At 43.1% G+C, this 121896-nt stretch overlaps 4 protein-coding genes across 5 annotated transcripts; 3 read left to right on the forward strand and 1 right to left on the reverse strand.

Moving 5' to 3' along the window:
* Positions 1 to 17930: 17930 nt before the first annotated feature.
* On the forward strand, positions 17931 to 19142 carry FOXD3 (forkhead box D3). The gene has a single exon (XM_086617668.1). The coding sequence runs from the start codon at positions 17931 to 17933 to the stop codon at positions 19140 to 19142; it is 1212 nt and encodes a 403-aa protein (XP_086473794.1).
* A 9346-nt stretch (positions 19143 to 28488) lies between these two features.
* ALG6 (ALG6 alpha-1,3-glucosyltransferase) lies at positions 28489 to 52022 on the forward strand. Its single transcript, XM_086617576.1, has 15 exons — positions 28489 to 28503; positions 30843 to 30947; positions 34491 to 34575; positions 37976 to 38065; positions 38995 to 39083; positions 41380 to 41462; positions 42158 to 42222; positions 44509 to 44694; positions 45207 to 45342; positions 47250 to 47335; positions 47904 to 47988; positions 49076 to 49146; positions 50880 to 50948; positions 51085 to 51283; positions 51556 to 52022. The coding sequence occupies exons 2-15, from the start codon at positions 30866 to 30868 to the stop codon at positions 51751 to 51753; spliced, it is 1524 nt and encodes a 507-aa protein (XP_086473702.1). The 5' UTR covers positions 28489 to 28503; positions 30843 to 30865; the 3' UTR covers positions 51754 to 52022.
* A 5202-nt stretch (positions 52023 to 57224) lies between these two features.
* On the reverse strand, positions 57225 to 89604 carry ITGB3BP (integrin subunit beta 3 binding protein). The gene is made up of 8 exons (XM_086617079.1): positions 89584 to 89604; positions 85654 to 85696; positions 80413 to 80551; positions 73517 to 73589; positions 69914 to 69992; positions 68714 to 68807; positions 66697 to 66756; positions 57225 to 57277 (listed from the first exon to the last, which is right to left on the reverse strand). The coding sequence occupies exons 1-8, from the start codon at positions 89586 to 89588 to the stop codon at positions 57225 to 57227; spliced, it is 546 nt and encodes a 181-aa protein (XP_086473205.1). The 5' UTR covers positions 89589 to 89604.
* A 399-nt stretch (positions 89605 to 90003) lies between these two features.
* On the forward strand, positions 90004 to 120300 carry EFCAB7 (EF-hand calcium binding domain 7). 2 transcript variants are annotated; one of them, XM_086617190.1, is made up of 14 exons: positions 90004 to 90148; positions 92493 to 92680; positions 96769 to 96980; positions 99754 to 99840; positions 100577 to 100772; positions 101871 to 101995; positions 108027 to 108168; positions 110139 to 110248; positions 111252 to 111409; positions 111614 to 111747; positions 113817 to 113965; positions 115759 to 115968; positions 118597 to 118704; positions 119770 to 120300. In XM_086617190.1, exons 1-14 carry the CDS (start codon positions 90111 to 90113, stop codon positions 119842 to 119844), a joined length of 1932 nt encoding a protein of 643 aa, XP_086473316.1. In that variant the 5' UTR covers positions 90004 to 90110; the 3' UTR covers positions 119845 to 120300. The 2 variants fall into 2 exon arrangements, with proteins under 2 accessions (XP_086473316.1, XP_086473317.1); XM_086617191.1 differs by lacking the exon at positions 90004 to 90148 and adding an exon at positions 91851 to 91894.
* Positions 120301 to 121896: the final 1596 nt, after the last annotated feature.

Here is a 121896-nt window from a genome sequence, read left to right on the forward strand (position 1 = left end):
GAGAGCGTGCGAGGGAACGGACCTGTTACAGATTATCCTGGGCACTGCAGAAGCACCACGAGGGCTCACCAGAGTGAAAGCGCCAAAGTTTTCAAAGAACAGAGCTGTGAGCCGAGGGTCAGTGTGTGGAAATGGGTCTGGACACAGCTGGAACCTCCTCTCATTGCCAGAGTCCCAGAGCGCTGTGGGGACCCACCTTGCGGGGCTGGTTCCCCAGGAGCAGGGTGCTGGGCAGCTCCAGCGAATACCCAGGAGGGATGGACTGTGGAGTCACCATGGCTCTTTCCCAATTTTTTAGCTTTTCAGCCAATGCCTGGGAAGAGCAGACTGTTAGCAGTTTCTTATAGTCTGGGAAGCTAAGCTTCAGCCCTCTGCAAACCAACTTGGTGGAGACTGGGAAGGAAATTGCACTGGTGCTGGGGTTTGTGGAGTTGTTGTCGTTTGTAACGCCCATCACCAGGGAAGCCCATGGCAGAGCAGAGCGCACCTGGGAAGGTGCAAGACTTGCTCACGTGCATGAAAACCACACATGCAACAGCAGACCTCAGCTAGGAGCAAGCACACACAAAAGGAGTTTCCAATATTTCCCGCCTCCACCTGCAGAAAAGGATAGTAAATTTGCCCCAGTTCAATCCTGAATGAGTCGTTTTCCCATTGGGATGGTGTGCGTGACCCCAGACCAGGCCAGTGGACACAAAGTGGCCTGTTTTACCGCATCAATAGCTTGGATTACAGTGTGTGTCTTGTTTAGATGCCAAAAATGAATTTTAGCTGCAGCCTGCACTGCAGGGAGCGGGGCTGAGTTACGAGGATCTGTAATGGGATGCTTTTGTACCCCTAGGTATCATTTTGTGTACAAATATTAGACACCAAAGTCACTAAGAAAGACAGACACGTTCCCTGTCTGACACTGTCTACCTTCTTCAGGGAAGCTTGGGCAATAGCAAAAGCGTTCATCTAGGACTAGTTTTAGCACTGATTTTACTTCAAGAAGTGTTGGCTCGATTATAACCCCCCTTTCCTGCTCTGCAGTATTTCCTATACAGCACTTTTCTGAAACAGATTTAAATAATTTCACAGAAAATGCAGGATCTTTGCCCGTTTTATAGATGTGGAAACTGAGGCACGAGGGAAAACCAGTTACTTACTCCTGGTGAGCTGCAGCCTGTGAAAACTCCAGCTTCCAAGCTCCCAGTCTTCTGCTAACTGGTCTGGAAATTGCACAAAATCATTAACTCATCCTTGAAATTTTTTCATGATAGATTGTAACTATTCAGTCTGTCAGCTCCAGAGCCTGCCTCTCGCAGGAATTATAACTATGTACCTGAGGGCTGCCACGACAGAAGAGCAGAGGGATACATCACATCTGCTGCCAGGCGAACCTTAATGTGGCTGTGTTTGACTGCTGCCGGGTGTTATTGGTACAAGTACTTCTGCTGTTCTTACTTTAATGCTACGGTGTTAATTTGGCACCAAAACTGCATTTAAGACTTCCCAGTGGGACTGGAAAGCAACGAGCTCAGGGAGAAAATTCCAGCCTCGCTTGGAGGTAATTAGAAATCTTTTCTCTCCTGTTCAGACACTATATTAAGGCTGCTGCATTGGCCTGGAATTTTATCTTTAATTTCCACTCTTCTCCTTTGCATGGGCTTCATCCAGTCTTTGAGAGGAGGGGGGGCACAGCTGAGCACTGACAAAGGGCCCTATTCACAAACCAGCAGCAGCCCCATTTGCGACTTCCCCCAGCACCCCGGAAGCGACTGTGTCGTGACAAGAGAAACTTGCACATCAGACAAACTCCAGATTTCCCCTGCAGCGACCATTTCCTGATAAGGCCACATCTGCACTTCCAGGCACTGTGCTGCCTCCGACACGGACTTGCACGCTCCTCGTGTCAACCTCGGAGACCTTAGGCAGAAGCTGTTGCAAGCTGTCTGCCCAGCACTGCGCCAGCTAAGGGGTTAATATTTATTAAAAATCTTCACTTCTTTCTAAAAAAGGATCTCTGATTAAGTTAAAGGACTCTGAGCCAACCTCACCAGTATTTCTTGGTCTATATCATTAACGTAACCGGGAGGTTGAGCTCAGCTTGGGAGCCAAACACAGGAATGGATTGCCTGTATGCACGCAGGAATATTACACCCCAGTGGGTGGGGAGGGCTTGGAAGCAAGCAACAGCTAGTGGGTGCCCTTGCACCTATAGCCTTGCCCCTATAGTCTTGCCCCTACAGTCTTGCCCCTACAGTCTCCTATACAGCCCCAGTCAGTGCCCACTCTATTGGGGCAGCCCAAGCTCACCCTTCCTGCGAGTCCCGTCTTCCGTTGTGGCACATGCCAGGAAGGACTGTCGTGGCCAAGCGACTCAGTGTGTGTTTGCAAAGCAGATGACAATTCGGTATGTCCAGTGGGGCCAAAGGAGCTTCAGTCCAGCCAGCACCAGGGCGATTTTCAGCAGGCAGCAGAGTCCCCGGGGCAAGCCAATGCCCTCCCTCACAAAGAGGAGACACCAGTGATGGTGAAACACGTATTAGAATCCTAATTTCAGTGCACAGCACTCCCTTCTATTCCTCTGGATCTTCCTCCCAGTGCCTGGAGTTGTCAGGGGTTTGTTAGGTGGACACCAGCCTGGAGGTGGTGAAGCAGCACCCAATGCAGAGATCAGGAGCAGATTGAGAACTGGTCTCCTGGTCAAAGTGAGCCCACTCAAAATCCAGCCTGCAGCAAACATCACCACCTTCCCAGTGAGTGCCCCAGGCTGGGATATGTACAGTTTAGACCTTTCAGCAACAGCCAAAGCTCCCTAAATCCCTACCGTGAGAGGAGACCTCATCCGCATGGTGATTCAAGACACCGAAGTCAGGCTCTCGCTTTTAATTTCTCTGGTGATGGGTTTTTTTCTCTCCACTGAGCAGATAGAAACCCGACAGCAACTGGAAAGAGGAGCCAGGCAATGGTGAGGAACAAGAACAACGTAGGCAAGGCACATGCCCACCCATGGCAGCGTCCCCACCAAAACACAGGGACAAGGTGGCCATACGTGCCACGAGCCATCTTTCAGGCCACATGGCACAGGCAGCATTGCTTGAGCAGGGACGGGCAGGCTGGCAGCGAATCTCTCTGCGCTCAGCATGCGACAAACCAGCACCCAAACAAATGTTTCGTGCGGAGATAATAAACCTGTTGAAGGAATAAATTAGCTGTACAGCAAGGTTATGCTTTGGGAATGTCTCCACTATGGCAAGAGTATCCGCTGTACCTGGTGATTAGCTTTATGTTACGATGTGGCTTTTAGGGCTCACTGTGCTGAATAAAAATTTAGGCAATTAGTGATCTTATTTCTTAGGAAGAACTGCTTGCTATCGTATATTAATACAAATTTTGCTCAATTAAAATTGTTCACAGTCAGCAAAAACAATTTCTGCACTGTAATGAAATAATGAAATAATTATATGCAAGGGAGGACTTCTGATCTTTTTAATTATTCTATTCTTCATTTTTAAAAGGGCTATTTGAAAACGCACTCTTATAATTGATTGCTATAAATCAGTCAGAAGCATTCTAAGGATCATAAATATTCTAACTTTTAAAAGACAAAGAAATGCTAAATATTCAATGAAATCCTTCAATATTCAGAAAATTTAATCTAGGGTAAAAGGATAGACTGCTCTTTTGAAAATAAAAAGTAAATTTGTTGTCCTGTGAAAAATGAAATATCTTGAATGTCAGTAACAGAAATGGAATTAACAAGAGATCTTTTTATTGTTTTTTAAGGTCATTAGGCTGTGAATTCTATAATTATGGAAATTGTCAGTCCAGTTCTGTGGAGTGTTTGCTCCCATCCATAAGGTATTGGAATGTTCAATCAGTCTCTCTCGTGGGAAAGTTAGGTCATAACTGTAAGTGTACCAGCAAAATTGAATTAAGCAAAGAGATTTCATTAGTATTTATAGCCAGAAGGCATCCGTAAAAGTACAGGGCAAAGAAGTTATGTGGAAGTCAAAGGAGAAAAAAAAATGGGTTTCTGGTGACAAAGGCGAATCTGAAAGAGATATAAGTGTATAATGAATAAGAGCTATTGAGCGCTGCTCCAAAGAGGGAGTTGCAAAGATGTCAAATATTGATTTTCTTGTGTATGCCTTTGGACTACATATGTAATTGTTTGGGTTTGCTGTCTTCATGATACAACAATATTTGTTGTTGAAGGTTAAAAAGCAGAGTGCGAAACAACCCAAAAAGTCTGAAACGTGTTGGAGAATTATAATAATTCTACAAGGAGGATTGCGTGAGCCGGGTCTGTGCTTTCTAGCAAATAAACATTTTTATGGCAATCGAAAGCATTCGTCTATCGAAAGTACTGCTCCTGGTGCTGCAGAAGCACACACTGCGTGCAGCGCCGTTCCAGCATATTGCATTTATTGATTGAAAATATACAATTTGCTTCTGATGAGTTTCTCCAACTTTCCGCGGCGTGAAAATGTTCTGTGAGCGAGTGTGTATGTGCAAAGTACCGTATATGCTTTTGTATGTGCTCGTTGTACGTGTGCACTGATAAATATAATCCTCATATGTGAGTTGTTGGTGCAGGAGTGACAGTGCCTCTCTGGGTCTTAATGCAGAACACAGAATGTATTTCCTGATGCTGATTAATGTCTTAATCAAATAAACCTCTGGAAATATTTTCATTCTGTAGAAACAAGTACACAAATCACCTTAAAAACTGCTCACATCTTGAACAGTTAGGTAGTGCTGACGCGGCAGTTCTTTATATCTCTGCACAAAAGGGGTCTGCGACTACTTGGAGTGACATATCATGTGTGACATTTTACACATGTGATCCTGACTCTGGCATGCACAGCAATCAAATCTTTACTGACACTGGTGGGAACTTTGTTCCCTGGCTCCAGCGGGATGTGAACTTCAATTAGAGAGTCTCTTGGAGGTAATGGAGAGCCAAAAGCAAAGGGTGTCCCTGGAAAGCTGAAGACGACCCAGCTGTCAGAGCCCAACGAGGTTATTCAATCTCTTTTTTAGATGGTCAGGTTGGGAGGTGGAGTCTTCATTTTCAGAAGCTCTGGACTCGGACAGAGTGTGACAATCAGGTTTTAAACAAAGAAGACCCAGGGAGGAGCAGTTTGGAAAAACAGCCCAAACCCCAGCTGTGAACAGGAGCAAGAATGGGATCAAATTGCTGTGAGCCCTGGTCCTGCTAAAGTTGGTGTCAGAGCTCCCATTGCTCGCTGTGGGGCTGCAAGTTCCCCCACAAGTAGCATAATCCTTGGGGAGCCCAGGGAAAGGTCTTTCATCCAAGTCACAGTTGGTTATGACGACAGCAACGCTGCATGCTGAAAGCGTGGTGGAACCAGTGATTCAACTTCCAAACCCTCCTGTGTGATAAGTACTATTATTCCCACCCAACAGAGGAAAATGGAAATGTTTTGCCCCAACTCTTCTCTCATCTGGAGCAGTTTTACTCTGCCTTCCACGGGTGTAACTCTATTTTCTCTGTTACACATGACCTTCACTGAGATGGGATTACAGCACAAAGAGATGAAGTGATTTACCTGGGGCCATATGATAGGAAAACCAAGCGTTAGAAGCCAATGACTCTGATATCCAAATCTATACAAACTTCTCTAGGCTATGCTGTAGTATTTTTTCCCTAAATTCAATGAATCGTCCTTAAGGACTCATCTTTAGAGCATCCATTACCTCCCCAGGATAAAACCAATCACAAATTAAATGTACATTTGCTAACCTTAAGTAAAAATACTTTGTAATAAGGCGTGTTTAATACCAACTTCCACAAAAATAACATTTCCAAACCCGCTAAACTGGGAAAGTGCTTGATTTTGCAAACATCCCCGAGAGTGCAGGGCAGGACGGTGCTGGCCCTTCCCCGGCCCCCAAATCTTGCTGCCTGCTCTGCCAAGTAGTGAAGGGGCTGGAAGTTTTTGGAGCCCTGCTGTCAAGAGTACAATGTTGCCTAAGCAAGCATTAAGAGATTATGGTAATAATAGGTGTGCTTACTCCAAATAAAAGGTTTCATTAATCAAGCCATATTGAGATAAACCTGTCAGTGGACAGAGGAAACTAGAAATCAAACGCTGTGAAAGTTCTGACAGATTGTTAAATAGAAACCCTTTAAAACTGAATTTAATTTACTGTGATATTACAGATATTTATGCATCAATAGGCAAGTGCAGATTGAGTTCGGAGGTCAGCTCTGGTGCTTGAAAAATAAACGCGCAGAATGAAACAAAAGGTGACAGTTACCTTTGTCAGAAATTACGGTTTATTAAACGAAATATGAAGCTCTCATCTGATTCATGTTAAACAGAAAGGCACGAGGCTGGGGCATAATTTGCTGCAGTAGATTGGTTAATGAGTAATTACAGAAAGTAGTCCCCTTTTTTTTAAAGTTGCGTCTATAAACTTTACCAGAAGAAACCAGAAGCAGACAGTAAGGTGGCAAGGGGCAGGGAGCACAGAGACCTTCCAGCAAGATTGCTCACTAATCGTGCCGTTAAAGCGCTGCCAGTGTGTATCTGACTCCTATACCTGGCACTTCTTTGTTTAATTTCTCCTTTTGAATTTTTTTCAGCCTCTCCATTTTCAGAATTTAACCCGATTCGCAGCGTCTTCAGAATCAAGATGTTCCTCTTCATGCCTCCTCCTCCTTAGCCTCATCAATCCAGGCAAGTAGTGTGGGAGAAAAGTAAATTTAAGGAGAAATTTCTTTCTGTCCAGGTAATTCAGCCAGCAAGTTGCACAAAGTTGTTCACAAGGGGAAGTGCCATTCACCTGGGCAAGAGCTGCAGCTCGGCTCGTTTCACATCGTGCTTCGAAGGAATAAGACCCCAGAGACCAGTTGCTGAAGTGTCATGGGCAGATAGAAAATAAAACATTGTTCCTGTTTCAAGGGATTATCTAGTCTCATACAGACAGGCATAAATCTTTTTGTCATTGACAGGATGGATTCCATATCTGACAGTTATGTTTGACTTAAACATAATGGTTACGTTGCATAGCATGTTTTTCTTTCAAATAGATTGCTGCAATTTGAAAAATTCCCAAATTTGGGAAAATTTGGACCTAAGTATGTTCCAGCTAAGCCAACAAGAAAGGTCTTACTGATTTTACCAAGCACAGAAAGAAGCCAAATACAAGCAGTCCTAAGTGAAAATAGATATGTTGGTGCTATATGATATGAACATATTTATCTGCCAAACTTACATGAGATCATGTCTAAATACATTGCTCCAAAACATAAAAGTATATTAAATTTCAAACACACAAGTAAAACATGCAGGATGTGTTAGCTAAAGCTATGCTAGGCATACGTCCTTCCCACAACAACAGCCTGCAAAAATGCTTACCAACTCAAGGGTCATCATCTCATGCAAACCATCTCTGCAACAGAAGCAACCACATGAGTAAAGCTGTTCAGGATCTGGCCCAGCTTTCTGAGAAAATGTCCTTTTTTGCCCCGATAAGGGATGCAGGACTGGGCCATTAGTGGGCAACAGAAGCCAAACCAGCACGACACTGCGAAAAAGTCTCCGCCATGTGCCTCCTCCGGTCACCGTCTCTCCTTGAGCAGTGTGGATTTACCCGAACTAGCCCTGCACAACCCTTCCAACCACCACTGAAGTTGCTCAGGAGCTGCGTTTGCTGCGGCGTCAGTACAGGAATGACCATTGCTCCAGGTCGAGCTTCACTAAGAAATGAAAATGAAATGGTAAAATCTATCAGGAGAAAGCAAGGAAGGAAGAACTATCATATTTCATATATACGATGATGAAAATTTACCTTACAAATTTTAACAAGACTTACCTGGAAAATGAAACTCGAATTCGGCTTGAGGCACATATTTAAGTCCGATTAATTTACATGGTTTAAATGCTATGCCAAGTAATTCTGGAAACACAGGCTATGGATCTGGAAGAATATCCAGGAAGTTTATCCCTTCTTCTTGGAGGAAGACCATGACAGACCTAACAAAGCTGGACCTGTAACTGCTGGCCATAGGGGCAGATAGAAGACATACTCTAGAAACAAACCAAACACAGAAGAGAGGAGCCACCTCACCTGTCAACCCCATGCAAGCTTTACCCCATCCTGCCAGCACCAGGATCTGACTGGTGCCCTGTGAGTCCTAACCCCATCCCAAGAAAAGTGCAATTAGTTTAAATTGGCATTCCCAGGCTACAGATGCATGCACACAGAGGCAGGTCCCAATGGCCGTAGGGACCTAATGACTATACTCACCTTCGGAAAACTGCAGCCGTTTCCTCCATTTCCTATTTCTGGGCAGTTCAGCGAAAGGCTGCCGAGTGCAGAGCCTGTGCTTGGACATCAGTCAGCAACCTCCAAAGCCAGAGTCATGAAGGACTAAGAGCTTGCTGGAAACAAATCCAGAAAGTCCTCTTCCATTGCCTCGGTGTGGTTACCTGCGCTCTGGGAGCCCAGTCCTCTTGGGGTGAAATGTGGCATGTCCTCGTGCCCTGAGAAATGATCTCGTTCAGATTTGGAGGAGGAAAACCATCTCCCCACTTACTTGGAGCAGGGCAGAGAGTAAAAGCAGGGGATAAGGAGGACTTGGCACAGCCGGCAGAAGGGTGACGGTGCAATCCCATGAGGACAGACCTGAATGTTGGGCACTAACTGAGGTTGCTCCCTGTGAACCCCAGTATCGCCCCTTGCAGCACTGGGGAGCAATAACTCTTTTCCATAGCTAAATGAGTTGCACAAGTTAAATTCATTCATTTCCGTTTGGTGTTTTGAGATCACTGGCTTAAAAGCTTTATGTCAGCACAAATGTCTTCTTATTATGAATGAACGTTAACTCTGCATCGGTGCTAAGAGGTGTAACAAGCACTAATGAGGTAAAATTAATAAATGGCCTGTGTAGATCAACTACAAGGAGAAGTGTCTCATAGGCAGCGGAATATTTTCCCAAGGGAAGTCGGGAAAAACTCCACAAATTGGAAAGCTTTAAATAAACCCAAGGAAACCAAAGGAGCTCTCTTACACCTGTGGCATGCAAGTCCTCAAAGCGAATGATCTACAGGTACTGCACGGAGCCGTTTTCACCAGTAAAACTTACAACCAGCAGCAAAAAACCTGAGTAAAGAGGAGCCACAACAGCAGTGAGAGTTTCCAGTGGGGCCAAAAGCCACCCAAGTGGCTCCTGTCCGCGGCCACGGGCAGGTGCAGGGGATCACCCCCCATGTCAACCACCCAGCCGGTGGGATGGCCACCTTTGCACGCCCCCATGGTCCCCTCCGAGCCCAGAGCTGTGAAACCTTCTACCCTCCTGCCCCAGCAGCGGGCTGCCACGGCTGCGATAAACCCCACAGCAGCCCCAAGACAGGAGCAAGCCCAGCACCGGGCAGGATTAGGTCTTCTATCCCCTGCCACACAACCCGCGCTTGTTTGTAGCAGAAAGCCACGACAGCCCTCCACGTTTTATTTATTTAGATGAGTTTACAAAGCAATTAAGACATTTTGGCAAATGCCGAGGTGCAGATTTCCTCCCTTATGATAGATCATTCCTGGCTTTTTTTTTCCCCTCTCCTTCTGGACAGATAAATGTTTCATGGTCCCACAGACATATTTTCCCTCTGCCCAGTTGCTTAGAATCCATTTAAACGTGCCTGTTGAACTCCTCTATCATGTAATATTTTAACAAGAGCCCCTAAATAAGCTTTATTTACAGACTGTAAATACTGCCTGACAAGCTCAATACACTGTTTCAGCACCTCCTTAGCTGGAATTCCTCTTGGAAACCTTTTTCACCTGGGCAAAAGCAGGAAATCCAATTAAAAAAAAAAAAATGTTGACGTGGTTTAAGGAATAAATGCTGATTCTTCACATCCTCACCTTTCAGTTGGAAATACCATCTTTTAATGATTTTTTTGTCAAAATCAAAACCCTCCTCAGTTTATCCGTCCTGTCCTAGGCATGAGCTAAGTTGCCAAGATGTGCTTTCATCACACAAGTGCTGGAAATGCTCATCTGCGCTCTGTGCTGCCTGTGATCCCTCAGAGAAGCTTCTGAAATCAGTAGAGTTTTACAACATGCCTTGGAAGGCATTAAAATGCTTTAATAAAATGTTTAATAAAGATTCCTCTAATAAGGTGAAGGATCTAAATTGAATTCACAGAAATACCCTGATGGTCAAACTGACAAAGAAGCTTTGTGGGGAACGGCAGGAAGCAGCTCTGCTGGAAATGGTTCATGTTGCCCCAAAAAATAAGAAAAAAAAATATTTTGGCTCAAAAAACGGTTTTTGGAGAAAAAAAAAAAACAACAGACTTTTTTCTTTCTGAAGCTGCCAGCTCCGTTTTGAAGAAGTTTGTGGAAGGCACCCTCTTGTCACAGAAAAATTGCGATAACTCAATTCTGTATTTTGAAGGTGGAGGAGGAAAATGTTGGACTGGCACAGACGCGCGGCAAGTCAGGACGGCCCTTCCGTGACTCCCCTTCATGGCTGCTAAGCCAGGCCTTGGAATGCATTGCAATCCATGTTCTCTTTGCAGAAAACAAAAGCAAAGAGTCCTCTAAAACCCGTTACAGCATTCTCCAGATAAGGAGCTACCTGGTTTAGCAGGTGAAGAGGTGCTTGGGGAGTTTTTGATAGAGAGATTACGGACCTGATTACATTAATACCTAGCGTGGGTTTTAACCTGCATTTTGGGTAAAATTCACCGTTCTGCAGAAGGCCCATAAAAGGCCTGTGCACCACTTACGCCCCACCAAGGCACCATTTGGATGGTGCACGTGGAGCCGCGGTGATGCATAGGCCCTGCGCCGGCCGCCGGCGTCGGGAGGGGTTTCATCCGTTAGGTATCAATAATATTCAGTGTGTTGGGGAAAAATATTAGCAGAGTAATTTTATTAACAACAGCGATAATTCACCGCTTGGCTTTCCGTGCTTAATAAAAGGAATCGAGGGTGTTATAGACAAGCCAGAGGAACGGCTTACAAAACCATCTTGGAAAAAACAAACAAACGAAGCCCTGGGAAGCATGAGAGCACGTGGAGGGGGAGCTGGCTCCCGCCGACGTCCTGGCTGTGCTGATGAGTAAAAATAAATCCTGAATCAGCTCGTGGTGTTCCTCGGGTGCTCTCATGATGTGTGAAATCTCACGGGAGTGTCGTACGTGTTAGCTTCGCGCCGGGAAGAGGCCTGGACCAGCCCAAGGAGGGCTCCCAGCAACACTGATTTGGGCAAAGGCGTTTCCTCACATCCCTGGACATCCTCTTAACATCTTCCCAGCCACTTGCATCTCACGGGCGAGGGGAACAACTGAGAAAAAAACTGCTGTGTCTTCCTCACACCTTCTGCCTGCCTGGAAAGTCAGTGTAAAAACACACACATGGGCAGCGGTTTGAAATGAGCTTCCACCGCTGCCTCTCTGCAGAGCCTCGGTTTTGAGTCGTGGCCCTTCTTTTTGGGTTGCGTCCCCTCTTTTTGAGGCATGTCCCCATGTTTGCTACCAAATCAACACTGCTTGCACCATCCCATTGGGCCATGCGTAGCTGAAGGGAAAAATTTTATGGCATGTTGATTTACTCCCCTTCCTCAGACAAATAAAGGTGTTCCTTCCAACCCTAACCACTCTATGATTCTATGATCTTCATTATAAAATGCATCTTCCCTCCAGAGCCCCTCAAGCCTCCCCTCTCCCTCCATGCATAGAGAAATCTCCGGGTTTTGAGGGAACAACAATGGCCCAAGCACATCCCTTCCCTGACTAGCGTGAGCCGGAGGATGCGATGTCACACTCCGGCATCGCTGCTGCACACGGAGCCGGGCCAGGGGCTGCCACGTGCCTCCCCCCGCACCACCCCAGGAGCTGGGCCAGGGTCACCCCTTCCCACCCATCCCTTCCCTCGATGAAGTCAATAAACCAAATTTAAAGGATTTTTTGAGACTCGCCTCTGCTTTTTGTTCCTGTGTGTTTATTATGACTCACAGTATAGGATCCTCCTCCAGGGACAGGGATGTGACAGAGTATTTAGAGGATGAGTTTTAGCCGTTTTGTTGGAGGTGGACGGGGATGTGAGCAGGACCCTTCCATGAATCCACACTGCTGGACGCCCGGGGCTGAGCAGGACTGCGGAGCGGGCGCAAAGTGCTTGCAGGCTGCAAACTGAGGGCACCCATCCATTTGTTTAGAGGGAGGATTTGCAAAACGAAAATCTGAAGAATAAACAAATTTCGATTGAACAACTGCCAACTGGTTTTGGGGTTTGGGTTTGTTGGTTTTTTGTAAATCAGATCTCAGCTAACTTTGCAAATGTCTTGCACAAAAGGCAGCAGAGTTCCTCTGCTCACACAGCCCAATTTGGCCGATAATAATTCTGTATTCTAACTTGTTCGATTAATTTTGTTCTCTCCCTGCTTTGTAAAGCGCCTGAATCTCTAAGCCGTACTGAGCATCACTTTTCTGACCATTTTGGCTTTATTTTGTGAGTCCCAAGAGGATTCGTTTTGGGGACACCTGAGAGCTGCTGCCTGCTTTTGCCGGGTCCCCGGGATGTTCCTGCCTACCTCCAGCACAGGGGTGTCCCCCAGCAGCCCTGGGTCCCCCTCCACCAGCACCCATCCGCTGCACAGTTCAGCTCCCGAGGAACGGGAAGGCGGAGGGGGAGAGCAACTGGCCGGCGCAAATATGCACCCGAAGGAAAATGAACGCGGAATTCCAGGCGATGCGTGTTTTCCCACCGCGTTTGGCTGGTGTTTAGATCCCGCCAGCGAGGAGGGAGCGGAGAGGAGCCCGGTGTGAGCCCCGTGTCCGCCCGTGGGAGATGGATGCGGTGCGGGGCTGCGCCGCTCCCCCGGCCTCGACGGCGGGGGCTGCGCGGGGGGAGCATGTGCACGCGCGGTTAAGAGGGGCGGGAGGAGGTTTGGGATTGTCTCCCCAAGGGAAAAAAAGGCCGCAGAATATGGAAAAATCCGCCCCTCGGTGAAACCCGACCTGCGCGGCTCGTCGCGGCCGCCGGACAGCCGCACCGGGCTCGGCGGGGAACGCAGCGCCTAAAGCGCGCAAACAGCGCGGGGTGCCCCGCCGCGGAGGGCGCAGGATCCGCGGGGCGCGGCCGGTCTCTCGCCCCTGCAGCAGCCCCCAGGCTGAGGGGTCCCGAAGTTGCCTTCCCCTGCGCGGCCGCGCACCTCGCACGGGGGCAAGTCCTGCGGCCGCGGAGCGCCGGCCGCCCCCAGCTTGGGTTTCCCTAAAGGCGGACTGGGGCTAAATAATGAATCGATCTAAAATTAACCAGAGGAATGGAAATGCTCTAAAAATAAGCTAGCAGCTGCCGTGGTCGCAGCCCCCCGCTCCCGTGGGGAAGAGGGAGCGGGGCCGGCCGGAGGAGGGGGGTCGCCACGGCGCGGACAGAGCCGGGACAGAGCTCCGCGGGGCTGCGCGGAGCGGCCGAGCCGCGCCGTGAGGGTACCCGCGATTTACGAGGGTGCGCGGAGGCTGGCGGGGCATTTGCCGCGGCTCTCCGCGGGCGCGGTGGCGGAGAGCGGGGCTGCCCGAGAGGCCGGGGCCGCTCCGCACCTCGGCGCGGACGGAGTCCCCCAAAACTTCGCCGCCTGCCCCGCTGCCGGGTGTTCCCAAACCGGCTATTTTTTTTTTTTTTTTTTTTTTTTTTTTGCACGGAAGCGCGGAAAGCGTTGCGGGAGCCGGTGGGTCGCCTCTCCGGTATCACCAGCCCAACGGGGGGCGGCCCCGGGGGGCTGCGGAACGGGCGCGGGAGCCACCGCCGCGCTCCTGCGGGGCAGCGCCGGGCAGGGAGCCGGCCCCGGCCCGCGGCGAGCCCCCACCGCGCACACCCGCGCTCACACTCACACACACACTCACACACACACACCTCCTTCTCTTTTCTCCTGTTTTGATCCATGCAGCGATCCTATATTCTCCCGGCTTGTCTCTTTTATTCTTTTGTACTCAGGCGTGTTGTCCTGGCCAGCAGTGAGAACGGGGGCTTTGTAAAACGGGACAGATAAAAATGAGCAACATCATATTGTTTGACAGAATGATCCAAAATGATAAAGTGCCTTCTCCGGAGGGGGTGAAAATGGTGAATTCCTAAAAAACAAGAGCGTCGCTTCTCTCCTCTGCCTCCCTGCGCTGCTCGCGGTAGCCTAAAGGGATGTGCCGCCTGCACCAGCCCGGATCACGTCCAGCCGCTCTTTTCGATGGGAAGTCCTCTTTTTAAAAGCCTTCATCTATTTATTTTTAAATAAATAGAGAAGGAAGGGAGGGGAGCGGCTTCGGCTCGGGACCCCCCGTTCTCCTCGCGGCGAATGAAAAGCACAATTTTCGAGAGAAAGGCTCGTTTTGATTAAATCTGACATGCTGCTGATAACTCCATGCTAATGTGAAATAATTAACATAATAGCCATAATTAAAAGCACGCTAACAATGCCATAAATTTATCACACAATTTTACTAGCTTTCTGCCCCTAACTGCTCTCTCATCGTTAATTAAACGTGTTGCCTTTTACAGAATGGATGTTTATACATTTCCAATACAAATAAATCCGAAACCGTTTGGAAACATGACCAATTTCGTTTTACACTGAGGTCTGCCGGTTTTACAAGCGATTTATTACATTAAAAAAAAAAAAAAGAAAGAAAGAAAAAAAAAGAAAAAAAAAAACCAAACACGTGCAAATAGAGGCCTTTAAAAAAAAAAAAAAAGGCAAGCAGATATATTTGAAAATTTGCATCTTTAGCGACAAGCCCGGCCTAGGGGGGGGTCCAGGTCCCGGGGCCGACGGTGTGCCCGGCCCGGCTCGGCCCCGGCCGCCCCGCAGCTCCGGCCCCACCGCTCGCCCCGCTCCGTCACGGCCGGGGGATGTTTGTGTGTGTGTGTCCCTAAGATGCGTTTATTTTGCAGAGATTTCTCACCCGCAGCCCCTCTCCTGGCAGCCCCTTTACCCCCGCACGTTTGTAACGAACCACAATGCTGGTTTAATCCAGGTCAGGTCAACGATTTATATAACTCATTAGTGAAAGTAATAGGCTTAAGGAGATGAAAGGGGACACCTTGGGTTTCTCCTTCCTTTAAAACGATTACAGAAGCAGAATTTGCCCCAGCCCTGCCTTTCCTCCTCCATCCCACCCCACCCCCGAGGCTCAGCCTCCGCATTTATTTTTAACTCGCTTCGCAGCTAAGATCTTGCTTTGCCATATTAGAATCAAATTGAGTTGTAATTAATTTCTCCCTCTCTATCATAACTGATTCCATCCTCCCTTTCCCCGGCGCTTGCCGTGTCTCTATTTGACTCCGTATCGATCCGGACGATACAGTTTGTTTTTCCCCTGTTGCTAAATCTATCTGTCTATATGGGCGCCCACTTTCTATTTCTGGCGGTGTCATTATTGCGGGTTTCCACCTCCGCAGAGGCTGCTTTAATTATTTTATCGCTTTGCAGAGCGCAGCTCCCGCTCCTGCTCACGTTCAGCCCTTGAACTTCGGGGGCTCCCGGGATATTTCGGGGAAAGTTTCCTGATTTTTAGAAAAGCGTCTCTCCCTCGCCACTCCACCCGGATGGGCTCCTAAATACTTTCCTAAACTTCGCCATGTGAAGCCCTGGGACCCGCAGCAGCGGCCCCGGCCCGCGGAAGGGCGCGGAGGGGCGCGGAGCGGGGCCGCTCAGCCGGCAGCCGTGATTGAACACGGGATTAGCACAATAGAGCCCTAATCGAGGGGAAACGTTCCTTTTCACGCTAAGCACCGTAATTAATGGCATGAATCAATTAATTTGACTTTTATTGTGTCGAAGAAAAGCGCAACAAATGAAACAGGGGGCCGCAGAGTTGGTCTTTTTTCCTCCTTTTTCCCTGGGAGAGCAACGGGGGGGGGGGGGGGGGGCGGGAGGGGGAGCGGCAGCGTGAGTGTGCGTGTGTGAGTGTGCATGTAGGCATGTGAGTGTGAGTATAGGTGTGAGCGGGCGGGAGGTGCGCGGGTGCGGAAGTCGCCAGGGTCACGGTCCGTCGAGGTTCGCCGGGAGACGCGTAAAAACGAAGGGGCGGGGGGGGGGGAGGGAAGAGGAGGGGGAAACCCCGCGGGGTGCCGGGTCCGCGGCCGCGCAGCGCAGGGAGGGAGCCGGCCGTGCTGCCCCGTGCGACGATCGCCCCGTCCCCCCCGCAGCCGTCGGCCCCGGCCCGCCCGAAGGCTGCGGGGTCGGAGCGGCCCGTCGGGGCCGGGCAGAGGCTCCCGAGGAGGCCGGGGCACCGACGTTTCCGAGGCTCCGATGGACTTTGGGGAAGAGGGGGGCTATTTGCCTTTCCTAAACCAGAACCGCTCGTGGAAACCGTTCGCTCCTGGGGCATTTTCCTAATTTAATTGTATTTACCGAAATCCGACAACCCGTGCGAGAACGACACCAGCAAGGGTATCAGCCCTACGAATTAGAAAGCAAAGCCCCGTAAGCCACCCGCGGCCGAGGTCCCGGGGGGGATTTCTTCTCCTGGGCGCAACGGGGCAGGGGTGGGCGGCCGAGCCCCCTCCCGCCCCGCCGGGCGCCTCTCCCCGGGCCGGGGCTTACCTGGGGCCGCGTCAATACGGTCCTCACATTCACACACACTCCCTCATTTCCTACTTTTTCATATGCTAACGCCCGCAATGATTAAGTCGTTAACACCTCTGGATAAAGAAAAAAAAAAAAAAAAAAGAAAGAAAGAAAAAAAAAAGGAACCGGCTAAAAGCTTCTTTATTTATAGTTTCCCTTTGTTATTTTACGTCTTTTTTATTTCTCCCTGCAACTAATCTAATAGACTAATCAATAGCCATTCTCTGATCTTCCGTTCCCAGCTGGTGCTGCTGTCGGGAAAAAAAAAAAAAAAAAAGAAAAAAAAGAAAGAAAAAAAGTAGAAAACCACGGAGAAGTTATTTCAGAGCCCAAACTCGGTGGTTTTAAGCGCTATGACGGCGACGCATCCGCTGAGCCCGCGCTCGGCCGGGGCGGCCGCTGCCGAGCGCACCGCCGCGGCCTCCGGGCCCGCCGCACCGAGAACGGCGGCGGCGGCGGCGGCGAGCCCCGTCCCCGCGACTTCCCCGCGCTGGGCCTCGAGGGGCGGCTGCCGGGGCCCGTGGGTCCCGGTGCCCGCGAGTCACAGCGGGCTACGGGGGGCCCGGCGTGGCGGGCGGCCCGACGGGGCGGGCGGGCCGAGCGGAGCCGCCGCCGCTCTTTGTTGACAGTCCATGAAACAACTCGAGTTTTGCATGACTTCACAGCGGGGCGCCTGACGTCACGCGGTCACGTGGCGCCGCCTCCGAGTATATCTTTAACGGGAAAGTAATCTATCAGGCAGTCCGAACCGCCGCGCTTCCAAAGTGGCGAGCGAGGCCCCGCGACGCCCCGGCCTCCTGCCCCCGCCCCGCCCGGCCGCCAGGAGCTCCGTCCCCTCCCTCCGCCGAGGGGGGGAAAAAAAGCCCAACCAAACAGGAAAGAGGAGGAAAAAGGAGGAAAACAAACAAAACAAACAAACAAAAAAAAAAAAGCCGAGGGCGGCGGAGCGGTGCGCGGCGGGGCCGCGGCCGCGGAGCGGAGCGGTGGAGCGGCGGGTGCCCGCGGAGCCGGCCCCATGCCCGGCGCCCGCCGGCGCCCATCTCGGCGTGCGGGAGCCAGCGTCGCCGCCTGATCCCCGATGCCCGGCGGCGGGAGCGGGGCGCGCAGCCGGAGGTGACCGGGCAGCCCCGCGCCGCGGGACGCCGCGGACGGGAGAGGAGCGGGCGCGGCCGCCCCATGCCCCGCGGGGACGGCGCGGCGGGGGGCAGCCGGGCCGCTCGGGTCTAGCCCCAGGGACCGGTCGGAGCAGCGGCGGGAGGAGGGGGGCGCGGGGGGAGCCCGCCGCGCCGCCGGGTGCGGGCGGGAGGCCCCGCCGCCGCGCCCCGTCCGCCGAGCGGGGATGACTCTGTCGGGCGGCGGCAGCGCCAGCGACATGTCTGGCCCCACCGTCCCGGCGGCCGAGGATGTGGATATCGACGTGGTGGGCGAAGGCGACGACGGGCTGGGCAAGGACAGCGACGGCGAGGCCGGCAGCCCCGCCGCCCTACCGCGCCTGCCGCTGGACGAGGCGGCGGAGCTGGCGCTGCCCGCGGAGGCGGGCGCGGAGAGCGGCAGCAGCGGCAGCGGTAGCCCGGCCGAGGCGGCCCCCGGCGGAGCGGCCGAGGGCGGCAAGGGGGGCGGCGAGGAGGGGGCGAGCGGCGGCGGCGGCGGTGGGGCGGCGGCGGGGCAGAGCAAGCCCAAGAGCAGCCTGGTGAAGCCGCCCTACTCGTACATCGCCCTGATCACCATGGCCATCCTGCAGAGCCCGCAGAAGAAGCTGACGCTCAGCGGCATCTGCGAGTTCATCAGCAACCGCTTCCCCTACTACCGGGAGAAGTTCCCCGCCTGGCAGAACAGCATCCGCCACAACCTCTCCCTCAACGACTGCTTCGTCAAGATCCCCCGGGAGCCCGGCAACCCGGGCAAGGGCAACTACTGGACGCTGGACCCGCAGTCCGAGGACATGTTCGACAACGGCAGCTTCCTCCGCCGCAGGAAGCGCTTCAAGCGGCACCAGCAGGAGCACCTGCGGGACCAGACGGCGCTGATGATGCAGGGCTTCGGCGCCTACGGCCTCGCCGGCCCCTACGGCCGCCCCTACGGGCTGCACCCCGGCGCCTACACGCACCCCGCGGCCGCCGCCGCCGCGCTGCAGTACCCCTACATCCCCCCGGTGGGGCCCATGCTGCCGCCGGCCGTGCCGCTGCTGCCGTCCAGCGAGCTCAGCCGCAAAGCCTTCAACTCCCAGCTCAGCCCCAGCCTCCAGCTGCAGCTCAACAGCCTGGGAGCCGCCGGCTCCATCGTCAAGTCGGAGCCCAGCAGCCGCCCCTCCTTCAGCATCGAGAACATCATCGGCGTCCCGGCCGCCAGCTCGGCCGCCAGCGCCCAGACTTTCCTGCGGCCGCCCGTCACCGTGCAGTCGGCCCTCATGGCCCACCAGCCGCTGGCGCTGGCCAGGACCACCGCCGCCATCGCCCCCATCCTCAGCGTGCCTACCAACATCATCGCCGGGCAGTTCCTGCAGCCCGCAGCCCCCGCCGCCGCCGTGCAGGCCAAGTGGCCGGCGCAGTAGCCGCGGGCGGTAGCCGCGGGCGAGTTTCCGTAGCCCCGCCGCCGCCGGCCGCCCCCTCGGGGCTCCGCGGCCGCCGCCGCACCCCCGGCGCCGGGCTCCCGGCTCCGAGCAGCGGGCATCAGCCCACTCGCCACCGCCGCTTGTACATATTTGTATGAAAAATCACTGACGTTGCTTTCGGGGTTTTTATTTTTCTAAAGAGGCGAAACGACGGTCGCGATTAGGAGCTGCGAACTTTCACTTTTTTTGAAGGTTCCGGCGCTCCGAGCGGTTTTATCCGAAATAAACGAACAAACGAGGAAAAAAAAATGTATACAAAAATTAAGCGGGGGAAATTTTAAATATTAAACAAACGAACAGGAAAAAAAAAAAAAGGAGAATTTTGGAGAAAAAAAAAGAAACACAAAGGAGGAAAACGCTGTCATTCTATTATAGAAGTCTGTTTATATATGAATGAATATATGTATTCTAAATGTTATCCCTTCGTGTTGTACACAACTTTGTAAATAAATTTTTAAAATGCTCTGCCCGTCTTTGCGTGAGAGGCGTATCTTTGAGCACCCGCCCGAAGGACGAGCCGCGGGCACCGCGGAGGCTGGAAAACCGAGCGGGATGCCCGCGGCCGCGCAGCGCCGGCCCTCTCCTTCCCGCGGAGGTTTGGGTTTCGCTGCTCTCGGTGCGGACGGGTTTCCCACGGCTCCGCAGGTACTTTCCGCCGCTTCGCTTCGGGATGCACCGTCCGCGGCCGCGCAACGACAGCGACCGGCCCAGCTCGTTGCCGGAGCGGCCGCCGCGGCGGGGCCAGCATCGCACCGATTCCTTCAAAATTAAACCGTCTCCGGGCAGATCCGAGACTCCCTCAACCGCGCCATAATTTTTCCCTAAATATATTAATTTTTCGTAGCCTGGCTTCGGTTCTGCATCCCGGCGCTGCGGGATCCTGCCCCTTCCCGGCCGGACTAGGTACGCTCGGGGTTGGCTTTTGGGGTTAATTATAAGGGAAATGGTTTTAAATAACGCACTTTGGGGCGATCTAAGCAACGTTTACTATTTTTTTTTGGGGGGGAAAAAAATATAATTCAATCCGTACTCGTGTGGTGTGAGAGCGCGGACCTTTCGTTAAGATCAGGAAAATAATCGGTGTTAAAGAAGTGGCTCTGCGTTCCCACGGACAAGGCACGGCTTTTCCCAGCTAATCCCTAATAACTTTTAAGGGAAGCTGAGAAAAAAAAAACAAAACAAAACAAAAACGTTTATTTGTGGGCATTTTCGGGACTAAAATGATGAGATCGCCAAGAGGAAAAAAAAAATAATTAAAAAAAAAAAAAAATCTGTAGCGCATTACGTTATTTAAAACACCGCTCCGAGGGTTTAGCCTGGCGAGATCTCGGTCTCTCTTGTGCACCGACAGCGATTGCTCCTTTATTCTCTGCTTCGCAAAACGCTGAATTTTCGTCACCTTTGGAAACCTGCGTGGATTTTACTTTTCCGCTCAAATAACGCACTGCCTTTGTTAGGAAAACCGGCGGCGTTAAAATGCAGCGGGCGCCGGGTTTCGCTGCGGGAGGAGCTGGCCGAGGCGCTTGTTTCACCTCTAACAACCGCTGGGGTTAAAAAAAAAAAAAAAAATTAAAATAATAATAAATAGAAGTGTCCTTGCTTTCCTGGTAAGCAGTAAATATTATTTCTTCCTAAGTAAATATTTATACCTCCGCATACATGGCCCAAAATAAAACAAGCAGCGCGGTGATGAGATAGTTTGAACTTTATAAATAAGGACTCGCTAATCATCTGGCACGAAAAGGGAGAAGAGGCACCTGAAGCGAGCGGGGGGCTCGGTGTCGGGCAGGGCCCTACATGGGCACCGGCCGGAGCTCCGGTCCCCGGCGAGACCCGACGGGTCTAAATTTGTTTTGTGCGCGGCGGCTATAAAAGTAACAAGTTGTTTCACACTTGTGTCTGGCTAATCGGTTTTACACAAACAGCAAATGGTAGGTGATTCGTGCAACACGCGCGGAGGTTATTTCTATATTTAGCGGATACCCCTGGGAAAAGGGAAAGGAGCCTCTTCTTGAATTCACTTTCAGGCTCAAGAAGCTGCTGATCCAGGGCTTCCAGAGGACACCGGATAACAGGGGCTCATTCCATTCCCCGGCCTTTGTTACTTATAAAATTACTCGCTCATATTTCCCCACATAGCAGCAATACCTCGGGCTCGGCATCTGCGCGCCGCCGGCGGCGGAACCGGCAACTTTCCTCCCCGCCGCCTTCTCCCCCGGTTACCTCCGTCCTCTCTTTCTCTCCCCCGGTTTCCCCCCGATCGCCGAGGAGCGCGGCCGGCGGGACCCTGCGGCGCCGGAGAAGCCTTTCCCGGGGAACGGGCGGCGGCTCCCGCGGCCGGGCAGCACCGGGAGGGCACGGGGCTCGGGAAGGGCCGCGGCGGCGAGCCCCGCGTCCGGCGGCCGCCCTCCCCGCAGCCGCAGGGCCGGTCCGGTAGCCGCAGCGGGGGCCGTGCGGGCAGGTGAGGGCTGCCGGTGGCGGCGGCGGGGGGCTGCAGTGGCGCACCGGGGCCTGCAGGGGGCGCGGCGGCTCCCGCTGCACCCGCGGGGAACGGGCGCGCCCCCCCGGGGCCGGGAGCACCCCCGCAGGGGACCGGGAGCATCACCGGTGCCCGAAGCCGCCGGGGGTGGGACCGGGGCTCGACGTGCCCTTGCAGCGGGCAGCACGACGGTGCGTCCCGGTGGGTCGCGCAAAGCTACCGACCGGGCTCGGTGGTCCGGGGGGGGAGAGAAGCCGGTCCCCAAAGAGGGGAGGGTTTGCAGCCGGGCCGGCGAGCAGCTTTCACGGCACGGCGCTGCCCGGTGGAGAGAAGCACAGCCCTCCGCGGCCGCGCCGAGCCGGGCCGGGAGCGGCGGCGGGCCGGGGACAGCCGGGGACACCATCTCCCGGAGAAGTTTCCGCGGCCACTCGCTTCAGCCAGACAACAGAAACTCTTTTTCCCGTTCTTTCTTTTCTTTTTCCTTCCGCAAGCTTGTCCGACGCGTATGGCAAAACTTGACACGGCCGGTGACAGATGCCTATTAGTACAAGACGTGTCATGTCGGTCCCTGGGGTGCATTGAAAGTAACTGGATCCTAAGCACCGGGAAAATGACCATCATCGCCGCCCGGAGAGTTTACCCAGAGCCACCCCCACCCCTCCGACCCCCCCCTTCCCCCCTTATTTATTACAATTGCTGATCTGCCGCGCTCTCCGCCCGGGGAAGGGGACGGGGAATGCACAATAGGCTGGAGATAGGATCTGGCCTAATCCTCTAAACCACCTCGGTGCTTGAAAAAGGGACGAGACGGGCTCTTCAGGGCCATTTCCTCGCCTGATGCGGGTCTCCCGGGGAACCCTCTCTCTCTTTCGCGGCCGGCGGAGACGGGCGCTGCGCGGCCGCGGGACTTGCGCTTCCAACCCCCCCCCCCCCCGCCGCCTCCGCGCTAACTGCTCTCAACGCCGCCTATTTATAGCATAATGGATCTCTCCCCGGGCACAGAGCAGGGCTGAAAGTTGCGCGCTCATGGGTGTTGAAAGACTGCGGCGAGCTTTTAAAAAGGCAGGAAAAGATCTTTCGCGGTTATTGAAAAATGTCTATTTATCGCGCATGGACGTCGTTTCCCAGGAAGGAGCCCCAGCGCTCGGGCTGTTCCCCCCCCCCCCCAACTCCCGGCTGGCAGCTCCGGGAGGGCAGAGCTGAGGCCGGGTTTGCCCGTGCCCGCGGAGGGGCCGGTCCGGCGGGAGCGTCCAGGGGGCAGATGCCCGTCAGAGACTTTTCCCTCCCGGTGCTCCGACACCGTCTGTCCCGCGGAGAGGTGGCCGGAGGAAGGCATCCACTGTGACACCAGAAACCTTCGGGACACGGGTGGCGTTTGAGGACGGCTCTCGCCCGAGGATGTCTAACCGAGGCTCCCCGCTTCCCTGGCGGGTTACGGGCTGGGCTCCACGCCGGCAGTTTCGGGGGAACCGATATATCGGCCCAAGTAGCCGCGCATCACCCCGCAAATGCCCAGCGCTGCCCGAACAGGGCTCCCAGCGGCCGGGCTGGGCCGAGCGGGGGGCGCGGGGGGGCTCCGAGCGCTCCCGTTCCGGGGTGGGGGATGCGGCTCTCCCCGGTCCCCGCCTGGCGGCCCGGGCTTCATGTCCTGGACCAGAAACAAAGGAAGGAGGGCGAGATTTGCGGTCTGGGAAGAGCCACGTCCTGCGTGGGACCCTCGGGGGTCTCCCACACCGGGAAAAACGCCACAGAGACTTGCTTTAGGGGAGGTGCGGTTTTTTCATTCCCCCACTGCGGGTCCGGGGCAGAGGGACAGTTCCCCGGGGAATTCAATAGGATTTTGTCTCCTGGGGCTCCTCGGGCGGTTTTGCAGGAGCTCCCTCGGGTGAGGAGTGTTCTGGGGCCCGTCCTCGCCGGCTCCCGGCAGGTCAGCACGGCCCAGGAAGGCGGTAAAACAGTCTTGCCATTCCGGGGGTGTAATTCCAAGCGATTTTAAAAGGCTGAGGAAACACAGCGAGTAGCGCGCAGAAGTTAACACCGCCCATCCCCGGGGATCCGCGGCTGCGGACAAGGCTCGGCTCGGGCACGGCACTGTCGTTTAGCGCATCCCCCGGGGCTGTGTCTGACAGGCGCTTAAATCTCCGCGGAGCTTAAGCCTCCGCGGAACACTCCGTCTGGAGCCGTGAGCATCCTCATCTGCCATCCCCGCAGCCTCCCCTCCCTTGATCTCACCTCTGCACCGAACCGGGTGCATTGAATTTCATGCAATTGGCCAAACACTCGCCATCCAGTTTTCTTGAGAGCCAACACTTCTATTCCAGGGACTTCCACTGAAATACATTTTACCAGTCCTAAAACATCAAGCGTTATGTACTTAAGAGATACTGAGCATAGGTATTACATCCACAGAAAGTATTTTAGTCAGTGAATGTTCAATGTAGCAGGTAGAGATGAACTTAGCACGTCTTCCGGACTGAACTGGGAACAGACTCTTCAGCCATAAAATGCACTTAACAGTCTATTTAATAGTGGCGAGGTCCTTGAAAATGCAATATCCATGCTAATCTTGCCTTTTTCTAAATCAGAAATGAAAAATAGGTCAGTAAGGTAGAACCTTCCCCTTCCATTTAAAATGTGACATTTAATCTATTTAAATAGCTAAGTAAACTTTATTAATTCAGGATTTGGTAAGCAAGTGGAGGAAGTAGGGCACTTCGCAACTTTATTAAGACGGTGAAACGTGAGAGGGAGCGTCCTTGAACTCCAGGTTCAATAAAATCCCTGTTTCCTCGAGCTTCAGCAAAATGGAAATCGCCAGGATAGGCGAAAACCGCTCAGCATCTCCTCTCCATCACGGGATGAAGCGTCTCGCCCTGTTTGGCGGAGGGCTCGGAGCATCCTCCGGGCACGGAGGCAGAAGCCGTCCCGGCGGGGCGTCCCCGGGGCGGGCGGGGGAAGCTCCGTGGTCCCCCAGATCCCACAGCCTGTTCCGAGAATGGCAGGGATTTAGGAAAACCAAACCAAATCTCGAGCTTTTCTAATTACTTTATTAAGTGCTCGTGTTTCAGGAAAAAAAAAAAAAAAAGGGGAAAAAAAAAGAAAAAAGGGGGAAAAACTCCCAAGCTCCCTGCAGGTGATGGTAGTGGTTTCAAACACGTTTATTTCTCTTGCTGAGGAAAGGAAGATGGGAAAGAATCGTGGCTACAGCAGTGTCAGCGGAGGGTTTCCACAGCCCGGCTGTCTGTCCGCACTCGCATCTTCCGCCTCTCCCGGCCGGGCAAACGTGCCCTCTAAATTCCGGGCGATTTCCCAGTGTCGGGAAGCCGGGAAAAGGACAGGTGGTGAAGCTACAATCGAAAACGTCTCCACAGTTTGTTTGCCCACTCGCTCCTGCCTCACGGCTCAGCTCAGAAACGAAATCTTAGATGAGCTGGAAAGCAACTTTTTATAGCCGCAGCCTCATCCAGGGCTCCCTTCCTCCCGCCCGCCCTAGGAAAGGCTTTCTCATTATTCCGACTGCATTTCACTCCAGATTTATGGAATTGTTGGGTGACACCCGGGAGATATCTGCCTTACCACCGCTTGGCTTTACCTCAACCCTACGAGCCGAGGTGGAGGAGAAGAGCCAGCAGCCTCGCCGCAGCCTCCCGAGAACGCCAAGGGTTAAGAAAAGCCGTTGATCTGCTCATTATCGGCTTCTCTTTACCGCTGAGAACCAAAACCAAGCCCCGCTCGTCTGCTACCCCGCCGTGTCAATGTGTCCTTAATGCCTTTTCCAGCCATTGATCTGGTCAAAGTCACCGCAGAAACACTAGTGACAGGGACTCAATTCCAGGCGACGTGACCAACGCCAGTATTTGGAAAGCATTCGATAAAAAAGCTTTCCCGGGGAGTCAATGATCTCACCTTGCCACAAAGAGTGCTCAGCTAATTGAAATAATGCACTTGGGTGTGCAGCCGGGCACTCCTGCTCGCCCACACCGGCTCCAGGACCAAATTATCAATAATTCGCAAGGTAAAAACCTAAAACCTCTTTTTTCCCCCCCTTTTTCTTTTTTTTCTTTTCAGTAGGAGCCCATAGGCAACGCTCGCGGCCTTGGCGGTGGCTTAGGACTGCTGTGCTGGTTCCCCGGCCTCGTGGTTCAGGAGCAGGCTTTAGGGAATTCCGGGCATGGAAAATCCTGGAGGGAAGAGTAGAAGGAAAGGAGAGAGGGGCTGGGACAGGAGAAAACAAACCAGGGACCTGCTGTGGTGATTCTCCTCCAGGCCTAGGCTGGGAATTCACTTTGCATCGTGAGTTTTCAGCGTCATGTATCATGACAAAAAAGTGGTGGGGTTCAGTAGGCGTAAGCCTTCCTGATTTACTTCATAGTTGATGAATTTTTAGGACTACACTTATTGTACATCATTTATCATCTCCCGACATCCCTTAGGATCTCATTAATACCCTAAAATGAAAGTATTTTATTTAGCAGCAATATGAGAGATTGAGCATAAGAGATTTAAGTAAAATATGTAAAATTTGATGACCATAATCCACTGTTTCCAATAAGATTATCGCTCCAGACACCTTGACAGGCCAGAAGACGAGTGTAATTTTGTTATGTTTAAGACCACAAACTTCCACTCTCTCCATACCATCCTGCCTGAGGTAACACAAGCGACAGTCACTGAGAATGCCAAAATTCTGGCAGGCATGAGAGGGACCAGGACGTCCAAGTAATTGGCACTTGACTGAAAAATGGTTGGGATAGAGGAAACTGGTATTCTATATGTTATTGGACTGGAAAAACTTCAAGGAAGAAAAGCCATCTCTAATGGTATGCAATACTGTATGCTGCCTAGTGTTTATGTATTTTGAAAAGAACCTGCAAATGTAAAAAAAAAAATAATAATCTGTGAAGAATTTGTTTTCCTGTCATCTCTGGTTGCTTGAACGTTTCTGTTGTAAGCATCAGATACTTCTTGACCATGCTTCCATTTTGTAGCTGTTTGGTTTAAACCATTTATAACTTTCAGAGCTGGAAATCCAGTTCAAGGAGACCACTGCTGGCAGTTCATCAGAAGGTCTGGCCATGAAAACCTCAGTATGTGGTGTTAGTTTTAAAAATAATCAGTTTTCTACTAACTTTCATACGCCAAGCTCAGTTAGACCCACAACTAGAAGAAAAACAGCAATCTAAGGAAAACCAGAGACTGTTCTTCTAAATATTGGTATATGGGTTGTAAAAAGATGATTTAAGATCATGGAATCGCAGAATGGTTTGGGTTGGAAGGGACCTCAAAGATCATCCAGTTCCAACCCCCCTGCCATGGTCAAGACCTTAAAGACAATCATAGAGGTTAAAACTGAGAGGCTGTAAAAGAGAGGCCTATGGTGTGGACGATCTTTCTTCTCCAAGTTCAACACGGCCAAGTGCAAGGTCCTGCAAGTGGGTTGGGGCAATCCCAAGCACAAACACAGGCTGGGCAGAGAATGGATTGAGAGTGGCCCTGAGGAGAAGGACTGGGGAGTGCTGGTGGATGAGAAGCTCAACATGAGCCGGCACCGTGTGCTGGCAGCCCAGAAAGCCAACCGTGTCCTGGGCTGCACCCAAAGCCGTGTGGGCAGCAGGTCGAGGGAGGGGATTCTGCCCCTCTGCTCTGCTCTCCTGAGACCCCCCCTGCAGTGCTGTGTTCAGCTCTGGAGTCCCCAACACAAGAAGGACATGGAGCTGCTGGAGCGAGTCCAGAGGAGGCCACGGAGATGATCTGAGGGCTGGAGCTCCTCTGCTATGAAGACATGCTGAGAGAGTTGGGGCTGTTCAGCCTGGAGAAGAGAAGGCTCCAGAGAGACCTTCCAGCAGCCTTCCAGTACTTAAAGCAGGCCTACAGGAAAGCTGGAGCGGGACTTTTGACCAGGGCATGTAGTGTTAGGACAAGGGGCAATGGCTTTAAACTGAAAGAGGGGAGATTTAGATGAGATCTAAGAAAGAAATTTTTCACTCAGAGGGTGGTGAGGCACTGGCACAGGTTGCCCAGAGAAGTTGTGGATGTCCCATCCCTGGAAGTGTTCCAGGCCAGGTTGGATGGGGCTTTGGGCAACCTGGTGTAGTGGAGGGTGTCCCTGCCCATGGGAACCAGATGATCTCTGAGGTCCCTTCCAACCCAAACCGTTCTATGGCTCTATGAGTCTAAGTTTGTTCCTAGGTAACATCTCCCGGACTTAAAGATCGAGGAGCTGCTTCCCAGCTATCCGGCGTGGCTAGAGAAGAAGGCTTCCAGCTGCTCACTCCCTTCTGCAAAACCAAACAAAAACCCAAACAGCTGCATCCACCACCTGGATAAAAAGCCAGTCTTCCCGTGCGCCCGGACTGTGCTTTTCACCAGCAACACCCACCATCACCTCTCCCACCCCCCTTAACTGCCGCGACAGGGACGCCAGCACCACCAAGCCATGACGGAACGCACGTCAGCAGGGCAAGACACCGCACGGGCACCCCCTGCTCACCGTGCCCGCCGGCTGAACATCGCGCCGGTGCGCGGGGCAGGCACGGGCTGCACCGCGGCCGAGCACCGACGGCTCGGGAGCTGCAGCTGCTGGCCCAGCCGCCGTTCCCGGATCCCCCGACCCCTCCGAGCCGAACCTCCCGCTCCCACTGCACCCCCCCGGACCGGGCCGCGCCCCCCCCCCCGCCCCACCGGTTGCCGCCCGCGCAGCCGCGCAGGCGCACGCACTCCACCGCGCATGCGCGCCGCGCCGCCTGCGCCGCCTTACCGGGAGCGCGCGCCCGCCGGAAGCCCGCTCCGAAGGCGGAAGCGCGTGCGCGCCGGTTGTGTCCAGTAAGGAGCCGCGGGCTCGCGCCGGAGCGGCGGGAAGGGCTGTGGCGGGAGGGAGGGAGAGCAGTGGCGGCGTCACCTCAGCGCTCGGCGCGCCGCCGGCGGGCCAGGGCGGGCGGCGTCAGTGCGCGGGGCCGCCCCGCCGGCGGTTCCGCCCCGCCGGCGGTTCCGCGGGCGGCGGCTGGGGGCTCGGGGGGGCCGCCCGGAGCGGGGTGGGCTGAGGGCAGGCGCGGGTTTTACCCGTGGGGCAGGAAAAGTGGGAGGTCGGTGCTTTGGAAGCTAACAAAGGCAGAGGGTTGGTCGCGGGGGGTGCGGGATGAAGTTATTCCTCCGTTTGGGAGGAGAGGAGGGAGAAACGCAGCAGCCCAGAAAATGCGAGTTACTGCGGGTGCGAGGAAAGCCGGGAGGAAATGAGAGGAACAGGGATGCGGGAGCGAGACTGGCTTTGTGGAGGAATTCAGGGGGAATAATTAATTAATAGTGGTCCTAACTGGAGATGGAAAGGAAGGCAGATGTGAGTGTTTTATAGAAGGGAGAGGCCGGGCTTGGGACACTTGACTTTGGAAGTCATAGAGGAAGTTGTTGGACCCAAGTTTAGGACGCACGACGGTTCGTTTAGGGTAAAACGACCTACAGAGCTGACCTTCAGAATCCTTTATTTAGCTAAAAGTGCCTGTCCTGCGGTTCGGGCACAGGTGTGCAAATATCAGCGTTCACCTTCCTACCTATAGATGGTGATCTGCTGCTGGCATAGCTTTATAAAGTAACTTTTTTTTTTTTTCCCCTTGGTGGTGGTGTTGGGTCATGCCTTCCTGTGAAGAAACGCAGATGTGGTTTGAGCAGAATAACCTCAACCTGTCTCAGATGTTGCTTGTCTGTTACTAAACCAGCGGTTCAGCACTGCTGCTGTATGGTGTTTTTTTTTTTTGTTTCTTTTTTTTTTTTATTTGGCAGTGGCAAGTATGTTAAACCCGCTCAAACTGGATGATGCCTCTTGTGCAAGGAGAGTCTTTGGCAGCTGCACCAGCCTCTTCCAGTCTTCTGTAGTGTGTCTGTTGCTGACCGTGGAGGGAAGGGTGCTCCTGCTGCAGATTTGGCAGAAGCACAGCCTTTGGATTTACTGCTGTCTCTCGCCATCAAGACTGGAGCAGTTTCTTCTTCAATTTTTTTTCTCACTCAGACCAAAATATTTTTGATTCTCTGGGTCACAGTTTGCATATTCTGTAGTTAGAGGGTTTTTTTTTTTGCATAGGGCAACATCGTCACCTTCCTGTTTCTTGATTTCTGAGTTTGATGCGTGTGGCCTTTAATTTGACAAATCTAGCAACGTTTCTTATTGTCACTGGAACAAGCAAGCTTGGTGGGAGATCAGTCCTCCTGCCTTTTTGGGGTAGAAGGATGAAGAAGATCTCTTGAACCTGGTAGATTTCCCCTGGCATACCCTCTAGGGAGAGGCAGCTGATGGATAGTGTGCTTGTGCTTGGGAAGGGAGAGGTAGAATTTCAAGCCCCTTTTTGCATATCGGGGATACTGAGGTAAGATTCAGATCAGGGATCTGAATTAATTCATCATTAATGCCAGATGTTTGCATTCCTGGGCAGGCAGTACACATTCGATTTTTTGATAATGTTCCGGCTCCTGACTGTGTTCCTGTGGAATTAGCTAGAACACATGGAACAGAGTTTATGATGGGCTCAGTGCTTTTATAATGGCTGCAGGAGAATAGACAATACCTGCTCCAGCATAAGACCTGCCAGTACATAGGTAACTTTTATTAACTGTTAAATCGGTTTGGAATGTGTTTAAACCAATGGAGAAGCCTTTACCAGATCTGGTAATTTTGCATAATTTGGCCGTGGTGTTAATGGAGAAAATCAGTGGCATTAACTTCATACTGGAACATTTGCTCACTTTTTAAAACCATATGCTTGTTCACAATATTTTTTTTCTAATGAGTTATTAATCTAGGAGTTTTTATAGGCATTTATAGACCATGTGGAGGTTTTTCTTGTTCAGGGGTGAATATTAGTTTTTGAGCTACTTAATGTACGTGGTTGGCGTGAGTATTTTGACCACCACCGCAGTCTTTTCTACTGGTGTCTTGTAGAATCTTCTCTTGCCACTTAAAAGTAAAACGTGCTACATATTTGCATAACAAATTGTGTGGAGCTTATTAAGGTTAGGAATTATCCAGAACTGAAAGCCCTTCCTGATGGCAACGTGCTTCCAGACGCGGGATAGTAACGGGATGCTTCTGGGTGGGAGCAAACAGGGACTGGCAGTAGTGCCATTAAACACCTGAGGAACAGACATGGACAGCAATGTTTGTGGTGTTTTTCCAGGTACCTTCTGGCTGAGACCAGCTATGGAGAAGTGGAGCTTAATGACAATTACTGTTTTACTGGCACTCACTGTACGCTGGGCTGTGTCGCTTGGTTCTTACTCAGGTAATGTATGTTCACGGGCTGTAAAGTAACCACATGAAGGTGGATTATGGAGCTTGTGAGAAATTAAAATATAAAATCATAAACAGGAAGCAATGTGTTATTTCAAGCGTTGTCATATTTTAGTGCCTCCTTGTTTCCCTAAGGTTCCTATAATACCTTGTTCTTATTTTTCTGAAGTGTGCAATGATTAAAATCACAGCCACTTGGAACAAAATGCTGAAGAAAGACTGTAACTTTATTTTTTTTGAGGCATTGACGGTCAGTAGTGTTTTAGGAGGAGCCAAAGAACAGCTGGTTGTTCACCCTCATGCCTTTGTTATTTCAGCAGCTGCAGAATATTACCACAATCCAATTGTACACGTGTTTAATCTTGTCCTTTAAGTTTAATAACAGGTATAGCCTTAATTTATATTTAGATAAAACTGTACTGGTGATAATGAAGACGGTGTAAAGGTGACGTGGAGTGAGTGATTACACTCTGCCTTGTAGCTGTACTTCCTTAAGATTGTTTACAGCATGAACCAGAGCGATATTCTTCTAATAGATGAGCTTTTCTCCTCCCCATCTCATAATACTTGCAAAGAACTAGCAAGCTTTTTTCCAAATTTCTCGGTGCCATTCCTACACTTGGCATAAGCTTGCACAAAGCTTGCTTTCTGCAGGTTTTTGTTTTAAAAAATGAATCATTATTTTCAATCCCCATCAGCTAAAAGAATGACAAGCTCAGTCAAATTCAATGCTGGCTTTCTGTTAAGGCAATTGGGAGCCTCGTCCCCTGAGTCGGAGCTGTTCAGTATGATTCTGGTGATTTTTAAACTGGTAACTCCTGGGTTTCATTTACTTGAAGGAATTTGCTTGAAGATAAGTCGCATGCATGCCTTTTTACACAGTTGTTTTATTTTGAATTTGCTTTGTGAAAATGCCATCGTAAGAGATCTGTTCTGTGGGTAACTGGGGCTCTTTTCTATCCATCTATAGGCAGAAAAACAAACACCCTGTCTTTTGCCATGCAATACTGAATTTCTGTTGTACTGCAAGTATTTACAATTACATTAACTATTTTTTTAAGTTGATTTAATTTCAAACCAATCAAGATTCTGACAGAGTCTTAAAACGACGCCTGAACTAAAATAACAATATTTTGATCTTGTTTCATACAGAATGATCATGTACCTTCTTTTGCAATAGGAAAAGCTGATTCTGATCCAGTCCATCAAATTATTAAAGCATGTGCTTAACTTTGAGCACTGGCTGGCTGAAAAAAAGACGACAAACCTGAATGTTAGAAAGAGCTGTCAAATGCACAAGTACACGGGACCTGAGTTTTCTTCTTTGGTTTCCTTCAGATGCAATAAACCTTTAATGACAAGAGCAAGAAAAAAAAATGGGCAGGGTAATATTTAAACTGATGTGGTCCTCTTTTCTTCCTTTCGCTGCTGTTCAGTGCAATAAAACTGAGCAAAGGATTAGAAGTAGTTGGTCTCTGAAGCAGACTCTTGTAGAAATGCTGACTTGGCATACTTGGAAGCCACGTGTGGCATGGATGGCCACAGCAAGGAGGGTAATTCTGCCCTCGTTTGCTGTGCAGTGTGGTTTTGCTGTGCCGTTTCCATTCTTTTGCTTGCCATCTAGCATGCTTTTGGATCTGCCTCTGGAATTAGGGTCATGATGGTGAAAAAGCAGATAACTAATACCTGGTTTTGAAAGGTTACTGTTTATGATGTCTGTAGATTAGTTGGTCTTGGAGAATTATTGAGGAAAAATCTGGTTGCATAGATTAATGCATTTTTTTTTTAATGTGTTGCCAAACTCCTACTAAATGAGTAGAAGCTAAATACCTGTGTTGAAAGGCAGCTTCAGACCCTTAAAAATGTCTGTTTCAGGTAACACTAAAACTGAATAAGACCACTGTAATACTTAAAGTATTTGTGACCCTTTTGAAATAAAACACTCCATTTTATTAATTCTGAGTTCTGTTTGGCTGTGTACTTGATGCTTGCTGTAGACAGAAGCTAAATATGTATTCTCAAACTAGCTGATGTGTGATCAGTCTCTGTGTTTGGCTTCTAGTAATCGAACCTTTGGGTTAAGATCTCTCTTGATCTTTCTGAAGCCAATTAATTTCTTCCTTTTTTTTTTTTTTGAGAGAGGGAGAAGCTGAAATAAAATGTGTATGTTTCTATTATGTGTATATGTATGTATATACACACAAACACACTTTAAAATTTGATAACACCTATTTTTATATTTTGTTAATCCTATGACAGGTACTTTTTCAAAAAATTTATAGCTACAGAATGGACATTGATAAAACTCCTCCTCTTAAACTGACCTCACTTATTTGGGAAACTTCTACTTGAATGTGTCATGTAGTGGAGATAATCTGCTCTACTACCTAGGAATAAATTAGTGGAGATAATCTGTTCTTGACACTACCCAGGAGTAAATAGTACATATCTGAGCTTGTGTGACTCCTACAAACATAGATCATGTGAAAAAAATATAGATGGCTTTCCTATATTTTAAAGAAACTCTTAAATCTCTGTCTGCTTAGTGTCAATATTTTACTGAAAGTGCTATCAGTTTCTGTTCTCAACAAGCACAGGCTAATAGAAGTAAATAAACTCTGTGATAAAGATGCTTAACATATTGCCATTATCAGAGTTAACGTTGAGGGAGTTGTTTATGAGTAGATGTCCGAAATATTTGCATTGATAAAGCTTTTTTTCCTCTGGAAAAAAAAAAAAATTCCCAAGAGGCTTAGGTATGCATGTGTGAAAAGTGTCCTTTAACGTAACTCACTTTGCAGAACTGCTGCGTAACAATCGCTCATTTTTCAATTCCTGTAAACCAAAACGAAGCAGTTATTGTGTAGAAAGCTCTGTGGATTATGAGAAAAAATTCTCTTAAACCTGTTCTGTTTGGCTTGATTTTGCAAATGGCTCTTCTTATTTATTAAGAATCATGGGGAAAGGGACGGATGCAGTATTCTTGCTAGTGTTGCAAAGCAGGCACAAGAGGAAAAGGAGAGGAACTGGGGCACTTGCAGCAGGTCCTGGTTCCAAGTAAACTTGAAAATAAGGCTTTTTTTTAAATACTTTTACATAGCAAGGTACGACAACACAGCTGAAACACAGGTGAGAACATTGCCAATTATTATATACTGAGAAAGGCAAGTAGTTCACGCACAGTCAGTACGAGATGTCCATAATGTACGTTTTCTTATTTCAGAGAAAGTGCCACATTTTTCATCTACGCTTGGAAATGATTTTTTTTTTTTGTCAGATGAGGAAGCAGTTCTTCACAGTGAAATATCTTGATAAATGCTTATTTCAGAAATATCCAGAAAGCCAAAAGAACGCACAACTTCTTTTTTCCCCTCTCTGTTAGATGGCACAGCAGATGAGCTCTCTATTTTGTTCTCAAATGTCAGAGAGGAATGGAGAATAAAATTAGTAATATATTAATATGCAAATATATATGGAGGAAAAGCAATCTCCATAACCCGAATAAATTCCTAAATGCTCTGTCATCTCTTTGTAGGTGCAGGAAAGCCACCGATGTATGGAGACTATGAAGCTCAGAGACACTGGCAGGAAGTTACTTACAATTTACCGATCCGGCAGTGGTACGTAGTGCTGTTGTAGTCCAGGTTACAAAGGGGTAAATGTAATTGTAACGAAGCTGTTTTGTGTCTTACTTAAGATCTCTGTAGTATCTTCTGTTGTTCCCTGAATTATTCTAAAAACCTTTTTGTAGTAATACAGTATCACTCTGTTCTTAGGCTGAGGTGCTGTTTTCTTTACAAAAAAAGAAAAAAGCTAACGTTTGGAACTTTGACGTGGTAACTGTGAGCTTGTGTAACAAAATATTCTGGCTGGTAGGTGTCTCTGTTGTGAAGCTCCAACTTTGTTTTGAATTGGCTGGAAAGGTCAAGAAACAATTTTTCAGTAGGCTTATATGAGAAATGATAGAGAAACTTGTTCAGGTGGTTTAGAAAAAAAGTAAAACATCAGTTCAACTTTCTGACTTCCAGTTCTCTAACACATAAAATCTCTCCTGACTATCAGCACTGACAAAACCAGTAGGAACTCTGCTCATCTCCCCTGAGCTAAGGGGCAGGGGCGTGCCAGTAAATGCAGAGACTTGAATTCTTGTGCTGGAGGCATAGGCTGGCTTTTATACCTGCAGGTTCCTTGTTCGCACCCGTGTTCTTCATACAGATTTTAAAATGTGTGTGTCTGGAATCTAGATATTGGGATAGTGAGCTTAATTTGTACAGATCGCTTTAAACTGTAAGAAAATTATTCCAAATGTTTTAGATCTTTTTACGTTATTTCTAATACTCCTTGAAGCTTGCGTGAAACAGTAAAAATTATTTAGTCCATATCTATGCTACAACACAAATTGGAATAAATTGAACCTTCCAACAGGGATAGTTGTATCCTGTTTGTTTGAGGTCATTTTGTCCTCGGCTGTCTGTTGGGGAACAGACTGATGTGGCAATAGAATATTAATTCAATTGTATTTCTGTAAATATATGAAATCACATTGTGATTTCAGATCATCTGATTCTATCTCCATTATCTGATTCTATCTCCATTATCATTTTTTTCTTTCCCAGTTTGCTGGAATATCCAAAGCCCTCATTATGCCAGAGTTGGGATAACGGAGAGCTGACATAATAATAGAGTTGGCAGCTTTGATCCACTCTGCTACACAGAACTATATGTACTTAAAATTAAGAGTTATAGCAGTCGTTATTTCTCGGCATTCCCAGGGGACAGATGAAACTGTATTGCGGGCTGGGTTCAGCCTGTGGGCTGCCAGTTGGGCATCGCAGGCTTGTTGTATTTGCTCCTGGCTTTATTTATAACAGACTTTTTTTGGATTGGGTCTGCTTGAAGAATTGAGGCTCTGGTACAGCAAAGTCATATTGGATCTTGGGCGTTTGGCAAAGAACATCGAGGCTGACGTGCAAGGGATTACATTCTGGAATACTGAGCTGTCTTTTCCCTCCTATGTCGTACAAGCACGCGGTGTGAAAAGATGTTATACTCTGGTATGGAAAAATAGTGTTCACATTGGAAGTTGAGATTCTAATCACTCCTCGTGCCGTTATTTGTTTAGTGCTTAGGAAGGCTGGCTGTGCAGCAAGCATGTGTTCCTCTGTGCCTATGTCTGGTTAAATATAGAGAGTAGCTCTCTGGTGAGGACACAGTCTTAGGAAACCTCCTGATCTTTTCACAAACTTAATTGCTGTGTTTACTGTTGAACAGGCACGTATAGGTAATGCAGCTGCATGTTCCATGCTTATTTTCTTTGATCCAAACCAAAGATTTATTTAAAAATAAAAAAAGCTGGAGTAAACTACAGTATGGTTTGTATTTAGTTTCCTTGCGTGAGATTTCTCTGAGCCAGAGGCCAGAATTTAAATGCTTCTTTTTCATATTATTCTTTAGAGCCTTGACATTATTTATTAAAGGCTATTTTAAGAACATCCTTTCTTATTATGCTGCTAATTAAAACTGTGAAGGCTTTTTTTCTAAATATTATTGATTATAGGGATTGTTTTTTCTGTTGAAACTATGAGTTTATGGGAGGTAAAGTTAAAAAAACCCCAACAAACCAAAACTGGAAAGTTTTACTACCAAGTTGCAGACTATTACAGTCTGCACGAAGAATCTGAACTGGCTTGACACGAGTAGTCTTGAATTGTAGGATAAGAATCAAAGATGCAACTCAAAGAAATGTGATTTATCATCAGTTCAGAAGATGTTTCAGGCAGCTCATAAGGAATTCAAGAAATATAATTTACTATAATAAATGTCAAAAATTGGCTGCATTTGAAGAGAGAAACTGGAAATGCTAAGAGCTTGCCCCTTGGCAATTAGTCAACTAGCCAGTTTGTTTCACTGTGGAATATAAAGGGTCTGATGCCTTAAGTCTGTAACTTCTGTTTTCCTTGGATAAAACCTTCTGTTTCTCATTCGAAAGAGGTGACTTAATTTTAACTGCTGCCAGCCTTCCGTAGAAATGTCAGCTACAAATGGGAAAATCCCTTTCCTTTCTCTGATGTGGTCGTTCTGAGGTAGAACTAGGTAAAGTGGTCATGGCTGATGAGTTGCTTACTCCAGAAGTGTTACTCTGACAACTTGGTGTTGCCTCCTGAGGAACTTCTGAGTCCCCAACTCCTACGTTCGTGCCGACGGAATTGCCTAGGTGCACCTGCTGTGCCGTAGTTTTCTTCCAGACCTGTGCTGCTTTTTCATGCTGTGTAATATCTTTCTGCCACCCTTTTCCACTTCTGTTCCGTTGCTTTCCAGCAGTATGACTTCAACTGATGCTTCTTCAGAATTTTCACGTTCAGGTCTGTTGAGTAGAAGCAGTTCACAACTTTGCTACTTTACAGCCTGAAAGAGTTTAACTGTTATAAACTAACAAAGTTTAACTATTCTGAAGTCATTGTCATGTATTAAACGTGCTGTCCAAGGCCAGGAAAAAGGAATCTAGGATTAATATAAAGAAGATAATTTCTTTGGGAATTCCCTTTGAACTGCACTGTTTTAATTTTCTTTTTTGGCAAATTGTCTGCTGTCTTCTGGAATAATTGCCATGCATGAAGAGTGTAGGTTGGGTTTGCAGGTGGAGGTGAATCTGCAAAGCCTACCACATCAACAAACCGAGCGCTACAGCAGATGTGTACAGCTGGTTTTGTGCAGACTTTGTCTTAGTGTCTGGACTTTTGTCAAACTCTGTTCACATTAAGGATTTTCCCTCTCCAGGTAAACAAGCTCTAGCAGCTTTTTAAAAGATTTTGTTTTGCAAACATATGAGTGTACTCTGAATGGCTTTTGTTTTGTTGCTTGAATATTTTTTTGTGTGTGAAGTAAAATAAAGCAAATATAGAAGTTGCTAACTTCCTTTTGGATTTCGAATACATTGATAAAATATTCAGTTTAATATTCAGTGTTTTCCTTGGGCTGAAACAAAGCTGGAAATGTAGATCCTTTATTTTTTTTTTCCAGGTACTTCAATACAAGTGATAACAACCTACTGTACTGGGGCCTTGATTATCCACCTCTCACTGCCTATCACAGTTTCCTGTGTGCTTTCATGTAAGTTCATTATTTAAATACTTAATTCTGTGGAGAACACAAAATACCAAGTTCACCTCTTGCCCCCTGCCCCTTTTTTTTTTTTTTTTTTTTCCTTTCTTTCCTGAGGAGAGAAACTTTTAGCTAAAACTACCAGTCTGGGCAGCTGATGAAACAGAAAATATTGTTTGCTACTTTAAAGCTAGGGAAGTAGATTTTCTGTGTATCTCTATTGCTTAAAACTAATACTGCTATTTTTTTGTCTTGCAAGGGGGACTCAAGGGTTATGTTCTTCTCTTTGCCTTCAATGTTAGCAAATTTAGACGTGATTTAGATATTTAGCTTTCCATATAAGCCACTGCTGGATCAGTGATGCACAGGGAAAAGTGCTGCAGGAATTGGGTGCATCGCATGGGAAACCTCTCTTGTATTGAGAGCTCAAGTGACATCTGATGACTGGATATCATGTAAATAGAATTCTGTTATTGGAATACTTTTTCCACAAGGGCTTTACTGCTGTTGGAATGAGACTTATGGAATAAGAATGTAGGTTAAAGTGCACACGCACAGTTATGTGGGGCATCTATGTGAACTGTAAATGGTTTATATTTAATACTTGAGTATGAAAGGTATTTACAATTGTTTTTTTAAAAGTCAGTGCTCTAGACTGAAGGTGGTTATCTTGTCCTAATAAATACTGTATTCCATTTTTACTGTTTTCTAAGATTATTATTTTTTTAATTGTTAAATAGCAGCTAAAGTCTGCAGTGTAAACTGATCTAGTGGTGAGGAAAATCTTTCATTGATTACTATTGCTCTTTGAAATATTTCTTCTCATTCATCTTAATTCTTGGAATATGCTCCTGTGGATGTCATCTTTATTGCTGAAAGGAGTGTAAAGGGAAATGAGAACTGTCTACATTTTGATGTGTCTGTACTTTGTTTTACAGTGCAAAGTTAATAAATCCTGATTGGATTGCTCTGCACACATCTCGGGGGTACGAGAGTCAGCCACATAAGTTATTTATGCGTACAACAGGTAGGAAAATTATATTTCCTTAGGATGATCGTGCAGATTTGTCTCGCTTACTAATTTAGCATGTTTAATATCATGCAGCTTCTCTGTCTTCACCGGTTTATTCTCAGTTGACTTGGGTGGCTTTGCAGGTCCATTTATGAACCAAAGTCCCGTGTTCTTTTCTCTTCTGCTATCATTTTTGAAGCTGATAATATATAAATTATAAAATACACAAACAAGTTTTCAACCAAATTGTTTCAGTAAAATCTCTAAAACAAAGCTACTTTTTTTTTGTACCATAGACTCATTTTTAAATTTTGAAAATAGAATTGTTGTTTTCCTTTCCGTTCTGATAAATATACTTTTCATTTTCAGCTTATCTTTATTTTTATTGTAAAATTATTTTGCATGTAGACTGGCATTCACTGACTTAACAGCCTCTTGAGGTCTCAGAGATCCTTATTACGAGCCATTATACTTTATCTGAAAGGGAGAGATACTTGATATTTTAAAGATGTCACTTTTCTTTCAAAAGGTCACCACTTTCTAGAGATAAACTTCTGTTAATGAAAAAGTAAAAATGTATTTTACTACTTTTATCCTAAATATAAGTTTCATGTAGACGCTTTTCTGACCATTTGATTATTTTGAACTGCCTCTGCAAAGAAAAGGATAAAACGAGCAGAAAAAAACTGTAGATAGCAATTCAGTAGCTGTATCAGCAGGACAGCAAACAATGTGGCCAGTAAGCTCTTGTTCTCTAAGCAATGGCAGATGCTTATGTCATCCTGTTACTATTTTCTTGACTTTTAAAACTGTTTTTTTTGCTTTGCGTAACAGTAGAGTTCCACAAACTGCTTTCTGATTGCAACAGCAGAATTTGTTGTTCATCAATAGCTTTTCTGTACTTCACAAACCTCTCAGTCTGGTCTCTAGTAATTGATTGAACTGAAAAAAAAAATCACTAGAACTTAATTACCCTTGAAATGGTCTTTATTAATTTTGAGATCAACTCACTTGGCAAGCCACTGATGGGTCTAGGAGAACTGGTAAACACTTTTGAACAGTAGCCATTAGAAGAATGCATTAAAATAATTCAGAAAGGTCGATGGCAGCTGTTGGTATTACACCTTTATTTTAAGTGTCAGCGTATTTGTTTCGCCAACGCCTTGTATATGTTTGCTTAATTGTGGCCTAAGCCTGCAAAATGATTCATCACTGAATAACTCGTATCTTGAAACGCTTTCTTCCAAAGCCCGTGACTAAAAAGAGGCAAAGCGTGCTTCCCTCTTGGAATAATTGCACGTTTTCTGAAACCAGTTTATAGAAATAATCTGAAATTTTTCTTAGGCTCTTAAGACAACACTCAAGAAGAATTCTCCTGATGATTTAAGCACGAGCAGGAGTTGACATAATTCTAGGCAGGTGGTCCTGCTGGTTCTGTTTTCTCGTTGACCCTCATACATATATTTGCTGTGGGCAGATGATCAAAGCCAAATAACTAGTTTTAGTCTATTTATCTACATCACTAGTAATTCACACAGGCACACTGGAGATTGGTATGATCTAGAGCTTCTTAATTATTTGTGTCTTCAGACTATCGTTTCCATCAAACAGCTTGACTGGGTCTAGTCGTGGTTGATTTCTTTTGGGAATTAAGAATGCCTTCTCTCATTTTGGCATGTGAGGAACTAGAGTGTGCTGCTGTATTGACTGAGGCTGTGCCAGGAGCCAAAACAGCTGAACACGTGGAAGCAGCAGCTTTGGGACATCAGAAATGAGAGCGTTAGAAACATTAACAAGATCAAATTCTGTAGACCTATTTCTTTTTGTCCTTTGAAGTGGAACTACCCAGTTTATTCTAATGAAGGACTTTTCTGATGTTTTAATGTTTATTTGCCTATACCTTTTCCTTGCCTTCTCAAAAACAACTGAAAAATATTAGCTTTGGTGTAACTGCCAAACCTGAGCTATCTTTAAAGCAATGTAAGATGACAGAAAAGCATATTCAGCTGAAACTAGAGTCACATGACTCAGACTTCAGTGGAACTGAATGACTAAGGTGAAGTTTTCAGTGAGGACACGGATGCAAACCCCACATTCAGAAGGTAGGCAACTGGTCTCGCCCCAACACTGTGTGGTTATGAACCATCTGAGGCTTTTTACACCAAATACCACCGAGATGTGGAGCATCAAGAAGTTAAAACTGTTAAGCAGAGTCAAAGATTCACAATCTGGATGAAAATACACAACTTGAATAGCATTAAGATGAGGTATGTGGGAGGATTCTAACATAAAGTTGATCTTTATTTTTCAGTGTTTGTTGCTGATTTGCTGGTTTATGTTCCTGCAGTTATTTTATATTGTTTTTCCTTGAAAGAAACATCTACTAAAAAGAAGGCAAGTATCTGGCGTGTGTGTAAATTAACAAACAAAGAAAACATACTGTTAACAGGGTAGAAATGTAACAGTATGAGAGTTAATTAACATACAGAACACTGTGATGGCTTCAATTGATGTAAAACTGATGACAATCGGTGTACGTCGTAGTAAAGGCTTTTCAATTAAAAAGATAAAAAAAGCCATTAACTTATAACAATTATTTTAATGCTTTCAGTAACAATAACAAGATGCTCTGAAGTTTAGTAGCCATGAACTCCTGAAATATATTTCTTTCTGAATTTATTACTTGAGTAGTAAACCCAAGGTTTGTGCTGTGACGTGGGAGAATCTAGGAGCTGCTTTGTCTTGCACACTCCTTGTGGTAGAACCAATAAATTTTGGAATAATAAGTTGTCTGATTTTTTGGATTGGTTCCAAGGTTTAAGATTGGTGTGGGTGATCTGTAAGCTGGTTGGCCAAAGGCAGGCCGGTCTCCATTAAGTATTTTCTTATTTATAGAAAATCTTTATCCTTTTTTTATTCCTTGAAATATTACTGGCAGAATATTACCTGTAGAGAAGAAGGTTCCTACATCTAGGACGCACTGTGGAGGGACAAATCTTTGTACTGGAGAAGTAGTATAGGTTCCTCTGTCTGATGTCTAACTTCGAAATAATTATTTTCTCCTCTCTTTTTTGAATCCTTCTTTCTAGGTTTCCAGTGCTCTGTGTATACTGCTTTATCCAGGCCTCATTCTTATTGACCACGGACACTTCCAGTATCCTTGTTCTGCAGTGAAATGAATTTCCATTTACAGAGTAACACTGTGCTTCAGTACCTGTCTTTAGCTGGGCAGAAGGTTACTTCTGTATACGAAGTCATCCCAGGGGCTTCTGCCTACCCCAAAGCAGATACATTAAAGAAAACTGTAAGGCTGAAATATATTGGAGATAAATAGTTGATATTGGGGCAAATCAATCCAAACACAAACAGCATTCCTTCTGTGCCTCCAGCTCGTATTTCTATCAGTCGCCTTATTGCAGAAAACGTCAGTGCTATGGCGTTTTCTGCAATATGACAGCGAATGGAACGATGGCTTCTGCTCCTGTGATTTGTGTTTGGAGAGAGAATCACCTTACATCTTCTTGAGATGGCAGAGGAGTGTCTATAATGGTCAGTTCTGTAAAATGCACCATTCTGGCTCGCCTTTGCGGTTACTCGAGACTGGATTCACTTGGCTCAGTGCTGAACCATTGAAAAGCCAGGCATCTCATACGAGTTAGGCCATTAGAGCTAACTGGGCAGTATTGGTGGCAGACACCTGCCCAGGTGGGTCCTTTTTAGTAAGATTTCTGGGTTTATACTTGTTTTGCACTTGAACAAGTGCGTGCTGTTAGTTGATTCCTCCAGGCTGTGCTGCTCAATGCCATCGAGCCAGAGGGATGCAATCCCGGAGTTGTGATAAATGTGGGTATTTGAATATTCCAAGGAGATATTGAATCTCAGCATCTACTAAATCAAGTTTTGACAAGCAAATTGTTTATTAATTTGTGGTTTTTCTTCCAAGAGAGTGCGTGGTGAACTGGGAAACTGATATTTCTTAGAAAGTAGATTCTGAAGGAAAAAAAATTCATAGTGCTATTGGCTATTTGAGTTACAGTTTGGAAATTCTGAAATTCCATTTTTGGCCCGACTCTTTAAAGATGTAGATCATCTGGAGACATCACTTAGAAGAATGGGGATGGGAAGGAATGCAGTTCATCTTAGGTGAGAGAAGCTGGTGGTCAGAAGAAGGGACAGGGCCACAATTTTATGATACATAAAAGACATGCAAAGAGGAAGGCAATAATCTGTCTGCGCGTCTTGTGTTGGATAGGGGAAGAAGTAATGGCCCTAAGTTACTACAGAGAATATTTTTTTTTTTTTTAAATACATGGAAGAATCTTTTGAACCTTAATTACAGTGAAATGCTGGACTAGATTGTCTGTGGATGTTACAGAATCTACAGGGTCAATCTTTTGAAAAAGGTTCAGCAAACCTCACATCAGGAATGACACAGGTGTAGCAGATGCCGTGTTCAAGCAGACAAATGTTCTGCAAAGTCTCCTGTGGCCTCTTCCAGCCCTGTGACTCTTAACTTTACTCTCTGTGGCCAGCTCCCAAGCAGTCAATAGGTTTACTGAACTTCTGCTACACATCTCTGCAAGATCACAGCCTTTTGGTGTCACAGTTTGTTGATGAGATTTCAAATATACGCGGTGAATTTGAGTGGGCTGAAAGCAATGTAGACAATTTGAGTGCGTTGTCACAGCTATTTATATTGACAAAGAGAAACCAAAATATTGTGACACTTCTGACAATGCAAGTATTCTTGTTTGGTTTCTCTCATTGTGTAAAAATAACAGTTGATCTTTTGTTGCGATTTAATGGGAAGATAATAGTCTCTTCAAACTCTACTGAGCTGGGAAACCTGTTCTCAAAATTGTAAGGCAATAACGTCGCTTTTAGTAACTATTATTCATTGTTTGTGCAGTATTAGCAGCTAAGGGAGCTGCTCATGCATGAGGGTGCGTTGCAAGTATGATATAATCACAAAACCCCAGGAGTCCTTGAGCTAATTAATATATAATTTAAATATTGACGTATTTGAATATTCTGCACATATCTTTTGGGAGCTGGGAGGAGAGACTCCTGAAAGATTTATCCGTAATCATGTAAATACCAAGAAAAGAAATGTTTACCCGGATGCATCTGACAGAGCACTGTCACCAGAAGCTTGGTTGACTGAATATACATTACACGTGTAATTAACACACACATTACACAATTTGTCCTCGTTTTTGCTTGTGCAAGCTTTGAGTCAAGCCTCGGAAACATGAAGCGTACACTTTGAGTAGAAGTCAAATTATTTCTGTCTGTGAACAACACAGTCACAACTGGCCGTGTGTTTTTAAAAGTAACTTGGAAAAATGTATTTTGCATGCTGTTTTACACCTGTCCCCCAGAGCCCTCGTTACTGGTTTCCAGTACCAAGATGTCTCTTGTCCTTGACGTGAAAAACCATATACAACTCAGTGAGCCTTGGCTTTGCCGTGTGGGCTGTCCTTTGTTTGTCTTATGACTGGGACCTTCTGGGGTCGGTGGCGTTTTGCTTGGCCTTAAACTATAAGCAAATGGAACTCTACCATTCTCTGCCCTTTTTTTGCTATTTACTTGGAAAGTGCTTCAAGAAGGGACTGAAAGGAAAGGGGTGAGTGACTTCAAATCATTTTCTCTCTCCCAAGAATACACCCAGGCAGCCTGGCGCTGAGAATGTGATTCTCCTTGTTTGCATGTGAGCGTTTCTGAATGAATTTCTAGTGGAAGATACTTACCTTGTTGTAACATGTTCCTCTCCTGCAAAGGAAGTATTTCTTGTTGAGATCTACGTTAAGTATTTTCACTGAACACACAGCAAAACCCGTTAAGGTGTCCTTTCTTAGCGCTCTTCCTTCCATAAGCCAAATTCAGTATGGGCTGCAGAGGGCAACCAGGTCAGATTGAGGGCAGTAGCTTTGTGAATCTCATGGAGTTGTTCTCCCTAATCTGGGGGTGATGAATTTTTTCTGTGGTACTCGTGGCTCTGTTCATTTAGATTTGTTACCTTCAGTTCTATATCTCTTAAAAAAAAAAAAAAAAATTATGCTATAAACGAAGAACTGACTTATGTTACCCGTAGCTGGATTTATCTTTTCTGATGCGAGCTTTTTCTTTTGATTGCAGGTTGGTATTGTTAATTAAAATAGCAGGGACAGTGGTGGCTTCCTTCGCTGTCTGCTGGCTCCCGTTCTGTACCGACATGGAACAAATCATGCAAGTACTCAGAAGACTCTTTCCCATTGACCGAGGCTTGTTTGAGGCATGCATGTTTTCTTCTCCCCCACCCCGCTGTAAATGTTGTGTATTCTTGGATCCCTTGAGAAACCTTCATCGTGACCTTTGGGGATTTCGTGTGGGAGACACACCACAGAACGCGTAACTCGAGCTGGCTTCTTCAGCACTCATTTCTCGCCAGTTATTTCATCCAGTATTTAACCCCAGCTCAGCTGGCATCTTCCAGGATATTATACGAGGAGACAACGCTTATCCCATCATCAAACCCATACTTCAATCCATACATTTTTCCGTTGAAATAGACTCCATAGTAATTGACAGTGTCAGAAGATGTAACCTTAAAAGTTAACAGCTTCTGTTAACAGTCTGTCTTTGCTTCTGCTCTCCTTTTTTCAACAGAATTCATTACTTAAAAAAAAAAAAAAAGGCATTTTGAGCGCAGCCTAGAACTTCCTTTTTGACCCACCTTGAATTTTCAGTGCAAATTTCCACAATATTTTCCGAAAGTTTTAGGCCAGTTCTACTTTTTACTTTTCCTCTGTCTATTGACGTCTTTTAAAAGCAAATTTTCAACTTGAAGTTTAACCAATAAAACGAACCATTGAATTTCCGGGTTTCGATGTCAGAGGGATTTAAGCAAATGCTTCCTTAGTTTGATTCATCTTAAATTTTCTTTTAATGTTCTTTAGATATAAATAATATCACAGCTGGCACTTTTTTCTTCGAAAGTTACTGCTGATGTACCAAAGGCAACATTTTGTTTAGGCAGTGGTACAGAAGTGTTCTCAGAAGTTGTTCTCTTCTAGCTCATTTAAAAAAACCCAAACACCCACCCCCCAAAAAATAACCAATGGCCCCCCAAAAAATAACCAATGGCCCTACTCCCTGGGAATTAGCTGGAATTTACAAATAAATACTTTTGGTCACCACACTTTTTGTCCAGTACAAAGGTTAAAATTGAAATCTGTGAAGGACAATAACCAACGAGTCCGAAAGAGCTTAAGGATTTTAGTCTAATATTAGCCCAAATATTTTCTGCGTCGATCAGGGGCGTGACTTGCTGGATGCTAATCTAGATGAAATGAGAAATTGTCCACGTAAGCAACGCGCAGTAAATCTATCCTGGGGTGCGTGTGACAGGTTCTTTGAATCGGTTCCCGTTTCCAGCAGCGGCAACAAATGCTGATGGTGGTAAAATGGTACTGGCTGTGAAGTGGGCGGCCCGTGTGTTTGCTGGTGCTGCCAAGCCCTCCCTTGGCTGGTAATCCTCAGCAGGTTTGGGGCGCATAGTCCGTATTGCTCGTGAGCACGTGAGGAGGCCGGCTCAGTTGTTGGTGCTAGTAGCTTTCTTGCTGTTATGTCTACACAGCTGTGCTTCAAGCAGCTGTTTAGGGATGAGTTTCACGAGCGTGATAGCTGTAGTTACAAATTTAATTTTGAAAGTGATCCTAGCACAACTGTTAATGTCTTTAGGCTTCTTGATTTATGAGAGGTTAACTCTGTCATTGCTAGCAAGCAGTAAGCACAGCTAAAGACATTCAGGTATGTAACGAAATGTGACGATACACAGAACACCTTCACTTTGGGAAAAAGATTCATGTATGGCAGTGTTTAATCAGGGACAGAGAGTTTCAGAGCCCTGTTTTCACCAGACGCGTGATCTCATGCATTGAGAAGTAGCCTCTTGTGTTGAAAAACTGTTTCTTAGTTATTTTAAAATGTGTTTTAGTTGAGTCTCTTGAAACTTTCCATTTTTGAAGATCAGAATAATTTCAAGTGCATCTAAGAATATGAAGTGTATCTCCAAGTGTCTTTTTGCAGTATTATGGTAGAAACCCAACAATCCCCTGCCTCCCAAGCCCTGTTGTTGTCGCAAACATGACTTTAAATGAGTGTCATTATCACTAATTACCTTTTCTGTTTTCCTTCTAGGATAAAGTAGCCAATATTTGGTGCAGTCTAAGTGTCCTTATAAAGATAAAGACTATAGTATCACCTCAAACTCAACTAAAACTCAGGTAAGACATGCTTTAGGTAGGTTTTTATTTCCATTATTTTTTGCAAAATGAGTAATTTTTGTCAAAGAATTATGAGAAGTGGTGTTTATATCTTGAAAACATGTTTTCTTTCCTACACTGTACTTTTCTCCCAAGTGATAAGGGTTTCCCCAGGTACTTTTAGGAATAGTTATGACTGAAAAATTTCCTGCTTGTTTATGTAGTGATTTAAGGTACTTGAGTGGTGCAAACTGAGTTAAAATTTGAGTGCTTTCCTCTTCAAAGAATCACCTCTTTTAGTGCTCTTAAAAGTCAGAGGTCACAGTTCTGTCTTTTGAATAAGTGAACAAGTCAAGCCTAGGTCTGTGGGGTCCGAAGCAACGGAAAAGCTGTATTCCTATTTCGGAAGCACTTGTGTCCGCGAAGGGCGTTCAGTGCTCTTCTCTTGTCATGGAGTCTCCTTGAGTGATCCTGTACTTCCGAATATGACAATTGAATTCCTGACTTACACAGCTCTCAAAAGTGATTATATGATACCATGGATGGGATTGCTCATGTATTTCTCTTTTTTTCTTACAAAATTCTTTAGTTTCGCTGTAACATTCCTGAGCCTGCTTCCTACTTGTATCAAACTAACCGTCCAGCCTTCGCTCCGAGGATTTAAATTTGCTTTGGTAAGTGGATTTCTTTTAGTTGCTTCTTGGTTTATGCCCACCACTGAGCACTGGTGTGTGACCAACAGTTCTACTTACCGTTTCTGCCACGCGCAGAAGTACGTGTGCCGTTGAACACCATCCTGTTTCTCTGAAAAGATTGGTTAAAAAGTGCCTTGCTGTCATGTGTCCGGGGGGAACTGACCTGTCTTTTAAATCCAGGCTTTTTTCTTTAGCCTCAATTTTCTTGATTTAATGCTGGATTTTTATTGTCTTCCTCTGAAGAGCCTTTGGAAGATTCCGTACATATTAAAGCCTCTTCTAGAGTTGGAATTTCTCATCTTTTTGTTTAGCTGACTGCATTGGCTGCAAAATTCAATCAAAAAGTCCCAAGATGGACATTGTAAGCTCATTAGCGGTTTGAAAAGAAAATGATCCTATTTTCCCAAATGTTTCCCCCTTCTTAGTCACATTATATCACTGAATTTAAAGCACATTAACATGACTTACGTGCAAAAATCACTTTTCCTTGAAATCAAGATTCTATGGAGCTGGTCTTAAGGTTTCAAAAGTTACAAGGTAATTTCTATTTTTAATTTTACGTAAGCAATGTTTGAGAGTTTATCGCAACATTGCCTAAAACGAACGTTTCTCCTTTCTAAGAATGGGTTTATGATTTACAGTGTGATTTTTATTTGGTGGGGGGAAAAAAGACAATTTGTTTACTTTAGTGTATTGGCTGTTAATGATGATGAGCAACATTTTATGTCAAAAAGTGGGCAGTTCTCACTGTGACGGAACTTTCCCTGTGCTTACGTACGTGAATATTGTGTTTATTAGCTAAGCCAGTGTGAGGGCTCTTCACATGAAGTGTTTTCTGAATAATTCCAGGTAAACTTTCAAACAATGTGTTTTTTGTATGTATAGGTGGTTACGGAAGCAGCTCTGTGTACTTGTAAATTGCACCAGAGTAAATGTAGCAGTTAATTAGAAAAATCAGATCATTTAGCTCATGCATTCATGTTAAGCCTATGCCAGCAGAGAAACTGAAACAGGGCTCTGCATTGCAGTCACGTATAATAATTTATCTCTGATTTCCTTTCCTAAGGTTAGTTGTGCATTGTCATTTTTCCTGTTCTCCTTTCAAGTACATGAAAAATCTATTCTTCTAGTGTCAGTGTAAGTAAATTATTTTTCTGGGGATATATTTTGATCTTTGCCTCATCTTGTTATTGCATGCTGCTTTCTCACTTACAAATACATCTGATTTTAAAAACTCTACACATTTGCTTTTCTGAATAACTTGTAAATGACAGTGGGATCGGGTGCACCCTCAGCAAGTTTGCTGATGACACCGAGCTGTGTGGTGTGGTGGACACACTGGATGCCATCCAGAGGGACCTGGACAGGCTGGAGAGGTGGGCCTGTGAGAACCTCATGAAGTTCAACAAGGCCAAGTGCAAGGTCCTGCACGTGGGTCGGGGCAATCCCAAGCACAAGTACAGGCTGGGCGGGGATGGATTGAGAGCAGCCCTGAGGAGAAGGACTTGGGAGTGCTGGTGGATGAGAAGCTCACCATGAGCCGGCAATGTGCGCTGGCAGCCCAGAAAGCCAACCATGTCCTGGGCTGCATCCAAAGCAGCGTGAGCAGCAGGTCGAGGGAGGGGATTCTGCCCCTCTGCTCTGCTCTCCTGAGACCACCCCCTGCAGTGCTGTGTTCAGCTCTGGGGTCCCCAACACAAGAAGGACATGGAGCTGTTGGAGCGTGTCCAGAGGAGGCCACAAAAATGATGTGAGGGCTGGAGACAGGCTGAGAGAGTTGGGGTTGTTCAGCCTGGAGAAGAGAAGGCTCTGGGGAGACCTTCCAGCAGCCTTCCAGTACCTGAAGGGGCTACAAGAAAGCTGGAGAGCGACTTTTGACCAGGGCATGTAGTGATAGGACAAGGGGTGATGGCTTTAAACTGAAATTTTTTACACTGAGGGTGCTGAGGAACTGGCACAGGTTGCCCAGAGAAGCTGTGGCGGCCCCATCCCTGAAAGTGTTCAAGGCCAGGTTGGAGGAGGCTTTGAGCAACCCGGTGTAGTGGAGGGTGTCCCTGCCCATGGCAGGGGGGTTGGAACTGGGTGATCTTTAAGGTCCCTTCCAACCCAAACCATTCCATGAAAGCACACAAACACAGCCATGCTGGGGTCTCCTTCACTCATCTCTCCGGGCCCGTGCTCTGACTGCATTTCCTGGACTACGGGGTGGCACAGAGCACAGCCGTTTGTCCAGGGACAGACTGGCTGTGGGGGTGGCTGAGGTGATGCTGCCATAGACAGCAGAGATAGGTACTTGGCTGCCCAGCAAGGCTGGAGCGTGGTGGCAAGTTGAACTGGGCGATCAGTACCTCAGTGACAGCATGAGTGAAGGGTCCTTCTCTCCCTTTGTCATTAAGGTATGTTTTCCTCATCCCCTGCCCCAGAGGAGGTGAGGGCAGCAGGGGCAGTCAGCAGCTTTGCTTTTTTGCATGGATGTCCCGGGCACAGCTGGAGGTGATGTTTGGTACAGGAAGATTTGGAGAGGCAGCACGGGTGCTCCTTGGAGCCCTGCGCGGAGCGGGCACTGCCCCGGCTGGCTCCGAGTGCCAGTGGCACGCGCTGTAAGCGTTCTGCCCGCTGACTGTCCCCCTGCGGACCCCGTACGGGGCAGAACGTGTGCCCGTTGGGGTTCAGTGCGGTGTTGGGGCGAGCCGGGTGCCCCAGCAGGGGACACGCAGCGCTTTGGGTGCTGCCTGCTCCTGGATTTTCGGAGCCTGTGCCGTGGGGAGCGGGCAGAGCTGTGCCCTGCCTCCCCGGGCAGGGGAAGGTTGAGAGGGTGAATCGCTGTCGCTTCAGCATTGGCATATCTGTGTTTCCTCTCTTTGTTCTAGACCAGTCTGCTTAATCATAAACGAAATCCCTTTTATGGCTACGTGGTTTTTACTCGTGTCGACTTTCAGGTGAGTTGGACGCTATTACCATTATTTTAAAACATCACTCTTCCTCAATAAATGTATTTTTTCTTCTTCTTTTTACGTTCTGTGAAATACAACTCGGCGTGCGCGCTCACTTCCGCGGGCAATTCTGTCCGGACAGCATGCTGCCTCTGCTGCTGAAGGACGACCTGCTGCTGGCCTACGCCGTGACGGCGCCGGCGTTCCTGTCGGCCTGTGTGGCTTCCTTCTCCATATTTGAGAAGACTTCCGCAGAGGACCTGCAGCTGAAACCGTTCTCCCTTTCCCTGAAGGGCTATGTTTCTTGGTTTAAGTCATTTCCCAAGATTGTCAGGAGTCTGGTAAGCAATTTGAACTCCTATAACTCTTACTTGCAGCTCTTCATGGTACCGAAGTACTTGCATAAACCAGTTTTATGTCTGTAACTGTGTATAAAGCCCCAAACAGGGAAAGCCACACTATCTGTGTAGAGGTGTGCAATAATTTATTTTTTTCTGCGATGTCATTTGTGTATAGATTGAAGAATACAGAGCCCCCAAGTACTGAAAGTAACAGCTTACTCATCTGAGGTGTTACATCACCACTAGCTAATACATCATTCCTTATCTTACAGTTCCTTCTTTCCGTAACCCTGATGGGTGCCCTGTCCCTGCTGAGTGCTGCAGTGCATCCTCCGCAGAGGTTCCCGGATTTGTTCCCTGTATCTGTGTCCGTTGCTTCTTGCTTACACTTTTTATTATTTTGGGTGTATTTTAATGTCGTTATACTCTGGGACACGAAAAATAGTAGAAGTCAGAAGAAAACCAGTTAATGAACCTGTGAAGATCAAGGACTAAGCTGTGAAAGGGCAGAGTGTTTTCAGTGAGCAGTGTCTGGCGTTGCAGGTAAACCCGTTTGTGATGTAGTACAATTCCTGTCACCTGATGAAAATCAGGAAATGTGTTATGCATATTTAAACACAAAATAATCAAAGACTGTTTTAAAGGAGACGTGTTTTGAAGAGCACTTGGAAACGTGATTTGGTGTGTTTTCTTCAGAAGTGTAATACTTTTGTTACCATTTGTAAACGTAAAATACCTAATAAAGGACCAAATTTTGAATTAATGCTAAAATACCCTCGCTGCATTAGCAGAACAGGAAACTCTTTTGTTGGCATTAAGTTTACACATTTCCCAGCATAAAAAGCACCAGCAAGTGAAGTAGTGCAGGTTAAGCAGAAGCTCTCGACTGGTGGCTCTTCAGTTGTCTTGGTGAATTGTTTTGTGACAAACTGTTGTGTCGCCAGTCGCTGTCCTTGTTTCCTGTCATACACTGTGGTTCACCCGGGCTGTTGCATGAGGCTTGTGCCAGTGCTGGGCACTCTCCGGACGCTGCCATCCAAGCGCAGAGCACTTGGGTTTTCAGCTGGCAGCGTAGGGAAGAACACTCAACCTTCCCGCAGTGTCACTGGCTGGAGATCGTCTCTGTGCTCAGCCACAAGCCAGACCCCAGTTCTGTCTGGGCTCAGGACAGCAATTCTGTAGCGGCTTCAGTTCACCCACGGGCATCTGGTTTCTTTATGTTGTGTGGTGTTTTCCGCAATAGCAAAACTTTCAGAATGGGGAGGAATCGCGTAAGCCGGAGACACGCACTGCAGTTAGTCTTATGACTCTCAACAACTGTTTCTAACAGAACTGAAAAGCCAAAACCATCTTGGTTCCACTGAAATAATAGTCGGAGGTGCTGCAGTGCAGTTTGAGAGCAGCTACTGGGCTCTTCAGAAATAAAAACCAAACCAAAAAAAAAACCCCCACGATAAACCCCAGCCCTTATGGCATAGTAATTTGTAAACTGAACTGAACTCTGCAGCTTCTCCCTCTGCACAGTGCGGCCTCCAGCACCAATAGCTCAGGGAACACAAACTGATGGAATAATCAAATGCGTAACAAAGCATGTAGGAAGGAAATAAATCATCAAGCAAGTCGTGGTGGTGTAGTTCACTATCCTTTTTTCTTAATTCTGCTCTGGTACTATACATATTAAAAAAACGAAAAAGCAAACCCCTCCTTGCTGAAAGGCCTCTGCCCCATTCCGAGCTGGCGCTGCCGCGAGCACGCTCCGGGGCTGTCTCCGCAGCGTCGGTTGTGAGCGTGTGAATCAGCTGTTGTGGGAACTTCCAACTGGGAGTTATGAATCCTGCGAGTGGAGCGGCGCTGGGCTGAGTGTGTTCATTCAGGTTTTCCAGCTTTATTTGTGGTGGAAAAAGTAACCACAGGCGATATTATACCCATGGGCAGCCACGACAAAATAAAAAAGGTGCTCCTGTACAGGAGTTGTAATGTTCCTGGTGGTGAGTGCAGTTCAGCAGCTCACCAGCACCGTAACAGTTTACTGTAAAGCAACAAAACTTAAATATTTTCACAAGTATTTAGAATTTTTCTGAGGGTGTGACTCTAATCGTGGCATGCAAGAGCTCTGCCCACAGCGTGGCCTTTCTTTCTCGGAGCGTAGGCCGAGCGGCGTTGATGTGGATCGGGACACGTAAACAGGAATCTTTTTGTCTCCAGAGGCTGCAAAAGCTGGAAACTTTGGCTGGGCGAGAGACTGCCCAACACCCAGGCAGCCTGGAGAACGTCAGCTTCCCGTGAAATAACGTGTGGAACAGCAAATTAAGATGAAACGAGGGGAATGGCTTCAGGTTCTAATTAGCCTCCTCTCTTGTGGTGGTCACGAGAGGGTGGTGCGCTCCTCCCCCTCGTATAAAAACATTAGTTTTGAGTGTATCTCTTTTCTTTGTCCTTGAGGTGGCCTCCAGGGGTGACAAAGTGAGAGTCACACGATCCACCTGGTGTGGAACTGGAAATGGTTCTTAGCAGACCCAGCTGCTTCGGAAAGGCATGGAACACCCAGAGGTCAGGGAAACAGGAACAGCTTAAACAGGCGAGGCACGAATGAGGAATATTTGCAGCAGAATCTTAGTATCTAATTTTGTGTTTCCCTACAAAAATTCTTAAATCCCAAATTGCATGATATTTAATAATTGCTGTGGCGTAAGTTACTGCTGTAACTCCTGGTCGTCCGTCATCACCGTTACTGTTATTTTCTGTAAAAGTTTGACTTTGTTCTTCCGAGGCCACACGGAACAGCTTGATTTAGACCGGCACACGGTTCATTTACAGACTCTCTGCAGATCAATAATTATTTAATTTCCAGCTGCAGAGGGTACAGGCAGGTTATATAAACTGCTGCTGGTTCAGGCTAACCCTCCAGTACCACACAAAGCATTCAGCTGCTCAATCTTGTATGTTTAACAAAACACCAGCAGCACAGAAAGCTTCAAAGAGGGTGGTGTAGAAGGTAAAGAGAGTAACTGACTCGGTTCCCTTCAAACGATTAGTGACGTTTTTTTCCAGACTGCACAATGCGAAAACATTTTTATTAATGAAAAACTCCCAAAGTCTGAGCCTGTACGTGTTTAGCCACAAACTGGAACACATTTATCATTTTGGTTCTCAAAATTTGAGTTGTAAAATTCAGTATATCTGTTCGAGTGACAGTACTTAGCAGTGGTAGCAAGAAAGGGCGTTCACTTGTGTGCATTTATGTTGAAATTTCTCTCTGGAAAAAAAATTAAAATCATTCTACCGCACTTTTTCAACAGGAGGGAGGCTGTGCCTTTCTCACCGATGTAGAGGCAGGGCATTCCCCGGCTTGGAGAGGTGGTTTTGAGGATAATGAACACAAGAAGAAACTGTTTAATAACAACTCTGCCCATACATCATTAAATACCAAACCCAAACGAAAACGTTGGCCTAAACAGCAAACGTGGAGCCATGTTTTAATACTGTGGCCTTGAAGCTGGGTTGGCTGTAGAGGAAACATCTCTGCAGATGCCAAGTACATCCCTCACTGCGGCAGCCACGGACGGGGAAGTGGCCTGTTGGTAAACAACTCGGCCAGCGCTCGGAATAATTCCTCGCACAGCAGAGCTGCCTCTATCTTTCCAGCCTCATCATCATTAGAAAAAGTAACTAATTTTTAGGCAGGCTGTTGCAAAATGAGATGTGTTTGTTTAGCTCATGTTTTGGGAGCTTTTTGGGGGGGATGACGACTTGATTAACTCAGCATGTGCATATACAGCTCCTGCCCCACCCTGGAAGGGAGCAACCCTGCCCCACTGGGGGCCTGGGATTCAAAATTCATCATCTCAGATAGTTTCTTCCCACCCAGTTCTTGGAAAGAGGGTTATATTGCCTTTTTTCTTAAAAAAAACCCAACACCACACCAAGGCAGGATAATGAATATATTTGCAGTAAGAACATACAGAAAATACCGTTTATTTTCCATGCGGCAGCAAACCTAACTCAGCGTTTTGTACACAACACGTGCGTAAACCAGCCGCGATGGATGATTTACATTGAGATTATCTGGTTGTGCACATTGTCAAGTTTAAATAGATGCCAGAAATTTTATCTAGATGTGCACCTGCCTAGCGCAATGGTATTTGCTGGGAGATAGGTTTACAGGCATTTCTTCGCTCCTTTTAAGTACAGTCAAGCAGATGTAGAACTCTGGGTTGATGCGGAATGCATTTTTCACATAATGCCTGCGTGGAGATAAGGAATGACTAAAATAAATAGCAGTTAGACAACAGCAGCATCATTCTTGTGATCTGTGCAGAATTACGTGGCCGTGTTACGGCCCGTGCTCACTGCATAAGACGTACGGACAGACACACGTACATCCTAAGGCAGCGCAGAGCGACAGATGGTCTCCCTTGAACTGCAGCAACGTTTTAAGATGTTTGTTTTAAGGAAATGTGGTAGTTTTTACCTGTAGAAAAAGTTGAGAAATGATTGCTAAAAGATCACTTTGCTCTCAGCGCTGTGTTTTTTTAAACTAGAGGAAAGCAAAGTGTTGGTCATGCTTGGGAAGGGATAGAACTAGAAAAAGTAAATGTGGCCCTTTTTTTGGACATAAGGTGCAAAACCAGTGTTCACTGACTAGACAGTACTATCCATGGACATAAACTAATAGTAGAGACATGAGTCTCTGAGCTAACTTCAGACTGAAGCCTTGTAGTTGTCGGCGTGAGCTCAGTTCAAGCTGTTAACTGGTGTGTGATTATTGTACCGCGGTCACTGCAAACCACAGAAACTGTGCTGGACGGTGAAAATGAGCTGCTGAACAGGATGCTGGCTCTGCTCTCCTGCGCTGCTTTCCATCCCTCCACCACGCTGTTCCCAGCCTTTGGTGTGGTAGCTGGTTTGGGAGGAGTGAGGAGTGGCATCTCTGGCATAAGCAGCTGGCAAGTACTAGGGTACAGGTAGCTTGTGAACAAGCAGGGATTTAAAGCTTTATTTTTTGCTACTAGGTTACTAGTGATGACAAAATAAAATTTAACCTTCGCCGAAAAGCAAAATATGTGTGTCTGAGCTCACCCTGCTCTAACTCAGTTGTTACACAGCTTGTAAAACCTGTAGATGGACTTTTCCATATTCCTGGGTTACAGGATTAGAATACTTTAACGTTCCAAAGGAGAGCTGTTCTCACACTACACAGGGAACTGACACAATCTGCAGCCATTCTCGTCTTTAGGGACACCTTTGTCTCACCAGCCTTCGTGAAAGGTACCAGCAACTAGGTAATGCACAAGGTCGGTTGCTAACTGTGCTTTTGCTTACAACACTGGAACAAAGACGAGTAACCAAAGGAGGAAGAATTTACAGACCCATAAAACATGTCTTGAGGTGTCAGGATAGTGTTTTATGCTTTCTGCTGGCCTGGCTGGCTGCGTACAGCCTGCCAGGAGCTGAGGAGCCTACCCAGGGGTTAACGACACCGTGAAGAAGGATGCACGCAGTCCCTTTGGAGGGAAGCCCGAGCAGAGAAGCACCCCTGCCATGAACAGCCTCCTTCACCAATTCCAGGGCATCAGGCGTGACATTTAAGAAGGTGTAATCTGAAGTACACACGTTTTCTTGCTTTTGTTACATGTGTTACAGCTGACTTGCCATTCTTGAAAAAAACATCCAGTTAGGAACTGAAAATGTTGATGAGAAATGCCATCGGATGTTTTAGAGCAGGACGGTTTCAACAGATTGAATATGTCATTTTGCATAACCAAACCAGTAACAAGAAATGCCACGTGTGGAGTAACAACAGTTTTCCCATCAGTCTTCACTGCAGGCCGACACACTACATCACTCTGCAAATGTTTTAAAAGTTCCTCAGGCCTTATGTCACTACTACCTGTAGGTGGCAGCTGGAGGAGTCCCAGAGCAGAGCGAGGGGCCGCTTACCTCAATCACAGAGCGACTTCAGGAACGCAGAGCTACTGGTGGTCTGAGCATACACTGTGGAGGAGGAAGAACACTTTTGATAAACAGAACAATGGTGGTGTTACAGAATTGGTGAAAATCCCTGCATAAATACGAGTTAAAGAAGTTACTGCAGTGGTTACTGTGTCTCAAAAGTGATTTAGGAGATTGTCTCAATTACTTGTGAACGTGTGCACATCTGCTCCATGATTACCAATGAGGACAAAGCAGATCCAAATGCGTTACGAGTATCAGAAGCTGGTCCTTCATTGTCACTATTAATAATAAACAAATAAATATCAGTAAGGACCATGTCAGCAGATTCAGCAGAATCCAACTGAAGATCGTACGAGAGGAACAACCATCCCCTGAGTCCTCTGAAGGGACAGCAAAAAGAGAGGCACTCCCACCTGAGCCCTGTACTCAAGGAGGGCAGGGCCAGGGTGAAGGGCTGAGCAGATGCTGGGAGAAGTAGAGGAAAAGCAGGCAGGGGCAGCGAGGAACGCAGGGAATGAGAACACACTGGGAAAGGGTCTGGAAGCGTCTGAGTGCCAGGGTTTGCAACTGGCTTTGTGCAGCAGATAGCAGCTCAGATGCTCCGTGCCCTTAGTGTCTGCTGATGGTTCCTACTGACTCCACCACCACAAAGGGGTGAAGGGAGAATTCACAATTCTTCGCTTTACAGTAAACATACTGAGAACAACAAACACACGTTCACAGCGGCTTACAGCTAAAAAGACTAAAAAGAGGAAAGGGGCTGCACATAAACCTCGACACAGAGAGGCCTCAAAGCCACCCAAGACATGGGAGGTGGTGGGAAGGTGCTCCTCATTTGGCATGCTGTGATTCCTCAGGTGCCACATGCTTCCCACGCGTGATGTGACGCCTGTGGATCTGACATGAGGTGCCAGCGATGTTACCTGGAGCTGCCCCAGACCAAGCCAGAAATTCCATCCTAAGCTACGTCTCACAACGTTACTCCGTAAAAAACCACATCCAATTCAGCTTTGCCTCGGGTACAACTTTTCAGCGTTATCCCTAATAAACACCAGTTGTTTACACAGATGAGCATCAAAAACCTACCACTACCTATTGCTTAAAATAGGAAACTGTCCAGTCTTCTCTGACAAGTAACAGAAAAAGATTTCATCACACGTTGGTTTCTTTGGCTAAATGCAACTTGGTAATTAAGTCTTTCTGAACCCTTTAAGCACTGATTGCAGCTTTCTGCCTATGCGGTACTTAAAGACCCCATACATGCTAAAGCCACCATGCCAAGAGCTGCGCTTCGCTCTGAGACGCTGTCTTAAAAAATGGAAACTGCTCAGATGCATATAAACCATCGTGAACTCAGCTTTCTTTCCAAATAGATACCGTGATAGCACATTTTGACAAACCAGCCTTATTTAGAGTAATATTTATACACGTAACATTAAGATTTGGATACTCAAATAATAAAATAATGTGATTTACTACTCATTCGCTCCAAAAACTTACAATGTTTGTTGTGGCAGTTCAAGCTCTTTTGGTTTTAGAGTTTGTGTTTTGTTTGTTTGTTGTTTTTTAATATATGAGCTAATGAAGATAAGCTCTTAAAAAAGCCCAACAAAACAGACAAAAGAAAACCCTAACAACCCTTCTCTCTCTGGATATTTCTATATACAAAACTCCTAAGTAAGTTAAACTACATGGAAGCAAAGGGATCAAACATAGAATCATAGAATCACAGAATGGTTTGGGTTGGAAGGGACCTTAAAGATCATCCAGTTCCAACCCCCCTGCCATGGGCAGGGACACCTTCTACTACATATGCCGCAGGGCTGCAGCCAACTGCGGCACAAGCACTGGCTGGGTGCAGGACCAGCTCTCTCCTCACCAGCCCAACATTTCAGGGCTGCGTAGGGTGAGGCAGCAGCTGGAGACTCACCAGAATCCTCAGCCCTGCCTTGGTGCCCTCTGCCATGGTGTCTCCTGCCCACGGCCCACAAAAGCATTAGAAGGGCAGAAGCTTCCCAAGTTTCTTTTCCCCTCCTACTGCCACCGCCATTCCTTCCCCAGTTTGATGGTTCTACAACATGTGCAGATCTCAAAAGCAGAGAGGAAAAAAATGTTCACCTGTCAGGTGATGTAAAACCAATCTTCTACTAAATGTGCCAGAATAATTTTTCTCCACCTCAACCACAGTTAAAACCTTCAGTCTATTCATTACTGTCTTTTTATAGTATTTTTATTTAATAAAACCTATTAAGACTACCATACAAATCTCTTTACTTATGCTTTTATCTTTTAACTGATCAATTTTTATATTGCTGACATCCCTTCTTCACCATTTGCTCATTTAAAAATTCATAGTATATGAGCTATGTCTCTGGAGAAAACGTCTATAAAATTTGTTACAGCTGGCAAATGTGTATGAGTCAGTGATAGCACATGACTAAATGCTTCACAGAAAATAAAATTTGTTTCTGTAGTAAGCAGAACTGTTTAAATGTTATTTATTTTTATGTTTCAAAGAAAATATATTGTGAAGTGCTGCATTGATTTAATACGCAACAATGTCTGTGTACACGCTGTACAAGGAAAATTTATGAAACCTTTGCACAACTCCTTTAATTGAATTTTCCAAATCTCTCACCACACACAAATAATCAATATCTTCTGCAGAGAAAACCAGTCAGAATTATTACAGTCTTTCTTTTCAATTTTGTTGTCATCAGCACATACACAGCACCTGGATATTTGTAACGTCTGGATAGCAAGTTATTTACACCTCTTAAACATATAATTGCTACTAAGTGAGTCCAAACTAATGTTTCTTTTCTTTTTTTATTTAAAATAATTATATTCATGGGAGAAAGCAGTATTTATCCTCATGTAGGGGTTGCTACATGTAGCTGCTGAAAGAACTACAATTCTTTTCAATTTTTCATTAAGCTTAAGACTCTACAGGCGAGATCCACTAGAATTAAAAATTAATAGCTATTGTGTCTGTAGGAAGATCCGTAGGAAAATACAGACAAGTGTGAAATTCATGAATAAAAGCGGCCGACACCTAAATATGAAGCGCAGGTTGACAGTTCTATATGTATATACGTCTGAGGCCTATAGTCGTATGTCTCGTGCATTTCTGTGTCTGCCACAGAAGTTAATAGCTTAATATTTCATCTACATAGCAGCGGATGTTAAATCACTGGAGAGGTTTGTAATCTGCCCCCTGCCTCCCATCCCAAAAGCTTCCCGTGCCGGTGACCCCAGACCCAGACGCTTCTCAAATCTCAGGCTGTATTTTAAAATCTTAAGGTGCAGGCACAACCCGGCAGAGCCGTACCCTGCCGGGAAAGCGCGGAACGTGGGGGTCAGACAGCGACCCGTCCGCCAGCTCCTTCACCCTTCGGTAGCATTCCTTCGGCAGACAAGATTGGGAAAGATGGTCCTAGGAAAATCAGGAGCACTGCAGGTTTTGGGTAGCGGGCTAAGTGGGCTGTGTGACCTCTTCCAGGTCGTACAGAACTTTCCATGGTTACAAACTAAAACCAGGCCCGCTTGCCCAGGACAGGAGAAGACGTACGGTCAAATGTAGCCGGAGCAACAGCAGGTTTTAAGCCACACAACACAAACCAGGACACAACACACCCCTCCCCTTGGTGCACTTTGGGGAAATCTCACAATCGGTTTCGATTGTAAAGGCAGGAGGGCAGAATGGTGAGGCACTGGCACAGGTTGCCCAGAGAAGCTGTGGCTGCCCCATCCCTGGAAGTGTTCAAGGCCAGGTTGGATGGGGCTTTGGGCAACCTGGTGTAGTGGAGGGTGTCCCTGCCCATGGCAGGGGGGTTGGAACTGGATGATCTTTGAGGTCCCTTCCAACCCAAACCATTCTGTGATTCTATGATTCCTCTGGGTCTCTGCACAGGAACATTCAAAATAACCTATGAGCACACAAGATCAGGTGAGTTGCACGAGGTCCATGTGTGCACATGCACATTTACACATTCAGCACTGAAGCAGTCCTCATTCGGTTTCACTCAACGCAGCCCCATTTCCAAGCGTTCACACCGAGGTGTAACCTAAAACTGTAACTGAGATTAACTTTTCCCCGTGTCTACTTGTAGAAAATTCCTTATGAGCAGATATTCAGGTAGATCTTCCACACAGAAGAGCAGATGAACAAGGCCAGATTCTCTCCAGCACCAAAGTTAGGACTTTGAAGCTGTCTCACCAACACATAAAACATAACTCCCAAAGGATACGCTCATTTCCACGGGCTGGCTCAGCTCCAAGGAATCACCTACCAGCTGGGAACGCGTGCAGCGCCTCTGCGCAACCTCTCTCCGATCTCTGCCATTCGCCCGCATCGTACGGGCCCGTGTCGTGCCAGTCACAGTGACTGCTCTTCTAGAGGAAATCCTGCAGAGTCCTGCCATGCTGCAGCCCCTTCGTGCCACCTCTGGCCACCAGAAGACTCCTGGGTCTCTGTCCTGTGGCAAAGGCGGCACGTACTCCGTACCGCAGGTCACTGCAGACCTAGTCCGTGGAAGCATCGGCTCTGGCTGCCGCAGCCTTGGGCGTACAGGATTCCTGGGACTGGGCTGGCTGAACTCGGATGCAATGGAACAGCAGGCTTTAGGGCGTAATTTTTGGACCTTCAGAAAATATGAATTCTTAATTCAATTTCTGTCTTAGTTTCACAGCCTTTCTGAGCCGGCCAAGAGGGCAACTGGTATCTTGGCTGCGTGCAGGACCAAGTGAAAGAGTCCTGACGACCACCAGCTCTCTTCCGAACGCTGCGCAGGGACAGGAACTCAGGGCAGACATTCCTGATGCGTGGCCAAACACCAAACCTGGCCTTTAGTGTTAAGAACCGAAGTAAGTTTGCAAACACAAACTCCAAGTCTCCATCTAAAAATAATGTTTGAAAAAAAGTCCTTCAGCATCACCTTTGTTGCTTTTAGAGACACAAAAAGGCTGCTGGAGAGATCTTTTGCTGGAAAGAAGCCTAGGATTTAACTGAAAGGACCTTGGGAGAACTAAGGAACTGCTGTTTGCACCAGCATTGGCAGCTTTTTCCAATCAGATTAAATACCTGGAAGAACTGAACCTCAGGAAAGCCTCTTACCACACATGCCTGGAAGCGGGGCTTGCACAAACACGAGCACATGGCTCATCCTCACAGTCACCAGCTCTTGCGGAAGAGGCCGACAGATTTGTTAGATACGAAGGCCTCTCCCAACGCCCTGGCCCAACCCCTGCATCCATCCCATCGCTTCCCTGAAAAGTATTTGCTGTAAGCAAAGGCAATGATGATATTTGATCCCTTTGCTTTCAGGGAATGGAAACTCCGGAAAGAAACTCCATTTCTGAGTAAATTTACTTGTGAATTCAGTCAGTTCACATAATAAATTTCTGCTCGGCCAGTTCACGAGACTTACTTTTCCCAGAAAAGGTATAATGACATTGCTTCCCTGCAAGTGAATACAAAGTCAGGCTGAGAATAAAAAGTATGTTTTTCAGCACAGGGTTTTTACAGTCAGAAAAATCCACAGATACTTCCCTGAAAACACACATCTGAAGTCTGATGCGTTCCTCCTTTCCCCAGAAGACACCAAAGCAGGAGGAGGAGGAGGAGGAATGATATGTGGGAGACAGACAGCCAACTATGTCTAAAGGCCAACAAAGCTATTCTACTTTATTTGAGGACGTAGAAATATTTTGTAAACTTGATTCACCCTCACTCACAGCAACCTCACAGGGCCACGAAGATGATAAAAGGGCTGGAGCACCTTTCCTATGAGGACAGGCTGAAAGAGTTGGGGCTCTTCAGCCTGGAGAAGAGGAGGCTCCGGGGTGACCTTATAGCGGTCTTCCAGTACCTCAAGGGGCCTACAGGAAAGATGGGGAGAGGCTGTTCAGGGGGGTCTGTTGTGATAGGACAAGGGGTAATGGTTTTAAAATAGAGGGAGGTAGATTCAGGTTGGATATTAGGAAAAAATTTTTTACCATGAGAGTTGTAGAACACTGGAACAGGTTGCCCAGAGAGGTGGTGGATGCTCCATCCCTCGAGACGTTCAAGGCCAGGTTGGATGAGGCCCTGAGCAACCTGATCTAGTTGGAGATATCCCTGTTCCTTGCAGGGAGGTTGGACTAGATGACCTTTGAAGGTCCCTTCCAGCCCTAACCATTCTATGATTCTATGATTCTATGATTCTATGATTCTAACCCACCAGCAGTCCAGACCCAGCTCTTCAGATCCTTGTACACAAACCTCCAGCACAAAGTTCAAACCCTAACTGCCACGAATTGGGATAAACTATGGAATGTTGTATTTTTACCATTTTATCTGTTTTGAGAAGAAACTGCTTATTAAGGAGTCCATATTTTGCAGTGTTTCTGAAATGGGATTTTACATTTTGCCATACATACACAGTCTTCAAAATTTTGATGGGCGAGTGGGAGCTCAGTATTACTCGGTGCCTAATCTCTCCAGCTTTGGTTTCATCAGTAATTTCAAGTGGTGTTAAATGAAAATCCATCTAGTTAACCCTGATTAGTCCCTTGGAAAGCCACCACTACTGTTGGAAAGAGCGCAAACTTCAGTCATTTGTATTAAAAACAATATGAAAGTCAGCAATGTGTAGAACTAAACTTAATAGAGGTGATCATATTTGCTCATGGGCTTGGCAGGATGAACAACAGCACCAAAAAGAAACTATTTTTTATTTCATTAGAAGATGCAGTCTGAAAATAGTTTTCCTTAACACTGCAAGTATTTGATCTTCTGTAACACTCTCTTCTTGTTCCTTACTTGGACAGCATAGTCATGGACATAGAATCACAGAACGGTTGGGTTGGAAGGGACCTTCAAGATCATCCAGTTCCAATCCCCCTGCCATGGGCAGGGACACCCTCCACTACACCAGGTTGCCCAAAGCCTCATCCAACCTGGCCTTGAACACTGCCAGGGATGGGGCAGCCACAACTTCTCCGGGCAATCTGTTCCAGTGCCTCACCACCCTCGGAGGGAAGAATTTCTTCCTTAGATCTCATCTAAATCTCCCCTCTTTCAGTTTAAAGCCATCACCCCTTGTCCTATCACTACATGCCCTGGTCAAAAGTCCCTTTCCAGCTTTCTTGTAGCCCCTTCAGGTACTGGAAAGCTGCTGGAAGGTCTCCCCAGAGCCTTCTCTTCTCCAGGCTGAACAACCCCAACTCTCTCAGCCTGTCTCCACAGCAGAGGTGCTCCAGCCCTCACATCATCTTCGTGGCCTCCTCTGGACCCGCTCCAACAGCTCCATGTCCTTCTTGTGTTGGGGACTCCAGAGCTGAACGCAGTATTCCATGTGGGGTCTCACAAGAGCAGAGCAGAGGGGCAGAATCCCCTCCCTCGACCTGCTGCCCACGCTGCTCTGGATGCAGCCCAGGACACGGGTGGCTTTCTGGGCTGCCAGCGCACATTGCCGGCTCATGTTGAGCTTCTCATTCACCAGCACTCCCAAGTCCTTCTCCTCAGGGCTGCTCTCAATCCATTCTCTGCCCAGCCTGACACGATTTATGTCAGTGTTTTACTTTTTGGGAAGCAAAGTATTAGTATAATTTGTAATAACCAGCTTAAGTAGCTTTCCTGGTTAGAATGTTATCTTCACTCCCTGAATCTCTGACCCTGTTAAATTTTCCTTTAAAATATGCGTATTGCAACCTACATATTTATTCTCAACACACATAAAGCATGTTTTAGACTGCAACGGACCGACTAGATTTCATCTCTTGGCAGCTGCTTTCCAGTTTGCTTACAATCTATTCAAAAACATTTTGTTTACTGTAAGTGCTAGTCATGGACAAACAATGATGCCATTTTTTATGCTGGTCACACAAAATAATATACTGAGTTCTACATAATGCTGCCCATTGAGCAAGGAATGTTTTGTATTAAGTTGTTTTAAGTAGAGGTTGTTTATGTAAAGTAAATAAATTTCATGCCTCACCATGTGATGATAATGTGACATTCCATCTGTATCAAGCCACAGAACAGTCATAAGTTTTAAGTCTTAAGCATAACTAATTAAAAATAATTATGAAAAACCACATCCAAAACTAAAAGGCAAAGTAAAACATCTCTGAATGCTTTCCTTTTATCACATACTGCTTCGCCTCTCCCATCGCTGTATTTTCAAGACTGCAAAATTGAATTTAGTCTTCATTAAAGCAAAATTGACACTGAAACTTCATCAAAATTGGTCAACTTAAACTCATAATTCTTTTTTCCTTTCTACTTTCACTAAATATCTCATTTGTCATGTAACAAGTCTGGATATACGTCGAGCATTAGGGGCCAGTTTCTAAAGTAAAGGTGAAACTATACATGTACATCCTGGTGACCATTAAGGAGCAGTGCACAAAGGGAGCTTAAACCTGCAGGGGCCACAGCGTTCCCCAGCACCAGTGCCAGGTAGGGGCTGTGATCCTTTGAGCAGAAGGACACAGGGAGCTGTAAATCAGCAATGGCAGATGGCACAAATGAGCCAAATTCCTTAAAAAGTAATGTCACTCCTTTTCATTTTGTGGTAATCCGAGGAAACTGAAGTTTGATCAGTTTTCTTTCCTTTAAGAGAATTCCCCAAAGCAGAAAGAATTTAGGCCTGTGGGAGAGCAGACAGGACCAAAATCAAAGGGGCTGCTTGTGATATGTCCTGCTGGTTGGGACAGCTGGCAGACAGAGCAGTAGAGATGCCATCACCCATTTTTGTTCTGGTTTTGCTCTTTTTTTTAAGATAGAATGCATGAAGATAACAGAAATATCAGAGTATCAGTGGTGAATGTTTGTTCATTTTACCAAGTGTGTGAGAAAAAAAATAAATCTTGCGTGTAGCCCCCGCCACCTTCCCAGCTAGACAAGGCACTAAAGGGCTACTTGGGCCACACTATGTGAAATGCCACCAACTTCAAATATTTTTGCAGCACTAGTTATGAAGAAAACTAATAGTCAGGATTTCACAGTCCTCTGGAGTGTGCTAAATACCTCACAACACACATAAGGTGGAAAAGGTTTTGCTGCAAAGACTATGCTACTTGGCTTATAAACTGAAAATAGAGGGGGAGGAAGGAGAGTGAGGAAGAATGAGGATAACTGGCATGTATAAAAGGTATGTCAGCTCTCTAGGACCTGACTGCACTTATTTCTAGATCATGCCTCCAGTGCAAGACCATTACTGATTTCTTCTCCTTGCACACTTTGATGGAGAAATGCCCGATACAACCAAAATAGCTGAAAAGATGGAATACACATGCAAGTAGTGCAAAAGTTTCGGCTAGCCCACATGCTTTGAAGAAACACATTTGATTATCATCATTTTCACACACCAAAGGTTACCCAACTTATTTTGAGTGGAAAGAACTAAGAAGGAATCAAGGAAAAGGAATCATCAAAGCATTCTGTTACACAGGAGTTATAAAAAGTTTCTTACGTCCGGCAGGAAGTTTTCCATGGTTTCTTTTCAACAGTTGCAGTTCTTCTGCTTGACTCACTAGATGAATAAATAAATCTGAAATCAATAAATGTAGCCCCAGAGAGTCCAAAGAAAATAATACCTATGACACCTTTTTCACTTTCAAAGCATTTGTATTTTTCTTCAAGCGATGACAAAAAAAAAAAAATCCACCCTTTATCTACGTATTGTCATAAAAAAAATTACCAAAACATTTTCGAAATGAACGGAATTTTGAGAAGTGGGGCTAACGAGTCTTATACCACATTTTGTTCCCATTTTTGTCTTCTAGTGCTGACATGGTGCTTTGTTCCTAATTCAGGGATGGGGGAAAACGAGGATTCCCATTTTGAAGGCAACAAGAAGCAAACAGAAGGAGTGTCAACAATGGGTCTAGCATCTCATTTCCAACCTTCTCCTGGATAGGCAGTCTCACTGCCCTATCCACAGTGTAGGGTAGTAATGTAAACACAGACTGTTTTCAGAAAGTTTCATCTTGTATAAGAAAGCATCCGGCTATACGCATTCCAGTGGCAACCAGTACAGTGTATACATATGCAAAATTAAAACTGAATGAGAATTGGAATACAAGTCAGGAAAGAAATGGTAATTTAAACAACAGTAGTTGCTGGAATTGTGTGGTGCATAAATTCCACTGCTGGGGAGACCTAATGCTTTAGAAGAGTCACAGTAAGAAAAATTCTTCAGCACCTGTGGCTTTACTGTTCACCTGTTTCCAACTGCAAACAAATTAGCTGTCCTATCACCCTACGTTTTACTCTTCTACAGCTAATTCCAGTGTTTTTACACTTTGCAGGAAACAGAGCAACCAGACAGGTTGTAGAATAACGTATACCAGCAAAACATCACATTTGCTGCAGGTTAAGAAACAGCTTTATCATCTTTGCACACTTGTTCAGAGACTGGACAGAGGGACTAGGTCTATGCATATATTATTGATATTCCCTGGTGGGCTGGAAACAAGATTATCAAAGGTTGGTAGGAAAAGTCTACAAGAACAATGTTATATGTGCAAACCTTTGAGGAGAAGCAGTGGTAGTACATTCAGTCTGAGACACACACCTGTACCACCAACGTGCCATGTGGGTACCCATAAAAGGTGTGGTTGTTGTGAAAACAACTGAACAAACTGTTCTGAAGCAGAACGACGGGGGCCCCTTTGGTGCCCACAGCTACGTTTCACCACTTTGAAAGTAATGACCTGGTAAGAGATTTATTTTTTTCTGCCTGAAAGCTAAAAAAGAGGTTTTTTTTCCTGCTATTATCCACAACGCAATTTTTTTGCATTAGAGTATTTCCCTATCACATACTCCCCTTCCAGTTGCAGAGGCAGTTGGGAAGAGAACTATGAACGCACTTTTCGCTGCTGAGGATTCACATGTCCCAAGAACCTCTGACTTGGAGTAAGGATAAAAATTTTGCTAAAAATGGACACATATAAACGCCAATCTTTGACTTTCTGGGTTCCTTTGAAAACAGCCTTACAGATGTGCAGTCTGTAAAGTGCCCTTATCCCAAGACAATAAGCATCTGGTATGTCCATCATTTAAAGACACATGAATAGCGATTTTTAAAGGCTGGAAACCTACGTTCAGCCTAATCCTCCTAACAGGCAAACAAACAAACCAACTTCCTTGCAAAAAGAGAAGAAAGGCAATGCAATCAAAGTGCAAACGTTTAGCCTAATCACTAGCTAACTACCCACTAAGTATCTAACTATTTACATAAGAAAAGGTGTTGCTCTTGCAAGTTTTTCCTCCCCATCTGTGCCTGGGAGTTAGAAGAGTGGGCGGCTGGAGTTGCTTTTCTTTTACGTCCCTGGTTGGATGCACAAGGACATTTAAGGTGCATTTGTCCCAATCAAAAGAAGTCACTCGTGGGAGTCGTGGGGTACAACTCTTCATCATGACTCTAGGAAACGTTTGGAGTGACCACTGTTATAAAAGGGATAAATATTACTGAAAATCCTCCTTACTTAGCACTTGGGTTTTCTGCACTTCAGCACTCAACATGCGAGACGAGTCTGAGACACCAATGACATTTTCAAGCTCTCTGCTGCCCTCCAAAGCCTGGAAAAAAACATAATCAGAGACATTGTTAAATCTCATTCCCAAAATATCTCCTTAGACCGTCTACAACTTACTACAAACTCTGAAAGAAAGAACTTCTGGAAATTTTTCGTAAGCTCTGAATGATGCATGAGACTCCACCTCACAGAAAGCCAAAAAGAATAAGAGTTTAAGGGTGCAAGAACATATGCTACTTTTGAAAATGGCATTCAGGTGCCTTTGAAAGCATTACTTAAAAATCTCCTGTTATTTACGCTTCAGCTGTTTAAACAGATTAACACTTGATCCCCAGAAAAGCAATCTTGGCACATGCACAAGCTTGCTGTAATACTTAGTAAAATGGAAATCTGCAAGCATTTAAGATTCTATTGAACACACTCCTCAGCATTTCGTGGTAGACCTAAAAACGTACACCATCAATCTAATGAGAAACGGAAAGGATTTTCAATAGAGTTTTCAAAAGAAACATTTCAATTAAAATATTTTAAATTAGTATCAGTCTCTTTTTTTTTGTAAATAAAACATTGTCAGACCACATATGCAAGCAAAATAAATCAATACGGTACTTTGAGCGCGCAGAATTATTTCTCAGATATTGATATACAGCAACCAACCTTGTGCTACATTTATTCAGGAAACAAAATGTGAATAAAACAGAAAAGTGATTTGCATTTTAGCATGTATTAAACAGACTATTAAATGATGACACATCAGTGGTAAACTAAATAGTACAATCACTACAACACAAAAGGGATATTTAATCTTCAAGGATATAAAAATCTCAGCAGCAATAATTCATATTTCAGCTAATAAATAATAGTTGATAACTACTTCATATGCTTTTATCTGTACAAAATGAGGAGTGATGCAAATTAAAAATGGTGTACTTGGAAAATCAACTCCTCTAGTTTAAAAAAAAGAAATCTACTAGATTCTAGGGGTTTTTTTTTTGCATTTTTTGGATTTCCAAGCCAAACCTGCCTGGTTTCAAGTATTTTATTTGCTTCCCTATTTCTTAAAACTCAAATGTCGTATGTAAGATTTTTATTTTTATTTCAAATCCTGTATTAAAAGCAGATTAAAAAATAAATCAGTGTAAAACAGACCTGTAGACTTGTTAGATTTGCTCTTATTTTCAGAATTTTGACCAATGAACTTTTGACTTTGGACTGCAATTCCATGAACCTGCATAAAAAGTTAAAAATAAAACAATTCCAATTAGCCACAGCACCACTTGCTCAGAATCAGTGTTGATAATGTTTCCTAGAGTTTTTTCAGTCAGGATGGATCTCGGTAAGCTGTGAACAGATGGGCTGTGCAACCTGATTGTGTCATATAACACCAACTATAACTTGCCTTTGGTTAGGATTTATATGAGGACTGCCAAAACTACATATACCCTTCTTTTATGGATGGGAACTCAGGTTCACCAATATTAAAGGATTTTCTTATGATCATGCAGGAAGAGAATGGTAAAACCAGGAATTGAACTCATTTGCTCCTAAGAACAGGGATTTAGTCAAGAGGACGAGCTCCCCAAAGCCACGGACTGCAAGTCTGTATGACACTGCTTGTAGCCATAGGAAATATGAGAAGTTACAACTAAGCCCAACAGGGACAACGTGGCATGATGTGTAGTGGAGGGTTTCTCTGTCTGCAGGGGGGTTGGAACTAGATAATCTTTGAGGTCCCTTCCAACCCAAACCACTCTATGATTCTATGTTATTTGCTTGTTTGCTTTGTTGTACTATCTCCCTTTTTAAGCCACAAATGTATTTTACTACCAGGGTAAAGATGGTCAGCTTTCAGAGTTTCATGGGTTTTGCAATAGAAATGAAAATAATATACAATTAGATTAGATCTAAATGGCAGATTTTCATGCATGATTAAGGATTTCCACTGAATATGTATTAAAAAAAATCCCTGCAACTAAGGTTTAGGCTATTTTCTCTTTGAACCACTTAAACATGCAAATCAAATGGAGACAATGGAGAAATAATCTGTTTACTGCTTTCTGACACAGAAGGCAGAATCACCCTTATAAGAAACTCCAAATTTAGAAACAGAACTACAGTATGAGAAAAACTTATCGCTGTTTTATTTCAACATGGGAAAAGTAGACTATGGAGAAAAGAAAACGCTAATGTCAGTGTATTGTACAACAGAATTTCCACCTGTAAAAATAAAGTGGATGAAAGTTCACATAAATATTACTGTGCAGGTGTTAGTTTATAAATGTGTCTTACTTGCATGTCACTAACTGCTAGTCTTCTGCAGATCTTGCAATTTTTAAAAGACATACTGAATTACTGAATGCAAACATTTACATGTCAGTGAAGACTATGATTACTCAAATTGTTCTGCAAGTCAAGAAATTAAGAAATTAGAAATTAGTCAAGAAACTAAGAAATTTCATAAGTCTATATGTATTGACCAAGGGATTTACTGAACCACAAAACCCCCTCAATTAATCAGTTTCCACTGGTTAAGTGGAAAAAAAACCCAACCCAAAACTGTTAAGATTTTGTTTTTTCTATCTAACACGTCATCCAAACAATTCTACCATCAGTCAAGCTCCACCACTTACAAGATACTTACTGTCCTACTATGAAGAAATTTCAAACTAATGGTGAGGGATAGCATCCATCACAAGAAAAAAACCCAACAAACACATCGAAAGTTCAAGTGCAATAATCAAAAGGGAGGAAGAGCTACAACTTCAAACATAAGACACATAGTATTTAGTTGAATAAACGTCACAAACATTATATGTTAGTAAAAAAGAAATGCATGCATAAAATATCTAGCCCCAGGGAGATTTTTATCTGGGACACCAGGTACAACTGTGATACAAATATTTAATACCGACAACAGAATACGTAAGTAGAATAACAGAATCAATGTATCCTTGAGCATATGATGAAAGAAACCCACTCAAGGACCAAACTCCAACTCTTTAATGTCAGTTAACCAGCTTGCCAGAATACTGCACAAGCATGGTGATACCTCCTCCAGTAACACAAGCTGCAGCACAGCAGCTGTGCTCTGCCTTCAGGATCGACAGGACCTACAGGATGACCTGTTGTCAGAAGCAGGGACACAAGGAAAGTACAAAGAAGTTGGCCAAAAAAGGAGTATGTGGGCAATGGGGGTTTGCATTAAACTGAGAGGTGAGCTTTTAGCGACAAATACACCTCAGATATTGGACAGAGAGGAGAATTTGCATCATAATTCAAATTGGATGCACAGGCACCAGGCCTTAACGAAATGCAGGACAGTCACATTGCACAAAATGATAAAAAACTACATAATTTCGCAGAGGAGGGAAGAAGAGATGTGGTATAGAGCCATGTTGATGCTGAGCTGTGAATTAGAGTTTCTCAGATAGATGTCAAAGATATATGTCAAGGTTCCACCAGAGGACAAGTTGAAGCACCAACTAAAAAGACAGGACAACACAACAGGATAGTGAGATTTCAGTAACAAAAATGTTGACAGTGTTGAAGAAGGAGAACGAAGAAATTTATTGGAAATTTTGCTAATAAGAGATCACAAAAGTCTCTGGTAAATGCAATTTCAGTTGAGTAAAAAGTATTGAAATGGATGATCTAGGATAATACTGTACCAGCAGCAAGAAGTATGAGCATGCTCACGGAGAAAGGAAACTTTCAGATTTTTAGCTAGACTAAAGCTTCAACTCAAAGTAGTTTTTGTGAGCATATATAACTTCCATCTTAAAAAACTCCTAAGTTCCAGGACTTCCAAATTGGGTAACTTCCCATAAAGATGAAAGGCATCTCTGATACAATCCAACTTACAGATATTCACAGCTTTCCACTTTCTCACCAAGTTCTATCACAGGTGAAACAAATATTTCCTTTGTCCAACTCTTAGGGATGGATGTGTATACATAACACATTTAGCCTGACACCTCACTGTTGGCACAGACAATTTCAGTTCACTTTTCAGGTGAGATTTGGCAATGTTATAAACAATTAAAAAGTTTTTCAAAACAGAAAAGATCAAGCAATACTAACAACATGAGACAGTATCAGCCTTACTTCTAACATTTTATCACTTCTCCTTCCTCACATCTGTCGAGTTTAGGAAAGCGGTTTATCAGATACTTCACCTGAAACATTTATTTAAGTGCTTTACTAACTGTGGGCTGCCCAAAGTCCATTAATGTCAGGGAGCTTATAGCTTAAAAGGAGATGGTGGCAGAAAAGACGAGAATTTCAAAAGATTTTCAAAGCAATCATGAAGTTTCACCACGGCTGCCTGTGGCTAGTTTTTAATCAAAAAAGTGTCCTGCATTACAGGCCATGTATCTTTGGCAGTTAATGCTTCCAAAAACAACGTAAAGGAATGTATACTTTCGGAAGAGTCTGGAAAAGTAAAACATACCTTCCTTTAGTAGTTTAATAACGATATCTCATTGTGTAGTACAACTCCTGTAATCGGCAGTGCCATATGCCCCACTACTGGTGAAAGCACTGGCTGGGCAGTTGTACTGCAAACCCTGCATTAATCTGTACCTAGAACTGTAAGCCTGCCATTCCGTGCCTGCGAATGTTCAACGCTGTGGAATTCCAAGTAGTAAGAAATAATCACTATTAATTTAATTCTGTATGAAATACTAATCTTTTGCAAGTAAAAATCACAGCACTTGATTTTTTCTCAGACTGTTTCTCGGCAGTCACACTCACGCGTGCTCCTCTGTTTGAGGCTGCCCTCTCCTGGATAATCCACCTTCCCAACCGTTCTGCGCAGTTCCATCCTCTGGGAGATTCACGAGGAAGAAAAGAAACAATAAAGATGAAAATAAGATACTGAGTACTTGAAGCACATGAAAAACGTGTTAATATGAACCCTGAATGTTCAATGATCTTTTAGGAAGGGAAAAAACCCCAAATCCCCTTACAAAGCAGGTCAGATTCCCTTGTAACGAAACACAGTAAGTTCACTATCATTTACTCTTCCGTAATTTGACCCCAGCCATCCACATTACACCTATGGAAACCTTGGGATTATAGTATCAATAACTGGAAGTTAGTATAATTCTGACACATAGCTACTATGTTCTACTCAGAAGCTTTTTATCCTATTAACTGTCTAAATACAGCAAATTGGAGTATTACCACGAAAGTACTGTAACAGCTGAGCAATGAAACCTCCATTCTCCTTTAATAAAAAGAGCCTGACCCCCAACTCCATCTTGTAAACAACTACAAAGAGACGTTGCGAATCACTTCCAAAGGCTCTGGCATGCTATATTGACAATGTAATATTCTAGCTCGTCGTATGACGGAACATGACAAATCATATGCCACTTGCCATTATTCTGAACCACGAGTCGTATTTCTACATTTCAGTGCACTGATATTTTGAGCAGATGCATGCTTCCGTGAGGAATAGGATATTATCACAAAAAAAGTCCATTCCCATGGATTTGTTAATAAACCTGAGGCTCACGTGTGGTGGTGGTAAGCTGGAGGACCGCCTTTCTGTCACCGTAGAATCATGTAGGATTTGGCCACGTAGAATCTGGTCATTCTTAAATGACCAGATTCCAAGACAAGCATCTAACATGGACTGCTCTCCCAAAGCACGTGGACAGGGGGATGTTTTAGGTGATGCTGATTAGATTAAGAAACTTCTTTGGCTCACTGGCTGCCACCTACTCGAGACTCTTCAACAGCCACTTACAAAGGCTGTTTGTTACTGTGCATGTATATCGTTACGTATAAAAATCCATCTCTGATCACAAAAGACTTTCTGAATTTCCATCTATTTACACAACTTATTGCAACCTATACAATTCAGGCAGAAATCATATTAGAACAAAAACAGATTAAAATTTTATCTTGTATATCGATTACTACTGTTTTTAAAGTCAGTACATTAGCTGGTCAATTCTGCTTGCCTTCCAGTTAGCATATCAGGAGGGTGAGGTACTAGCAGAAGAGAGTACTGCATCCCTCCTAAGTAACACTTAAAAAATAGTATATACGGTCACATTTGATAGGATCCCACAGTATAATAGTCTTTGATGAATCTACTGAAACCAGTGAGGCCATAACTATTCAAGGTATTGTGCCCCACACAATCTATGTGGTCAACTTTCAACACAAAATTTTAAGTGTTATATCTGCCTAGGTTCCAGCGACAGAGAGGTCACATCTGAGAAGCAGAAATGGTTTCTGTTTAGTTGTGGCTGAAGTTGAAGACATCATAGGGTGTGGAGTTTCCATACCTTTCACCTTAAGAATTTCCCCCAACAGTATTAGTCACACACACTCAGTCTCTCATTCTCTACTGCCATGTAAAAGCTCCCTTTTTTGGACACAGATCTGTTCTGCTGTGCAACGGATTTGTTATGGATCTGATACTCATTAAAGACAAAATGGTGGAGCTGTATGCATACATACGAAGGGGGAGAGGCAGAACCATACATTCATTCTTTTTTTCTGAAAACGGTTTTCCACTTAAACAATAACATCACGAGCGCATTCGACAATTAGTGACTCGCAATTGCATACCAGTGATTGAGCTCTAGAGCTCACTACACTTGTAGCCAATCAGACTACACTCACCTACCCAAAACCCAAGAAAGAGCTTTTTTTCTGGTGCCAAGGAAATTCACAAGGTGTTTTAAATTAGTTCTTATCTATTGTCCCTCCAACAGGTGTATACACAGTCCTAACAAATGCTTCATATTGAACAGCTGTTACTGTAAGATGAAATCCACCTTGAAGGGAAAGATTTGGAGGAAACAACAGGACTTTAACGTGGCCTAACAAATGCATTGATCCCAGAACAGACCCTCTGGAATGAGGTGCTTTTCCCATTTCACTGTAATACGTCTCCTTTCTGACGTGAGACTGAAAAAGAGAGGCCACGCTTAGCGTTAAACACTTTGATTTCTTCTTGCTAGATCTAAATTATTATGTGTAAGTATCAGCACTCACGGATAAATTAACTTTTAATTTCAATATTTTGTAAAACATTTAGAAATACTTCAGAGTGACAAGGTGCTATAAAAGTTTAAGCTGTTCCACTACAGTAGCTAAAGGTTAAGACCCCAAAAGATTTCAACGGTAGAACTTGCACTTAAATCAGTCATCAGTCATCAAACAGATATTACTTTTAGACCAGTACTATGGAATGGTGGAACCCTGGCCTGATTTAAATAAAAATAAATCAATTTAAAATAAATCTTAAAAATATGTTAGCTAACAATGACGAGGAACTAGTGAAGATTTAGTATTCTGCTATTTTAGAAATTTATGTCATAAATGGGTTTTGAGATTTCGGGTAGTCAGGGAATATATGAATTATCAGGCAGCCCAATAGGACACACACTGGACAACATCTTAAAGACACACTATCTTATATTTGGGTTGGTGCATGTCTTCTCCCAAAATAAATGTTACTTTTGAACAATCTCAGCACTCTGTAGGGATTTAGTCTTTTTTGAGGCACTCCTCCACACTGTTATTCAAAAGAAAGTCGTGTTCATAAGACAAGTAACTTCCACCTGTGTCCTCAGTGAGGCAGATGCATGCAACTTCATGCACTTTCCATAGTATGTTTTCACAGCTAATGGCATAATTTTGGAATGATTTTCATTCTGTTTTCTGACATATTGGCCACAGAAAAAGAGAATAGAGATTATACTCTAACACTTCACATACAGGAGATATGAGTAATCTATTACAAAAATTACAACGCTTAAAATAAAAGCGTTTTTTCAGAAGGAGAAGAGAAATTCTGGGTTTAACAGGACAACCTGAAAGCTGTGGTGTAAGAGGAAGTCTTGTATACCACCATCTTGCAGCTATATGAACACAGGAGAAAAAAAAAGATGGCTAGTACCACATTACTGAATAATTATCCATCTAAATGTCAGCTATGACCATGTGACCAGCCTTTTTATAGGCAAAAAGAACGTTCCCCTATGTCCATACTTAATATCCGTATGGAAGTACAGTGCAGGTTCACCTTTCCCATTGACATCCTAATATACAGGCATTTTAATACGAGACATTTTGCCCCCTTTTTCCTTTCACCTAAGAGATAAGGCGTGTAAGGCGAATGCAGAGATGCTGAAGAAGTTTTAAAACTTGTCGCATATTTAAACATTTGTGTATTGTCATGTGTTGTGTCACCAAGAAGGCATCGACTAAAACTAAAAGAAAGAGGTCATTAAAGCAGGTAATTACAAACATGTAGGGATACTCAACAGGACATATCTAAAGAGCCATAGCATTTTAAATTCTGTATCTGTTACAATTATATACCTTTGCAAAAAGCTTTTAAAATCGTTAAGTGTTAAAGTGCAGGTGGATATCCAGCCAGGCTGAGGTATAGCTTCATACCCTGCAGACAGCCACAAAATTAAAATCTGCATTTATATATAAAAAAGTAGAAGGTGTTTTTTTTCAGAATTGCATTTGTGCTGTGGCAACACTAACAGAAAGCTTACTGCTCCCAGTGCCTCAGCCAGTACTCAATGGGACATGGATTGTTCGATCTGGTTCTTCCCTCAGGATACAGGCACCCTTAATTCAGGGATCAGCAGCAGCTAGCTATGACATGCAGCCACTTTGCTTGAATCTGACTACTTTTTCTGCATACTGGGTAAGAATGTAGGATGCCACATCATGACAAAACAATTCATTGAGGTGTATGAGCTGACCTCTGCCTGACGTGACAGATTCCAGGAGAGGCGTACACAACTGATGGCACTAACAACCTATTGGCAACTCTTCTCATGGAAAGGTTTCTTCGTACAGGAGGAAGAGATTCATATTTACCACAAGGGGAAAGAAAACAAAAAAAGACACACAGGCTCTTCATTTCATCCAGGAAGTACCATCAAATCCTGAGACTGGTATAGGAGTCGATACATGCAAACACAAAATTTCCTTGTTACTGACATAAGTAGAGACTGCCATAGAAATTTGACCCGGGAATACTTTGAAAAAACCTTTCTTCCTGTAGAAAAATAGAGTAGATAAATTCATATGTCAAGGACATAAGTTCCCTAACAGACTAAGTCAGAATGCTGCTCACAGGAGGAGTTACTTTTCCCAGTAAGCAGAAAGTTAGGAAACAGTGGGGTTTAGATTACTGTCTAACTTGGTTTAAACTCCAAGGAGAAAATTCAACACGTAACCAGAGATATCGGTGGGAATACTTAAGATAATGCTTTAAGCAACTTTTTCAGAGCTGAAAATAATCCCAAAGAGAAACTGCTTCCAGTATTTTAAGAATGCAGGAGTCAATACTTCAAAGGGCTGATTAAATGTCTCTTTAGATTTCTGAAAGTGAAGTAAGCAGGTGTGTGGAGATATCCACCCTGCCAAATAATCATCTTTTTAGGAATCAAGAAGCAGCCATCAGTTTTGAGAGGAGGAATTGTTCACAAGACAGGGTAGCCACTGTGGCAAAGACCCTTACTTTCTAGGACATGAAGGTTTACTCTCTCCCTACACTGGGAAGTACATAAACCAGGCCTTTCATTGCAAATCTCAACATAGTTCTCAAAAGGACACGAAATTAAACACGCATTAACTGCATAGATTTTAAATTTTGTGTTAAACTGTGTTAAAACTCTTTGACAAACAGGTAATGAGGAAACAAAGCCAGGTTATAATGAAGACTGGCAGCACAATAAAGAATTAGGATATAGCTGCTTCTGTTTAGTTTCCTAGTGTGATTACTAATTAAAAAAAAAAAAAAAAACAAACCATGAACAAACCAAAACCCCTGCACAGAGGCTGGTAACTATGCATAGCTATATTGCCAGCAAAACACCCGATGCTTCCACGCTTTCTCAAACACTCTGCTATTTTTAATAAGGAAAAGGGATGTAATGCTCACAGATCTCAGCTTGAAGGCTTCCAGCAATTTTCATTTTTAGTTCAGTCAGTTTTGACAGAATCCCCAAATTCTCTTAAAACAAAAAAAATCCCTTTTTTCCTAGAGGAAAAAATCCACTTGTGCAGACCCATCATGAGAGCATATGGTGTAATAGCTAGTGCAAAAATCTGCAGACATCTAGATAAATTTCAAACAGTGGTTATTCTATCCTGCTCAGAATATTTCTACTCATCATAATTCATGAATGTTAGTGAGGCCTCAATTACTGCACATAAATTCCAAAATATATGGGGCATAAAAAGCTCTTTAACCCAACAAAAAGGCATAACAAGAACTGATGGCTGAAAATTAAAGCCAGACAAATTCAAAATCAGGCAGAAGGTGTTTTTTTTTTTTAATAAGGTAATTGAACAAGGAACTTGCTAACAGGGGAAACAAGAGAAGTGATGATGATGATTATTAATTATTATTAAATAATTTGAAGTCTTCAGATCAAGACTTAATCATCTTTCTAGGAGTTGTACTGCAAGGAAATAAAAGCTCTTGGGCTCTACATGGGAAAGATGACAAGAAAGTATCTTTGTTTTTTTTTTTTTTTAATATAAATAGGTCACACTGGGTGACCTAATGGTTCCTTAACACTTAAAAAGACCACAACATATATAAAAGCAGGCTAAGACAACTGAAAACGTAACTTTTGAGCAGTCATAGTTTGCATCAGAAACTGTGGCTGTGTAACTAAGTGGACATATAACCTAAAGTGAACTGGAAATAATGTAACTATAAAAAAGCCTTTTTTCTGAGAGCTAACGAGATTCAGTGTTATGTTAGATTCATTAAAAATTGCCTTGATGTGCCTCACTATGAAGAACAATAGTAAAAAAATCACGTAAAAGAATGTAAAGCAGAAGAGTTAAACTAAGTGAACTCCCCTTTTAGCTTTGATTTGATAAAATCTACGTAACTTTCCATATTCACAGAGACAGAGCTGAGAAATGCCATATGTGTGTATGCATGCAAGCACTTATGTCACTGGCAAGAACAGCTGTCCCTCTGATGGAAATCAGGAAGTACATAAACCAGGACTTGCACCACAAACCTCAACATAGCTCTCAAAAGGCCACAACATCAAACACGCATCAACTGTGCACATCTTTTCTTTCCAGCTCTCCTGACCATGAGAGAGTCCAGACTTCAGCTGTGTATTATAAACAATGGATTGCTCTGCCTTGCAAGAGTAAGCCAGGACTTCCTCGCAATCACCTGAAGCACACAGCAACCTCAGAACAGCTCCCTGTATAATCCAAAGGAGAACAAAGTCACTGTCACTAGCACGTACCAGTTCTGCTGATGACAGTTGGGACTTAGAAAAAATGCAAACAAAGAGCATTCCTAGCATAAACATGCCTAATCAGTGGAATTAATGGAATTATTGACAAAAATGCCAGTGCAGGGTTTTTTTTTTTGCTGAGCCAAAGCCAAACATTTTTAGTACTGATCAACAGAAAGCAAAACTTGTTTCATAAAGAAGCTGTTTCACAAACACCCTCAAGACTCATACTGAAAAGATTCAAGCTTTGAAAGTCAGTATCAGCTTTTCCGAGAGATTAAAACTCTTTAAGAGGAAAAGAAATCAAACACATCACATGAGACGTTACTAAATCAAGCCAATAACCAGAAAAATGTTGCAAAAAGAAGGACAGAATGTTCAACTAACCATTTGATGGGCGATTTCTGAGATTTTGTGCACTGTGACTCGTGGGAGACGAAAACGGACTCATTTGGCGTGTTCCTGTTGTCGGTGAGTACGAGTTGAGAATTTTTTTTTTGGTCCTCGAAGGTGTTGCATCAGATGGCTAAAAATGCAGCAAAAGACAAAGAATCTAGATGAACATTGGCTAAAGATACGTCCATCTAAACCTACAACAGCTGTAAACTTCCCTTCTGCAAAATAACTACATGCTGGCCTCTGCCTTTCCTATCTGTAGAGTTACATATTGCACTTCCAACCAGACAAAGCCCCTCTGAACATTTACTACCTGGTACCAGATTTTTCCAAGGAATTCCTAACTTTATGCACTCTTGTTTATGAAAAGCCCATGTTATATGTTGTGGTGGGTTGACCTTCACTGGCTGCCAAGTGCCGACCAAGCCTCTCTGTCATTCCCCCTCCTCATTAACATTAGTTTTACTAAAAAAAAAAAAAAATAAAAAAGCCCTTCAGACACCAGCCTCCCAGTTTTCATAAACAAAAAGTACGTGGTTTCCAGAGATTTAGGTATTCTGGCATGAACATCTGGCTTTTTTTGGTTTTGTTTTTGTTTTCTAAAAAGCAGTCAAAACCTGGTATTATTTTTCCTACAGTATTGAGATTTTAAGACACATGAACTATAAGCAAGTATTTTTAATTTTAATTTTATCAAAACATAGTTATTTCTAATGGTTTTCCAAACAAGTGTTAATTAAAAAAAGCCAAGTGAGTCCCTTAAATTCAAAATCTTTTCTCTGACTTAGGGTTTCAGTATGTCCAATGATATAAAAAGAGTTATTTGATGACGTTAAAGGAATTCTGCAAAGAAGTTTTCAGAAGAACTAGTCTGCAATTCTGAAATATTAACTGGGGTTATCTGGGACACAGTTGACTCTCTAGACTGGATGTTGAATTGCCAATCTGAAGAACTGGGATTTCACTACACTACTAACACACAGAAGGAAAAAAACAAACCAAAACACAACTTATTTCACTGTAATAACACGCAAAAAACAAAGGGACATCCTGGGCAAAGCCACTTTTTCCAGTCCCTTGCAAAATCTTCCCAAGGGCTTAAAGAAGAGCTGTCTAAAAGCAGTGAAATGCTCTTTTTTTCTACATTTCAGTGGTTTACTTTTTTTTCTCCTCTTGGAAACATAGTATCATCAAAGTGATTTGCACAGAAAACCAGAATAAGAGGTTTATTCATTTTTTAAGTTGTTACAATTCTAGATCTTTATAGTCTGAGGGACAAATTGATTTATCTCAGTCTTTTACCTGGAGCAAGTAAAGGAATGACTCATCTACTTCCCAAACAACTAGCCTTTTCTACTAACTTGAGCCTCATCCAAACTGTAAAATGGAGTGTCTATCATTTGTCTTCATGTCACTCTTAACAGTCATTTAATTTCATACAGTATCTCTTCATTGGAAGCTTTATTATACATGATTATTCTGTAATCTCTTTAAGTTCCATTTATTATTCCATTTATTCATGTTAGAAAAAGTGTAATAGGTAAGCATATTATGCTGTTTCAATACCATGAATGAAGTACAAGGTGAGGATCTGGGTTTTACATTCATTAAAGAACACACAGTGCTTAAGCCAAGTTGGGAAAAAAAAAAGAAAAAAAAAAAGAGACAACCTGATATTTGCAGTTTGGTAACTGACACTTCCACTGCAATTTCAAATTAGTAACTCATCTATTCCCTTTTCATACTTAATCATATGTTGTCCTGTTTTGCTGGAATAAGACTCCCATGCTACTCCTTTTTAAACCAGATTAAACAAAGGGCATACAAATCTTCAAGACCAGTAAGGATTCCTAAGCACGGGAATCTCCTGCACGCTCTGGGAAAAGGGTCTACTGGGGACATGGCTGAGAGGAAAGGCAGCCTGAGTCCGGAGCATGGTATGGAATGGAAAGACAACTCTGAGAACTTCTCAGCCTCACAGGTTTAAGGTCTCACAAATATCCCCTGGAAAATCAAACCACATCAGTTGTAGATTTCAAAAGGGTGCACAAGTGGCAAAAGCAGTATTTTTAAGGCAAATAATCAGGTTCACCAGCTAACACGTGTGAAAGGCACAAGTCGTATCAGGATGTAAGTCACATCGGATCACAAAGCTACGTATACAAAGGTGATTTAAAGCCTTTATAATCCAGCGGGAATCCAGGACCTCGGAAAAGGCTACACTTCATTACTGAGTAAATTAATGACAGAAAACATTAAAGTTTACGTAATTAATCTCAAATTGTTGAGGTGTTATAAGGACACTGCTTCTAAAAAGTATACATTTATACAGAGGCAATAAATATAAAACTAGGAATACAAGCTGTACCTAGAAGTATAATGGTAAATTCTGTAATCCTCAGAAGTTTTCTTCTCAATTCTACAGTTAGCAGTTGATTTACACATCCTGAAGCACAATACTCCTGTTTTTCACACCTACATAGATATGCAAACTCCCATTATCTGTACCAAGGAGTGTATTTATTACATCTTCTACCAAAATTTCAGGATGAGTTCTAGAAGCTAACGCATCATATAAAAGATAGGTGTCCATTATTGGCTTTCAGTTTTCTACCCTGCAATATTATTAAATTCCTCTCGATTATATAAAAGTATATAATGTCCAATATCCCCTCTAAAAAGAATACAGCATATTATTATACCCCCTTCCTGCTCTTCACTACTGAACTCCTATTAAAACATCCTGATCTTTTAACCTCCTTCGTTTGAAGGCATTTCTTGTGCCACTTGTACCACAGTCTATGTTCACACTCATCTTCTTTCAGCAAATGGTACAAGTTCGAAGTATAATTCCTGCAATAATACTTTAAAATAGTGACAGTACATTCAATTCTCATTTGGGTGAAGACAAAGTACTGATTTATGCAATGGCATTATACTTCCAGTGCTGCTCGCTCTTCTATTTCTGAAATATCTTACTGCACTTTTACACAAAGCTGCAGTTTTGAGGTTTTTCTTCTCCTAGTCTGCTTTGAGTGGTCAGCCTTAATTTAGAACCCAACAGTGTTAATATTGGTCATCGGTGATATGACTTACACCGTATTTTGAGAGATTTAATTTGCTGCCCAGTTACCTAGCTCTCTTATAGCTCCTGGAAATTACTCTGGCTTGGTTTAGTCTTGAATACCCTAACTAATTTTGCCTCAGCCATTTACACTCTTTTGGCAGTCTATCAGTATTTAAACAACACCTGATAGAAACCTTCATTCTGTTGCCACCAGTATTTTGCTGCATTCTAACAGGTTAAAGCAATGTTTCAAATCACCTTTAAATGAAATATTAATTACAGTAAAGTATTAATGCCACTTGAGGCATTTAAATGTCATTAAATCTCTTTTCTAACAGGGAGAATCTCCAACCTGCTTACACTTTCAGGATATTTTTCATGCTTGTACAGCAGTTCGCTCAGCCACCATATTTCTGCACAGAACTGACTCCTTTGAGTAGCTACCTGTAAAAGGTAGCTTAAAATACATACTTAAAAGGACAGTATGTATTTGGCAGTAAGAACTTCTCTTCCAAGAAGAATCTTAGTCCAGTTATGCTTTTTTTTAATGATACAATACTAACATCACAAAATCTAAAAATACTGATTTCTGGTTTGGTTAGTTCAGGCATGCTTTGGGTAGTCTGATCGGCGGTGGAATGAGGGCCTCCTGAAAAAAATATAGAAACAGCAATGGATATTTTTTTCTACAGGAAAATATAGAAACAGCACGGGATGCAGCAGACCTAAACCAGACACTTCACACAAACTGGGTGTGTTTATCACCCTGCATTCCTTCCTACCTTCTACAACATTATTTAACTGTGGTACACCTTAAATCTTTGATAGGTATCTGTTAGAGGCATCACATGAACTAAAAATCATGGTGTAAACCTACAATATTGAGATTCCAGTAAAAGTTTTTATCATTCAGATGGGTTTTTGTTAAGCTTCTTGCTGCACAAGAACCTGAATGCAGGTAGCCATCAAATAACTCTTTTTTTTCATCTTACAGGGAGGGGGCCAGGGAAGGAATAGCTTAAAGGCAGAAAAAGAACTGTATGTCACTTCAGCTGGACCGCTCATTTACAAAAATGTTACTACAGCCCAAGAAACAGATGCAAAATTACAGTCACAGCTGCATTCTGAGCAGAACAAGTTGGGTAATGGTACACTAAGCTGCTAATTAAATTGCTAATGATTTTTTTTTAGTGCCACTGCGGTATTTTGCCACCTTTGTTTAAATTTAAAAAATAAAAAAAAACTATCCAGAAAATTCCTAAAATTGCAAATTTCTACTTTGCTAAATACCAGCGAGACCTCCAAATATGTGCTGCATATAAACAAATCTCTTCGAAACGACACAGACGTGGAGATTTATTGGGACCTCGTTTGCTGACCAGCTATTTCTCGCTGTATACTTTTCCAAAATTGTCCTTCCCTTAAACACTGCCATCCTCACAAGCTCCTCTGCATTGATGTCTGCAGTAACACCCACTGTTGGTAGGAGCAGATAATAAACTGACATATGTCATGACACGCTGGTACTGGGAGTATGCTATAGCTGCATTTACAAAAAATAATAGCAACAGTACAATTTTATTTTTATTGTGATAACCGTGGTGAAATTTATTGCGGTGTTAGTACTTTATTGTTTGGTTATGCCAGATTAGCTGAGGGAAGTAATTATATCCTTGACATGAAAATGCCTTTAATGTTTTCATTTCAATTTTGCGGTTTATAATATGCAGATTACAGCATTATCATAATTCTGTATTGTTACATGTCCAATTACATGGCAGAACATTTGCTTCCAGGATAATGGAGCTAATTTCTAATAAATGATTTCGCCATGGATCTTAACTCATTCAGCTCTTGTGTAAATAGTGGTGGCAATAAAAACACACATATTTCTCTATTATTTTCAAGTGATTCATGCAGATGTACATTACTTAAAGCCAGGCAGCTCTACGACAAACGGAATACGATATATTTTATACTAATATTTTCAGCAGTAGGTTCGTGCCTTGTTAAGATTTTTCTAGACAACACCCAATCTGTTAACAATATAAATGCAACTCCAATGAAATACCATGTTAAAATACATATATATGTGTGCATATAGATATACATACACATACACTTATATACAGCCCAGATGATTCCATACGTCAAAAAATACTTACATTATCTTTTTTAACAGTATCCAACTTTAATGCTCTCTTAACTCTGCAAGAGAAAAACACAGCTAAGTTTTATGGTCATCTAGACACAAAGATTTCTGGTAGTAAGGTCTATAATCTGTAATTTTACAGATATTTTCCTTTCTTGTGTTTTGTATTTTTTTCATAGTACACAAGAAAACTAATCTCATCCAAAGCAAATACTTTAACTGATTAAAATACTGTGTACCAAAAGCGTTGCTTGTTTAGAAAGATGAAGTGTTTGCATAAGAAAATCCAATTCTCCATTTTATACTAGAGATAAAAATCAAGGCACCGAAGTGAAATCACGCTGTATACGTGTCTCTTTCCCAAAGACCATAAACAAGGAAAAAAAAAACGTAAAAGCATTCTCATTTACATACCTTCTGAGCAAGGGTTGAAATTATTTTGCCACGAGCAGAAATAATGTATTAGGCATTTAAAACACAGGTACAGCCAAGGTGAAAAAAGTAGTTCTTCCCATCATTTTAGCTCTTAACGTGATTCAGTGCTACCAGACTATGACTTAACTGGGGAACAGATGCTCCATGTCTTTACAGGTCCCCAAACCATAAGAAACTATTTGCCAGTCTCCTTCCCTACACTGATTCAGGAACATGCCAAGCTCTCTCTGCAAAATCTGCTCTGCTGAACTGGATGCCCAGCTGTTAATGGCAACGCTGGAAGAGGAAAGCTGAATATTTATAATACTTTATATCGTACAGCTGTCTTCTAAAGAGCAGTCATCAAAATTTTATTGAATGCAGACTAAATGCTCAAAGGAAAGAAAGGTCAACATAAATTAAGACTATTTTTCCCAGAGACAACTGAAACTTTTTAAGTACATTCCTAAATCTTAACAATAGCTTAAAGCATTATATAAAACAATGAGGAAAAAATTTAACATCTTTATAAGAACAGTCCCCAAGAAACATATATATTATACCAAATTAAAAAAGATTTAGGAAATATATCATATTTCAAGAACTTAGTTCACAGCTTTCATCTTGGAAAAGAATGCTTTGACTTGTAAGGAATTAAGATGATCTCATTCCAAACATATCCTTTCAAAATTTATGTTACTATTCCAAAACTGTAAATTAAAGTATTGGAAAAATAGAATGAAAACACATCTTTGAGATATAACTCAGAGAACAGTCTTATATGAATACCGCTTTACAACTATCTCTATTACAAAAAGGGGAAGAGAAGTAGTCTGTCTTAAAGAAGCCAAGTAAACAGGTAACATTTAAATTAAAAAAGCCTGTGAAATTCTTGCCAAAGGGCAGTCAAAGCCGTAACAGTTTGATGGAATTCTTTACAATGTATTTCTTTTTTAAATAGAAATCCATATTGCTTAAGGAATGCAGACTCCATTACATCTTCCACCCCAGTGGCGGCAGAGAAACATTATATTTATTAATACATCTACTCCAAAAGGATGCTCTAGGGGCCAATGCATTTGCATGTTATACTAAGGCACATTGTGATGGAAGTTTTTATGATGGACTTCGAAAGAAGCTGGAAGCCAAAGCAAAGCAGAATCCGGACTCAACATAGCTGTAGGATGAAGATAAATGAGAAACTACACAAAAATCCCACTAAATTATAAACATTTAGAAAATTTCCTAGAGAGAATGTTGTGGACTGGTCAAGATTATGTTCTTTAAAGTCTGTCAAGTACCACATACAGCAATAGAACTGCAGACAGCCCAAATTTCTCTCTGCTGGCCTGCAAAACCCCTGAGCTATGGCAGTGAAGAGGCAGCTTCATTCCAGGCAAGCACTTCGACCTTGGAAGGAGCTGCATGGATACAATTTTAGCTTCAGGAGGTCAACTTTGTCTTGCTTTTCCCAATCCATCCTACCCAGCAGCCTGGTTTGCTTGTGGGCTTGTGTTTAGTGATTGTCTTTCTGATGCCGTAATGTGAGAAAGTAAATCTCTGGGCAGCTGTGATTCACTCAACATAAGCTAAAATTTGTGCTCTTAGTCTACATGCAGTCCCTGGCTAGGATCACTGACACAAAATTCATCCAGACACCTAAAATGAAGACCCAGTTGGCCAAAGTGTCTTCCCTCAGATCCTTCAAAAGATGAACATGGAGAAAAACTAATATGTGCATCTAGGTGCAAAGAAAACTCCTGAAGTATTTTAGGAAACGCCACGGAGGAAGAGCACTAGCTTTAGTTTGGTTTGTCTTTTTTACAAGGCTGGAAAAACCTTGCTTTGGCAATGGTGTAGAATTAGAATTAGAAATTAGAATTAGAAATAACCATAGAATCAAATATCAGAGTGCAAACAAGAAAAGGAGACAGAAAGATGAGGCACATGTGGTGACAGTACACAACAACTTATTTACCCCAGTTTCCTACCCTTGAATTGGTTCAAAATTCCCTGACAAGGCTTCATTTATTTTCTTAACTATGCAGAGTGTGATGGCACATGTTTATAGCCAGCTGTACAACCTGCAAGGATTGTTTTGTCCATAGTATTTATCAGGTTAAAGAGCTAAGTATTACTTCTACAGCACATTGGTCATCTATCATTCCAGGTCATGCTGTCAGTTTCTTGCTAATACTGGGAGAACTTTACTCGAATAGTGCTTTGATGAAACCACTTGTCCTGGTTTTGACTGGGACAGAGTTAGTTTTTGGTTTTAGCAGCTAGAAGAGCTCTGTGTTTTGGATTTAGTTTGGGATTTCTTATGAGAAGAATGTTGATAATGCACTGATGTTTATAGTTGGCACTGAGACATCAAGGACCTTTCATCTTCCCGTGTTACTGCCAGCGTGCAGGAGCACTACAGGCTGGGGAGGAGCATGGCTGAGACAAAGGGTCCACAACTCCCCTTATGATTTGAATTTAGGCTTAGGGTTGAGGGCCAAATTGGCCAATGGAATATTCCATACCATGCAATGTCATTCCAGTACATAAAAGAGGGCTGACCTGGAAGAAGAGCTCTTGCTCTTTCAGGAACTCTCTTCCAAGGGCTGTCTGGGAATGCTCGCTCTCTCTCTCTCTTTTTTCTCGTGCCTCTTGCTCATCTGGGATTGCAGTGTCAGGACTTACCTGTTTTGGACTAATTTTCCAGGACGGGACAGGCGCTGGTCAGTGGGTGGTGAGCAATTACACTGTGCACCACTTGTTTGTATATATTATTACCATTATTAATTTTAATCTCATATTATTAAATTGTTCTTCTCTCAACCCATGAGTCTCTTTCCCTTTTCCTCTTCAATTCTGTTCGATTCAATTCTCTCCAATTCAATTCTCGAGGCTGGGGAAGGGTGAGCGAGTGGCTCCGTGGCATTTAGCTGTGTGAGGCTGAGTTGCCAGCTGGGCTAAAGCACATCACCACCTCAACTGGCGTAATGGCGAGAGCCTAGGTGTGCAGCTTAACTTTCTACAAAGAAATGGACTGTTCGCACTGTTTGTAATTCCACATACACGTAACTTTCTCCTGCCACACAGCCTCGCTGCCTTTTCCATGGGGTCTGCAGAGACAAACTCTCTGCGGGCTGGGGAAGCTGACAACAGACAGATGGCACACGGAAAGCACCGCCCGCGCCAGAGGGCATCGCCCACCCGAGCTCTGCCCCGAGGAGCCACGGCTTTCAGTATTCCCGCTCCCACCCAACAGCTGGAAGACAGAGCTAGAAACAAATCCCGCCCTTCCCCTCTCCGGGATAACCCCAGGAGCACGCTTCTCCTCAGGGAACAGCCTTCCCGCCGCAGACGGAGCCCGCCGGCGAGGAGCGCTCCGCCTCACAGCGCCTCGCACGGGCCCGCGCCCCGGCGGCCGCCCGCCGCGCTGCCAACGCGCCCTCCGGGGCCGCCGCGCTTCGGGGAGGCGGAGAGCGGCGCCTGCAGCCGGGCCGACCCGCTCACACCGCCCGTGCCCGGTACCTACGACATTGCGGCGCCCGGAGCCGCTCCCGCCGCCTTCCAGATCTCCCGCCCGGCGCCGCCGCCGTGCACCGGCCAAACGCCGCCGGCTGGAAACGGCGCTGAGAGGGCGGGGCTGAGGGCGGGGGAGGCGGCGGGCCGGGGCCCGGCAGGCCTGCGGGGAGCGGGGCGGCTCGTCGGGCCGCGCCACCCCCGCGCCCGGTGCTGCGCAGCGGCAGGAGCCCGGCCGGTGGCGGCCTCCCGCCGCGGGGAGGTTCGGGCGGGAGGTGAGGCGGGGCCGAGCGCGGCCCCTCAGTGCTGTGGGGGCGCCGGGCAGGGCAGGAGGGTCGGGTCTCATCCGGCGGGCTGAGGGAAGGGGTTGTAATGTCTTTCCACGAGGGTGGGTGGTAAATTTTGCCCACGAAGACCCTCGCTCGCAGCGGCGAGGGAGGTACCGAGGTTCCCGTGGTGAAAGTTTCCTCATTCCAGGTGAGCGCGGCCTGAGCACTCGGGAGCTGAAGGAGCAGCAGCGCGAAGCTTCCCTGTTTGTGCATGGAGGCGAACCTCGGCCTCGGACCCCGGCGGGAAAGGTCAGTGTTGCCTTTAGGGAATGACTTAATTCCTGGTCGGAAGGCGTTTTTTGTTTGTTAGAGTCATAGCAAGCAAAATTGAAAGTAACAGGCTGTGTTGTCCTCCCGCTTCAGCTGAGGCCAGGTTGCTCCTTTCCATCTATTTTATCCAAAGTGCTGTTTGTCCAGTAAAAACTTCCCAACCTCAGCTGTGGGACTGTCATGGAGCTATTGCTCACTGGGCAGCACGTCTGGCAGAACCACAGCCCGTGTAAGAAATATCTCGGTGGTGGGAAGTCTAAGGAGTATCAACGAGAGTCCACATTTTATAAACTAGTTACTGGAAAATTAACATTTATTCTTCTTTTCCTCCTTGACTCGAAGCCACTTCCATTTTGTGTGTGTAACACCGGTGCTTAATTATAGTGACACCAGTTTGCAGGAGCCAGACTGTGTCGCAGCGTCCCTGTGGGGTCCTTCTAATGCCTGGGTAATATTAAAGTGTCAGGCAGGCGGCCTGTGTATTATAAATAGGGTACTTCATCCATGATAAGCGATTATTATCTTTCTTTCCCAAGTGTAAAAGACCTATATAACTCAAGAAGGTGCGAGTGATTTAGGTCTCCTGAGTAAGGATCCAATGAGTCCTGAAGGGGACCCTATGATGTTGTCGTCTTGTTGCTGAGCTTGAGATATTCAATTTATTATACTGGAATATATTTTCTGAAGTCAACATTGGGTGAAATAATATGAGAGGCTGTTAGACCAACAGTACAACACGATTTAGTGTCCCTCTGTGGTGGCCTTCTAAAAACCTTAATCACCCTTGGTAAAAGCAGAAAGCTGCTGTTCAAGTTTACTGGCCGTTGGTGAGCAAACGGTATTAGTTACTGCTTTGAATCGTTTTAATAATTTGGAAAAAGTGCATTTAATATTTTTTTTTTCTGTTCTTTTACCATTATATGGGTAGTGTTCTTGTACTTAAAAGACCTAAGTTACGCAAAATTTTATGCACATTCTTAGCGTCAGACTTATTTTTTTTCTGTTAATTATATTTAGATAACTCTTAAAAGTAGAATTAAGTGTGTTTAACTTCGCATACTTAAAGGATTAAGGATTACAATTTTGACCAATTTTACTATTAGCTATACATTTGTTGAGTTATAACTGTAAAAATAGAAAACAAAACCCCATTCTGGTATGGGTTGGCACCACGAAAACATTATGTCATTAATTTAACAATTATTATGTCACTTTTTAAATGCTGAGTGTTATATGATGTTTATGATATTACACAGTGTCTCTGCTGAAGCTTTGTAAAGCTACCCAGTTTTCCAGCTAAATCAGTCTTGGAATATGAAAGTTAACTTGAGTGAGGGAGGAAATCCTGACAAATACGTAGGTCAATGTAAACATGATCACAGGAAGTTTTCCCTGGAGAACAAAGGGGCCTTTTACCCTGCTGTGAACACCAAGAAATAAATAATAGGGAAATAAATATAATAGAGAATCCCACATGACACGAGCCAGCTGTGATTGTGCAGCCACAGAGCTCTCTCCAGTGAGATAAGCGCTGCATCCATGTTTGATAATATTTACTTTGTTGTTGTTGTTTGATGAAAAAATATTTTAAATAATTCTGTGCCTCTCACACCTGTGGCCATGTTTAAAAGGGCATTTTTATTTTTTTTTCCTAAAAGCCCTCCATCTTTGCTACTGCTGGTGACCAGTAGCAACAATGAGAGCGGCACTGGGAACGAAACAGTGGTAGGTGTGGTATGTTCATTAATTTAGGTATGGTATGTTCATTAATTTACCGTTGTGACAAATCATGCTCGGCGTAGACAACTGTAGTAAAGTCACAGAGCCAAAAAGTGCACTTCTGTAGAAATTCTCCCGTTGCTTCTGTCTTTGGGAGAATTTAGCTAACGTGGCAAGAGTAGAAATTCCAGTGGAAATGTGTAGTGAGGACAAGTCCCAGTGATTTATTTCTAAATATGGATAGCAATGGTTTGCATCACAGATAACTTGAAAATTGTTTTTTATGCTTTCAAATAACATGAGTGTATAACCATTGGGATAGCAAATGTCGAAATTAAAATAAATACAGTAAAATGAGACTTTTTACTGCCAAGAAAGAATAAATTGTGAGTAGTAAGTAGAGCTCAAGCTGTGCTTGTTTGCAGATCTCATGGTGCTTACCTACAAGCATAGGTAAGTATTCCCAACCCAGATTTAGAGAATGGAAAACATATGACCTAGATGTTAGGGTAATTTGTGCTGCTCTGTGTTTTAGAGGACAAAGCAGAGACATTACTGAACAGGCAAGAGTAACAAATTCTAACTGTAATTGTGTTCTTCACAGAATGGCCAGCAGTCCTGAGAATAATGCATCCCTCTCCATTGAGAAAGTGGCATGCTCAGAAAGTTCAGAAGCAAAGAAGTCCCAGCACGCAGAAGAAGCAATCTTCTACATGAACTGCCGAGCAGCTTATCTAACTGTTTTAAAAAGCAGTTTAGAGAATATTAAATCGAAAGAACAACTCAGTTTAGGTAATGATTAGGTGTTTTGTCCCCATAACTATTGTGTGTGGTGATTGCAGTGGGTAGCTTACAAACAACAGTGAGCAATTCAGTCCGAGTATCCCAATGTATAAACTCAGTAGTTGTTTTAAGGAATTTACAGTAGTTTTAGATAGGGTTCAGATTTCAAGTGTTGGTGACTGTGTCTTTGAAGACATTTTCATCATTTACCTGATAAAAAATATGTCACATAGTGATTTTTCAAAGTTTATAGAAACTACCATTCCTCAAATTTTTCCATTTTCCTCAAATCCTTAATCTTTGTTGCTAAATGTTGGATGACTCCTGGAAGTGGGAGTAGTATACAGAGCTTTTCATCTGTAAATCACCAGTATGAATGGGCAAAAGTCAATACCAGCTGACAGCTTACAGGGGACCTAAGTGAGTTGTTTAACACCACCAAATTTGATAATGGCATTGTTGCTTACTTGAAGTGGGCCTACTTTTTGATTGTGACATTTCTGCAATAATTTTTTTCCTGCTACAAATGATTAAGTGAGTTGGTCTCAGTTCGGTTTATAGTGCCCTGGCACAGAAAATCTCCATGATAACTGGCATTAATTGGCACAGAGGTTTATAGACTCATAAGACAGGTTGTTACTGGAGGCATGGATGTGGTAATTTACCCCTAAAGATAGTCTCCCAGATCATTTCTAAGCCACTTTGTCTGAATAATATGTGAAAATATTGCCTTTCCTCTACCAGCTTTACGTGATCAAGTGGACTGTGTTGGATACTGGTGTTTCATAAGAATTGTTACTCTTATTTAAGCTCCTAGTGAATTATGATGTTCTCATAGACTAAAAAAAAATAGTTTTCATTTTTTTCATCCATATTATATTTATGTATTAGTGGCATTGATGTCAGAGGTACAACAGGAAAAAAAATTATCTCTGAATGCTTCAGCTGTACTGAATAAAGGTGTTAGTAGATACTGAAAGCCGTGGAGCTTAACAAAATTTGTTTAGAATACCTATGGAATTTCAGAGTTCATTGCATGGAATTATTAGGAAAGTTAGAAAAGTTTACCTGAAAAATCGTAGTTAGGACCATGTATTGGAAATTGATTTCTTGATACTGTATCTTAGTGACGGAGTAAGATAAGGAAGAAGTAATACAGATAAAATTCCTCAAGCAAATATAATAATCAACTTTGCTATGTCTTGGAGTTGTAGGATTGTGTACTATGCCTTGCCATGTTTGGGATTTGTTTTACGTTTCTTAGAGCATTTCTATCCTTTTGTGAAAAAGTTGTGTAGTTTCATGGTTGTATGTAGCAGCAGGGGTTGTGTTTGGAAACTTGCGAGAGTGTCTTTCAGTCCTGGTTTTTCACCTGGAGTTTCATGATTATGTGAAAATCTTAGCTTGCTTTGTTGGAAAAAATGTTTCCAACTCGCATGGTTGACAAAAAAAGGATGAGAACATAAACCTTCAGTTAGATAAAGAGAAACAAAAGATAGAATTTAAAAACTAATGACTTATTTTATGGATTTTTGGGGTGCAGCTCAGAGTGCACTTGGGATTGGTGGTAGTACAGGTTGCTGTCACAAGTCTTCCTCATAGATCGTGATGCCAGGAAAAGGTATGGATTATGGCATTGCAGTTGTTGGTAATAAAAAACCCAAGCCGCAGCTAAAGGCAAAAAATGCTGTGCTGTCGAATAATTTAATTATAATTCTAGTGATCTTATTTGTTTTCTGCGTATGTAAGGAAATAAATTTCTCACTAATGGCTGCATTGCCCACACCTAAAATACTTGAGGTCTCCATGTGGAAGCCACCACTATAAAAGCTGAGTGTACTTCTCTGGTGCACTGATTGTTTGTAGCTTCTTTCCCTAAACCAGTACATGAAATTCTACCCATTAGCAAGCACATCCTTTCAGCATGTGACTTAGTGTTATCCAGGCTTTCCCAGCTGTCATAAAAGTGCCTTTATAACATCCTAATGGTAGTTTGGGATACTCTCGATTTTAAGACAGGAGTGGTGTGAACAAATGTCATCTCTTTTACATCTGCTTTGGCTTTCATCTCTGTCTGTGTGCCACTTGGCTACATAGCAAGTCTTTGGGCATTTTGATTTCAAGATCAACTCAGAAAGGGCAAGTAGTGGCCCAGGCTCTCAGTCTCTTAAGAGATATTTAAGAACTTATTTTAAAATTCGTAAGCATTGAGAGTTATTATAGACTTATGTTGCATCTGAAGTAAATTCTGGCGTTTATCAGATGAGTGGTGCCAGTGTTTAAGCATGTCTGGCTACATGGCGTGTGGCTAATATTCTGAACTGTGAAATATTCACTTAAAGACTGGCCCTCTGAAATTTTATTTGTGGGAGTTTTACTTACTCACAGGTAGTAGCTTCATATCCTGTGGTGTAATATTACTTAAGGTATTTAGCAGAATCAGTCTGTAAGGAAATATAAATAAAAGGTGCATTCTAATTGAACTTTGAAAAATAGGAGCTTGGGAGGCATGCAGGGTATGGCAAGTGCTGATCTCTCAGGATATATAAAAATACAGAATTGTCGTATGTTTGAAGGATACTCTGTTAAATGTGAGTCAATATGGTGCTGTATTGACATTCCAGGGAACTTGGCTATCCACGTAAACAAATACACAGAGTCCTTCCTTGGCTGACCTTGACATTGAAATCCTTAAACAATTGCTGCGTGCCCAAGCGTTGGATGGATAAAGATGTGGGCTTCGCTGTATTCTCCTGACTCCCCTTGCAGAGGTGACGGGGCAGAAATCTTTATTTAGTCCTTGGTATTCAGTCTGAGATTAGCAACAAAGGTGTCTGGTTTTGTTTGGTTGGTTTTTGTGGTGACACAGTTGCCTACTGAGAATTGTAATGATGCCACCACCTCTCACAGATGCTGCTGAGCTGCTCTCAGCCGATATAGCCTCGATCATTGGTCAGCTGGCTGAAAATCAAACTGCCAGCCTACGTGGAGATGAAGGATCTCTTGTGTTTCCTGGAAAAAATGATGATATGGGAAGATATAAAAGCACACCTCCAGTTCCAGATAGACTGTGCATTTGAATCTTAATTTCAGTTTTACATAATACCTTCATACTGGAAGAGCGTGTTCAGTCAAGTCTTTTGAAAGGCTAACTAGATGCAGCAAATTCATTTTGAAGAGTGGCACGTGTAGGAGCAGTGGGACTGGTTGCACACATGGCATTGGCTGTCGGCATTAGCAGTGTGCGTCTGTTGGTATCATGTTTCCTTTACATTTGAAATTAGTGTTGCACAACCTGAATTGATAAGTTCAAACATATAGATGTGACATAAAAGACTGCTTAAGATGAATTCTGCAGGAGATCTCAGTTCTTTGCAAAGCAAATGGAAAGATTTGTGTGGATTTCAGAAACAATAGTGTGCAAACTTATAAATAACAGGTTCTTGATATTATAGGCAGGGATATAGACACTGGGCTGAATTTTATGCTTGTCACTTGAGGTACTGTCTTTGAGTTTGTGGATATTTTGCTTAATTAATGGTTTGAACCGATTAAGGGGGACATCCCTTTAAGTTTAGTAGAACAGTGCACATGAGTAAGTGGAAGCTGCAGATCAGAGCCTTTGAGCAAAATAATTCCTGTGATATTGTTGTGTTATTAAAAGTCAGAGTGCTCTCTGGTGTCTTCCTTTCTCTGTGGAAGAAAGTGGGTGTAATTCTCAGCAGTGCGACATATGTCATCTGTGTGCTGGATCGTAGTTCCTAAGGGATGATCCAGGATGCCAGGCACTGCCGGTTTCATGGCTCCTTTCCGAAGAATACGTGAGTGAGCTCATCTGTCCCTCAGGCTGCTTGAACCTCTCTGGTACAAACCCCAGAATTCAAGGCCAGGGAAGGTCACAGTCAGGCTGTGTCAGTAGAATACAGGATTGAGACTATAAGCAAAACTTACAGTCCTTTAGACCTGCTTTTCCCTTGGATTGATTTCTTAAAAAAAAAAAAAATAGTCTGGACATGAAAAGTGAGTAAAAGATGTTTTGAGAAAACTACGTATTCCAGCTGTCAGTAAAGGAGTTAATATTGTGTTTTGTTGTTCAGTACTTCAACAGGCTGGAAGAAATCCATCTCAGAAGACAGTTAGTAAATACTGGACTTCACAAACGACTACACTGAATTTTGATGATTTTTGTACTATTTTAAAAAAAGAAAAACCAGCAACAAAAACTGAACTGCTTGAAGCATTTGGAAAAATAGACACAGATAACACTGGATATATTTTACATGATGAACTTTATAAAATCCTTACAATGGTAAGTATCATCAGAAACTTAATTATCCCTCTTTAACCGTTAGTTGGAAGCTATTGTGAATGTGTAAACACATATTCCTGATCAAAAGAATCAATAACTGATTGATGGGTTTTTTTTTTTGCAATTTTATGTGTAGTTTTCTGTGCTTATGTGTGATCTTTCTTCAGTTTTTTCCTCTTACAGTCTTGCAGCTGATAACCTGTCAATCTCTTTCAGCAAGTGCACCCTGAAGGTGGAAGCTGGCAGAGAAAATGTTTTTAATACTTTCGAAGAATGTTTTGTTGAAACTCTGTCGATACTGCAATGGAGTAGCAAGGGGAAGCACATGTCTCTCCCTCAGCTCAGTTAGTCCAAATCCCTCTGTTCTCTACAGGGCCCCTCTACAGCCCTTTGGGGTTATGAACTTTTCCAGAAGAGTTGATGACATACTATTGCTGTTCTCCCTTCTCAAGTTGTCTATGTGTGTTCAGATCCAAAGTTAAAGAATAATATTTATCCAAGTTATACATAAAATATGGTCAGTGTGTTAGTTTTGTCACAGCTATGATGTTATGTCACACCAGTGACTTTACTGGATCTTATATTTAGTTCATTGTGGTCTTAAAATAAGTTGTGTGAGGGTAAGTCAGTACTTTGGTTGGAGATGATGCATTATCAACCCAAACTGTGCAAATGTCATAAGGCTCACCTGTACATGTCGTTAATATGGCTTAAAATAATGACATTTAAAAATATCTGGAACTTCTTATTCAGCTGCTGAGCTGCCACTGTATTTTTAGGTTTCATTGAACAGGTTGCCTAGAGAAGTTGTAGATGTCCCATCCCTGGAAGTGTTCAAGGCCAGGTTGGATGGGGCTTTGGGCAACCTGGTGTAGTGGAGGGTGTTCCTGCCCATGGCAGAGGGATTGGAACTGGATGATCTTTGAGGTCCCTTCCAACCCAAACCGTTCATGATTCTGTGATTGTATAATCTGAGAGGATAGAAAAGAATTTTTTTCAAATAGCAGCTGAGATTTTTATGATAATATGAGATCGTAGGAGATGGAACTTTAACAAAAACATTAGCAAGAGTATGTTAGAACGACGGGTGTCGACAAGATTAAAATTCAGGTCCTCTGAGGATTTGCAAAGAAAGCAAACAAAATGCCTGAAACAGAACAGTCTTCCAAGTTGGTGTCGAGCTGATGCTCTGACTTTAAACTACATAGATGTACATCATGGATGATTGCAATGATTTTCTTTCTCTGTTCTGTCAGGTTTTTTTCTCTGTACAGCCAAAAAAAACCCTTCATTGTAAAAGCCAATCATCTTACACAGCATAAGCACTAGGGAGCAATAACAATTAAAAATGGTCTAGTAGGAGAATTCTAGTAGAGTGCTCAAAACTGAGAATAAAACAATTAGAGGAGAGCAGACTGAGACAGAAGGGACAAAGAGTTTACATACTATATTTGTTGGGGTTGACCCAGTGAATCAAAATCATTTGTTTACTTCAAAGATTGCAGCAGATCCTTCAATCGTCGTTCTACATGAACAACAAGATATAGTTGTAATGGTAAGGAAATACTCTTTCTTTAACGAAAGGAACAGACGTTGAGTGCTACTGTAGTTATACCATGAAGAGCTATATGCTCTGTATTGTTACATAAAGTCAGAGAATTGCTTCATATAGACCCAGACTGAAGGACTTACTAGATGTGCCTGCGGTAGCAACTGGTGCTGTTCAAAGAGGCGAGGATCAGGATTTGTTTTGTTGCAATCCACTGTGGCTCTGGGACCGTATGTCCACATCACGCTTACCAAAAATGAAGTTTGTGTTAGTTTTCAGTCCCAAGTTTACACTATGCATCTATAGCTAAAAAATAACGTGGATTTCTGCACAGCAATCGCATATTGCTGTGTCATCACTTACAGCCGTGTAGAGGAAACTGCTGGAGGACCTTGTGGAAGACATGCTTCCTTCCTGAGAGATGGACCTTGTGTCCACATTGCAAGCGGGGCGCTGGAGGTGGTATTCTGACATGCAGCTTGGTTCCAAAAGGAGAGAAAACGCTTTGGCTTCACTCTCATGATTCCATGTAAGGACAGGTGCAAGGCAAGTTAGTGCCTGGAATAACTGGTAGAACACTGGAACAGGTTGCCCAGAGAGGTGGTGGATGCTCCATCCCTGGAGACGTTCAAGGCCAGGTTGGACAAGGCCCTGAGCAACCTGATCTAGTTGGAGATATCCCTGTTCCTTGCAGGGGGGTTGGACTAGATGACCTTTGAAGGTCCCTTCCAGCCCTAACCATTCTATGATTCTATGATTCTATAACCCTTCTAGCGAGCTAAATTGCAGGTGTAAGCTGGCCAGCTGTGGGTATAGTAGGATAGCTCAAGTAAAAAAGTGAAAGTAACCATTCTGAAGTTGGGTTTTGGTTGTTAGCATGCTGCAGTATTTAAGAATGACTGAGAGCTGGGATTCCCCAGTTTTTGGAAGACTTTCTGAAATCGATAATAAGTATTGTTCGCGATAGGTTTCCAGAAGACACCACAAAATTGCATCATCTGTTCAGTGTTTAGTAGCATTGTAGGGATGTAGTATTTTTACAATGTTGACCTCTAATTTGATGATTCAAATCAAAATCCATTTAAATGTATTGCAAGATAAGATTCCCTGAAAGGATATTAAAATAATCTTTCTTTGTGTTTTTATTAAACGTGTGCTGTGAGTGAACAGCATTTTTAATTAGGAACCCAAACTGATTTTTTTTTTTTTTTTTTTTAATTGCAGAGAGGTGAAAAAATGACTCAGGATGAAGTGAGTGCCATTATTAACCAAGCTGATTTTAACTGCAGTGGCAAACTTGACTACAACAAGGTGTGGCAAACAGAGTGATGGTATTTGTTCTTGTGTTACTGGCTTGATTAGTCCATGGCTGACCTTACCCCAGCCCCCCACAACTTTCTGTGTATGGGAACATGGGCTGGTATATACTTCTGTTCCCCTCACTTTATCTGGCTATTCTCCTTGAGAACCTAACGGTGAAGATAAGAGTTAAAAGAATGGCAGGATAAAGATGACAATTGACAGCAAACTTAGCTAATCAGTGAGAGTTGCTATGTCTGTGACGTTTCATAATTTTTGGGGTGTGGGACGTTGTTGTATGTGTTGAATTTTCAAGATGCAACATCTTGTCAGTTTTTTCTGACATCCTCTCTAAGCCATGACTAAGTTTTCGACTGAATAAACAGTCCACAAAGACTTGCACATAAAGATAGCTTCATAGCACAAAACCAACCCCATATTAAGGATCCTATGTTAAAAAAATGATCAGTCTTCAAATATCTAGAAAGAAATATAAACCACCTCTTGAGCTGAAAGTTGCACTTAAGTTTTATTCAATATTTGGACCTCCTTGTTGAATCATGGCTGCATTTTGCAGTGTCACCTGAGTGGTTGCTCTGATTCATGAAAATTAAAATTAATATTGTACTTGAAGTGAAAATGCATTACATCTATTGACCTGTCCTTTTGCTTACTAATGTAACATTTTAATCCTTAAAATTGTGAGGGAGAATATTTCATTTAACAGATTACTTTTCTTCCTCTAAAGTTTTGTGACGTCTACGTGACAACCAGCGAGCAGTGCTGCAGGGCTGCACGAGAGAAGCTGGAAGTTGACAGGCGACTGAGGCAACAGCAGTTTGGAAGTCAAGCTGAAGCTTCCTCTGAAGGGGTCACACTGCCGGCGTCAAAACCATCACCAAGAATCTCGAGGAAAACTGATCACAAACTAACTCCGACAAAAGGTATTTATATTTCATATTGGGAGCTTTCATTCCATTGGAGATCGTGCTCGGAGTCAATGAACAGTTGAGCACTTGTTTAGTTTTTTTCTTGGATTAGAGAGGATGTTGTTGACTGATGTTCATCACTACGGTGTCAATTGCATAAACATCTCAGTAGAATGTCTGGCCTCCATGTTCACATGGATTTTGGCTGCATCTATGATCTGAAGCTCTCAAACTCTTAAGGGTGAGTTTTGTTGACTGTCATGTGACACAGTCCAGAAGGAAGAGAGAAAATGAATGCTAAGGTGTTGCAGCACAGGCAAGTTACTTATTTCCTTCCCAGATCAGAGATGAAACTGTAAACATTTTTAATCAATAAGCAGTCTGTCTGTTTCAATTATCGAGGCCGCTTTTCAAGTGAAATCAATATGAGAGCTTTTAATGTTCTTCCTGAAGTTACAAAGATACTTAGAAACTTTCCCAGACTGGGAAAAGACCACAGGCTAACAGACTGGGAAGGTACCGTGTGTGAAATATTTGTGTGTAGTGTGTGCTGTTTACTTTAAGTTGCTTTGATTCTAGGCAGTACTGAAGAGGTGCAAACGTGGCAGAACAGTAACAAAGACTGAGTTTCTGTAGCTAAATCGACAGTTGGACCAGCAGAGTTGCCCCAGCATAAGGAACCAGAAGGGAAAGGCTTGGAAGTAGTTGCACTGGAGACCTGTGCATAAGTGGTGTGCTCTCTGGCAGGGAAATTACATTGTCCTGGAAAGAAATCACTTTAAATTAGAAGCAGGTTAAACCTATCCACTTAGGACAGATTTACCTAGATTCCAAGGTAAATGGAATCATGTGGTAACAATTTCTTGTCCTTCAGGCAGATTTGGTTCTGAGGTTCTGCCATTTGTATGCCCATCCACCTGGGATGTATGGTCAGGGAATGATGTTTGGCTAATGAGTTATTAAATGTTGTGTAATTATAAGTCAAGTCAGCCTTATAATTGAAGTTCTTGTCATCCAGTTTTCCTCTGTCTGCCTATAAATGTAAGGCTTTATGATAAAGCACTAGGAGTGAGTTGAAATAATGGAACTGTAACCAAATATCTGTGTTTCTAGGTGATAGCAGAACTCCTTCAAGACCCTCGTCAGCTCCAAGTTGCAAAGCATCTGTTTCTACCACTATCAGCATGGGGGCCAGTAGCAACAGAAACACAAAGCTAATTGAGCCAGACACAATGAAGGTATCACGTAAGCTAATCCTCTGGAAATGATGCTGTTTTCCTCTAGGCACATACGTTATGGCATTGTAAACAAGAAACCGTTTTTCTCTGAGTTTTAGCTTATGTTTTATTAATAGTTTGTCAAGGGCAGCTATAAACTACCCGGAGGTTTCTTGATACATATTATTGTTATTAACATTTTTATATACTGTTGGTTTTGCTGACATCTAGTTATTGAAAATAATTTTTCAGGTGTGAAGGTTTAATAGAACAAAGTGTGTTTTTTATAAATGAAGCCACTGTAGGGTAAAACGTTTAATGACTTTTTGAGAAATTTAAAATTTAATAATTTATCAGGTTGGTGAGAACTTTAAATGCTTAAGTAGTCTGAAAGATTGTGTATCATAAACCTTTATATGAAAGGTAATTGGAAATAAATAACAGATCTGTGAGCATATTCAGGTTGTTGGGCATTAATTTGTAAATATATGCCGTAGCCTGAAAGTATTGATTTTTAGTTAGACTAATATGTTCTATCAGTATTTTCTTTTAAATAAATCACTCATTCAATATAAATTCCTGTGGGAGAAAGACAACAAAGTCACTTTGCTAAGTCAATATTTGTAGAGTGTTAATATTGATCTTTTTCCTTTGTTTTCCCTTTCTCGACTGAACCTTTACTAGTTTTCTTTCAACAGAAAATAATAGCTGTAGAAATATAAAACATTAACTGGAAACTGCTAGGGTACATTAAAAATGTGCACCTTGAGACTCCTGTATAAAAGGGAAAAAATGGTTATGGCCACCTAGTATAACTGCTGCTAGAAAAGTGAACTGATTGTTCTCATGAGTTACATTTTTGTTTCGAGTAACAACTCTGTATTTGTTATTGAACTCTGAAGTCCTTTATATCTTCAACATTGCCATACAGTGACATTTGTTCTATATTAAAATTTAAAAACATAATCCCAGAGGAATTATTTGCAGTCTGTTTAGGTATCTGGACCTCTATGCAATTTAACCTGCAATTTCACCTTGTTCCAACATGATATGTAGTATATAAAACCATCACACAGTTTTCCAACACTGGATTCCTCTTTCTTTAGTAAGAATTGACTGAAAAAAAGCAGCTGCAAATATCGATTACTATTGATTAGCGTCATACAAAAATGGAAATCAATCAATGAATATGAAAAGATAGAAGTAGAACTACTTATTTTTTTTTTAACCCTATTAAGGGCACAATGCAAACTCTGTCAAAATCAATGAATAAATACACAGTGATTCATCTGGGCTGCGGATCAGAATCTAGCACTCCACAATTTTTCTTGTTTATCTTCTGTTCAGACTGGTTTTTTTCTGCAGTTCACCTGTCTTTTTGGGACAACCAGAAAATATTGCCATCGTGAAGTTGGACCAATGCCAACTTCACGTTTCTGACAGAAGAAAAGAGTGGAAGTCAAAGCGTGGTGAATGTCTGAAGCCCCTTAGAAAACATGGAGTGTATTAATAGTATGTTCTTCCACGCGTTTTCTTTTTGTCGGTGGAGTTTTGCGACATGTTCAAAGCCACATCAATAACTTTGAGGGGAAAAACCAGACAGTTACAGATGTGCATAAACAACATGCTGACCTGTTGGGCTTCCACTGTAGCTGCATGCCAATTAATTAAAAGATGGCTAATGGAGATCTTAAATTTCTGCAAAGTCTTCTTTGTGTTGGTTTTGGTCAAGATTGAAAGACATTAACTAGAAAAGGACAGCAGTGTGTCATGTTCTAAAATCTCTCTGCACTGAGTAGCTAAATTATCCCTGGTGAGGATTCTCACCTTTGCATTCTGCTCTACAGAAGGCAGTGAAAGACCTCTGCACACAGTGGGTAGCAAAAGAAATATCTGAGAAAGGTCTTTTTCCTGAAAGAAGCAGTTACACACTCTCGTATCGGCGAAGTAGCCTCATGCAGTTGAATTAGCAAGACTTTTTCTGTGTCTGTGGGACAGGTTTGTACAAGACAAAGCGTTGAACTGAAGTTCTTTGCTGTAATCATAGGAGCAATTCCTCTCACAAACATTGATTGTTATGTCAAATTATGCATGAGTGTGTGGACTGTTAAATAATAACTTAAATTGTAATAGCAGTAGAATACATTGTTTGGGCAGTGACTAGCACTGGCAGCAAGTAGTCTCTTGATTTCTTGATTTCTGTGATGAATGTTTTTTAATACAGACATTTCCTACTGTCTTAGCTATTGCTTGATAACTTTTGTTATGCGTTGAAGCGGCGTGCTAAAATCAAAGCAGAAAAATAATCTTTTAGCTGCCCAAGTTTACGTTCCTGTTTGTAATTTGACGTGGATAATTTAGAGAATGTAGCACCACCTTACGCCCTCTGCAAGAATAACAGTTTAGCATTTGATTCCTCAGGCATTGTCAGACTTCTGCTTACTGTTGCTCATGTCTTAACCTGCACATTGTTCCTTGGGATATTTTCCCTGCTTACTTGGATTGTTTGGTTTCTCTGTTGTAACAATGTCCATCTGAGTGCAAAACTGCAAAAAAGGTAGTCTTTTTGTCTGAAATAACAGCTAGAAAAATGGAAGGTAAACCAACAGGGCAAAGCTACTCTCCGTTGGGCTGTCTGTGAGATGATGGTTTGAAGACCACTGCAATAGTGAAAAAGAGGGAATAGAACGTGGCTGTTAGAGTAATTTTTGTACGTTAAAATTGTCACAGTATCTTTTTGAACAGTTGTAGCACATTTGGACTGCTGTCTAAACTTCTGTTTTGCTCTTCTATGTCTCAAAGAACAGCTGTGTTGCTTCATTAGCAGACCTTTTGACTTGGATCTTTCTGAAATATCATTATTACAGTTTTGTAAGGTGTTATGCTTAGAGGCTAAATGAGCTAACAGCCAGTTATCTCAACTGTGTGAAGTTTTAAGGAAAAATCTCGATTTGCTGCATGTGGACTTTAGATGAGGTTAGGAGTCACACAAGTATTGGAATACACAGTTTGCTGAGAATGGAATAGTACTAGGATGATTTCACAGACTGAAGGACATGTTTGAATTCTAGCACTGACTTATGTTGACTCTAATGTTAATATCAACTCCCATTGTCCACTTGGTTGACTGAGAGAACCATGCCTTTTGCTCAACCTTTAGCGCTCACCATTAAGTCCCAGTAACTTTCCATCTCTGTTCTCTTCTTTGCTAATTATTCTTCGTGACTGGACCCCTTTTGCTTATCCCGTCACTAGAAGTCTAGTTTCACGGATAAAGATTGGTATAAAATTTTTACGTGGCCTTGTTAATTGGGTCTATACCACTCCAGAAATGGTGGCCAGGGACTGATCTCTATCAGTGGACCGAGTAGCACAGGTAGCTTCACTTCCACAATGCTTAGGCCTAGAACCCTCTCAAGGAGCTTGTGTCCACTTTAAATGGCACTTGCCTTGCTTTTTTTCCTGGAACTCATGTGGTAGTCTTGTGGCTTTAAGAAATTTTGGTTTCCAGTGCTGTTCATAATCTTATATCTCTGCATCCAAACCAAGAATATGTGTTACGAGCTGTGGGGTAGGTCGTGGCATGGAATGTGCAAGGCTGTAAAACCTGATGGGATGATGTTGACTGTGTAGGTTGCAGCAAACCAAATGGAGTGCAGTTACATTCATTTTCCTTTTTGAAAGTGGTGCCTGACGTGAAAAATCCTTTGAACTGTGTACACGTTTTCTTGAAGAGCGCTAGTTGTAGTCATCTGAAACAGCCCAGCCATGGAGTGAGCTAACAGCCAGACAGTATGGATGACACGGTGTTGAGTGCTTCACTTTGCTTCTTGCTGTCCTGTATTTCACAGTGGAGATGTAGCTGGTGAGATGAGATGAGATCATTGTTCCTCTAACAGCATGCTTTCCTGTCCATCTCTAATGGCACTGAAGATGGGTTTGCATGATGGTCCTGGATCCAACACGTTATCTTAACTGAAAAAGATCATGGGAGATTATGGGAGAGGAGGGACTTGAATATTAGTTTCCATCAGGGACTGGATGTCCCATTTCCTTTTAGATAACTTAATTATCTTTTTCTTTTTGATAGCCTGTGCTCTGAGAAGATAGGTTCACTTTTAAAGTCTCTTAGAACTTCCTTAGCAAAGTCTTAGTTTTCTTTAAAGATGCCAAACCTCCGAAGAACAGCAGAAAGTGAATGAGTTGCCAAGAATATAGTACCTGTACTTAAAAGTACTCCATACTGTCCACTGTATGCAAATATAATTAGCAGAATTTGAGATCTAGAATTGGTACGATGCACTATGCTACCAGAACTATTGGGGTACTGAGGATGAAGTAATTGTTGCCTTTAGATCAACATCTTGGATGGGATGGGACAGGGTAGTCTTACCATAATAATAAGTAATTTGAGATTAGAAGAGTTTTCAGCTATGTGAAATCTGGAATTTTCAGTATTTATCCAAATTCATGTTTTGAGGATGATATATAATTATTCCTTTAGCGTGAAGATTCTTTTCATAGCTGAGTTTGTGCTATTTGGGTGAAACTGATAAAATAAGAGTGCCTCAGAGGCAGAAAATGAAGTGAGAGGTGAAGTCTTCCTGTTCCAACACAGGTGGTGAGTTTGCTTAAAGTACATCTCTCTTTGTTTTGATTAATTTATAAAAAGTTCTCAAAGCAGAAAGGAGTATAATGAAGATGAATTTGGTAATGTTTGAGTGAGAAATGCTTAGTATAGAGGAGTTGATCCTGTTCCTAGAGAAATCAGTGGCAAAACTGTGGCTCGGGACTGAAGGCTCTTAAATCCATGAGTCCCTGAGTAATTCATATTCTTAAGAAACATAGAGGTGTGAATGGAGAAATCTAGATTTGGGATCAGAACTACAGGTATTACCAAGTGTGTGACTTGACACCTTGGGTGTAGGTGTACTAGCAAAGTCCAGTTCTTGCCTGACACCTTTGGGTCATAAACTGCAAAGTACCATCAACTGAGCGGGAACGTGTTGTAATGAGAACTGATAATCTTGAAGAGGAGAAATGAAGATGAAGACTTCTGACAAAGACTGTTTGACCTTAGGTGGAGTTAGTAGTCATCCTCCTTACTAGGAGTTGCGTGCAGACCTGCTCCATTTTTTACAAGCTCTCTTTTCAAATCTGTGTTAGCTTACCTGTTACGCTGAACACCGAGCATGTGCCCAGCTACCCGGACAGAGCTCTCTGCTGAGATCACACTGAATGATTCCTTCTGCTATGCTCTGCTCAGAAACTTTATCTTCCGTTGCTAAGACAGTGACTAGAAATAACAGACTTAATCCAGACAGGGGAAGGCCAGTCAAGAAGGTCTTCCACTCCTCAAGGCATACAATAAGTCTATAAGGAGCTTATTTTTATTTTGCTAAAGAAATATCATTCAAATGATATTTGAAATTGAAAATTGGGACCTGCTGTTTAAAAAAAAAAATAGAAAATTTGAAGCGTGTAGCTGCTTTAGCATCTTGGCAAAATCAGAGCTTCTCTAGGAACCGTATTATTCACATTTTTCAGTTTATGGCTTTCCAATAGCTTTGACAGAAGTCAAGAAGAACCACTTAATTTGACCAGTATTTGTGTTTGTGATTTGCCTGAGCAAATAACTTCTCATTGTTCAGCTGATCAATTATGTTCTTTGCTTGATTGGCCTGATGGAACTAATGTAGCAAAACTCCAGCCTTTCAGTAGTAAATCACACAGCTCAGAATTTCGTGAGTTCAGCTTGATTCTTCATGGCAATTCAAATTTCATTTCACCTGTTTGAGCGTTGGGGTAATCTGTATGTTTTTCAAGCATTTTCACAACTGAAGCAGTGTTACTAACTGCTCTGCAAAAATTGACCTCGAAAAGGACTATGAGAGAAAATTAATTGGAAAAAAGGAGCAGAAGATCAGTGCTGTGTCCCATGGTGTATTTTATGCAGGATTTATTAAATCATCAAGTTAACGTATTTCAGAGAATGTGCTTCTGTCTTGTTCAAAGCTCAAGGCAAGGTCTAATATTTGTGCTTGTTTTCCAGGAATGGCAATGTGCACAATCCAAAGGATGCTTCTACTTAGAAGATGATGGCGAAATCATTAGTCATAAGTACAAGTTGCACTTACCTCAAAAGTCTACAGTATGTGTTACTATCAAGCCTTTAAACGTTCGTCAGGTAGAGGGTAAGTGGATTTCTATTTCTTTAGAGAATTTTCCTTGATAAAAAATATTTTTGCTTCTGCTGATACATCTCTCCCTTTATCACTCGCGATATTTGGCGATATTATGATGTAGCAGTAGTTTTCTCTGTTGCCAGAGCCCTGTTAAAAATGTAACTTGTCACTCCCTATTTTCTGCTTAGTCGTTTTGTGCTCACTGCCTGGGCAGTGAAAATCAGCTAAATCCATTGTCCTTCTCCCTTTAGTCAGCCAACCTCTTGGATTATTTTTGGCCATAGATTTGTGAAGTCTCTTATGACAAAATTCTAATGTCAGCGCTGGTGGCAGTGTCTCTTTTTAAGGTGTTAACGTACTTTGTGGGAAGCAACAATACAAAACTCAGTGAATTATTCTTATTCTCCACCTCAAATACTTTTGTAAATACTTAAAATAGGTTATGGCTTTTTATGGCAGGATGGTGTCTTGATGTTTTGATTATGAATCTCGTCTGAGGGATTTGTAGCTTAGTTTGCCTATTTTAATTTTCATCTTAAAAGAGTGAAGCCCAGCAGTAGAGCCACCTGAGATTAGTCAGCTTTCGTGCTCCTTTTTTCCAAATGCTATTGGCTTTATTCTCTCCAGTGATTTACCAAGGAGCTTTAGTTCCTACATTGGAATTATTTTTTCCCTAAGTATATTATTTCCTCTTCAATGCTGTGAAACAGGAGTCGTTAGATAACAAAAATGTTTTAGAGTCATCTGGGCTGGCTGTTGTGCTGCAGCTTGGTAATGGATTCTGATTGAGGTTGATAATAAAAACTTCACTGCACATAATTGACAGAACGTAGTCGTTTCCCAGTTACCTGGCTGAAATGGGAAGCTGATCAACAGACTTGATGATGGTGAGGAAACGTGGTCTGACACTAACAGACCTGAGTAACAGAATGTCTCAGTGTTCTGCTCATAACATTTTTCATGTGGTACCCTCCTAAACCGTGCCTTAGAATAGTTCTGCTGCAGGATTGCCCAGACATTCTGTGTAACCAAGAGTACTTACTTATCTTTTGTAAAAATTTCTACTTTTCTCATTATTGTCCTGTATATAGAAATATCTTCGTGTTTTGTTGTGAAGAGGAAGCTGTAATACTGGTATGTAAGGAAAGGATTCATCTGTTAGCAGAGCAATTACCTTTTTATGTGAACTCAAAAATATCTTCAAATTTTTAACAAAGTTGTGTGGTGTGTAGCCACTCTTTAGTATCATTAACTCCCAACTGTAGAAAAACTAAGCCCCTGCATTCTTTTTTTTTTTTTTTTTTTTGCTGTGGTCTGATTAACTTGAAGACCACTAAATAGCTTATTGATTGATTGCCCTCAGGAACGGAGCAGCTACAAGAAATCAAAAGGGTTCAAATGGCATCCATTCAACATACGTAAGAACGAAGAACAACTAGTGGTGCCATGTAGAGGGATCGTGCTATTTGAATCTTAAAAAGAATTGAAACTTACACTTCTGAGATTTACATCTTCTGGTGTTCCTAGCTTTTGCACGTAATCTGGGTTTCCAGACAAAGTGAGTTTAACAGTCTTTTACAGAACTTCAGAAGTGAATACGATATAATTTTGCTAACATCCTTAATTGCAAATATCTAGGAGCCTTACTATAAAGAAAAGTCAGAAATAATAATGTTGTACTAATGGTAGAAAACAATGGAAATAGCCTCCTTAATTACCAAAAGTTTTAATATTAGAACTATTAATAGTAATCATTATCTGTAAGAGAATCACAAGACTTGGAACGATTTACCTGATTGGCTTCAATAGGAAGGAAATCCCAATAGCATATAATGGATTCTTTTTTCCACCTTACTTATTGATCCCCTTCCACAGGGTTCAATATTATAAATACTATAGAAATATCTACTTTGGGGTTTAGAGGAAAACACTTTTGTGCCATTATTAAGCGTGTGTGTTGGGAATGTTTTTCTTTTCAGGAAAATCTTGTCATTGGTTGTCAGTGGATACTGCTTTGTATATTCTGAAGGAAAACGAAACCCAAGAAAATCTACAGCTTGTGAGCTTTACTGAACAACAAAACAAAGAGGTTAGATATTTTTGTTGTATTCCTGTTTTAATTGTTATATCTCTAGTGTATGTGTTAATGCTGCATGAGCGAGTTCCCATGTGGTTGGAAGGAATTCAAACTGTACCTAATCAGACTAGAGGAGCGAAAAAACACTTGTTTTGTGCGTGTTCCCTTTCAAAACTGACAGAACTTATGCAAAATAAAGATGTAATACTGTCTTAGTTACGCCCTTTGGATGGGCTGAATTGCAAGGCACATGTATGGAAGTATAATGAAATTCCTGTGAGGACCATGTTACCATGCGGTGTGTTGGCAAGTATTGCTCAGTTTCTGATTATCTGTATAAAATATTCTGCAGAAACTCACTTGTATTCCTGCATCTTCAAAAACAAAAATTCAAAGGTAAAATGTGTTAAAATTTCCTTTAATTTTTCTTTCTTCTTGCCATAGATATGATTTTGAACTTAATAGTGCCCAGAATATTCTTATCCTATGGCAGAAGTAAGGGAGGAGAAAAGGCAGCATGAAGTTACTTCTTCCTTCCAAGCTGCAGGGAACTCAGCTTGCTTCTTCAACCCTAAGTCACGTGTGACTTTTTACATGGGAAGTCTTTGTTGCTAGTTTGAACAAAGATGATTAGTCAGGGAGGAAATTAAAAACTTGGTGGCTTTTGTCAGCCTACCTTTGAATGGTTTTGTTTCAAAGTTTCACCATTAGAGTGTTACAAATCTGAAAAATGATAGGACTGTTATTAGATATTTCTGTTAATGACTGCTCTCTGTCATCTCTGGTCCTGTATGTTTTTCTAACTTTTATTATAGCGAAGAGATTCACTAGTTTTAGTGTCTTTAAAATGGCATCACGCAGCATCTCGCTGTAGACATGTTTCCTTTAAAGAAAGAACCTAACACTACCAGTGTTTTCAAATAATTAATCACTTTTGTATGAACATTGCTAGTAACAAAGAAAGGTGTCACGTGAGACGTAACTTACAAACTTGTCTGTCTTCCTTTAAGAGTAGCTGTTTGGATGGAAAGGGGAGCTTGGATCAGGGGTTTACTGGCTGCTCCCGTTCACAACAGGCTGTAGGTTGAAGAAGGTAAAACCACAAATTGCTGGAGAAGCAAAGCTGGTGTATAGAGGTGAAGATGGAGAGCTGGCTCTGACCAAGGAGTTCCGGTGAGTCGTGTTCCCAAATAGACATGGTAACTATTGTGAAAATTATGTGTTCTAGATAACATCCAGCTTTTTAAAAGCTGCATGTTACTAAAATACTGTTTGTACAGAACGTTCTCAAATAGACTGAATGGTTTTCAACAATATTATGAGACAGTAAAGAAAAGAGAAGTATTTGGAAATAGTTCTGCCTTTTTCATCTTTTAGAGCCACTTTATTGGACATATTTGAAACAATTGATTTGGATGGAAATGGCCTTCTGAGTTTGGAGGAATACAATTTCTTTGAACTGAGAACCAGTGGTGAGAAATGCGATGAGGAAGCGTGGGCTGTGTGTAAGGGTAAGTTTGTTGCTGTGCTTGATACAACTAATTAGAGCTACCAATCTACTTGCAAGCTGTTGTTTATAGCATCCTACTATGTATGTAGTATAGAAGAAATGAGCATTTTGTAGCCTGTACCAAAACACATGTAGATACTGTTGTCTTCTCCCTTTGTTTTTCTTTTTTTTTTTCCTTTCCCAGTTTTCTGGCCTTTGTTTCGCTTTGTTCTGGTTTGTGTGTCATCGGCCTTCTGCAGAGAAAATTCTTCCCATTGTTAATTGCAAAGTTTTGCAGGTGAAAGATTTTACAGGTGCCAAAAACTACAGGTTTTCTAATCATGGATCATATGGTGAATTAAGCTCTAACAGGTATTCGTTTTATCAATCTTCTTTCTGCAGATTAAGCTGATGCTGCTTATCTCACAGAATACTGATAGGGACATTTAATTAGTGTGTATACAATGCTTTAAAAATGGCATCTAGAGCTTATGATGATTGTTTAGAAAGTTAGATATTAGAAAATACCTACTGAAACTATATATTTTCTCCAGAAGTAAGAAATTTTTCTTTAAAAATCTGTCTTTTGAAGGTTCACATATGGTGTGTCAGTTTGCCCATATTGTGCTACATGATGGCCGTGAGATTCTGAGACTTCTTATGAGTGAGACAAGGAAGCTGACAGACAGTTAAGACTCTTCCAGCTGCTGTCTGCTGATACATCTCATCGATGTTACTGGACATCTTGCCAGCTTGCAGGAGCAGTGTAGGGCCACAAACATCAATTTTGGAGAAAAAAATGGCATCGCTTTAAGCTTGAGAATGCACATCTTTACTTCATGACAGGGCTGGGAGAATACAACCACCAGGGCCTGCAGGCTGCTCTAATAATACAGCACGTGAAAGCAGTGGTTTAAAAGCATGGGCACTTTACTGAAGTGAGTGGGCTAACTGGAGATTTGGAAGCCATTGTATTAAAATTAGAAGCTTCTATAAGAAATGTAGTTTTTCTGCAACGTATGTCTGAAATGGCAGATCATTATGTAACAGCCCATGTCACGTTTGATGTAATTCTTAGGTAAGCTATGACACATTGCTTAGTTTGGGCCAAAATACTTTATATCTGGCAAGCCCTTTTCACTATTTCTCCCCAAAACACTCTAAGGTATTGGACTTTTTCCTAAATGATGGAATGCTCATACAAACATACTTTTCTATAAATGAGTTTCTCATCTGTTTCATCCCTGTACGTGCTTTTCCACACTTTATGGCTTTGTCAGTGTTATGCCTCTGTGCACTGGTGTCAACATGAGTAGGAGGGGTGTATGTGTGTGTGAAGAGTGTAAGAGAGCAAAGGAGAGAATATGGTGAATGTTTTACCAGGTCATTAATCAGCTGAAGGGTTCAGACGAATGTCATAAATCTTGACACCAAAGTTCAGGCCGTTTATTATAGCATCTGTACCCTTAGATAGATTTATTAAATTTGTAATCCCTTTTTAATAATATATAGAAAAGATTTAGCATTGTTATGAAGATGAGAAAACCATTTTTAAAAATCTCTGACACAAGGACATTTCAATTATGTTTGCTGACATTAGAGTGGTCGATCTATGATATTCTATCAAGAGAGGGGTGTTAGGATTAGTGGCATTTTATTGCTTTGTAGGAACTAAGTAAATCATTTCTATATCAAGGACCTCAAGCACTAAGGGTGCTGGCCCCAGCAGACTTTAATTTCCCATTTTTAATGTACTCCATTCTGCAAATCTCAACCACAACAAATACTGCTAGCAAAAAGAAAAAAAAAACAGTATGAACTCTTTCCGTTTTGAAATCTCACCCTCTTTTGGGTTACACAGTGGGCCAGCTGTTTCTAGTCAGTATCTAAAATCCACAGGGAAGCTCTGCAAAGAGCACATATCTGGTCAGCAACATTCTTTCCCAAATAATACTGGAGAGCCTGAGGCTGCGAGATGGCTCCATCTTTTAAACCTCGTTAACATAAGTGGGAGTTTGGCTTTGGAAGGATAAAGGCTGTTTGCAGAGAGAACAAACATTTCAGTGCTACCTTATATTTCTTTTTAAACAGAGAATTTTGATATGAAGAAGAATGAACTAACAAGACAAGGATTTATGGATTTGAATCTCATGGAAGCCAATGACCGTGAAGGGGATCCTAGTGACCTTTGGGTCACTTTATTGTCTCTGGGCTACAATAAAGCATTAGAAATGACAGAGGTATGATAGCCACACAGCAAAAATAACTGCTCCACACACAGCTTGCTGCACGTGTTTAACTGCAGTACTGTTTCTGTGTGTCATGAGTTGATTTCAGCAGGTCAGTGATCCAGTTCAAACACTGTTAACACAAGGTTTACACTAGGACTTTCGTTATGGTATCCTGTTCCTTAGGATAACACTGACCTTGTTGAAGGAGGAAATTTGCCTTTTGCTTTAGAGAAAGCCAGTATTTTGGGGGCTTGTAGAGGAAGGAATCTTGGGTTATACCCCTTGAAAGAATTCATGCTGGTGGGAAGCGATAAGAAGACAGTGATGGTAAACAGTGACCTGTCAGCAAACTTAGAAAATCCAGCAACAGAGCTGGATAGGAGGAGAAAACTTTTTTTCCCACGTGATTCAGAATTCTAATTTTCAGACATGGCTGTTTCTGTTACTATTGCCTTTCACAACAATGTCTGAAGGTGTTCAACAAAAAATTCTGGTGGCACATGGTTTATTTTACAGGACCGGGGATCATTTCTCTGATATTTGTGTGCTTATAGATTATTATTTTTTAATTTTTCTTTTTTTTTCCACAAACAGTATCAGTATTGATGTTAACAGTTCTCACTAAAGGAGAGTATCTTTAATTAGCAGAAAAGAAATGAAAAGTTAAAAACCCCATTAAATATGCAGATCATTTCATCACTTAACTTTCATTCCCAAGGAAAGCTGCTTTATTTTTTTTAATCGTAGTGCAATTATATTTCTTTAACTTTTGTTAAACTAAAACAGGTCAGTGTAGTCACCATATAAAAATACATATCTGTGAAACAAACAGACCCAAAAATCCTCAGTATGGTTGATAGACACCAGTTGTCTCTCAGTGGAAAATGTTGAGATCATGGTGAATGATTTCTTAACGAGCAGCACTTTCTCCTTTTCCTGCCTGGTTAGCAGAGAGCAACGACAAACCTGTCTGTCTGCACTTCAGACGTAAGAGGGAGCTGTCCTCTAAGAAAGAAGATTTGGAGGAGGTTTTTATCGAGTTAGGAATTTCTTTATGAGTATTTTGTGCCTGTTACTAGCTGTGGTTTATGACTATAGTCTTTGCTTTCCGAAGGACAACGTAGCTTCCCTGAATGCTTTAGTCCTTCATCTAAAAATGTATATGTACTTAACTTGCATCTGTAACTCTTAATTCCTTGATTTCAGACTATTTAAGAGATTGATATTTCAGGAGCATTGAGCCTTTAACAAATTAAAGACAGAACTGAGAAATCCTAGTGGATTCCAGTAGCCATTTGAAAGAAACCGAGGTGCTATTAGTGAGTCTAAGAAAATGCAAACTCCTGGTTGTTAAACATGCTAATCTTAGCCCAGATACTGTAAGAGCAGAGTGCTTAATGCAACATTGCAGAAATTTTAAATCTGTATGAAGTGCCACAAATAGCACGAGTGTGACAGGTAAAGGAGACAGGCTTATTTCAGACACCGGAATGCATTCACGCTTCATCTTAATTCCTGTATGCTATCCAAGGAAAGGTTTGCTATGTTGGAGCTGAATGTGCAAAACTGCATATCGAGTGTACTGTGACTGGTATGAAAAACATGCATTTGTCCTGAGCTTTCATTTGGTTTAAAAGGTTGCCACAGCTCTCAGGTTTTGAATATTTACTATTCAGTGGCATACTTGTATTTGGATAATTTTACTATAGAGCATATATGAAAATACTTAGGAGCTGTGGATGAAAATCCGAGGGGGAAAACAACAGATAAAGTGATGCTGAAACTCATTTCCTCTGTTGCAGGCATGCCCCTTTGTCATTGACATCTATGCAGAGAAATGCAAGCCCAGAATTAAAGCCATATATCTAGAGGCAGGGAGCTGGCAACTCAACAGGGCTGTTTGCAAGTCTGTTGTTAACAAAGGAGAGGCCAAAGCAATGGATGGCTGTGAAAACATAATCGTCCATACCTACAAATCGGGCAGGAGAATCACTTCTGTTATTGAAAATAAGGTATGGCGTGAGATCTGAAAGGTATTTTGTGTTGATATCTATTATTATCGTTCTTCTTCCATCCTTGCATCCTTTTTGACAATTATATTTTCTGGTATTTCTGATATCAAGTTTCTGTGTCTACTTAATTAAAAAAAAAAAAAGTGCCTGATGCAAAGCTCTTCTTGAGATACGACTCAGACTTCGAAAGAGTCTGGATCAGTGTTCTTGGAAGGGGCAGCTTACTATAATGAGGCAAGCAGTTTTAAATAGCATATAGAATCTGAGTATTTGTGTTCACATTCCAATTTTTCAATATTTTCATAATTATTGGAGACATGATACGTTTATAATACTAGAAAACAAATACTAAGAACAGGAAATAAATTACAGAAAGAGCAAAGACTGCAGCATTTACACTATTTCATATTTTCAGTGTGTATAAAGAGCTGTGATTTGCATTGATTGTGTTTTATAAGTACACTGAGGATGAGTTGTTAACTGGCTAGTCTTACAGGTCTACTTCATTACTAATCCAAGCTAAGAATTGTAAATCCCAGCAAAAGTGGCTGATGAGAAGCAGAGATTTTAAACCTTTTTGCATAGATGCTAATGAGCATGCTGTTCATTCTCAGTTTCATTTATATCTGGAACCCTGAGTAAATAGATACAGTGCAGTTGTGTGGAATGTGTAGTTGTTACATAAAGAACAGCCCCTTAAAATAAGATGCTTAATTTAAGATGATTTAAATCTTCAAAGATCACAGCAAGAAGTATATTTTTAAATGGACAAACATGCAAAAGGGGGGGGGTTGGTGGACTAATATTAGGACTGAATGCCGAGGCTCCTTGGAGGTACAGGTTGAGATCTGCACTTCGCCCTTTAGGGTAGATACTCCGGAGTTATTTATATGTTTGGGGATATGTCAGAGAAGGAGATGAGGTCTGTACTGCTGTCTGGTTAAAATCCCTGACCACTGCCCTTTCTACCATTTGGGTTTCTGAAATACCACTGTATTGCATTGAAGCAGATAGTTGCACTTCCCTGAAAATCTCATTAGAATTTGTAGGCTGGAGACTTTTTTTGTATGTAAATGTCTGGAAAGAAATAATAAAAAGACAATTTTATGCATCTCTCTTCTAAGCTTCTTGCAGTTCAAGCTGTCTGATTAGATCTTCAGTTATTGTACTGATGATTTCAATGGAAATAATTGTTTCTTTGTTATTTCTGTAATTGAATGAAGGAAATAAGCTATTCCTGAGGGATTCTGGTTTAGTCTTGCATATGTATTTAATCAGTGCATAGAGAAAGGTGTCTGTCTTCTAACCCTCCCTAGTCAGCCTGTGAGCTGGGGAGACTGAAAGACCTTTCGTATAGAACTTCAATTTCTCTGAGAGCAGGCAGTACCAAATCTATTTTGTGCCCATTTATGTGCCAAAAGAAGTAGTTAATGAGGCATTTCCTATCATCCAAACTACAAACTCACTATAATATACCCTCTGTGCTAGGTGATCTCTGTGACCTTGTTCCTGTTGCTGTAGGTATCTTCCTGTACAGATAATTTTTTTTGCCTTTATCTCACTGCCCTGTAGAAATGTGGACTTCACCCAAGTGATGCCAGAGCAGCTAGATCAAAGTAATAAGCAGCTTAGCACTGGATTGTGTTTGCATTTCTGCAACGATACCATATTTCAAGAATTACCATATTTACACTCTGCTGTCCACGAAGCCTTTGTACTGTGAGCACTAGAGATAGCTTTTTAAAATTGTTTTAATTTTTTTTCACGTCAGTCCTTACCAGTCTTTGCTGTATAAGGCTGATTATGTAAAGTAACCATGTTTCTATTACAGTTCTCAATACAGAGAGATTGTTGGGTAGTATTGTGTAAGAATCAAACGTTTCCCAGTGTCTCTCTGAAACTGAGATTTATCTAGAGACAACTGAATAGTGGGGTATAATAGTACGTCCTTAGGTCTTGTGTCTGAGCATTGCCTGGGATAAACTGATGATTAAAGAATTTTCTGTTACCCAAGCTTTCAGTTTTATATATTGGATCCTTCTTGCATAACTTTAGCAAGAATGTCTGTCCTTGAAGTGATTATACTTCCATTAATTTCATCAAATATTTTTTTAAAATCTCTATTAATGAAGTCTTCAGAAATGGCCTGCAGGGGATGTTGCAAGTACAAAAATTGGACATGCATCCAGTGACACTTCTCCAGACCACTGTCCTCACCTCTAGTGATTTGCAGTTCAAGGACTACTTGAGAGAAATATTTTCTTTGTACTTAAAATCTACCATTACTTTATCTAGTCACCTTTTGAAACTACGTAAACTGTTAGAATCTGTAACATTCTGTGCCAAATAGTTTTCTCACTAAATGTTCCCAAGTTGTGTCTTTGTAAGTGTTTAAGTTATTTTAACAAGTCTTAAATGACTTCTGACAATGGATCTGGGCTCTGATGTTGCTAAAGTACATTTGAAACTGTTACTCTTCAAAAAGAGGCGACATGAGCACCCTTAAAGCATTTCTATCCTGTAAATTATCAAAGTCACAGGAAATGAGAGGAATGTGTAGTTGTTACTTGAAGAACAGCCACTTAACCATTAAGACTAACGTGTTCCTTCATGTTTTTTCACTTGCAGTCTGAAAACAAAGTGATTATTCGTGTCAGCAATGAGCAGAGTAAGAACTGCCTTAGTAACAGGGGGCTTACTGTTTTTGCTGTGGAAGTGGCACCAAAATCCATGATGGTAAGATTTTTATTATTTAGCCAGCTTAAAATCTAAGCAAAAAGAAAAAATCACGTGACATCTTTACAGTTTCTTTTTGCTGGTCTTTTATCGTGATAATGAGCTGGTGGATAGTAGTGTCTTCATCACCAGTCCAGATCAGATACAGTTCTTGATATTTCCAAGCTCAACATGTACTTGTTGTATCCCTGTTTCCCTGTGCAGATTTGCTGAAAAAGTCCATAGCTGTTCCATTTTTCATACATAGTCTGTTTCAGTTGTCCATTCAATGCATGTACCATTTACTAATATTTTTAATATTCTTTTTCTAAGACTGTGGTTTTTTTTTTTACTTAGCAGAGTTTAATCAGATACATAGTGTCTGTGAGAAACAGACCAAGAACATGCTAATCAGAAACAAAAATATGTTTTGCACTCCTTATGCACAGTGGGATTTGTAGATGGCTAATTTTTGTTAAACTTGACTAATGGCTCATGGTTAGCCAGAAGGCAATTCGATCTGCTGATCCCTATTCCAGAGCTGGGCAGGCTTTAGTGAAAATTCAAAGGGAGGGTTCTAAGGGATAGAACGAGATTGACAATGCATTACAGATGCAGATGATTTTTTTTCCCCTGTTCATTTATGAAGAAAAAACAGTTTTTATTATTCTAAAAGCATGGTTTCTTTCTTTCAAACTGTTTTATATTTAACAGCTTCCCAGTGTGGATGTATTCAAATCCACTGCAAACAGATACAGTCTCATGACACAGGCAGGGTTGGGGCCTGTTCTGTTATCGCTGCTGACACTTCAGATATGTAAAGCCTGGTCCTGTGAGGCATTTTATTAATTTTAATTTTGGCTTCATTCAGAATAAATTATAGGCTCAGCGCCCCTTATGGATATTTTGCTGTCGTGCAATTCAGTTCAATAATAAGTTTTGAATACCAACTGTCATTATAGGTGATGAACATTCATCATTTCGTGCTAGTGATGGAAGAACTGAACCAGCTCATTAGCACTTTAGGTAACACACGCAGTTCTCCAACAAACAACAGTTCACCTCTGTTTTCTCTCTTGTGTACAGGTTTCTCAGCACGTGATGCCACTGAACGAGCAGGAAGAATGGCTTTATAACTGTGTGCATTCCCTCTTACATTAAACATTCTAGTTAGACAGCAGTTTCTTGGTAGCTTTCAGACTAAACCAGGATTTTTTTTTTTTTTTTTTTTCCAGTCTCTAGACACTTTCTAGTCTTGTCCTTATCAAGAAGCTGGCATATATTTATGCTTCTCAGAGTCTGACTGGTTAAAGCCAATGAATGAAATAAGTACTTGTTTCTGGTATCGCACTTCTGCTGAGGGCTTTTAAGAATCGTGTCTAGTGATAGCATAGGGATGGAATAACTGTGTAAGTATGTAAAATCCTGTGGCAGAATAGGGTATTCATCACATACGGTCTGATGAAATACTTTGGCACAGAAACATGGAGACACAATAAAAATTAGTACAGTTCAGTGATATAGCTGACAGTTGTACTTGTGTGTACGTGAGAAATATAAAGGGGTGGGGTTTGTGGTTTTATATTGCCACCTGATAAAGGATTTGGTTCTTTCCTCTTTTTAAAAATTTTGTTTGCTTTTTTTGTCATTTGATAATAATACTCATTTTACACTTGTTCTGAATAATTACTGACTTTTTATACGCTTTTATATATAATAAAATCTGCCTTTTCGTATGCGATAAGGAAGTAACATTATTTATATAAGGGGTTTTGTTTTAGGTTCTTGACTGTTAACAGCAATGAATTATTTCCAGAGAAGCTGAAATAAGGAGACTGAAGTCCACCAAGTTTAAGCTGCAATAACAATGAAAACCAACTGGGAGGTACTAAAAAGATTCAGCCTATTACGTTTTTCTGGTTCCTCTAAATGTCTGTTAATGTGGAAAAAATTGATGACCCTGGCCACTGGATGCTTAAAAAGTGTCTGAGTTTAAAATAGACATTAAATGTGTGCGACCTCATCTGCAAGGGCAGCAAGTAGTCTTGAAAAGCTATATTTATCTGCCAGCAGCCCTTGCACTCTTCTGTCACTCTGCTGTAACCGTACACTGGGCAAGTAAATGTCAGTTACAAAATGAGAGCTCTGCTGGAGGCTGGCTGTGATTTATACACCTCACTTGGTGCTTGGGCAGGTTTACTGGTGATCTTTTAGTTCTCTTTTTTTTTTTTCCTTAGCAGGTACAGCAAATATCGTTTTCATTTTCAGAATTGTCTAAAAGAAGTAGAAGTTGTATTAAGAGGTCCCACAGATACTGGTAGTTTCTAGCAAACAAGGCTGAGCTCTGTGAACGCTGCCTCGGGCGATGTGTGGGTACTCAGAGGTTCCTACCTACATCTCTGAGAGCTGGGAAATCATGAAATGCTCTAGGAGCACAGTCGGCAGTCCAAAGTGAGCACTCCGTTATTTGTACTTCTTTTGTTTGTAAAATAAATCTTGTTAGATGTGGCAGGAATCCATGTGCTGCTCTTTCTGCATTTTAGGAAAGGAATGGTTAAAACTGAAAGAAGTGCTTGGCCGAGAAATCATTGCGCTTGAAAAGACTTGGTTTAGGTCCTGGTAAAACATGTCGCAGCAATACAGAGTGGAACCTTTTTTCTTTTCCGATCCTCTTGCTGCTAGGAAGAGTCTCGTTATCTACCTTTTTAGGTGGGAACACAAGCTAGTTCTCTTCTCCATGATAGATCCTACCTTTCCTGCCCTGGAGGAGACAAGAATAGAGACGTCAGTTGTATCAGCAGAGTCATCTCCGGTTTGCTCCAAGTCCAGGTACCACCAAGGTGGAAAAACATTCTAGCTTCTCTTTTTAAGAGACACAGGTGTCAGCTACCAGCCTCGTTCCTTCAGTGGGAGAAAAAGTGCCTGTAACAGCTGTAGCTTGAATTTCTTTCGAGAACTAGAACTCTGATAACAGAATGCAGCTTTTTTGTGGCTTGGCTAACACTGGCCTTCCCAGCCTGCCCTTCTCGGGGCATCGAGTGGGTCTCCTGCCCGTGTCAGGTGGCCAGTCGAGGTCCATGGTGCCAGAGCCTGCCTGTAAGGGCCTGTGGTGACATCCTGCCGCTCGCCGTGGGGACATGCACAGGCCGCGGAGGTGCTCGGCGCTGTGCAGACCACGCCAGGACAGAGCATCATCTCTGTCCCTCTCCCCAC

The sequence above is a fragment of the Tauraco erythrolophus genome, chromosome 10 (genome assembly GCF_009769465.1).
Source record: "Tauraco erythrolophus isolate bTauEry1 chromosome 10, bTauEry1.pri, whole genome shotgun sequence".
NCBI lineage: Eukaryota > Metazoa > Chordata > Aves > Musophagiformes > Musophagidae > Tauraco > Tauraco erythrolophus.

Excerpts from the sequence above, each read along its gene's own strand:
- FOXD3 (XM_086617668.1), top strand. The coding sequence starts at position 17,931 with ATGACTCTGTCGGGCGGCGGCAGCGCCAGCGACATGTCTGGCCCCACC.
- ALG6 (XM_086617576.1), top strand. The coding sequence starts at position 30,866 with ATGGAGAAGTGGAGCTTAATGACAATTACTGTTTTACTGGCACTCACT. Across the intron at positions 50,949-51,084 it reads TTACTCGTGTCGACTTTCAG|CATGCTGCCTCTGCTGCTGA; the intron begins GTGAGTTGGACG and ends CTGTCCGGACAG. Across the intron at positions 51,284-51,555 it reads CCAAGATTGTCAGGAGTCTG|TTCCTTCTTTCCGTAACCCT; the intron begins GTAAGCAATTTG and ends CTTATCTTACAG.
- ITGB3BP (XM_086617079.1), bottom strand. Across the intron at positions 80,552-85,653 it reads ATACTGTTAAAAAAGATAAT|CCATCTGATGCAACACCTTC; the intron begins GTAAGTATTTTT and ends CTGCATTTTTAG. Across the intron at positions 69,993-73,516 it reads CCTCAAACAGAGGAGCACGC|GTTCATGGAATTGCAGTCCA; the intron begins GTGAGTGTGACT and ends CTTTTTATGCAG.
- EFCAB7 (XM_086617190.1), top strand. The coding sequence starts at position 90,111 with ATGGAGGCGAACCTCGGCCTCGGACCCCGGCGGGAAAG. Across the intron at positions 108,169-110,138 it reads AAACGTTCGTCAGGTAGAGG|GAAAATCTTGTCATTGGTTG; the intron begins GTAAGTGGATTT and ends TTTTCTTTTCAG. Across the intron at positions 113,966-115,758 it reads AAGCATTAGAAATGACAGAG|GCATGCCCCTTTGTCATTGA; the intron begins GTATGATAGCCA and ends CCTCTGTTGCAG.